Source organism: Talpa europaea (genome assembly GCF_964194135.1).
Source record: "Talpa europaea genome assembly, chromosome: 8".
NCBI lineage: Eukaryota > Metazoa > Chordata > Mammalia > Eulipotyphla > Talpidae > Talpa > Talpa europaea.
The window spans coordinates 55,723,046-55,844,941 of NC_140075.1; the positions used below are offsets into that span (position 1 = coordinate 55,723,046).

General features: G+C 40.9%; 1 protein-coding gene across 2 annotated transcripts; it reads right to left on the bottom strand.

Annotated features, from left to right (window-relative positions):
- Window positions 1-42,397: 42,397 nt before the first annotated feature.
- On the bottom strand, window positions 42,398-121,371 carry UACA (uveal autoantigen with coiled-coil domains and ankyrin repeats; the record flags this gene model as incomplete). 2 transcript variants are annotated; one of them, XM_084239666.1, is made up of 19 exons in its annotated part: window positions 42,398-42,469; window positions 45,682-45,747; window positions 47,375-47,527; window positions 49,522-52,257; window positions 54,484-54,536; window positions 55,362-55,398; window positions 58,883-58,981; window positions 59,625-59,657; window positions 60,184-60,291; window positions 61,323-61,391; window positions 63,858-63,895; window positions 65,103-65,284; window positions 67,480-67,586; window positions 67,974-68,044; window positions 72,861-72,918; window positions 73,703-73,767; window positions 76,914-77,002; window positions 81,171-81,304; window positions 121,285-121,371. In XM_084239666.1, the coding sequence occupies 19 exons, from the start codon at window positions 121,369-121,371 to the stop codon at window positions 42,398-42,400; spliced, it is 4,257 nt and encodes a 1,418-aa protein (XP_084095792.1). The 2 variants fall into 2 exon arrangements, with proteins under 2 accessions (XP_084095792.1, XP_084095791.1); XM_084239665.1 differs by having other exon boundaries at window positions 67,974-68,107.
- Window positions 121,372-121,896: the final 525 nt, after the last annotated feature.

Below are 121,896 nucleotides of genomic sequence, written 5' to 3' on the forward strand. Positions count from 1 at the left end.
TTTCCTAAAGTTCCTAGAAGAGATTTTGGATGGGTGGACAGTTTCACCAAAACTATATCCCTTTTCAAGACAAAGATAGACGAATTTCTAAAACAACTTAAGTTTTTCAAGTTACGATGATATAGCCATTTAAGTTTTGTTTTGTTTTTGGTAATCAAGGAGGTTTCTAATATGAAATGGAAACTAAAGTCCTTACATGTTCTAATAAGTATCCCATTTCAATCATTTTAAAACTTCTAGAGCCCAAGATTGGAAGCATCTTAAAGACAAGCATAGAAAATTCAAATTGCTTTGCAAATTCCTGGTTTCTGTTTGACCTCACAGAGGAGGCCTGGTCCTAGGAAAGATAAAATATACCTTCTACCTGGGGCGTGAGAAGGACAGGAGAAGAGACAGATTAAGATCTTACTTTGCAGTTTGTTCTTAGATGCATCAGAAATTTGACAAGGAATTTTGTTTACAGAAACCTACTATGTAGTTTTTGATGACTAAATTGATTATTTTAAATAACAGATTTTTAATGAAACCTGTCACTTTTATGGCCAATAAGTTAGAAATTTTCCAACCAACTGGCAAGCTTCCTTTATACCTGACTAGAAAGTCCAAAGTAATTTTAAAAAAACCAACTGAGCCTGATCCCAGAAGTCCCCGAGTATGATCAGAAGAGGCCAGCAAATTCTGAGGAAGAAAAGGCCTTTTTCAAGTGGAGAACACTCTTCAGCTTACTTGACATCCCATTTTCACAGTGACTTGTAGATGCTGAATTAGTTGTCTGACTAAACACATAAGAATAAGAAAAATACCAAATTTTTAAATAACCAAGACTTGATTGCAGATACTTGCTTGAATTCCTTACACAGGCACAATGCTCAGATTCACAAAGCTATTTGCACAAAGTTAGGACCAAGTAAGGTAAGGAGAAGACCCGGTCCAGGCCCACTGCTCTCATGGGGACAATCCAGCCATTCAAGCCACCTGCCAGTATCCAGAGTCAGGGTTATCCTAGGTTGCCCACAGCCAAAGCGCCTGAACTTACCTGGATGTAAGGGTGAGACTGTAGAAGAGGACAGTCAAAAGGAAGTCATGCCTGAGCCAGCCGGTGTGGAAAAAGAGCGCTTACTGCCTGGCTCTTGTGTTAGAAAAGCATCAGTCTGTTCCCCACTTCCAGCTGTTCCTGGGATCCTGCAGGGAAACAGTGACAGCAGCTGCTTCTTAGACATGGGTTGGTAGCTACAGGTCCCCAACTCAGTTAATACTGTCCCCAAGGGGCTTTCAGATGAAACAAATATGGCACCTCTTACAATTTTAACCAAATCCCTGGCTTCCAAAAACGAACAGGAATCTCCAAATACCAGATACCCAACAAAAATATCAAATGTTTCCCAATTCCTACTCCACCAGGCCTGACACCAAAGGAGCCCCAAATTGAGGGAGACTCAGACCCCCTCCCAAAGTGAGGGAACTGGACTCCATCCCTGACAGGGACTTCAATTACTCCCAAATGTGTGGAGGCCAGGGGCTCTGCATGCACCCGGGGGAAACCGACACCAAACGCCAAGGGATCGCGGTTTTCCACCCAGGTTCCATCTCCTCCAAGGTGAATCCAGGGGCCAGAGAAGAGCTGGGCCTCTCCCAAGCAGGACCTTGAGATGTTCCCTGGAGAAAAAGCCCCACAGCTGGTGGGACTCTCCCTCCCCCTAGAGAGCGTGCTCCCTGAGCACGGGGGTCAGGAAGCCACCCGGGATGCCCGGGTGACAGGGTCAACTGCGCCATCCCTGGGAAGTCAGAGTTGGGGCTGGCAGAGCCCAAGTGGCATCCAGCTCCTGGCTCTGGCCTGCCCCATTGTTATCAAACGCCGGCCTCAGTTTCCCTCAGCCAATAAAAGGAAACCGAGTTTGGAGAAAGGAAAGTGGTTGAATCTGTGGACAAACGAGGAGGGCAGCAGACTCTTGTCTGACAGACTGCCGTCCTACGCTTGGGCAGAGGGCAGGGGTCTTTATGCAAAGGGAATATAAAGGGAAGCTGAAGGAGGGAAGGGGGAAGGGGTCTGAAAGAGATGGGTGAGCTCCAGGCTGCTTTTCTCAGCTCCTTGGAATGGGAGAAGACAGACCTGTCAAACAAGGGGGGAATTGCAAGAGATGGGGGAGACCAACTCCTTCATTCCTACCTGAGAGACTGGTCACCTGTAACTGCATCAGCTGTGCTGCAGCAGCTCAAACCAAAACATCAGATTCTTAGTAAAACGCTTCTTTAGTTACACATTTCCTTCTTTTTTAGATTTATTTATGTATGCATACAAGAACTGGGGTACAGGCCAGAGGTGCAGGAGTGTGAGAGGATTCACCAGAGACAGAGTGGGGAGCAGACTTGCGGATGAATGAAATCCACAGCTGAGGGGGGCAGCAGGGAGACCCGGGAGGTCTGCTGCGCCCTGTGGGCTGCTCCTGGTGGTGGCGGGTGGAACTCATGCTGCAGGGGCTGGCCAGGGCTGGAGAGCGCAGCCTGTAACCCCTCCCGCCCCCGGGGAGGCCCATGAAGATGACCTGAAATGGTCCCCCAGTTCTTATTGTGAAGCTGAGCACAACCGGAGCTGTATGAGAGATGGCGCCGCCATTGGAATCATGGAGAGAACGAGCTCAGGGCAGCGTCCTTCTACCCCAGGGATGGTGCCGGAGAAGGGGGGGCTCCTGACCACCAGGTCCCTCCCTGCCTTGGTAGCGGCTGCCCGCCAGCCCCAGTGCCACCCCTGTCCCAGGCTTCTCTGCCCCACAGCCCTCAGCAGAGGGCTCTCAAGGCCCCCACCTGGCCTGTGACCCTGAGACACCGGTGGAAGGGGACCTCCAAGCAGAGCAGGGGCACATGCACCCTGCCAGGCCTCCCGGATCTCCAGCTGCTGCATCACCAGGACTTCCTGAACCCTCTTAGCACCCCCTGGCCGACACTCACCATCTCCCCCTTTTTTACTTTCTTGTCTACAAGCCCCTACCCTCGAGCAGGGCGGGGTGAGCAGAAGCGAGGGGCTGCCCACTTCAGTGCGCCAGCTCTGGCTCCCTGCCGGGGAGGCGGAAAGGAGGCCAGAAGGGGACCGGCCCACCGCCCCATGGGAACCAAGGGAAGCGCAACAGAGTCAATGCAAACTTGAGAACCATTTCCACCTCACAGATACCAGAGCGACACGACAGGGAGGCCCAGAATCGAAAAAAGCGCCTGCACGCGCTGCTTGGGATGCGGGCGTCACCTCCACCCTCCGCACACACACCCCCGGGAGCAGCGTGTGCCCCGAAGACCCCGTGGCAAAAAGGGCCGAGTCACTTCTCCGGGAAGACACCCGCTCTCTAGCCACAGGCAGAGGGGTGACGTGCCCATCAGGAAATAAAAAAAATCACCCCACCCAGAAACCCCACCCCGCGCGAGCTGCCAGCAACCCGCATCCCTGATGGGGAAGAGGCCTCACCTGGCGGAGCAGAGCAGAGGAGCCGCCAGGTGCAGCCCCAGCAGCTGCTACAGACCCCGCCCACCCCACCCGGAGGACGAGGGCGGGAAAAGACCCTGAAGACACCCGAAGCGCCAGTAGGGGGCGCCAGATCCCGCCCGCTCGAAGCCGGGCCGACGCGGACCCTCCACCCCCTGGGCCCTCCTCCACCCCCTGGGACCTCCTCCACCCCCCCTGGGCCCTCCTCCACCCCCCTGGGCCCTCCTCCACCCCCTCTACCTTACTTCCAGTTGCTTCGCTCCCGTTGGCGCTCCTCAGCTCCTTGCTGTCTGCAGCAACCTCTATGTTCGCAGCCCCCACCTCAATGCGCCCCCGTAAGCATTCCCGCCCCTTCCGACAGGTGCCCGCCCTCAGGCTGCCGACCAAAGCCTGCACTCCCGAACGCCCCCTTTTTTCACTACCCCGGTCTGCACAAAGGTTTTCGGCGCACACCCCGAAAGGAAGCAGCCGTCGCTTGCCCCTCAGTCCACACAGCCCTTTGCTGTCTCTCCACAGTCTCCACCTTTCTCCCGGCCGGTCACCCCCGCTCCGTGACCCACACAGGTGAGCGGCGCCGCGGAGCGCAGTCACAACAGACACAGCAGAAACCCGCTCCTTCCAGCCAGGGCACCCCGGAAGGCTGAATGAGCAGCTCCTTTGCCCGCCCCCCCCGTCTCCCCCCCCCCACCCCGCCTCCAAGACCGCTCAAGACTGCCCCCCACAGCTCCGCTCCCTCCAGGGGGAACCAACTGCTCAGTCTCGGCTGCCGAGCCTTCTCCCCGCTGCGGTCTCAGCGCAGACGCCCCCACCCCCAGCTGTGCGCACTCCAAGGTCGGAGACCCTCAGGTCTCTTGGGGGGACCCGCCCAGCCCCGGGGGTACTCACTGCCGTCCCGCCGCACCAGGTCTCATCACCGCTGCCAGGCGGCCCCGGCCTCAGGCCGGCCCTTGGCCCGTGGGCACCGCCCGCCCAGGGAGAGCGCGCTCCCCGCGGGGCCGCTCCGGTCCCCTCCCCGCCGTGGGCTCCCCCACAGCCCGGGCCCCACCCGCCCCCCGAGGTTCCTCGGGCCTCGCCCACAGGTGCCGCGAGGGGGCTCCGCTGCTCCGGGAGCCCCGCGGCTGCGTCCCGCACCTTCGGGGCTCCTGACCTTGGCGCCCGCTTTTGGCGCGTCTGGGCGGCGTTTTGAGACTCTCCCGCCAGCTGCGGAGAACCTCCCCCAGGCCGCGTAAGGCCACCCCGACTCTCCTCTCCGGGGGCGCCCAGAGGATCCCCGCGCTCTCCGTCCCAGGCACCACGGAGAAGGCGTCCCCCGCCCCGGCCCTCAGCCTCTGGCGTGCTCGGGAGTCCCCGCCGTCCGTGGCCGGGCCCCGGCAGCGCCGGGCGAGCGGAGGGCGCGTCGGGGTCCTGGGCGGGTCCCCGCCGGCAGCTCCCTCCCTCCCCTCCAGGTCTCCTGCGGCAGCTCCCGGGCGGCGCCCCCAGGCTCGTCCGCCCCCCGCGGGCAGAGCTTCGAGGGACGCTCACCCCAGACCTGCTCTGAGCGGGGCCCAAGTCCGTCGGCGGCCCCCGCCTGCGCACCGTCCCCCCGCGGCGCCGGGTCGGGAGCCCGCAGAGCGGAGCGCGCCCCCCGTCCCCCCACTCCGCTCCCACCCCAGGTCTTCGGGGGCCGCATTCCCGTCGGCGTCGGGCCCTGCAGCCCGCACCTGTCGGTCTTGGCCGTGGCTGCAGGGGCTGGCTCCGGAGGGCTCGGGCCACACGGCAGAGGGTCCCGGGGCTCCGGGGGCTGGCGTGGGCCTTTCGCGTTCTCCCCGACAGCGCAGCCGGGCGCCCGGGGGCAGGGCGGGCAGGAGGCCCGGGGGATTGCGGGGGAGGCTCCCGGCCCCTGCGAACCCAGACTCTCCGCGCTCTCTGGGCGGGCGCAGGGCCGGGGGCTGAGGGGCCGGCGAGGCGGGGCTGAGGTGGGGGAGCTGAAGGGCGGGCAGGCTCCCCCGCGCCCGGGGGATCTGGACTCTCCCGGGGCTCTCTCTGGCGTTCCCGCGGGGTCTGCTCCTCTCCCGGCCGCTCTCCCTCTCCCAGCTCTCTCACTGGGGGCCCGAGCCCGCCCGGCCGCCCGGCCGCGGAGACGCCGCCTTATATGCTCCGCCCCGGCCCCCAGGTGTGCGCCCTCGCCCGCCCCCGCGCCTCCCGCGCCCAGGGCCCAGGTGACCCCGCCGAGGCCCCGGCGCCCGAGCCGGAGGGGCTGCCTGGACGCCGCAGACCCCCGCTCTGGCCCTGAGCCCCACCACCATGCGCGCCCTGGATCTGCTCGGGGCCGCCCCGCAAAGGATCGCAGGGTCTTGTATGTTTCTTGTATGGAAACATACAAGAGAGACACTGGAAAACTAACTGACCCTCGGTGCCTGCAAACGTGCGGGAGACTTTCCCAGCAGCTCAGGGGCTCCCCATGCCACGCCGCGGAGTGAACCTCACACGCAGCACTCCGCGTGTTCTCATCACAGTCCTCCACTTTGCATTTAACCAAAGCATTCCGGGGACCCAGCATATCGCCCCCCAAAATAAATCATCTCGGTTCCCACGTGGAATCCAATCCCCGACCTATTTCAACCCTCTGCACCTGCTCCCACTGGGTGAGAGCATGACTTTTCTCTTTGGCAGCTGTTCCTGACACTGCTCCTCGTTTTCACACCATGAAGGGCTTAGTGTGTGCCCCTGCCTGCACTGGGGCGGGGTGGGGGGCTGGGGGGGGCGCTTTTCTTTTCTTTTTTTTTTTTCAAGATTTATTTATTGTGTATAAAAGCCCTGGGGTGTAGACCAGAGGTGGGGGTGGGGTGGGGCTAGAGGATGCACCAGAGAGAGTGGCGATCAGAAGAGGCGGATCTACTGAAATACCCTGGTGAGGGGAGCAGCAGGTGAGACAGGAGAGGTCTGCTGAGCCCTGTGCAATGCTCCTGGCTGGTGGGGGATCCATCTCTTGCTGCAGTGGCTGGCAAGAGCTTGATTGCGCTTTCTTTAACCCCTGCACCCCCAGGGAGGCCCTGTCTTTTCTGTCTGACCCTTTCGCTTTGGATTTCACGCCTGTGCAATCATTTATGTATGTATGTATGTATTTCCCTCATGGCTGCTGATCAGTTTGTTTCCCCAGACTTGGGGCTGACTTCCTAGGTGGTGTCCACCAAGGGGAAAATCAAATCACCATTCCTATGGTGGGTTATCAAATCACCATGACAAAAACAGGGCGATAATTCAGCTTTCATTCCACTCTCCACCCCCCTACCCCCCAAACACACACAGGCCCTATGAACTTCGCTGACAATAACCACATTTTCCATGCGGACTTTTGCGCGGGAGGCTCGCTCTGCCCGGAGCGCCCCCTGTGTCACCTCATTCACGTCATTGCCAAGTAATAGCTCCTCAGAGAGACCCCCCCCCAGGATCACTCTGTAATAGTACCCCCATAACCGCAATCTATTTTTCTGACCTTTCCTTCCTAATACCTGCTCGTCCCTGACATTTTCCCCTTGGGCCTGTCCGCTCTCCCCTTTCCTCAGAAGCTCAACAACCTCGCTTGCTTCTAGAGTCCCTTCTTTTTTCTAGGAATTTTACTATTTTTTCCTCACCTCCTAAGTCAACGGAGGATATTTGCCTTAGTCATTCTCACTTGCTTTCCAACAAAGTGTTGGAGGGCAGGGTGAGGACACCCCATCACCCCCAAACCTGCCTGTTCTCAATAGGTTCTGCTGTCCAGTGCATTGAGACAAGACATCCGCTGGTGTGTGAGGCCTTTCGTGGAAAGGAACTTTAATACAATTTGTGTGCAACGAAGAAAAGGGGATAAATGCGGTTTCCAAATCCAGCACCCAGAGTTCCCCGTCCCCCCCCCATGGGGAAAGGCCCAGCCCAACAGGGTTGTCCCAAAGCAGGGCCACTGAAGCCCAAGAGCTGCATCAAGTCAGAAAAGGGTCCAAGAGAGCCAGAACCCCCCACCCTGGGCACCAGGGCAGAGGTCACTCCATCCATGACCCCGGGGCCCCCTCCTGTGCTTCTGGGCTGGGCATCATTTCCAAGCCCTGTGTTCACACTGGCAGGTGTGTGGGGTCTGCTCAGCTGTTGTCCATGGGGCCCGCCCGCTGCTGCATTTCAGGCGTTATGGACCCCTCCTGGACCCCTCACAGCACTCGGGCTCCTCTCCTGCGGCTCATTTGAATCTTCCTAGAATAAGGATGACCAAGTGTCTGCCCATGTCTACAGTGATGGGGTCTCTTCTCTGAAGTGACCACAGGGCTCCTTTGCTCGCCATGTATCAGAGCCATTGGCTTCACTGCTCTTGTGTGTGAGTGTCTGTGTCAGTGCTGCAGATGAAGCCCTGGTTGGACACAGGGTGTGAGAACACTTTATCCCTTTCTGGGGGTTGCCCTTTGTGCGTGTGATTTTTTTAAAAGATTTATTTAACTGGGGGTGCAGACCAGAGGTGCAGGGAGGGGGTGGTGGTGAGAAGACTCACCAGAGAGTGAGTGGGGAGCAGAACAGGTGGATTACCTAAAATACACAGCTGAGGGGAGCAACAGGGAAGCAAGAGAGGTTGACTGCACCAAGTGGGTTAGCTCCCTGGCCAGCAGGAGAAGCGAACTCGCACTGCAGTGGCTGGGGCGAGCTTCACAGTGCAGTCTTTAGCCCCTGCACCACCAGGGAGGCCTGCTTTTTAAGTTTGTGTGGATCTCACCTGTTTAGTTTCCCTTTGAACAAAGAGAGAAGGGAGGGGTGAAGCTAGACAATGTGCTCAATCAAGGGCGGCTGGGGGAGGGGGTGTGCGGTGGAAAGTCTGCCCCCAGGCGCTTCTCAGCTGCAGGAGGCCGGGTTGTGGTCACCAAGATCTTGGCCTCTGTCTTATCAGCAAGGCCAGAGCTGAGCAGCTTCTGCGGTGTCTTGACCTGCACCAAGTCAGAAAAGGGTCCGAGAGAGCCAGAACCCCCACCCTGGGCCCGGGAGCAGAGGTCACTCCGTCCATGACCCCGGCGCCCCCTCCTGTGCTTCTAGGCTGGGCATCCTTGTTTCCAAGCCCCGGGCGTCCTTGGCCCCCAGCGGGGCGTTGTGGCCACACCTTCTGGCGCAGCCCTCCAGGAGCAATCTGGCCCTGAGCTCAGGGTGGATTTGAAGACACCTCCTAAGGTTGGGCTATGATCCCTTGGGCTCTGACGAAGGGTGTTGGGGGGACTCTGACCTGGGGCAGGAAGCCAGAGCTGCAGCTCACAAGATGGCAGCCGAGCAGGCCGCTTGGGGTTCCCAGAACCCCTAGGCCACCATCTGTGGTGGCCTGAGCTCGCCCGCCTGCGTCACTCATCCACGCTGACTGAATTTCAGATGTAGTATCCAATGTATTCTTTCGTTTACCTTTATGATGGCTACTTTACTTAATAAAAATAGTGATTCTGCTTGCCAAGGGGACATGTTTTGTGTTTAAAGATGGATTCATTGATTACGTGTATGTAATTATGATTACCAATTTAATTAAGTAAAGAACAGTTAACTCAATTATTTTGCAGTGTACAATAGGGTTCTCTTCCAAATCGGGTGTTTCCACTTTGTGTAGAATTTTACATTCTTTTCCATTTGGTTTTAAGTGTCTCCATGATACCAAAGGGCGACCTCAGTTTCCCTCAGCCAATTAAAGGAAACAGAGTTTGAGGAAAAGAAAAGTGGTTGTTTTTGTCGACAAAGGAGGAGAAAGCAGACTCATGTCTGAAAGACCACCGTCCTGCTCTTTGGCAGAGGGCAGGGGTCCTTAGGCAAACGAAAAGAGGGGAAGATGCACAAGGGTCTGCTTATTCACACTTACCCACTATATGTTCAAAATGTGTGTGTGTGTATTTATATACACACAGCTCAGTATATATATATATACATATACACACGTGTTCCAGTTATATATGATATCCAGCAACCTTTTATACTCTATACTTAAAATGGTTATTCATTTCCTTTCTTCAGAAACAAAAAATAGGGGCCTTCCTGGTGGTACAGGGGTTAAGACGCAACCTATGAAGCTGTTCACAGCCTCTGCAGCACAAGCTCGATTCCCCAGCCAGGGAGAAACCCACATGGTGCAGCAGACCTCTCCTGTCTCGCCTGCTGCTCCCCTCAGCAGTGTGTTTCAGTCAATCTGCCTTTTCTGTTCCCCACTCTGTCTCTGGTGAATCCTCTCACCCCTACACCTCTGGCCTGTACCCCAGCTCTTGTATGCATAAATAAAAAATTCCAAAAAAAAAAAAAAAAAGAATAGGACAGAATAGAACGAAATTTCCAGATCAACTCGCCCATGTTGATCATTATCCCCTGTGTCCTGCCAGACGGCACGTTGTCCTTTTCTGTCTCCTCCTAGAGCTCAGATCCTGATGATGGTAGCAGAGATTCTGCTATGGCAGCGAATGGTGAGGAGCAAGTTGTGGGGAGCAGGGAGCGGGGAGGGGCAGTTGAGATGTGTGTCCGAAACCTTGAAGAAAACCGCTGGAGGGAGTGAAATGGCAAGCCGAGGCCAAGAAGAACCCTGGACTCTTGCTCTTCCCGCACAACATCAACCTGTCTACTCCTACCGCCCTTCTGCAGGGACTGGGGAATTTGGGAATAGGGAGCTTTCCTTGTCAATGGAAAGAATCCTTCTCCTTTGGAAACAGGAATTCCGGAGGTGCTTGCGACACACCTGAGAATCCATGTGTCCAAAGGCTACCCAGGCCTGGAGAGGGACTAATAGTCTGTGACAATCTCTGGGAGGATCCCAGGGAATGGATCCATCCATCACCACAGATCCAGCCCACGAAGACACTGTGTGTGTGTGTGTGTGTGTGTGTGTGAGAGAGAGAGAGAGAGAGAGAGAGAGAGAGAGAGAGAGGTGCCTCAGGTAAGAATCAGTTGTGATGGGTACGGTGGGATAACAGGTGGAGAAGTGATGTTGTGTATGTTGGAGAGACAAGCTGAGAAATGAGAAACCGCAGGAGTGTATGTGAGCTGGTAAGGAATAAAGTCATCAACGTGTGTGCACATGTGATTGCATAGAATGAAGGGACTGATTGTGTGTGAGATCGTCTAGCAAGGGGAGGCCAAAACAAATTCTGTGTGTGTGTGTGATGTAGTTGAAACATGAAGTCATGATATGTTGGAGACCCCTAAGGAACAAAGTGCTGAGACAAAGAGACTATCAGGGTCATGGCTGGAAGACTGGGTGTGGCTAAAAGACTCATAACCCCGGGTGGGAAGACTGGCCCGTGGACAGATCAGGGGCAGACCCTCCACTGGGACACGGGACCTGGACCTTATACCCCTTGGACCCTCTACCATCTGGACCCTCTAACCTCTGGACCCTCTATCCTCTGGACCCTCTATCCTCTGGACCCTCTACCCCTATCTATCATCTATCCACTTGACATTTATTAAGCAACTACTATATACCAGGTCACAGGAAAAACCCAAGACAAGCCACAGCAGACCTAGTCTCAATTTGAATCATTCATTTTGAGACCTTGCCACCCTCGTGTAAATAATAGGAATATTGCACATGCGTCATTTCCCGCTTTGGAAAAAAAAAACCCAAAGGGGAGCCCCATAAGCACACAGAATCCAACACCAGGCAAAGACAAATGAGCCACAAACTGACTGCACACAGACTCATTATCTCTTAATAAGCCAGTCGGGGCTTGAGCAACATCCTTGCAAAGCCGATCTGTTTGAAACAAACACGTCCTCTGGAAACACAACAATTCTGTTGGACCTAATTACGCAGAATCCACTTCAGCATCGGCCAGAGCTCAGAGCAGGCACACAGAAAAGACTCCCAGCCTCGATCCCAAAGCTCATCAAAGCCAACATTGACACAGGCAGAAAGGGTCACTTTAAAACTGGCCCCTCATACGTTTTCTCCAATGCCTTCTCATTCAACTACTTTATTAGCCTGAAAACCACGGCTTTGGAACCATCCTAATTTTGCTTCTTCCTGCCTGACTGGTGACTCTCCTGAAGTTCAAATAAGCCAAAATTTAAGAGTGTGTGGGTGGACGGTGGAGTGATGGGGAATGAAAGTTCAAGAAAAAATAGCCTGCCTGACATTTTCTCTCAGGACAGTCATTTGTTCTGCTATTAAAGCTCCCTCTCTCATCATTCTCGGTGAATGTCAGTTTGAATATTCAACTTTTCATCTGCCTTCATTTCCAGCTGATGCCTCTTCCTGCCTGCAGAGCAGGAATTTTGAAAGGTTAGAGGCAAACAGCCTCAAAATCACTGCCTCTAAGGGCTTGGAACCCAGGCTGCATCTTCTTCTTCATCATCTCTTTGGGCAATTGGTCCGTGTCCCCTGGCAGCTGAACCTCACTTGTGAGCACCCCAATGGGCACTTTCATTTTTTTTTTTCATTTTTTAGCAAACATGACATTTTGAACTTGAAACTGGGGTATTAATAAAGTCTGCGTGTGGAATGGAGATCTGAATGACCTGAAATTTACAGACTCAATCTGAACAGTGGTTGTGCCTGCAGCTATTTGCTGCTGTCAATCTTAGGGTGCCACACAGCATCTTATGAAGGGTGGGGGCTGAGAAATCTAGATGGAACCCTATTTCAGGCCTGGCATAGAGCTTCAAGATATTTTTGCATTTTGTTTTGTTGGATGTGGCAGCCCAGAGTGGTAGAAATTCCACTTGGGATTGAAATGGTTGAAATCCTGGCATGCTCATTAACTAGCTGTGTGACTTTGGGCCAGTTTCTTTAATCCATCCAGAGCTCAGTGAATTCATCTGTAAGCAGAGTGGGGTGATGCCTACCCCATGAGGGGACATATGAGAAATCTAAAGCAGACCATGTGGGATGCCTAGCCAGCTCCTGACAACAGGCAGCCCATCAAGCCAAGTTCATTCTGCCCTCCCACCCTTGTCCTCTCCCTAAGAGTCTGGAGGGTTCAGAAAAGGGTCCTCAGAAAAGCCAGTCAGTGCTCATAAGAGTTCCTTTCCCAAAGTTTTGGCCCTGCATAGTTCAACAAGCAAAGACTCCTTTGTTGCTTAACAAAGAAAATTTTATGGCTTAACCTGTGGTTACAGCAAGTTCAATATCAGTCCCTTTACTTTACATCAAGAAAGACAAAGACATGGAAATCTTAGTTCCTTTGGGGAACACACAATCCACACCTGCAAACAGACTGATTCATTGGTTTTTAAAAACTTGAGGGATTTTTTTTTCCGGCTCAATAAATGAACACATATTTTTCTCCCATGAAAAGAGCTCATATGCACTGCTCAGACCTGGCCAGCATCCATCCAAACAATGATTGGTATTTATTTTTTTAGGACACAATTACAGTTTACCCTTTTTTTTAAAAAAAAAAAAAAAAAAAAAAAAAACTCCCTCCCAACAACTTTTTTTTTTTAAGATTTATTTATTTAGTTACTTACTTACTTATACAAGCACTGTGTACAGTCAGAAGCGCGGGAGGGTGAGAGAATTCACCAGAGCCAGAGCGGGGAGCAGAGCAGGCAGAAGGACTGAAGTACACTGCCGAGGGGAGCAGCGGGCGGCAGGAGAGGTCTGCGCGCCATGCGGGACCTTCCTCTGGTGGCCGGGGAGCAGCCGGGGATCGAACCAGTGCTGCAGAGGCTGCGGGCAGCTTCACAACCCAGCGCTCAACCGCTGCGCCACCGGGGAGGCCCACAGTTTACCCTTAAGAAAAAGAAGTTCCAGAATTTCTGAAAGCCTTTCTTACATCATGCATAAAATCTTAAACCGGATGTACCATGGATTACCCAGGACCCCCACTTCCCATGCAAAATAACCCCCATTAGACAGTCCTCTGCCTAAAATTCCGCCATTATGGATCTAATCGTTTGCGGTAAGCATTACCTTTCATTTGGCTCCTGGGGTGTTAGGGAGCCTACTAGCTGCTAATGACAAAGTAGCCAGAGTAAATTTCACGAATTTAAGCATGCGATAAATGTAAGAATTAATTGTTCTCATTCCAAAATAGTTTCAGACGCCTCAGTTCTAAATCCTTCCCAGACTTGCCTCCACCTTTCTGTGTTTCTGGGAGGGGTGGGAGTGGTGGGGTTCGACGTGCCAGGTAGTTGGCTTCTTATTCCAATCAGACTTGGGTAAGAAGTAGGCCCCGACTCTTAGGCATCTACCTCTTTTGCCTGATCCAATCCTCTGTGACAGGCCCTGCGTGGCTTGGCGTCCTCCCTCAGGTGAGCTAGAGATTGTAAAGGACACTTTAGAGTGTGTGTGTTCCAATAAGAATCTCGACTCTGAAATCCGAAAGCAGAGGCCTGGGGCCCAGGATGTGGACCCATATGTGTGTGTTCTCTGGGGTCTTGCCACCTCTCAAAGCCCTACCAGGAAAACTGGGCATAGATAGCACCCTGCACCCTCAGATGCCACAGGTCTGTGAGGGCCTCAGCAGGGTTCATTCTCCTCACCCTGAGTCCACCAACAGGTACTTGTGTGTATTGGGCCTGGTGTCTCAAAGAGCTGTTTACTGTTGGGATAACCCAACCACTCACAAAGAGCTGTTAACACTGGGTGTCTCTGACACTGCCTCTGTGGGACCAGTCGTGGCCATCACTACTGGCCAGTGCTGTCCAATATTCCTGGTGACCAGTGGCAACCATCACTGATGCTCTCTGGGTGAGGCAGCCACTACTTGTGGATCCAGTGAGCTCTTTATTTCCCCTGTTCGTAAAATAAACCCCGTGGTTGTTCCTGGAGTTTAAGGTCTTTTGCAATTGTGAGCACACACAGTGACCTGTCCTCTTAGGCTATAGCTCTTGGTTTTGGTTTTTGGCCTTTTGGGGCTTTTAGGTGGACACAGAGATGGGCTGCTGTAGTGTGGAGAGGCAAAGAATGGTTTGTGCCTAAGAGAACTGAGTTGTGCTATATGCCCTTTGTGATCACATCACATACGGACAACCCTGAGACAATGAGGACCTCTGACTCTGATGAGGTGGTCCCTGGCGCATGGCACACTCACCACATACAGAACCACTGCAGTTTTAAACATAAAAGTACCTTCCTCTATTAAGTAGATAAGGCGACAGCACCGGTCTCAGTCAATAGAACTAAACTCATCTCCAGTACATAAAGCTGCACAAATAGGGGCAGCTGAGCTTCAATAAGGCCTGATGTGACCCTCACTCAGACATTACCATGTTCAAGTGTGAGTCAATTGCGTGTCGCCTCTCCCTGTCCCAAATAACATTGCTCATGGCTCTGCCCTGTGTGCTGACTGCAGGGCCTCCTTCTGTTTTCTTTAGATAAGTAAACACTGTTTGATTTACCCAAGTAATGTCTGTGTCTGGATTTTCCTTTAATCCAAGTCCACTATTGACATTTGTCTATATGGTATAGTGCTTTGCAATTTTCCATTAACTGAAGGGCTTATGTTTTGAAATGTAAAAGCCAGAAGGTAAAATGCTTTTTTTCCTTGCAGTTTTGCTGTCATCTGTTATCCAGAAAGAACTCTGAGGGCCTAATTCCCTCAGAGTTGAAGGTGGGAAGGGAAAGGGACATGTCATAGTTGCTTTAAATTTTTTTTTTGATTTTGTAACATGACATACATTCATTTCACAAAACAAAATGTACAGCTCCAGCGTGAGCACCCCTGCAGTTACCACCAAAGATGAGAAAGAGAACACGGCATGATCCCAGAGAACCGATGGTTGTGTGGAACGTCTAGGCAGATGGAGTCCCACAGCATTTCTCAATCCCCTCATGTGACCTCAGGATGATTGACAGGAGCCTGGGAGGAGCAGGAGTAGAAAGAGCCTTTTGCTCACCCGTGGCTGTAGATGGGACAACGGCCATCTAATGTTGGCCCTAGAAGACCCTTGTGCACCGGTATATTGCTAACACCGTCCTGCCCTGCAGACACCACCTCCATGCTGACAGAGGTGTTTGGGCTGTGCCAACTTAGCCCAGCTGGAACCAGGCCTCCTGGGATCCCTGAGGTACTTATAGAGTAACTCAATGAGAGGTATCTCCTCCCCCTCCGCCATTTATTTTTTTAAGCCAGATTTGGAAGGCAGAAGTACAGCTATTACTTTCTGAAGGTTGTCATGGTTGTATGTGCTGAGATGTATAGGGCCTGCGGACTCAGCTTGCCCTCACTTCCCAGACCGGCTGAGCCAACAGCATCCCATCTCACAACTAGTCAGTTCCAAACTCTCAGATATGGCAGCTCCAGAGGCACTAACCTTGTCTAGGCCTCCTCTCTCCAGCAGTCCCAGGCCAGCAGCTGCACTTGCCTGCTTTGGCTCTCCTGGAAAGCTCTGAACGTCTACGCCATGCCAAACAGCACTTCAGGGAGTTGATTAATAGCTTTTCTGTCTCTGCCAACTTCCCTTTCTGAACCTCTACCCCTCCAGATTCTCCCACAACTACATAAGGTCTGATTCCCTAGTAAATCCAGCATCCACAGTAGTCATAGGTTTCCCCTTTCCTTCTGGAATGCTGACTGATACACAGATGTACATGGTAATCACTTTCTTGATTTTTTTATAATGTTGTTATCAAGTAAGCATGCTTTGCTAAACACTATCATTTAGTTTTGCTTTTTTTAAAAAAAACAATATGAGTGGAATCATTCAGTGTTTGATTTTGTGTCCAGCTTTATTTACTCAACATATGTCTGCAAGATTCATCCACATTGTTGCACGAAGCTGTAGCTTATTCACATTATTTGCTGTGAGAATTACTTTGTATGAATAGCTCACACTTAATTTATTCATTCTATTGTTGGGGAACACTTGGGTTATCCATTTGGACTCATGAATAATGCTGCTATAAACATTCCTGCTGATGTCTCTTAGTGCACGTGTTACACGATTTTGTATGAATGTATGTATCTGTACATGCGTATTTGTATTTATTTAAAGGACAGACTTGCTAAGTCACTGAGTATATGTGTGTCTTCAAGGTTGGTAAATGAAATCAAACCATTTTCCAAAGTGGGTGTGCCAGTTTATATTCCCCCCAACATTATAATTAGTATCACCAATCTTTTTATTTTAGCCATTCTGGTGGATGCATAGGAGAAGCTCATTTGGGTTTAAAATTACATTTCCCTGATAACAAGATTGAGCATATCTGCATATATTTATGAGACATATTTAAATGTCTATTCTAGACTCCTGCTCATTTTTTCCATTAGATGTTTGCTTTTATTTTTTTCATTGATTTGTGAGAATTTTTCAATGTATTTTGAATATAAGTGAATATATTTTGAATATAAGGATCTATTTTAAGTATACAGTTTGGTGAGTGTTGACATAAGTATAGAATAGTTGTTGAAAAGATTACCCTTTTTCTATTGAATTATCTTGGCAGCTTTGTAAAAAAGCAGTCACTCATATATGTGTGTTTCTATTTCTAGAGTCGCTTCTGTTTCACTAATCTATATGTCTACCACACTGCCTTATTTATGATAGCTTTTTAGTAAGTCTTAATGTCAGATAGTTTGTCCTCCAACTTTTTCCTTCTTTTTCAAAATTATGTTTGCTATTTATTCATGCTTCTTTGCAATTTCAAATCTTAAAAATCAGTTTTCCAACTTCTGGTTCTAAAAGACTTGCTTAGATTTAGGTTGGTCAATAGATTCAACATGTCAATAGATTCACATTCGTGCAACAATGTGGATGAATCTTGCAGAAAATTGACTTCTCAATAATATAGCACCTTATGATCTATAAACATGGTATATATGTCCCTTTACTTAGACCTTCAATTTCTCTCAGCTATCTTCTTTAATTTTTGGTGTACACATTTTTTTATTATATTTAGTGCTAAGTATTTTGTTTTTGACATTGTATTGATGGATCTTTATCTTTCATTTTCCAGTTATTTGCTGCCAGAATATAAAATTGCAGTCAATTTTTGTATAGTACACTTACATCTTGCAGATTTGCTACATTCCCTTTTTAGTTCTAGTGACTCTAGTACCAGGAATTTTCTATGAAAATAATCTTGTCACTTGCAAATAGAGACGATCTACTTCTTGTTTTTTAATCTGTATACCTTTTATTCCTCTTCCTGGCCCATTGCAATGCTAAGACCTCCATTACAGCATTGAAGAGTAATATAAGAATTGTATCCTTACCTTGTTCTCAGTCTCAGAGGTAAAGCATTTGCCATTGCACCTTAAAGGATGATATTAACTGTAGTTCTTTCATAAATGCCCTACAGAAGGCTCAAGGAGGTTCCCATTTTGCTAGTTAATGATTTTACCATAAACTAATATTATATTTTTTCCAATGTATTTTCTGCATTTATTGAAATTATATTGCTCTTCTTTAATAGGATGGATTACAATGATTCTCAAGTGTTAAGGATATCATTGTTAATTTATTTGAGACCCTTTCTCTCTTCTATTATAACCATTTAAAGTTGTACACTACCCTCTAAACAGAAGTTTAGCTAAATCCACACATTTTCATGCTCTATTTTGATTATCATGCAGTTGGGAACATTGTTCATTGTCCTTGGCATTTCATCTTTGACCCATGAATCATATAAAACTATATTGTTTGAGTTCCAATATATGGGTTTTCTCTTGATGCTATACCATTATTGATTTCTCATTTACTTCTGTTTTGGTCAGAAAACACACTCTCCAGGTTTCTCCTCTCCAGGTTTCTGCCCACCCCCCCTCTCCCACCATTCATCACCATATTATCAGTCTCCAAGCAGATATTTTTAATAAAATTGTATATGCTTTATCTTACTATGCTAAGTGGGAGAGTTAATCAAAATTATCTAGTCCTTCATTAACAGAAGTCATTATATTCACTTTTACAAATATGTATCATTCAGGCAAAATCAACCATTTAACAGAAAAGCTGTGTCACAAATGCTTTTGGTGGAATTTTTCTACCTGGGATGACTTTGTTTGCTTCTTGAAACTTGAGCAAAATGAAGTTTGGGCCAAAGATACTTTCTCCATCTCTTAGTATAACCTTTAGAATTAAGCCTAGACTTTTTTTTTTTTAATAAGGACTTATAAGAGGTACTCAACATTAGGGTCCTCTGCCTCAACTGTTTTTCTTCCTTTTTTTAAAAAGATTTATTTATTTATGCATACAAGAGCTGGGGTACAGGCCAGAGGTGTGGGGGTGAGAGGACTCACCAGAGACAGAGTGGGGAACAGAACAGGCAGACTGACTGAAATACACTGATGAGGGGAGCAGCAGGCGAGACAGGAGAGGTCTGCTGTGCCATGTGGGTTGCTCCCTGGCCGGCCAGGGGATCAAACTCGTGCTGCAGTGGCTGCAGACTGCTTCATAGTGTGGTGCTTAACCCCTTGCACCACCAGGGAGACCCTCAACTGTTTTTCACTCTCTACTCAGTTTACAAGAATATCTTTGACATTTACTAAGTGAAAGTTTGTACAGAAAGAGAAAGTTCATTTATTCTTCTTTCCTTAATCCCTGTTTTAGCAACCCAAAAGACTTACTTGGACTGTCTTCCTCTTCAACAATTAAATATATTTTCTAGAAAATTCCACCATGTTTTTGCTAGTCTAACAGATTTCCTTAAACCCCAGTATTTTTGCTAAGAGGGAAAGCTGTCCTCACCCATTCCTTATCCTTATAGGACACAATAGCCAATCAAAGGACAGTGCCTGATAGAGGACAGGTCACTGTCTGTGGGTTCTCACCCATGTGCATAATTGCAAGATACCTCAGACTCCAGGAACAATCACCATGGAGTTTATTCCACAAAGAAGGGAAACAAAGAGCTTACTGTAGTCACAAGTGGCCGGCAATCTCACCACAGATAGTGCCCACCGGAAGTACAAGCAGAGTGCTGGTCTCCTGTCAACTGAGCCAGACAATACTGGCCAATAGTTATGGTCTTTACCAGTCACCAGGAGTGCTGGACAGCACTGGCCAGTAGTGATGGTCACTACTGGTCACCCAGAGGCATTGTCAGAGACACCAAGTGTTAACAGCTCTTTGTGAGTTGTTGGATTATACCAACAATAAACAGCTCTTTGAGACACCAGGCCCACGGCTTTTGGTGCTCCTTTCAGGTGATGTCAGAGACAGGATTGGAGGCCCAGTTTAACAGAGGTCTTTGCTTTCTCTTCCTCAGAGGTCAGCTGCTGAATGCTGCTTCTTTTCTTCTTTCTTCTTTCAGGTTGGCTTCTGGCCCTTCTTTCTTCTTTCTTTGGAGGCCAGCAATGGAGTCTTCCCCTTCTTTCTTCAGAGGCTGGAACAGTGTCTTCTCAGCAGCCTCCAGCCCTGGCTTATATCCTCTTGCAGGGTGCCCCACCTACAAGACTAATTGGATCAGTTTTTCAATCTTATGACTGATTGGACCATTTAGCACCAATTGGCTCAGAGTTCACACCTGATTGGTTCATTCCACCATCCCATAAGTACATATAAAAGGGAGGTTGCTGGGCTCCAAGGAGCCACAGCCAGAGCTGGCCTGTAGTGGAGCAGCAGGGTGAAAGACCACCACGGCTGCTGTTGATGCCTGTTGCTGAGGTGGCTCTGTCCAGGTAATAGCTATTTTGATATTTATTTGCCTTACCCTTTTGCCTTATTTCTCAGCATATTCAGAAACTAGGATAGGGTAGGAGAGTGCTACCTTCAACTGAGCGATATGCCAAGCAATTCTTCCTGAGCAATCAATCCCTCCTTTGTTAAAAAAGAAAACATTCTCATGTTCTCAAACATTCCATAGAGAGAATGTCCTTTGGTTCAGAGATACATAGATTTAATGTATTCATGGGAATATTTTCACACCTCCTGGATCAGCTTATATTTTTTGGTCATAATGACTTCACATGGCGCTTGAATCTATAAATGAATCTTAACTAAAAGTTGTAACTAATATAAGAAAAGTCAAGGAGGAAGCAGTGAAAATGTGGGTAAATTTTCACCTATGATGAAAGAAAAACAGAGATCTTGAGTCCTCAGTGTGGTGAATTAGGGCAGAACTAAGTTCAAATTCCAGTTCTGTGTCTTTGAGCAAATTCTTGGCATCTGTGAGTTCCAGTCACTCCCTCCCTCTGAAAACAGAGACAAATGATGTCTCTGTGGTGAGTCCTCCATAAAGTAGTGAATTTCCTTTTCATTCCAAAAAATCAACTGACCTCAATTTTCTTGATTATCTTAGGAAGTCTTAGGGAAGACTCTCAAAAATACTGAAAACCAAAGAAATATAAAAACTGGCAAAACACAAAGCAGTTTAGAGGAGGAATGATTCTGTAAAGCATGTTACATTTGTACAACTTAATGCTTTGCCAAAGGGCTCCCTTAACTGTTACTTGATTCAAGCGTCACAATAGCTCTGTGAAATTGATGGGGAAAATACTGCTGGGTCCATTTGAAACATGAGGAAACTGAAGTTAAGAAATCGTATGCAATTGCCCATGGCCCTTTGGTGTCCAATCTTGAGCATCTCTCCCATGCTACCTTCCACATGTTGCATTTGCTCTGAAATAATGACCATAATGATGCCACCCATGTGCTTATGTGGCGCTTTTCAGTGTGCAAATCACACTTTCACTTTCTCATCTTATTCCCATAACAAGGATTTCTGGACATTGTATAGACAAGAATCCCAAAAGTTCAAAAAAGTCATGCAGCCCACACTCTATTAAACAGCCAATATGGAGGCTGAATTCATCCCTTCTGACAAGTCCAGGGCTCCTGGGTTCATGAATTTCAATCACAATAAGGTTATCGAGGGCAAGTGAATGGGTGGATCCACATCCAGGGGGAGGACAGGGGGCACATTCTGCAGCCCTGGGGGAGTGCCCTGCACGGGGACCCTGGACCTCATGGTCACAGAGTCTGGCACAGCCAGCACTCTGCCCAGGTCATTTAGTATAATCTGCAGCAACATTGTGATTTATTGATGCCTTTTATTCCCCACTGGGATGGTACGAAAATAATCAGATGAATAATGAGCTTGTGAAGATGGATGAACTTCGAGCCAGCTCCCGCAGAAGGGAATTATACGCTGGGAATCTGCCTGGAGCAGCACGGGACGATGGATGTTTCTGCAGAAGGCTGGGCTCATTTGCTCCTTTGGCAGCGAGTTGTTTCTCTCCACAGACACAGGGAGGCTTAACAGGTAATAGCGCTGGCATCTTCCTGTTCCAGGAGTGGCGGGAGATGAGCTTCGGTGGGCTCAGGGATGACAAACAGAGCATCATTCTGGGGCAACAAGAGCTGCATTTAACCCAGTGGTACTGCAGGGCGCCCCACCCTGAGGTTGTCAACTGCACAGTCAGCCACCTACCTGATCACCATCCACGGCGCTCGTCTGGCAGTGTAGTCGTACTGTTTTGCTTCTCTATTGCTAAATTACAGGACACCCTAAAAACCTGGGGGCTTCAAACAGCAATCATTTTATTGCTCACAATTCTATGCATCAGAGTTGCCCAGCTCAGCAGGGAAAGCTTGTCTCCGGTCCATGCTGTGCTGTCTGGGATGGCCCCGTAGGGACTGGAGGGCCCAAGGTGATCTCCCTCGCGCATCCAGGGCCATGGTGCTGGCCATGGGCTGGGAGCCCCGGTGCTTCTCCACACAGCCTTCCTCCAGCACAGCAGCCTGGACTCAAGCACCTGGCAGCTGAGTTCCCACAGCAAAAGTGAAACAGCAAATGTACTTGAGCCAGGACTCAGAAGAGCCAGCAAGTCATGTCTACATAATTCTCATGGTCAAAGGGAGACACGACATGAGGTCAGCTCAGATTCAAGAAGTGGAGAAATAAACTACACCCCTGCATGTCACTGCTCAGGGGTGTGGAAAACGGGTGTGATTCACTAGGGACCATTGGGAAGCGGACTATGACTTGGGGTTTAGTGAACAGAATAATTTTTAAGATGTGCCTTTGAGAGCTACACCAGTGAAAGGGAGAGGAAGGAAAAAGGGGGTTGAGCTGCAATCAGGTTCAAAGAAAACCTCAGCCTATACTACAGAGGCACTGAAGCGAGAATGGCCCTTCAGAGCTTTCTTGAGGTGGGCAAAGATGGTCACGGCTTCAACACCTGCATCAAAGGATGTAGATGCCTGCCATGGAAGAGGGCGTGACCTTGGACAAGCAGACCCTGGAGGGGTCTGACCCCTGAAGATTCCCTGCCCAAGTACTCCCTGCAGCGGAAGACAGGCCTTCACACAATGTCCACCAACATTCAACCACACTTACCTTCACCAAGTTTTCTCCTGGGCTCCCAATTCCTTGAGCTCCCCACACCATCACATCCCAGAAGTCATGGCTAGATGCCTCGTGTTCCCTCAGACACCTCCCTCTCCTGGGCCACACCCTTAACATCCCCCTCCTGTTGTCCAGACTGTCCCTCCCTGCCCTGCCTGGTGCAACTCTTATCTGGATCACTGAGACAGCCTCCTGACCAGGTTTTCTCGCTTCAAAACCAAAGCTTCTGCAGCCTTGCAGCGGTGTTTCTGCAACAGAAATCTGTCCTCAAGACTCTTGCTTTAAGCTTTACCCAGATTTCTATCCTCAAGACCAAACCCCAGCTTTCTCAGGTCAAGCATTTTAGCCCAGCACATGGCCTGGCCACCGCTCAGGCCACTTGACTCTGGATCCTCTCTGGCCTCCAGACCTTCAGATAAACAGTTTCATCTGTCTGGATACTCGGTCCTAGGTATTGGCCATTCCTGCCCACTTACTCCCTGCTGTCTCACTCTTGGCCCACTCTTCAGCTAACCATTTGCCCCAAAAAACTTCCAAGCCCCCAAGCCACTTCATGCATTAGATGGCTTCACTCACACTTCCAGCGTAACTGCTACCCCGTCGCAGTAATCGGGACATGACAGTAGTGCTTACCCTGTCTGTCTGTCTTCCACTGGCTAGGCCCATTGTCCACTGCCATCCAGTGATGGGAGCACAGAGTCACACAAAGCTTTGTGCTCAGCACATCACAGCCACTCAGTCATGGGTCCTCTGGGGAAAGGTGACAAGAGGAAGTTGGGGAGGCTGCATCTGAGGGCCTCAATTACACAGGCCTTGGGAAATGAATGCCCTGGTGGAAAAGGAAAAGCTGCTTTCCAGGACTGTGCCTGGCCACACAGCCTGTGACAGCTGACCCAGCCTGTGGAGCTGAGGACACCAGACAGTCTCCAGATGGCTCCATCCCTCTGGGCTTTTCCACACTGTGGAGCCTCAGCATGGCCTGCCATGGCATAAAACACCCTTTGTCTCCCTCCCACCCAGAAAAACCCCACCAGCCTCCAGCATGAGTGAATATCCCATCATACTTGAGCTGGTACTACGAGCCAGGCCCTGTCCAATCGCTCTGTGAGGATCATTACCTTTGTTTTTCAGGTTAGCTAACTGAGGTTCAGGTTTTTATGGTTCCCACAATTAGTAAGTAGCAAATCTGGGATTTGAAAGCAAGTGCTATCTCCTGCGAACACCTGAGACTTTGCAGCAGGCCCAGGAGGGGCCAGCAGGTGAACTGAGTGCTTGTCCCCAGAGCAGCTGCCACGGCTGCAGAAGGCAGGGCTTGGTGGAAAGGCCACGACTTCATGCTTCTAAGCTGTGTGGCTTACCCTACCTTACACAGATACAGGACTGAACCCAGACACTATCTTGTCTAAGTCCCATTTGTATTTCATTTTAGTTGGGGTCTGTGATTTTAAGCTCCATTCAGTTTCCAAGTGAACATCTGGTCTGCTCGTTTCGATGGTTCCGATAGCTGCACGGAGCCAGGCCTACTGCCCACCACTGCTGGGGCGAATGTGCAGTTACAGCTCACTCCACAGACATCCCTGGTGCCCACAGTCACGACTGTCCTTAAAGGTGAGAAAACAATGGGGGAGGAGTGTGGAGAGGCTGGCGGCCACGTGGTCCACCTCAGCGGTCTCTAGTTACCTCGTAGTAGAACAGAAAGGCCCGCAGGACAGAACTCAAGACAAAAATTTTGCCATTCAGTTTTGCTATTGTTTTTGGCTAGTAAACAAGAAGTTCAAAAACCTGATGACTCTGGGTCACAGTACCTGCTACCATAAATTTCCTTGGTCTACTGTTTTTCCTAAAAGTCTCTCCCATTCCTAAGCTATCAAGTAGGCTGCTATGGGAAGAAAAGGGCAGTAACTGGCCCAGAAGAAAAGAGTCACAACCTTGAGACCACACAGGTTCAAAGTGGAGCTGGGGGCCCACAGCCCCCGTGAGATGTTCACCCTGGGGTGGGTCCTGGCCCGCACCACCACCACCACCACCACCACCACCACCACCACCACCGAGCTGCGGCTGATGGGCGCCCAGTCAGCAACAACAATGGGTTTTAGCCACATCCACCCTCCTTACCTTCTCATCCAATAAAGTTTCATTCCTTTGTTCTCAAACCTCAGTCCTCAAACCTCTATAGCCCCCAAGCCCCAGCACCCCCAGAGAGTCTCTGGTCTCCAGAGCAGTTTCCCTGGAGCTCTCTTTCCTTGCTCTTTTGCTAAGCAACAAAAGCTGACTCCTTGCCTGCCCTAGCCAGTGTCTCTGCAGTCTCTTTTCAATCTTGACCAGAGGATTAGGCGCAGCCCCAACCCCACGCCCAGATCCATCCCTCTGATGTCCAGTGGGTGGAGCTGTGGACAGTGGCTGGCTGGCTCCCCACTTACCCTCCTGTGTTGCTGGAGTGGGATCAGCACCCTCCCTGCCCTCGTGACAGTAGCAACGCGGGGTGATGGTGTTTCTCAGTTCTGCACGTGCACACAGAGTCAGGAAAGAACTCTGAGTGGCTGTACTTGGTGTTCACACTCCACGACTATGCTCTCAGGGCTGGGGTGTCTTGCCAGGGTCAGCCTGGCCATGCGCCCACCCTGGTTGAGATGAGTGGAACCTTGTTTGACCTCCCTACAGGGGACAGAAAGAATGGGGAAGGGACACAGTTTTTCAAGGAGAGTCATGGCAACACAAAGCAAGAGGTGTCCTCTTAGGGGCCATACTTACCCCCATACTGGGGCCACCAGTCATAGGAAAAGTGCCCTTTGGTAGGGTGTAGGATATAGTGGAATTAACTGCTAATAAGAGGGGATCATGTGTGGGCCCAACGCCACCCATGGGGAGATGTGCATTTCCTGCAGTGTGCTTGTGGGAAGCTCCAAGGAGCCCAGGGTGCCTCTGATCGCTCCTCTGTGCAGGAAGCTGCAGGACTCCCCTTCCCCCATTTACTATGCAGGGGCTACCCACTTTGGCCCAGCCCAGAGGGTAGAGAGAGTTAGGCTTTGCTCATAAACATCACCAAGTTTGCACAGAGCAGGCACGGGGGCGGTGGGGGGGGTGGGGGGGGGTGGAGGGGTGGATGAGACTCTCCATTCTGCTAAATGTAGAGCTCAGTCCTCATTGATAATTGATTCTCTCAGAAAGTGGAGAAACAACAACTGCTTGCAAGGACATAATTTTGGTGAAGACAGAAATGCTGAACTGGAAGAGAAGGGACGCTGAGAACATCACTGTCAATTCAGAGTGGATATAGGCTAGCATGGACTTCTCTCTACCACTGTACTCGCCAGTCTCCTGGGAACATCTGGGCAAGAGGTCCAGGAAGAACACCTGGAAGAGGCAGAGCGAATGCATTTGGATGCAGCCCCGAACCACCAAGGGTGGGGGGGTTGGTGCTGAACCAAACCCCCTTTCTTTCCCTTCTGTCAGGAATACTCCCCCAGGGCCTCTCAGGCTTCCTGATTGGATTAAGCTTTCAGCCACCACTGTGCTAACTCACATGATACCACACTTTATGAGCTTCTGCCCTTTCTTACATCAACCTGCCACTCCTTTACTGATAGTTCCTGGGGTGCCTTTCCTGAACAAATGACTTACACCCAAATCCTTCTCCCAGGGTCTGTGTCTGGAGAGCCTGGTGCTAAGGCAATGTGACAAGCAAGAAAGCAACCCTGGAAGCCGAAGTCCTGGCAGCACAGTGAGCCTCCAGGCTTTGGAGTCAGACAGTCCATTTGAATCTGCCTCCATTAGTATATCAATTTAATATTTCATATTTAAACAAGCATATTTAGAGAGCTAAGGATTTAGAGGTTTCAGGACAGGCAGAGCTGGGAACTCTAGAACCAGAAGGATAGTTCAAGAAGAATGGAGGCTTTCAAAAATTCTGAGAAAATCCAAATAATTCATTGCTCAGAAACCACTATGAAAACACTGTGGCTTCCCAGAATACCACTGAGGGGTGAGGGGAGGGGGGCAAAGGCAGGTGTTTAAGAGGACAAACTTCAGAAGGAGGAGCCACAGTAAGACAGAGAACAAAGGCTCCCACCCCCAGCCTGTCAGAAGGTGTCTGCAGGTCAAACCTCCAGAAGGCACTGATTTGGCTTCAGAAGATTCCAAGGACAATAAAAAGGGCTTTGTTAAAATTACGTTCCAAACCAAATGGAGAAGGAGGAAAGGATAAGTCAGTGCTTGTGGCATAGTGACAGCGAGAAAGCAGCACTGCTAAACTCCCATTTTACTCTGGTCTCTCCCCTCAGCTTGCAGGTTTTAAAACATAAAAAGTGGGCCTCCCAGGTGGCACAGCAGTTGAGCGCTGGGTTGCGAAGCTGCCCACAGCCTCTGCAGCACCGGTTCAATCCCCAGCTGCCCCCCAGCCACCGGAGGAGGGTCCCACATGGCGCGCAGACCTCTCCTGCCGCCCGCTGCTCCCCTCAGCAGTGTACTTGGGTCCTTCTGCCTGCTCTGCTCCCCGCTCTGGCTCTGGTGAATTCTCTCACCCTCCCATGCTTCTGACTGTACCCAGTGCGTGTATAAATAAATAAATAAAAAATCTTAAAAAAAATAAATAAATAAAAATAAATAAAACATAAAAAGTGAGGACAAAGTTAAGACAAATCAACACTCAACTAAAGTCCTGGCAGGCTGTGAGGCTTGGCGGGGTCACTAGGCTGGTAGATGCAGTGAGTCAATGAGGCCGGGCTTGAGCTCTGAGGTCGACTAGCAGTCTCAGTCACAAGGGCAGACTGGTGAGTAGAAACTAAGAAGGGACTGCTGGGCTCTGCCCTTAGTCCCAGAATCTATTCCAAGGAACATAATAAACATTTAAACATTGCTCTTGTCATGAGAAGGCTTCTAAACCAGTGGTTCTCTCTGGAGATCATTTGGGTAATCATAACTGGGGAGGTATGGTGGGTGCTACTGGTATCCAGTGGGCAGAGGCCTGGGATGCTACTTAAATAGGGCCCTGAAACAGAGAATTAACCCTCCCAACAAGTCAGTAGTGCCAGGGTTGAGAAAACCCACTCCAAGTAGATGTTGGAGTTGAATGAATGGATGAGTAAGCTACCGAGTGAGTACCCACTATGTGCCCTGGGGATGCACAGATGAATATTTCACAGTCTCTCCCACAAGCAGTCACACTCCATTCACAGGATGGAGGCAAGTGGCTGTGTTCCAACATGAAACGTGCTTTAATGGAAGGATATGAGAACAGAGAGAAAAGAACTACCAGTAGCTGAGCACATAGTTCACGAGGTGTCCTGTGAGCTGTGCTCTGAAAGATGGAAAGAAGTTTGGCCAGGACAGAAGGCAGCGATGAAGGGTGATGGAGACAAGAAACCTGCCTGGGTCTGGAGATACCACAAGTGAGCTGGCACAACCGGATGGGCAGGGCTGTCACGGGGAAACCACAGCTCATACAATATGGGTTCCTCTGCCTCTGGCTCCTTTCACTCAGCCTCATGCTTTGAGGTTCATCCTGTGGAAGTGTGACCAGCTCTCTGTTCTTCTTTGTTGCTGGATGATATTTCAGTCAAATGTTTAAAAGATGGTGTTGGTTCTAGTAGAAATGAGGAGGAGGAGGAAAAAGAAACTAGAAGCAGGGGATGGGTCAGGAGACCACGTGGTGGTTCAGGCTGGAGACAGAGAGACCTCAGCTGATGGAGTGGCACTGGGCATGGAGAGAGAGGGTGGGGGTGGCGGGGTCCAGGGTCTGGGTGGAAACAATTAGTTTATATGGGAAAATTTGCCACGAGCTATATGGGGAAGGTGAAACACCAGAGAAATGACTGGATTCCCACAGGAAGGGGCAGAGTGAGCACTTCTGGCAGACACACCTGATGATGGGGAAGGCGGTTTCCAGGTCCAGCGAGCACTGAGGACCTGCCTGTGGCCTGCTGAGAGGCTGGCTTCTTGAATCAGTGGGATGAAGCTGAGAACATATGTGTCACCTGTGCCAATGACCAAAGCTGTGAGAACAGCAAATTTGGGGTGACAAAATTAAAAAAATTCTTGGCAACATGAATGGCTCTATGGTGTCAAGAGCTAAAAATTCCAATGGACAGTAGTTTTTTGGATACACAACTCTCCTTAGGATGCTGTGACTTTGTGAGAACAGGAAGTGTCTGTGGGGGTAGCAGGAGGTGCCCTGGTGCCAGCATTTTGCTCTGCGTGGCTGGGCCAACATCTTCTCTGCTTCCTATGAGACCAAGAGCTCCTTTGTCCCCTCCTTGTGTCTGCCTGAAATTCCCACGGGCCCCCACAGCCCCCATGTGGAAGGCTACTCCTTCCCTAGACCCACCCCCTAAACAGTGTCCCTCCATAAGGTAATAAGCTCACATACCTCTCCATGGGTTGGGTTGTTGAAAAGATGGGGGACCGTGTGTTTCTTCTTGCTGATCCTTAACTTTTTGTTTTCTCTTAGTAAAGTCTTCCCCTTAGCCTTTACTGGGTAGTGTGCAAGAATTTATCCTGAGCCCTGGTACACAACAGGGGCATCAAAATAGCAAGTGACAACACAATAGCATTTCTTTTCCTTGTCTCCTTCCTGCCAGCTGAGTGCCTGGTCTGTGCTAAATCCTTGATAAGTAGCTTTGGGGCAAATGAACGCACGACCTTGGAAGACAGGTACTTAACCTAAAAGGAGTCAGTTCAGGTTTCCAAGCAGGAGACCCTACCACTGTATCCTTCACTATGCCCTAATTCTTGAAAACTGGAAATTCTGATAGCAATGACTACATTTTCTAATTATAGAAGTAGCATATGTTCTCTGAAGCAGACTTGGAAACTATAAGCAATGTTAACTTTTCGATTAACTTCTTTCTCTCTCAATACAGAATATGCACAGATTATTCCTTCACACATACAGGGTGTACACGCACATACACCAGATCTTTACTACATAATTGGGGCCAACAGCATGATTTTTACTTTCAACGTAAAACCAGTTTCTGTTAAAACTCTTTGGGAACACCCCTCAGAAGCAGGGCAGAATAGCCATTGCACGCAGATGATGCTCTTTAGGTTGTTTCTGGGTCTGGGGATTGACTTTGGAGATATCGAAGTCTGTTTTTCCCTTATTGGGTTTAGGAGCCCTTCCCCGACCTGATATGTCTCCCCCCTTAAACACTCCTATGCTCATTAACTGCAAAATCTCCTTTTCAAGTTCCTTGCTCTGGGTTCACATGCAACACCACCCCTCTCCCTGCTCCTCATCCCAGGGGCCAGTCCTACTTCACTTCTCTGTTTTCTTCCCACCAGCTTTATATATCTATGATAGACGGTCATATATATATATATATATATATATATATATATATTATTCACACATATATATATATGATAGAAGAGCTTTAGTTTTTAAATTAAAATCAATTACACATATAAGTTTTCTGATCTTAAGTGTCTGTATAAGAACGTGAACAAGAACTAAATAATTCCACTACAGCAGGAATTTATGAACACACAGGTTGAGTCCCCACCAGCTTTTTTCTGGGACTCTCCATCATCACAGACCTGTGCAGGCAGCAGTGGTACTTCCTGACTCTCTCCTGCCACCTCCTGCCCAATTGCAACATCTCTGGTTCCCTGGCTCCGTCCTTACAACACTAGGACAAGTGGGGAAAGGACAGGCCTAAACCAACATGACAACACTTAATAGGTTTAATTGTAGAGTCCTGCAGCTGCTGCACTCTCAGTCACCTGTTTATTGACATTATGATAGAGCTAATGTAATTGCATCTGAAAATAGACCTAAAGGCTTTAATTGCAAATCAGCTCAATAAGAATCAACCATGGAATGTGACATCACAAAAAAAGCTAATGCCACATCCACCCACCTTTTTGTGCTGTTTTCATGTTCAGGAACAATCTAGGAAAGTCATAGGATGGCAGGTCCTGGGTCAAAATGAGGAGAGAGCTTTGTAACAAAAGTTGTCCTCCAATGAAATGGCCTGGTCCACCACTGGCAATGTTCAAGATAGGAAACTTATGTCTCCAAGATTTTGTGGCTACCTACACAAATGTACTGTCAGGAGGTAACTGTAGAAAGAGAATACCCAAACTATCTATGAAAAGTGATTGTGAACCTTCATTGTACATCCCATTCACTGGAGTTGCTTGGACCCAGAAGCCTTGGAAAGCCAAGTGAAGTATGTGGATGCTCCTGAGACAGATCCTGAACAGGCACTAAGGCAGGTTTTTCACTATCTGCTCCCTAGCAAAGTGAGGCAGCATCCTATCTCCTTAGCTAGGACCCTTGTGGAGGGGCACAGTGCCCTCTATTCCCTGGGCGCTAGCAGGCAGTGCCCACACGGACCCAACATCTCATGGGTCCATGATGTTTTCCTGTTGTCACTGCATTGTCTGCACTCAAATAAGTCACAGCAATGCCAGCAGACACTTGTCTGTTATTCAACACACACACATTTCCTTCCTCTAAGGCCTGTTATGTAGAATGGTTTGCAAGGGTCATATAGAGTGACAAAGAGAAAGATTACAGTTTGTTGGGCAGAGACGTGAACAGAGCAAAGTCTCAAAGGGACAAGGCAAAGGACATGTGAAGAGATGGGTCTTCCAGACAAAAAGGCAAGTGCAAATGCATGTGGGGTAGAAGAGCTTGGAAGAGAAGGTTAAAGAAGATTCAATATGGCAAATAGCTTAGTCTAGCTGGGCTCAGGTGTTGCAAAAAAAGATGGGCATGAGGTAGGCCTGGAAAGGCAAAGAGGCTCGGAATAAGAACAACCATCCTAAGGAACTTGGACTTTAATCTGCAGGCCATGGGGATCTACTGTCAGAGAACAGTATGAAAAGTCTGAAGAATTCAAGGACTATGTAGTGGGTGGGACCTTCTAAGAGCAATGACCAGCAGAAAGAAAGAATAAAAAGCTCCAGTCTCTAAATTCTTGATCTAATGGCTCAAATTGCCCACAGTGACCAGCCTGAGACTCCACACAGCACAAGAAGGTGCTGCTTTGTTCTCACTGAAACACATTTAGATTTGCTTTCATGCACATGATGCCTCTGCCAGGATGACCAATTGTGGATGCACCTTTTCTACAGACTTGGTAGCAAAGCAACCTAGCTTCTAAGGGACTCATCTGCAAATTTGGAAAGCTGTCGACAGTCTTCATTCATTAGTTCTACAATGTACCCAAGTTACCCAGACACAACTGGCCCCAAAGAAGGAAGAAATCACCTATTGAAGACTCAAGTTATAGCACCAATGGAGAGACAACACCTTGGCGGGTTGGGTGCTAATCTACAGTACACAACACATGACTTGCCCATCACCAACACATAGGGCCAGTAGCCAAAGGGTGGGTGTTATTATACCTAACAACTCACTCACAAAATATTTGCTTCCCAACCCTATAACTCAGGGGTTTTATTTATTTATTTATTTATTTATTTATTTATTTATTTATCTATTTATCTATTTATCTATTTATTTTTACTTAGAGATCTAATTGGTTTTATTAAATAACTCATGAATTCAGGCATCATCCTGTCTAGATACTGCCTGGTTTAAAGATTTTAATTTTGAAATACGTATTTCCATAGGCAAAATAATGGTTTCAGGTACCTGACCCATTTAAAAAACTTGGCTATTTTTACTTCCTCATGCTACTGGGTATTGTAACACAGCTACTACATAACACAGGTGGTGAAAAGTATAGATGAAAACTAGAAGCTTCCCTGGGACTACTTCTCTTGACACTGGGATATTCACTGGTAAAAACGAATGGGAATTACAACCACAGGCACTGGTAAAGACAGTCATGAATACCATTTCTAGCTTCATGATTGCAAAAACTAAGACTAGAGCAGATATCCAAATTTCTGTCTAATGCATACGTACTTATGGGTTTTAAATAAGTCTCTTTGTCTTCCCTGTCATTATTGCCCACTCTTGGCATAATTTACTTCATAACTTAGTCTTGATGTCAGATGACACAATTGAAAAAAAAAAAAAAACATGACAGAATTAGAGGTGGAGAACAACCCAAAGGCCTGGAGTTGGAGTTGGAACTGGTCACAGTTCTTATGAGACATTGGGTTGTATCCCTTTGAGACATGTAGGAATGTAATTTTTATTATATGATGTTTACCACAGAGGGAGTTTTATTTTGCTGCATTTTGTTTTGGAAGCAAAAATGTGGAAAGAAGGCATGTCACTGATAGGGCAAAATCCCACAGTAACACACCACCTCATAGCACAAACTTGCTATAGCACAATTGCTACACCCTCTGCCCTCCTTGTCTTCCACTCCTGCAGTAGGAATGATAAATACAGAGGGAGTGGAGTTGAAGCCCAGTAGGGAAACAGCAGGCAACCCTGTACGGGAGAGTAGAGACAGGGTTATATTTACTCCATCATTCGTCGTCTCCCAGATCAGGATGATAGAACAGGAATGAACCAAGAGGAGAGTTTTAGCATTGCTGTTCTGGAATTCCTTCCTACTGCAGAATCCAGAATCATTCTTTTGATATTTAAGCTGGAACTGACAGCTGCCCCAAAGGGCACCATATGGCAGATGGGACATGGACCTAATTGAATCATGCAGTGGGACACTCAGATCTGCCATCCAGCTAGCTGTGCTGTCTCCCCCAGTTATCTAACTTGCTTCACAATAAACCCCCACATTTCGTAAGACTTGAATGTTTTTGGAACTTGCGAATGGTATTCATTATAATGGTATAATGGAAGTCCTTTAGTGATTATTTGTGTCTTGTTTATTTGACTTCTGATTTCCCAGTGCTTGAGCCCATTTCTATAATTGGAAAATTCACACCTTAACATGAAGCAATGTTAATGCTCCCAATTCTCACTGTCCAGGCCTCCCTCACAGTTAACCTACAAGTAACATGGTCCCAGTGCAGCTAGGCCGCAATGGATCTGGAACCAAGTGACGACAGTAGTGGCATAGCCACTGAACCATGTGATTTGTCTGCATCACCTTCAAACTTTGTGTTTTTATTGTCTTAGTGATTCTAAGCATTTAACATTTTTTTTTTCAATGCATGGCTTTTCTTCTTAAATCAGATAATTGTTTTTGTTGCTAGAATCCTTGTATGCTACCATATAAGTAATTTTGAAGGCAAAGTAGCAGATTCTCATTCTAACTTTTGAACTAGTGCCCCAGGAAGCAGGGTTACCCATTAACAGAGATGGAAAAGGATGAGTCACTTTGAGCAGCTCTGGAATCTTTTTTCGGTGAGTCCATTTTCAGCATCAGTTTGCTACTTGGTGAGCTTCTTGAACTCCTGCCTTTAATTTCCCCTTCTTATATATGGCTGCTCTTCCAGCCACTTTTGTACAGGAGAGAGCTCTTATATCCATAGCCGCTTGACTCTTCCTTATATTATTTGCTCTCTTTGTTAAAGTACATAAACTAGAACTGACTGTATAACACCAGAAATGAGGGATTCATGGCCATGCAAGGCAACACACATACATCTCAAATTTAGTGTCAGAAAAAGCAACTGCAAAATCCTAATTCAAAGAAAATAATAAGAATATGATTGATCCACTTGCTAGGGCAAACCTGGCCCAAAATGCCAGGAATACAAATTCATTAATCTTTTGTGCTAAGAAGTAGTTTTGCAGTGATCAAAGAATCTCTCTTTTCCATTCAAGTGTAGATACCAGAGTTAAGTTATTTATCCATGGCCATGCCAGTAATCAGGAGCATACCTAGGAACCAGAACCAGGCCTAGTTTGCATCTGCATGAAACTATGAATTGTCATCATTAAATATGTACTAGAAGGGTCTATAGATGTTATCGAGTCTGATAATACACACAGTGTCCAGCGAGCGAGTCCCCATATTTGAGTGAGCTCACTAATCTCTAAAGACATCCCTCACTTGATTTAAAGTTAATTTTTCTCCATAAGACATTAAGATCTTCTACTGGTGCCATTTTAGAATCTCAGAAAGCTTTGCTCTTTGGAAATTCTACTGTGCTAGTTTTCCCACATGGTTCCTAGCTTTTCCTGCTGACCGTCACAGCCAGGGCATAAACTGGAGAGACCAAGCTCTTGAAAACACAGAATGCACAAGAAAAAGGACTGCTCAAAGTTTTCAATGTAACACAAAAAAGAACAGCAGGAACTCTTTGATTCACTCATGTTTTAAAGGTACAGCTCTCTGGACTAGAGAAATGTCTCATGAGTAAATACAGAAAACACCAGCAGATTCATGATATTCTTCTGCCTTTAGGAAGCTCAAAGCCAACTTCACAGCCCAAGTTTAGGTGTGTTATGAGAACATTACCCCTAATTTCTTAATATAAATCCTTTTACATTGTGTGTGTGGAAATCATAACTTATTTTTCTGAAGAACTTGGTGAATTTATAGTTTCCCAGTTTGAAATAATTATAGGATTATCAAACATTTTAAAGATACAAGTTTCCACCACTTTCTGCAAGTAGAGCATTCCTATGAAACTATTTTCTAAGCTAAAATGGCATAAAGGGCCTCCCTGGTGGTGCAAGGGGTAAAAACACAACCTATGAAGCTTCCACAGCCACTGTAACAAGAGTTCAATCTCCTGCCAGGGAGGTACACACATGGTGCAGCAGACCTCTCCTGTCTCGCCCGCTGCTCCCCTCAGCAGTGTGTTTCAGTCAGTCTGCCTGTTCTGCTCCCCACTCTATCTCTGGTGAATCCTCTCACCCCCACACCTTTATCCCAGTTCTTTTATTTATAAATAAATCTTTTTAAAAAATAAAATGGCATAAAGTGAAGAAACAATTACCATGAATATACATGGAAAAATTTTGAGTGTTTCTCAACACCTGATATAACCTACTAAATCAGACCAAGTAACACATGCACTTAAAATCGCACTAACATACAGAAAAAGCAGGTATGAATAGCTCCCTTGGGAGGAGCTCGGGGGGCCACTCTCTCTGCTTAGGGCACATGATATCTCTAAAAGGCTGCTGCAAAACAAATGCTGGACACTGTTTGTGCTTTTCACCCTTTTTCATGAAAGGAAAAATCATTTTTGGATCATTCAGTCATCAGATATAGGTACTAACACAGGTCTTTCGTAACAGTTAAGTGGCATAGCCAGGAATACCAATATCTCAGAGAGTTTACCTTAGTTTCCCTCAAGGTTACACTTTACAAAAATATGGTTAAGCATCAAAACTAGGCACTTGGCATTGGCACCATGCGAAGGTACAATTCTAAGTCATATTAGCACATGTGTAGTATCACACAACAGTTACGTACAAGCCCAGGAGAAAAGGGGATGAAGAATAGAGGACAGGACCCCAAAGCAGATACACAGAGAGAAAAAAGAACAAGAAGATTGAAAAGGATTAATTTACATATGGATTAAGGAAAGGTAGAGCTAAGAGGGAGACGGCAAAGAAAATGTATTGACCTGCCCATGACCAGGTGCTGTCTTTCCTACCCACAGACAGTGTTCACTGAGCAGGGGCCAGGGTGCAGGCAGGAGCCCATCAAAAAAGAGAGTGGCCCTTGTTCAGGAAGTTAGGAGGTGGAGCCTGGGGAGCACCACCTTTACATCTAGTTGGCTAGGAGCATCCTTCACTGGCTTAGAGGCTGTTGTTACTGTTGCTCCTAAATAACTATATGATCTCCACTGAAATCAAGACACAGGACTATGGGCCTCCCTGGTGGTGCCAGGGGTTAAGTCTCAGCACTATGAAGCTATCTGCAGCCACAGCAGCATGAGCTTGATCTCCAGGCAGGAAGGTGATCCACATGGCGCAGCTGACCTCTCCTGTCTCGCCCCCTCAGCAGTGTATTTCAGTCATTCTGCCTGTTCTGCTCCCTACTCTGTCTCTGGTGAATCCTCTCACCCCCGCATCTCTATACCCCAGCTCTTGTATGCATAAATAAATAAATCTTAAAAAAAAAAAAGACAGAGGGTCATTCCATCACCATGGCGATCTCAGAACCAAGAATAGCAGCTCTCCCTAATGGATGCTGGACCTCACCTATGTGATGTTCTTTCTCTTCCTTGCATTGGTTTCTAGGCAGCTGAGTCAAATTAGAACAGCTCTGGAAAAGTAAGCAGGATATTTGTTAAAAGTAACCTTTCCTCTCTGGATCTTTTTCTCCCCCTCCTGCCCCGCCCCACACAGTTCATAAGAATCAATGGAGAAGCTATTTTCAAACTTAAGTTCCTTACACTATAGAGCAACTGGCAGAGCTTTTTAATGTTTTCTGGTATCCAAGTTGCTGCTTGTTTTTCTTGTCCTTTTGGTATTTATCATCCCTCTTCTCTTCTCATATAAGGGGGGGAAGTGCTAGCCGCCTTAAAATTATTTTTGTAATGAGATAGGGCAAAAATAATATGTATATTGACATTTGCTTGGGAACCTAGAATGTAAATTCAAAGCACTAGCTCTTTATTCTGGCGAGATATCAGATCACAATTAAATCTGCCTCAAATTCTCAGTTGTCCTGGTAACTGCTCTTTACTTAGAGAACATGGAGGATGAGATTGCCCAAAAGGGTCTGGAAGGAGAGCAAGAGTTTATTAAGGAATTCGTTTTGATGTTCATAACCCTACCACAAGCTGTGCTAGAAACACAGGTAGAGAAGAGCCCTCCTTCAGGTTACCCCAATTACTAACATGAATTTGGGCTTTGTTGCCATTAGTGGCTGTGTACAACATAACAAGATTGTCTATGGCGCACCCAAAATATTGACAATTAATAGTACTTTGGATAATCACAGATTGGAAATCCTCTTAAACGCATTCAGCTCTAACAGACTTATTTACTTAGATCAACAGTAACTAGGGGAATTCTTAATGCATCAACTGGTGTGAGCGGATAAAGACGGCTGTCAAGGAGCTATACAGCTTAGGGATCAGGGCCAACTGAACAACTGAAAGTTTCCAAGTCAAGGAAGCAGCTCCCCATTATTAGATGGAGGTGGGGACATGTCAGTCTTTAGGACTTGTGCGGACAGCCTTGTGGCAGTTCATCTCTCTGATTGTACAAAGAAGATTTCAATTTGCATAAATGGGACCTTGCAACTGCTGTGAAAGAGACAATATTTGGAGCAAAAACAAAGAGGAAAAAATTTTAAGTAGCAGTCATTTTTATTTTGGCTTAACAGATTTTAGCAGTAAGACTCTGAATATGAATCAGCCTCAATTCTCAATCCTGAAGAGAATTTTCTGAAGCAGCCCATAAGGTGTCACTTTAGTCAGAGGCAATTTTTAAAAAGCCTAAAATTGCAAGACAGAAAAATCATAAAATTTGTTTGGACATTGTAGAAAAAAAATAGTCACAAATTATGTTAACTCCATTCCCACATCCTTCCTGAGTCTATTTGATTTCCATACTGCTACATAAAACTTCTTTTTGGAGATGGGGATGGGACAGGAGGGATGGTGTAAATAGTAAAAAGTGTATCTGAATTCAGACGTTACTTGTCATGTTTTAATCACGACCAGGTAGTGTGTGAAAGCTTAATAAAAGGGCCAAAAAGAACAGTGCGGACCTTCTCCCTGTAGGTGAGTGATTCTTCTCAAAGTGGAACTCGAGTCCTTCTTTGATAATTTGGGCATCACTAGGAAAAAGCAGATACTTGTTAAAAGTAACCTCTCCTCTCTGGGTCTCTCACCCCCACCAAATACAGTCCATCAGGATCAATGGTGAAGGTATTTTCAAACTTAAGTTCCTTACAATATAGAGCAACCTGCAAAGCATCAGAAATGTGGCTTCTCCAAGTGAAATATCAACAGAGGGTACACAGATGCTTGGATTTCCTGCAGGTGCCACTTTTAAAGTGGCCTTTGCATCTTCTTCTAGCCTGTAAGAAAGCTATTTAATGATGCATAAAACTAATTATTATAAAATAAGACAAAATCTGTACGGTAGCTGTTCACAATGTGGAAAATCACACTTTTTCATGGCCTATTTTCTTTTAAAATGCATGCCCTTTCCCCATCCTTAATGTGTTCTGTATATGTAAAATAAATACTCTTCGCAGCAGGACCCAAGCTCAGAGGCCTTAAAACCCAGTAAGAGAGCCCTGTAGTTTAATGGTCCTTAAATGCTCGACATCTTTTTCACTTAATGTAAAATCCATCTGATCTAATAGCCGTGACTGAATGATAGATATATAATTTTTTTCTATTAAATGTTAATCTTCTGACTTGGCAGAGCAATAGAAGCTCTAAATTATTAAGAAGGCAATAACCTCTCTAAACTCTTGCCTGAATTCGAAATATTCCCAGGACTGATTTTGGAGAAAAAAAAGAATGCAAACCTGTTGAAAATATAAAAGTCAGACCGTTTAAGTACAATTTGATTCCAAATATTGATTCTAAGAAGCATTATTTTTATTGATTTTTCTATTATTTCCCTGGAGTGTGTACATATATGTGTGTGTGCTTGTACGTACACACACACACACACACCTCAAGGAAGCAACCCTCACAAGTCTTTTTCATTTACATATGACATTTTTGTAACCTTCCCTTTTTGGTTGAATTCATTCATCATCAGTGTTTGTTCGCGCAGGCATAAATAATGAAAATGCCCTCTAATGCATAAGTGATGCCACATGCCCAATTATGCTAAACACAAGCATTCTCGCCGCCCAGGGAGTCTTCCTGGAATGCCATCTCCGCTGCAGCTTCACCTTTTTTCTTTTAAATCTCTACATTCATCATGTTCATGAGCCAAAGGCCCACAGATGCGGTAACAAGCAAACCACACTAAGAAGCACGTTCACATTAAGCTGGAAAGGCTGCTCTGGAGTCTTGTTTCAAGCAGCCGAAGTCAAAACATGGAGAACTACATTTCCAAGAATAAAGTCTCAGGCCCAGTGCAGTCAGGGACGTCACTGAATAAAAGAAGAGCTGAAACACCTGTCTTATATTTTGTATTTTGTGCACAGCGTATTTTATGGTACCATTTGTTTTTCTCTATCCTGAAAATTATTCGTAATTGTTTTTTCCCCTCTGAAAATTATTCACAGCACTTAGCAGCCAGGAGTAAGGTCCAGGTTCTTTTTTCTCCGCCAGACATGTGCAACCATATTTTGCATGCTCATCACAAGAATCCTCTTTTTATCTTTATTTGGTGCCAGAGGTACTGCCATTACTTTGATGCACAGAACTTGCAAGAAGAAAAAAATATCACCTCAAGATTGCAGAATCCAGTGATGTGGAAAATAAAAAGACAGTAAGAAATCGTTTTCTTCTACCATGGCGAAGTGGATGTCAGAGAAACTTGTAACCACTGCTATGTAATGTTTGGCAAAGGAATAAGCGGGCATGGATACAATGAGTCACTGTGGAAGCCAAAAATTCATTTGAAGCTCTTCTACTCTGAAACAAATAAGCTGAAAACATGAGTTAAAAAGCATGTGTGTGAGGACAATTTTTAGGTCCTTTTTAGAGGAAAGCTAGGGGGGCCACCAGGGGGAAAGGTGCCTGTGTTCTAAAGCTGCATGGTTTTTAAAGCAGCAGTGACTCAATGCATTTAGAATAAGAGCAGATTTAAAACTGCGCAACACTAGTTAAGGACAAGAGAAAAAGTTTTGAATAAACAGGAAGCCAAAAGCGAAATTCATCAGGGAGTCTAGAGCAGTGCAGGTATTGCTAGTGATTATAGTCACTATAGTAGTAATTTTAAAGATGCTCATTGAATGATTTTTTGATTGTATTTTAATAGTTCTTTATAACACTGAAGGAGCTTTTCTGATGAGGCAGGAGTGAGAAGAACAAAACTAACTACAAGTTAGTGGTAAAGCTTTCAACAAAAAAGCACACTCCTACAGGAATTCAGCGATCCTTTCAGAGAGCACGCACGTCTCAGACAACAGCCCATCTTCATTCCTCTGGGCCAGAAATTCAGATCTCATCGTTCTTCTGAATATAGAAGAGCAGAGAGACCAGCATCGTCCAGTCTACATCTTCTACTTGTTGACTATCTAAAAAGTTTTCACCTTCAGTGTTATGAAAGCAGTCTGTGCTTAGGATATCAAAAGGTGAGTGAATAAGACAATGGGATAAATTAAAGTTGGCCACCTGGTATTTCACTCTCCATAGCTGACCAAAACAGGTGTTGCCAGTGCAACACTCTACACCACACTCTCCAAAGACAGTAAACAGACTAGCTTACCTTGGAAATCATTTACAAGGTTATTCAAAATAATATTCAATAGAAATTGGTATTTTATTGATGGCTTAACACAAAAAGTAAAATACATATAAGTTTCTCTTCCCACTCATAATAAGGTAAATTCAACACTGACATGTGACTATTCAGTTCAGAACTCTGCTCTACTTCAGAGTTTCAATGAATCAGAACCCACGCCATAGGACAACGTTAAATATATAAATTAAAGAATCCAAATATTGCTTATGTAGGCTGTGTACAGCCACCTAAGAATGAAAAATAAATCCAGTTCTGACTTTTCACTGTTGTTTTCACACTGAAAAAAAATATATATGACATCTTATTCCTTGGTGGGAGGAGCTATTTTGACAGTCCTTTGACCTTGTTATTATACAAAAATGAGATCAAAAGTCTGGTTCACGATGTTCAAAGATTATTATTAAGGCATATTTTGTAATTTAAAAATAAGTTGGCAAAAATGACTCAATTGTTCAATTGATTTGCTAGCTATCAAATTCATAATTTTCAATCTGAAGAGTAAACAAGGTATTAATAAAATTAACAAAACATACTTTCCCTTAATGAGATGTAGTTAATAAAAATGGTTGGTTACACTGGAGTAGTTACTATAAACATGTCCAACTTTATTATGTTTTGCTATCTATAGTCTTACAGATTGCTATATTATTGCACTTTTGTCTAAAACCCTAAAGATGTTTTCTAAAATCAATTCTCAAATGATAATTGTGAAAGAAAATGGCATTTCACATTATTAATCTCATTAGTACAATTTTCCTATAAATAAGTATGAAACATTTGGAGAATGCATGTATAATGAGTGCTTGGTTACTATAGTAGCAAATGTCAGGGTAATTGCTAAGAAAGAGTGTAAAATTTTGACACTTTGAAAAATCTAGTATACCATTTACCATGGTTCTCTAACACTGTGGCAAGAAAAGTCACCACAAGTGAAAGTTCAGATAACGTTGTGGAAAGTATGAGGCAACTTTATTATAAATTCCTGACATATTCTACCCCTGCCTATTCCTAAATGTAATGTAGCACTGCAAAAGTTACTAGCATAAGAAGAAAAAGATCTGTACCTCCAAAAGAAGTCAAAAACACTCATTAAGTTACTTCAATAAGAATGCCACTTGGCAAGCCAAGTTCAGTGCATTCCTTGAAATCACATTAGGTTTCATGGCTCGAGGGAAGATCTCAAAGATCTTTTGATCCACTTGAAAGTGGCCATGGACCAAATTAATTTCTCTGAAAAAAATGCCTAAAAAATGATTTCAATCTAGGGATGCTCTCAGATGGCTTGTTTTATCAGGGACTCGATGGTTCAAAAATACGTAGCCAATCCAAGGCAAAATGCTCTTTTTTTGCCTACCTACAAATGTAACATATCTAGAATATGAGATTTGAACTGTTAGTAAAAAACTCAGTCACATACTCAACTAATTTAAAAAACCTACTAATTGGACAAAATGCATTTTATTTCACTTGGAGTAGCCCAGTAGGCCACGGAGCCGCATACAGAACTCTCAGCACCATCAGGGAAGGCAGACGTCGCCAGGCGGGGCTGCTGCTAGCACACAAGCCCCTGCCGCATTTGTATGATCTGGAGCAAGGCCGCCTGCACATCTTCATCCATGTGGCCCTTGATAGAAAGCAGAAAGGGGAGAGACTGTGTCATCTTCATCTACACAGGAATCCTAAAGACAAAGGCTTTGTTGTAGGGCACAACAGGTTGTGATTCCCTCAATGGTAAATCCCCACCACCTTGGTGATGCTCTAAAGAATGTGTTAGAAAAAGGAGTAAGGTCCTATCATGGAAATACAGTCAATTTAAAGCTAGTGCACACCAGTCGCTCTGAACATCTATTATCAGAAAACAGATGGACAAACTTCTCCTTCTCTTTTTATGTAACAGCTCAGATGATAGGGGCAGCATAAATTATCAACAAGCAAAACAAACCAAGTAAAATCATTTTTGGTTCCTGCTAAGTTGTTTGTTTGTTTATTTATTTATTTGTTTGTTTGTTTGTTTGTTTGTTTTTAAAGATTTATTTTATTCATGCATACAAGAGCTGGGGTACAGGCCAGAGATGCAGGGGGTAAGAGAACTCACCAGAGACAGAGTAGGGAACAGAACAGGCAGACTGACTGAAATACACTGCTGAGGGGAGCAGCAGGCAAGACAGGAGAGGTCTGCCGTGCCATGCGGGTATCTCCCTGGTCAGCTGGGAATTGAACCCGCGCTGCAGAGAGCTGCGCTCAACTGCCTATGCCACCAAGGGAGGACCCTTTTTTTTTAATTAGAAAAGTAATTAGAGAAAAAAAATCCCTATTTTTTTAACATAAATAAGGTCATATGTATTATTTTACAAGTGAGTATTTTTCACCTTGTGTCATCAAAATCTTTCCCAAGTTATTACCCTAACTACTTTAAATTACTCTATAATTTTCCATTGTGTGGCTGTCTCATAGCTTCTTCACCCCTTTCCCCAATGATGGGTGTGTAAGATGTTTCTAATTTTTGTGGGCAGATTCCTAGAGAAGAAATTACTGGGTCAAAAACTAGGTTCAATTTTTAATCTTGTTTAGTATTTGCCAATTCTGTCCGTGAAAACAGTGCTTCCTTATTTACATGCATATCTCCCATTGCTGGTCAAGTTGAGATCTTTTTACATGAATGTTAATCATTAATACTTAAAAAAGAAACACTTGAAATGTGAAAAGATTGCCGGAAAGAGAGACTGAATGCAAAGCAACAGAGTTTGGTTCTATGGTTCTATGGTTCCACCTCTTCAGATGCATGCTAGCACACTACACCCTCCACCAAGGCACTGCAGTTCTCCACCAGAGTCTGTTCTGCCTCCCCCTCTTTTTTCATGTCTACAGTCCCTCTTCCCCTCTGGTAGAATCAGTTTTATAATCAGATTTCTAGGGTTTGCTTTTGATTTGATCACTTTCGCTGTCTTCTTTATATTTCACATATAAGTGAAAACACGCAGTATTTGTCTTTTTCCTTCTGACTTATTTCCCTTAGCACTATCCCTCCAGCTCCATCCATGTTGTCACAAATGGCAAGATTTCATCTTGGTTCATTGCTGAGTAATGTTCTACTGTGCAAGTATACCACATCTTCTTAAAGTGCTCAGCTGTCCATGAGCACTTAGGTTGTTTCCATAACTTGGTTATTGCAAATAGCACCACAATGAACATAAGAGTGCATAATCGCTTCAAATCAGTGCTTTTGCATTCTTTGGGTAGACACCTAGAAGCAGAATTGCTGGATCATACAGTAGATCTATTCTTAAAAATTTGAGAAAGCTCCACACTGTTTTCCTTAAGGGCTAGACCAGTCTGCATTCCCAACAACAGAGGATGAGGATTCCTTTTGTTTCACATTTTGCCAACACTTGTTTCTGGTCTTTTTGATCTGGGTTATTCTCACATATCTCTGTCTTCTTTGGCCCAATGTCTATTTAGCTGTTCTGCCCATATTTTGATTGGGTTACTTATTTTCTTCTTGTTGAGTTTTAGGAGCTCTTTATAATCTCAATTACCACTTCCTTGTCAGATGTATGATGTGCAAACATTTTCTTCCATTCTAAACTGAATTTTTCAACTTTATGATGACAGAAGGCAAGACTATTTCAGATGCCAATTGCTCATTTTTCATTAGGAGTCAGTAGAAAATAATTTCACATTTTAGAAGCACACACTATACAAAGTTGAAAGGTTTGTTAGTTTGCAATGTCTTTTGGCAAGTGTGTATTTCCTTCGTTGGCCTGTGTCAGATCTGAGGGAGTCATTCATCCTCTCTAATACAGATCTTCTACACTTTTTTACTATTTGCCCTTCAGAACCTCCCACTCTGCTGTCAGTCGACAATCTTCTCTAGTAATTGTAATGTACTTTCAAATCCCAGTTTAATTTCTCTCTACTCTAAAGAAAGGAGCTAGAGATTCCTTATAATACCATTCTTTTCCACTGGTTTTCCCTTCATCATTTAAAGAAAAGGCAGGCATTTTGATTTTAAGAATTTAATGTCAAAATGTATTCCTTTTAATAATTTTAACTAGAGCTTAGTTTTTGCTCAATACTTAACTTTTTTTTCAAACAGTGTAGCCTGACATTTCAAATTCTAAGTAATTCCTATGATTGCTTACCTGCCACTCTAACATTGTCTCTCTGTCTTCCTGAAAAATCTATTGAGAATTTTAGAGGTGTTTATCATAGGGTCCCTAAGAACATGAAGTACAGCATCTTTCACATGTTAAATATTTAAGTGTGATTTATTTTTGTTAGAAAATAATTTATTCTTCATACCCCACCCCAAAAGAAAATTCTTAATCTTCTGCTTCACTGAGTTTAAAGTTCAATAAACATTATTAATAATCTCTTAACAATTTTTTGAGCCAATTTTTTTTCTTAAATTATTACAATTCTGTATATACCTTGTCATTTTTGTACTATTATAGTATTCTCGAAATTTAAAAAAAATGATCCTGAGCAAGCAAGAAACAGTGAAGTCCTCTCTGTGCTCCTCACGTAGCTGACAGCTACAGGTGGATGTACAGTCAATATCTCCAGTCAGCAACACCATTAATGTGCACTACTATCAGATGTTGCCAAACTGTGAAATGAGTGTCAAGCAGATGGAGATAAGACTAAATTTAAGATGCTGTGTAGCCATAGCTTTGTATATTCCTCTGGGAGATAAAACAAACCATGATTAAAAGAAACACAATTATTTTTAAAGGAGCACACAGGGTACAACTATTTAAACAAAATTTTCTTAAAAATAAAAAGTATATATATTTTCTCTAAAACGATCTTTTTTCCAAAGGACAAATTCTTTACCTGTGCAGCACTAAGGAGGTGTGTCCGATAAATTGCAATTACTTCTTGGTGCTGTCTGTCAGCATCCTAGAAACGTGAAAAATTAGACAGATCAGAATATCAGCAATCACACTGTCAAACACATGGAGACCTGTGACAATGCTGTCCTGAGGCCTGTTTCTAGGAAATAGTAGTATTAAGGTATTCCTGCTTTTTACTGATTACCTTGGACCCAGAAGATGCAGGATTCCATATCATAAACAGCACAGTCTTTTCTAATGAATGTGTGGGAATATTCTTAGTAAAGGCACGGCCATGTATCCTAGGTCACCAGTAATTATTGCTCTAGTGAACACTTACTGCCACGAAATTATGCAGACACTCATCAGCTAGACTCCGGAGTCTTGCTAGCTAACGTTGCCTGCTTTATCTCCCTGTCTTTAGACTTTATTCCCTAAATAAATGTTCGACCCCTTTCCTCATGACACTTTTGGCTCAAAAACTTTAAGCGATACCTCTTATAAGATCAAATCCAAACTCATCATCTTGGTTCTCAATGGCCTCCACAGTTTGGTCTCAAGACTTGTCTCAAGACATGCCCCCTGGGGGAATGTCACATGCATTCCACCTCCACCCCTTGCTTCACACTACTTCCTTTGCCTGAAAGATTCTCTATTGTTCTCTCACCCAGCAAAACACCACCCATCTATAAGTTCTGGCCAGGTTCTCCCTTCCTTCTTGAAACTAGTTCCTACCACAGCAGGACTCTTTCCTTCCTGTGCACCCAGGACTCTTATAGATTGGGAAAGTATTCTCAATTCTGTACTGGATACTTTTTGTCTTGTTGTTTTACTTTTCACTTTGCCTCTAACTCCCTGGGCACAGGAAGTGTATGTTCGTTTTATCCCTGACAGGATGTAGCGCAGTGTCCTCAACATAAATAATAGTCAAATATATTTGATTATTGACAAGACTACCATATCCTTTTGATAAGATCTAAATAGGTAATTTGTCAACATTAACCTGTAGGTCAACAGTGTTGTAAAGTGAACACTTTTAAATAACAACCTACTATTCAAAAACAACTCTTAAGCAATTTGTTTAGAATAGGAAAATATTAGCAACAATTTACATTTGATTGGGCTACGCTTTACTGAATATTTCAATATATATTAGCGCATTCAGTTAAAAAAATCAAGCAAACAAACAAGTAATCAGTTCTGATTATCCTACTTTATGGATAAAGAAGCCAGGTTAAGGGCAATGTTAAAGTATATATATAGTATAAAACCATAGGAAATGCCAATCTTTATTCATAAGGATAAAAGATTATTTTTTAAAAAGCTTCTTGGGTTTAATGGGCCAGTATTTTAAAGAGTGTGCTGCAATGGAAATGACACAGATGCAGCCAGTTCCAGAATTTAATCCTAACTGCAGGAGCTCTTGTTTCCTTGAGAATTCAATGGGGAAAATAAAACCTTGTGTAATGGTGATGAAGATCAAGTTTAAAGATAAAGTATTAAAAATTAAATAAAATATCTAATGCAGTACCTGGCATGTAGAGGCACCAAACTCATAATGATACTGCTAGTATAATAACTTTTACCAAAAAGCAATTACATTCTTCGATCTGAGCACAGCCACAGATCAATCTGACTTGGAAACAAGAATTCCCACACCAGCAAGCCCGCTCTGGAGCCCTCAAGTCACTCACAGCCAGCTGCTGGTGGAGGGACTGAAGCTGATGCTGCAGGGTGTCAATCAGCTGGCTCTGTCTCTTGCTGGGATTCCCGCTCCCGTAGGTGAGCTGTGAGAGGCCATTGAGTGCCTGTTTCAGTCTTTCCACATCATTAAGCAGTTCAGTTATCTTACAAAAAAAGAAAACAGTTGTGGAAAAACATATATTATTCACTTACTCGTTTAGAATGAACATCTTTAGACAGAAATCATTCCCTGACACATATCCCAGAAATGGAGGAATGAATGTTGTCAAAACAGTGTGTAAGCAGTAGAAACACTCTGTAATTTAACTTTTTTAATTCCTCTCAGAAAATTCCTTTGAAAAGTATTACCAAATTAAGAATAAATATGATGTATATCCTAAGACCAGACTGAGGACTCAGGCTTGTGAGGCGACATTAAGTACCTGAGAAGGTACACAGACTATCTTCTAGGGTGGTTGAAAACTTAGGAAGAGAGGGAGGAGTTCCCTCCAACAAAGTTTGAAAAGTAAAAAAAAACATGTTTCTTGTAAGTCTATAGAAGTTTAACTTGTGTGCCTTGCTCCTTTTCAAGAATGTATAATGTTGACTATTTTGTTTTAAAGAGGAAAAAAAAAGAGGCATGTCTAGAGCAAAAGCATCAGTGTAGGCAGATCTGAGGTACTTGCTCATTTCTTTTGCACTTTAGTTTCCTTCTGAGTGAAAGGGGCAAAATTTTTCATAGTTAAGAAAATTAAATGCAGGGCCTCCCCAGTGGCGCAGCAGGTTGAGCGCAGCGCTCCAAAGCTGTCCGCAGCCTCTACAGTGCCAGTTCGATTCCCGGCGGGCCAGGGAGATTCCCACATGGCCTGGCAGACCTCTCCTATCTTGCCCGCTGCTCCCCTCCACAGCATACTTCGGTCCTTCTGCCTGTTCTTCTCCATGCTCTGTCTCTGGTGAATTCTCTCACCAGCCTAAGCCTCTGGCCTATACCCCAGTGCTTGTATAAATAAATAAATCTTAAAAAAATTATAAAAAAAAGAAAATGCAATCATAATTATTTGCCTGGCATATGCCCATAAATAGCAATGATTTTAAGTATACATAATAACTTGCTATTATCATTACATTTCACTGCATTCATAACCACCTCCCAAACAAGCTGAGAGTATTTAAATTCTAGGTTACATGGGCAGACATGTCAGAAGGGTTAATATTTGTACCACTCCACTGAGGAAGGCCAGGGCTGTGTCTGTATCCACAGAATTGAGCATGGAAAGCATTTAATAATCATTTGTTGAACAGATAAAATTACGCTCAGTCTCCCCAATTTCTCATTTTCATAGCACACACTTTATGCGACTATGAGTTTTGAAAATACTGTTGAGCACACACTCTGTAAGTGTGCGCTTTGAGAACGAATGGCAAGAAGGAAACTTAAGTTACAAACCTGATCTTAAAATCTGGCTGGGAGGGTGAGCTAATAATGCTGACATAGCCATCATATGCATGTGTTAAATGAGTGGCAATGTCAAATCAAAACAAAAGATGCATTTTGGAAGAGGACGTTTACTGTAGGCTAAAATGAACAGGAAGGCTCTGGGAAGGATAAGTGGTTAAGTGGGCACTAAGCAAAGTAGAGGATTTAATTCAAAAGGGCGGGAGGCAGACATTCTGAATGAGGGGCTCAGTTTGTAGAAAGATGGGGGGCAGAGTGTAGCTGGAGGCCTCAGTGTACAGGTACAGGTAGATGCCAAGATAAGGAGGCAATGACCCCCCTAGTTCCAATGCAATGCAGGAACATCTTTCCCTCTTTTCCATCATCTTTCTTCAGATACCCTAAAACCCACTGAATTTTGATCATTCATTTAAGAGTGAACCTGGAGCCCTTCCCATGCCTACCCCCATTCTTGTTTTCCTTGAGGAAACCAAGGGAAAATTGCTTTTGATTTTTCTTTGTGTAACTTTACTTTTTTTTTCTATTGTACCTTTTTTTTGCTTTTGGCATACCAGTCCTCAGACTGGAAAGGTAGCCTTTCATGGCCACTTTGTTAATGCTTTTGTAAACCAGTTCAGGGAGGCTATGGGAAAGAGCCCTGTTTTACCCCAGGGGTTCTGTCTGGGGTTTCCAATGCAAAAAACACAGATTACTGGGGCCTACCTTGTTATCTTTTGCTTCAATCTGTTTAGCAGATTCCTGTATTCTTCTCTGCAGCTCTGTGATTGTGGTTAAGGACTTGTCACACCGCTCCTGCTGATCCTTGATTTCTTGCTCAATGCTGAAATGGAGCAATTCCTTCTCATCTTTTGCGCACAGTCCCTTCTTTTGGGCATACAAAACCTCCTCGCATACTTCCTCATATTTCCTATTCAGATTGGCTAATTTTTCATTGAGGCTGGAAATCTGTGTCTCCAAATCACTTTTTGTTGCTTTGTATTTAGACAAATCGACAACCTCTCTGGTCTCCAAATTTTTTAATGCTTGTTTAGTATTCTGAACCTCAGACTGGAGTTTGGAGACTTCTTCCGTTTTGTTTTGGCTTTCTGCTTCCTTTTCTCTCAGACTAGCTTTAATGATTCCAACTTCTTTCTCAAATGCTTCCTTAATCTGCAAATGCTCTGCCAGGGGCACAGAAGAGTTCTTTTGATTCTCCAACATTTGCTGCAGTTTGGTCACTGTCTGCTGCTCCTTCTCGTAACACCTTTGTTTATTCTTCAGTTCTTCCTTTAGATTCTCAATTGTGCCATTAAGAGACTTTTTTAGGGCCTCAACCTGTTCTAATGGTACATGCTGTTTCTGCATAAGTGTTTGTGTGGCAAGGATCTCAGAAGTCTGCTTGGTATTTTCTTCTAGCAGCTTCTCCTTCTCATTCCTTACCTCTGTGTATTTCTGTAATAGGTCTTTTAACTGTTTGCTTAGCTCTTCTATTTTTCTGCTTGACGCTCTTTCCATTTCATGAGAATTCTCAACAAGAGCATTCTTATCCTTTAAATCCTTCTGAAGAGTGAATATCTCCTCCCTTAACTGGTCATTCTCTTGCTTGCACTTCTTGCTCTCTTCTTCCCTGACATTACACTTATGTGTCTGCTCTGATAACTGTTCTTTTAGTTCCTTCTCTGTTGCTTTAAATTTTCTCTCACACTCTTCCAAGCTGACAATTGGCGCATACTTTAGCTTAATGCATTCTTGTATTGTGTCAAGCTCCTTTTTCTGGGCTTCAATTTCAGCATGCAGAGTCACGATCTCGTCTTGGCCTTTTTTGTACTTAGCCAGTACTTCAGCACGATCATCCTGCATCTTTTTCATGTTCTGACTCACAGTACTCATCTTTTCTTCGTGTTCTTTGAGGCTGAGGTACTCAGCTTTTATTTGGTTCTGAGCGTTTTCCAGGTTTCTTTTTAATATTTCATTCTCACTTTTTATCTTCACAAATTCTTGATTTACATCTTCCAGTTTTTTCTTCGCATCCAGTAATTCTCTGTTAGTTTTATCTAATGTGCTGCTCAGTGCCCTCTTCACCTCTTCGTGGGCTTTAACAGGCACATACTGGAGACTCATAATCTTTTTCAAGTTAGTGTTTTCAGACTGGAGCAAATGTATTTTCTCTTGGTCTTCACCACGTTTTTTATTAAGTTCAGAGAGCTGTTTATTTAGTTCAACAATGTTGGATGTCAGAGCCATGACTTTTTCATGTTTCTCAGGAGGCACCAACACAGTTTCCAGGCGACTAACATTCTTACTTAAACTATCATTTTCCATCTGCAATTTCTCCATTTCCAACTTCTTTTCTGTATGCTTTTGTGTTATATCCAAAAGCTTTTTATTCAGATCGTCGACAATTACACCATGTGACTTTTTCATTTCTTCACTTACTTTTAAAGGAACATAATGATTTTTCATTTCCGTGGTTAAAGTATGTATTTGTTGGCTGAGGGCTTTATTATCTAGATAAGCCTTTTCAATTTCTTTTTGTAGTGTCTGATTTCTTGATGTTAACTCAGTGATCTTCTTCCCCTGCTCCCCTACCTTTTGCTCTAACCTGTTCTTGAGCTGTTCGTGGTCCTGGGGTTTGACATGCTGAGCAAGCGTGGCCTTAAAATTCTCATGTTCTCTCTTTAACTGTCTAATTTCACCAAGTGACTTTTCATATTCTCTTTCTAGCTCTGCTATTTTTTTTGCTTTCTCGTTTACTTCACTAGATAATAAGCTCTTCATGTTTTCAAATTTTTCTGTCGGAACAGAAAGGGCCAACTTTGCTAACAAATCTTTCACTTGGCTTTCCATGTCTGTGGTCTTTCTCCCCCTTTTCTCAAGCTCCATCTCATACATGCTAAATTCCTTCTGCAATCGCTTATTTTCTTCTTTCAGCTTGCCTTCATCCCTCTTAAACTCTTCTACTAACATCTCATTTTGTTTGATTTGGTTTCTTAGTTTTCCCACTTCTGCTGAGGCACCTTCGTATTTGGCTTTCATGTCTTTCAGCTGCTCCTTGAGTTCCTCTGTGAGTCTGTGGCTCCCTGCAGCGGCTTCACTTGTCAGGTGCTCTTTAAGGGCAAGGAAATGTGTCTGCATTTGTTTCACTTTACCTTCCGAATCATACATCCTCTTCTGCACATCTTTTAATGCATCTTCTAATTGCTTTATCTGCTCATCTGAATCCTCCTTGACTCTTTCACATTCTAAGGCTAAAGCTTTGCACTCTGCCACTTTGTGAGCCAGTTCATTCTGAAGCGTGAGCCGGTCCCGTTTGGCCGACTCACAGAAATGGCTCATGGCTTCTAACTCCTTCTTTAAAATTTCATTTTCAGAGAATGAGGTTTGATTGGGTAAGGATAGCTCCAGGGGCCTCAACATAGATCTGCTTTGCATATGGGCTGGCATACCTGGGGAAGTACACTGAAAAGGGAAAAAAAAAACAATCATAAAAGCCTAAAGAAGACACTTATTTGCCAAACTGTGCAAAGTTTCCACATCATCGGTAAAGGGTTTTACACTGGAAGAACACAGCACTGATATCTGAAGTAAGAAAAACAGTTCTGGGTATGATTTCTTTAATAGGCTCCTAGTGACATTTTCAAAATCTGTTCACTTAGGTATATTTCTGGCAGAACAAAGATGGGAGACAGCTTTGCCCTCTGGGTACTATTTTCTCTTCCTTTCCCCACTCATAATACCTACCCACACATGAATATCAACTTTATCAAAACACATTATTTATGTATGTTATGGCACATCATATACTTAAAACTTTAAACTCTGAAGAAAGTTATCAGAATCCTTGAACTAAAAATAAGTAAAATTTTAAATCTACCAATAATTTTATAGAATGACTATATTATACAATCTCTAATAACATATATGACCTCTGAATACCTTCACTAACTCCAATGGAATCTTCCTTAAAGTATGGAAACAGGGCCTCCCTGGTGGCGCAAAGGGGTTAAGTCTCAGCAATATGAAGCTAACCACAGCCACTGCAGCATGAGTTTGATCCCCGGCCAGAGAGGTGACTCACATGGCACATCAGACCTCTCCTGCCTTGCCCGCTGCTCCCCTCAGCAGTGTATTGCAGTCAATCCACCTGTTCTGCTCCCCACTCGTCTCTGGTGAATACTCTCACCCCCTGAAACTCTGGCCTGTACCCTAGTTCTTATATGCATAAATAAATAAATCTTAAAAAAAAAAGTATGGAGGCCTCCCTGGTGGCACAAGGGGTTAAGCACTGCATTATGAAGCAATCTGTAGCCTCTGTAGCATGAGTTTGATCCCTGGCTGGCCAGAGAGAAACCCACATGGCACAGCAGGCCTCTCCTGTCTTCGCCCACTGCCCCCCTTAGCAGTGTATTTCAGTCAGTCTACCTGTTCTGCTCCCCACTCTGTCTCTGGTGAATCCTCTCATCCCCCGCATCTCTGGCCTATACCCCAGCTCTTGTAAGCATAAATAAATAAATCTTAAAAAAAAAAAGTATGGAAACACCTTCAAAATAAACCCATTAGTATGACAGCTGTTGACAGGATGCTAGTCAACTCACAAAAGGAAACAAATTTTCCTCTCTCTAGCATAAAGATTAATTAGAACTTAGCTGATGACCTTAGTACAAATTTTTATTTACAGTTTGTCCCCTCTCTTACGTGTTGACAAAAAAGGATAATTAAACTTATGTAAGTGTTAATAAAAAAGAGAATATATAATCATGAAAGACTAAATTTATTTCTATTTTTCCACACACAGCCTATAAAAGGCTCTTTATTAGTACTACTTCATTAATAAAAGCCATGGGCTATGAGTATGTTGCACTATTTTAATAGACAGATTTAAACTGAAGCTGCCTTTTGTGTATCAAGGAGAAAAACATTAACAACTCAGAATAATAAATATTCCAGCCTTAGTGTGCTTCTAAACTGCCTTTCATCTTACCAATTATCTTTAGACTAAGACTGCTATAATTTACCAACAAATACTTATGCAGCTTTGCAATTTCCATATTTCTTTTATTATTATCAAATATTTATTTCATCTTAAATACTGTTCCATTAATATCCATTCTCTCCACTTAGCCTCTTAGAAGTTTAGAAGTTTCCAAATCAAAGCAACCTTAAACATCACGTAGACTAATTCACTCTGCCTACCGATGAAAGTAAGTAAACCCAAATATTTGTCATTCCTGTAGTTCAAACGAGATGTTAGAAATGCAAACTGTGTACCTACTAGAAACTAAAAGTAGCAGCAAACAAGTATGAAAATGAGACAATACTGCCTCTTGGCAGCTTTATTTCGAGGTGAAGTTCCAAAACCCCGAATACATACATAAATGAAAGGGAAAGCATTATTTCAAAGTCAAAACAAATGACTTTTGAATTATTCATATGAATAATGTGCCTTCCCCTTTCTATGGGCAAACATGAAGAGTTAACCAATTGCTGTTAATGAATAAGGTTTACTATCCAAGACAATGAAGTTGTAATTCAAATCTTTTATTTAAGTCATTGTCATCAAAAACACTCTAGAGGGCACCAGAAACAGCAATACCTGCTTTTGTTAAACCAAACACAAGACCAATTTTTCTTTGGTATTGAACATCTTATTCAGTGGATATATTTAAAGAATAGTATTACTAGTACCTGTGAATCTGTAGTATACATTTGACCTTGTTTAAGAAGCAGGTCTTCTTTTCCTAAATAAGTACAAACAAATGATATCTTAATGTAAATTTCCGCACGAAAGTAGGTTAAATATTAATTTGGTCTCTTCTTTAATATTCAAACAAAAGAGGAGCATGAATTACAATATGAAGTTACTCTTGTTCTAAATATTTACCTTAATATTTCTATACATAAAGGAAGTACCTATATTCAGAATACGAAGTGGGTTTTTAGAAATACGTGAGACTAACTAAAAAAGCTTTATGATAATCATAAAATAAGTATCTTACCATCATCAAAAAAAAATGGTATTCTTTGTCACCTACAGAATAAATGTTACTGTTGTACTTAGCCTAGAAGATAATTTAATATTCACTGGGAAGCAAGAAAATAGTTCTTCTAGAGAAATTGTTTAAAGCTGAAGAACAGTAAACAAAAATGAAGGTTAATTATGCACTCTCTTAAAATTAGTCATTGTTTATAGAACATCTAACACCTTTACAAGCTTACCTATATTGAGACTCTACAAAATTTTCTCCATAAAAAGCAGCCCCAAATATTACAAGATAAATATCTACTAGTTGATGAGGCAAATTTGGTAATTGACATAACATACAATTTAAAAAATAGAGAGAGTTAAGGAAACTCAGCCTCCATGATGAACAGACTGTATATTAAGAGGCTACAGCAGTGGCCTTCACCTCCTCCTAGTTCTTTGTGTTGAGATATAACACACAAGTAGTTGAATGAGATTTAGCATCAGGAATATCATGTTAGACAAAATAATAGGTGGAAACATTCCTCCTCTTTGCTTGAACTAGGTAAACTGAAATTAGAAACTGTATTTTTATACTTACGGTTACTGAAATGACTTCCTGATCCTAAATGATCGCTCTGAAATCAAAAGTATAAATTAAAACATTTTAGTTGAACACTGCTTCATTTTGTTAAATTTTGCTTCTATTTTAGCTCTAAGTGTTCCAGTCATTAAAACCACATTTTCAACATTCCTTGTTTCTCCTGAGTATTATTCTACTTGAACCCACAAAAAGATAATAGCGCTAGCAACAATTAGGGACATCAACTGGGAATAAACTACTTCACTAAGCATTTTAATAAAAGCAGCCAAGTGCTTCAAGGAAAAACCTACTATTCAAAGGGAAAAAAAGCAAGCTCCAAATGAACTAACTTTCAATGCACACTCTTCTGCTTCTTTACCTCAAAAGGAAGGAAATGCCACATTCACATCAACTGCTCATTTTACTCTACCCTGTTGGGAGCTGGGACCCTTCCTCATTGACTGCATAGTAGTGCAATCCCTTCTTTTAGAATTTTAGAATACCAATTACTTTTGGAGGCAAAGGGAGACAGAGAGTAAGAAACGAAGTTAAAGCAAAGAGACTCACACACTGATAAATCCATAGGTGAGTAATAGAAAACTTTGGATACCCCAAAGCAAAATGTATTTTTTTTTTTAATAGAGGCATGTTTTTATTTATTTATTTGTTTGTTTGTTTGTTTTGTTTATACAAGCACTGGGTACAGTCAGAAGCGCGGGAGGGTGAGAGAATTCACCAGAGCCAGAGCGGGGAGCAGAGCAGGCAGAAGGACCGAAGTACACTGCTGAGGGGAGCAGCGGGCGGCAGGAGAGGTCTGCGCGCCATGTGGGACCCTCCTCCGGTGGCCGGGGAGCAGCCGGGGATCGAACCGGCACCGCAGAGGCCGCGGGCAGCTTCGCAACCCAGCGCTCAACCGCTGCGCCACCGGGGAGGCCCGCAAAATGTATTTGGAGTGCTCCTTTTCCCAAGTAAGCCATACCCCAAAAATCCAACAAATTTAAATATTACACTTCAAAAATGAAGATATGCATGTTTGTATATTTGTACTAACAATTATATGTCCAAATCTGATATAAGTGACCAAGGTCAAAAAGATCCATAGTTCCTTAACCATTAATGCCACCTCACACTAATGATGGAAAATATCTGTAAACTTAGTCAAGCTTTTTGTCTGTGTAATAGTTACTACCAGAGTTTGCAATAGTTACTAAAAGAGCTTATACAATACAGATGGGAGAAGGCTTATTACACATAAGTGGTCAAAAAATTTAGTTTAGGTTTATTACCTTTCCCCGATGACCAAAATGAAAAGGAATACATGAGTTATTATAAAATTAGTTTCATTCTAAAATATCCATATTTTTCTATAACATAAGGAAAAGGCCTACAGATTATTACATAGAACGCAGAAATTTTGATGGCAGTTTATGAAGAGTGTTGAGAGTTTTATTAAGTATATGAGATGATACAGTAGTGGACATTCAATTCAATTCAGTTACAAATGGTGAATTCTTAGTTTTTAATGGCTGCATTCATATATACTGGGTCATATAAAAGTGGGCCTATCATTATGTCTTTTTTTTTTTGAAAGTAAAAAGTCATTTCTAATGTAACAATTCATCACAACGCACATTAATGACGGGAGAAAATGTTGAGTGAAAAAAGTCACAGAACAGACATGCGATCTGACCTCACATATGGAATGCGGACATAGCATGAGTCACAAGCAAAGGAGGACCCGAGAGATTATTGGGCAGGTGCTAGGAGTGTCAGGATCAGAGGTGCCTTTGCCTTATACCTTTAAATATACTTTCCAATTTTCTAAATAAATATATAGCTTCTGTGATTAAAAAAAATGTTATTTTTCCATTATTTATTATAACGTCATTGAAAGTTTTAGACTTGACTCTACCTTAAGGCTTAAGAATTTGACACCAGTTATAGGTGTCAAACTTGATAAATACTACAAAGAGAAAATACAGATGTGCTCTGAGAGTAAAACTAATACTGCAGTTAACAGCAAAGGAGAGCAAGACTGCCTGGGTTCAAGTTCAGGCTCGACCACTTTCTTCTTGTAAAACCTCTCATGGGCAAATCCCTCTAAGGCTGTGTTGTAAGAGGAATGAAAACAACCTGTTGCATAGAGTCACCCTGTCTATTCCATGTGTGTACAGTACAGTGGTGTCTGGCACATATTTGGTGCTGTGACAATGTCAGCTATGCCTAGTTTCACCGTTAACCTTTAAAAATTCTTCCAATGTGAAAAAGATGTGAGCCACTGAATTGAATTACTCTGTAGCTTATAAAACTGTTTATAAACAATCTTCACAATCAAATCATATAAATATAAACACACTGCTTTTGTTTTTTTTTAAATGTACCAAGACATAATTCATTAGCAACAAGTACACAAATGACTCTGTACATGTCTACCTTGCATCAGCAGAGCCCAGATCAAGATATAGAACATTCCTAGCACCTCCAAAGCTTCTTCATGCCTCACCCTTGTCATTAACCCTCACTACAGGGAGACCCCATCACCATACATTAGTTTTGCCCGAGTCTCAACTTCATAAAAATGGAGCCATGCAGTAGTATACACTGTATGTGATTTCTTTCAAACAACATTATGTCTGTGAGCTTTATCAATATCTTCTAGCATTGTTTTTCACAACTACACACATTTTTATTTACAAGGAAAAAAATTATTTTTTAAATTAAAAAAAAATTACAGTATCAGAATTGTATTCCCTCAAAAGATGAAAGATTCACATTGAATCAGCCACCCTCTTTAGTGACACACAGTGATGAACAACATTTATAATATACATATATATATATATATAATATATTAGAAAACAGTCTATGAAATTGAAAGTCAGGTGTGTGGTCACCTCAGTGCGGGGAGCACGGGTAGTGACAGGAAGCACACGCGAGGAAGCTTTAGGTGCTCTGCAAAGGCGAGAAGGTTTCAGCTTACAGACAGCCTGCGTACTTCATGCTATATCTTGCATTTTAATAAAAAGCTTAAAAAGTGACTTTAGAAAAACTAAAAGCGAATTGATCCCACTAAAGATGAGTTATATGATCTGAAGTCATATTAACACATAGCTCTCACCAAACAAAATGCTCCAGTTAATCCATATACACACAAAATCCTTGGAATAATACTGGTTCCCTAGTCATTTAAATGCTGCTTGTGATTATTGCCATTTTTATTATTGAAAATTTACAGTAAAAATATGAAGTTTTGAAGAGGTGAAGATAGGCGAAGAGGAAGATTGAGGAAGAGAAAAGAAGTGAACTAAATGTCAGTTATATGCTGGTCATTTCAATGATCTCATTTAGTTTTCACAACCTTTCTGTGAAGAAAGAACAATTACCCCAATTTTGCCAGGCAGGCAACACGCTTGCAGACATTCAATAAACTACCTAAGCTCACACTATAAAGGAAAGAATAATAATTTAAATTTAAGTCTGATTCTAAACCCCTTGCCATTACCCATTATGAGTTATAGGAATTAATTTAATTTTTATACCTCAAAATATTTAGTTCTGTTTTTCAGAGCCTCAATAGTTCTTAAGCTTTCTTCATGTTGCTTTTCTTTAGCTGCCAACAGAGACTTCAGTTTTTCTTTCTGAAATGGAGAGGAATAAGTGCGGGAATAAATGCTTGAAACTGGGCTAAATCTGTGTCTTAGAAAATGTTTATGAGAATTACTTTAAAAACCAAAATTAAAAATTCTCCACCCTGTGAATTTTAACTATTAGTAGAGTTGATAATTTCTACAAATATACTAACATAAAAATACAAAAAAAATACAATATATACAAAAATTAGGAAAATTTGTTTGTTTCAAATGTTATCATTTTCAATAGGTGTTCAGATTACCGGGTTAAATTAGTATGTGCACAAAAAGGGCAAAATAAGGAAAAATATACTTTAACTTAAAAGACAAATAAAAATGGTAACTAGAAAAAATGTTATTATTTTCAGATCTTGTCTTTTTAATGCTTAGAATTTTATATCTTTATGAAAAGTTTCACAGACAATGATACATTCTGAGGCAGTAATAGCAAAATGCCTTTAATAAACCCATCCACTATACTCAAAACATACTATTACAATTACATATAGGTTTTGTTTTCCCCTTTCAACAATAATTAGAAATAGAATCCTGTTTTCCACCTGAAATCAGGACTTAAAATTCCACTGCAATACCATATTCGATTTACACATCTAGAGTAACAGTACATTTTAAAGTAAATTTATCATCCTACCTCACTTTCCAGATCATCAGCAACCATAACTTCCTACATTGAAGAAGAAAAAAAAAAGTCCATTTTCATTCTCCAAAGTTTAAAAGGAATGAGCTTAGCAAATATCTTTTTAAAAGACTGACACATGTCTTTAAGATTGGGAACAAGGATGTGAGAAGAAAATGTTTATATGTGGTCAGTGTGTCATTTACCTGTTATCATTCATTCTTCTCCCTAACCAGATTCAGAAACATCAACCACCAACTCCTTCCTGCTCTTATTCCTCATGTTTTTTATGTACACCTTCTTCTCCAATCCCATAGCCCCAACTATGTTCAGTTCTTTGTTATAATCACACCCCAGTAATGGTCTCTGCTCTTATATTTGACATTAAAACCTTTATGTAAAGTCCTAGAAAGATATAACTGTCCTCAGGGGCAAGGACCTGATTTCTTCTCTTTCAGTACCCTGTCTTGATGTGACAGACAACCGTTAACAGTTTGTTAGCTATGATGACAACTGGTAGTAAAAGAGATTTGGGGGTCTATTTTGCATCCTTTGTATCATGTAGATTATTTACCTCATTCAGCTGTAGTTGTAAACCATTGACTTTATCCAATAATATTCTCTGTTCTTGCTGAATTTTCCTCAACCTGTCTTTCAACTCCTCATTTTCAATCTCCAGATCCTTAAACAATAAAGATAACAAGTCCTAGTCAACCTTAAAAGAGTCAACCTCTATACCTTATAGAAGAAATTTTTAAAAGCACTTCACGATTATATGCAGATATATAAGTATAGACAAGTTTAAATACAATTATTTCAACTACATTAAAATTTATACACCAGAAATTACATAGAAAATTACTATACTATACTAGCTAAGTACAAGTAAATACAAACAGCAAACCTTGATTCAATAAACAAAAAATAAAAGCATCATCTGAAAATAGAAAATAGCAGAGAAGAATATGTGATTTTAACTTTCAATTGACAGTTTCATGTCTATTATTCAAATGCTTTTATTTATTCATTATTTCAGTCAATGTTTTGATAAAACATTTAAGTTTTCAATTAAGGCTCTACTTTACTTTCTTAATGCTACATAGTAAACTATGAAAATCCATACAAAATGATTTTGTTTTACTATATGGAAAACAACCATTCAATTTATATCTTAATGGTACTTCAATCATTAAATAAACCATTTATGGACTCTTCCTCCAACTTAACTCACATAATAAACAGTTTTTGAATACTGGAACAAACATAAAAGATAAAAAGTGCTGTGTGGTTAACAAAATTATTTTTCTTAATTAAAATATAGTTTAAGAAAAGGGTCAGATTTTGTTTTCATTAATAACCATCATTTTACCGCTATAATTAATTTTCAAAAATGAATGCAAATTTATGATTCATGCCCAAAATAGATATATTTAAATCAACAATGAATTATATAAAGCTGTTGAATTATTTGCTTTTGAATATATATTTAAAGATACTTTATGCAATGTAATATTGATCCAGACATTCCTATCAAATGCTAAACCATTTAGAAAGGATTGGACAAGAAAACGGAGCCCCAAAACATACTAAGCTGCACTTCTTTCTCCTGCTCACTTCTCCTACTTTTTTTCTGCCTCTTTTCCCCAAACCTATTAACAGACAGCACCAGAATTGTTTGCTAAGGAAGACACCAAATTTCCTTTTTCTTTTTACCTGAATGCTGTGGTGCTCCCTCTGATTTGACTTCATAGTCACTTCATCCAGCATGTATGGCAAATTTCGCTTTGGTGAAACATAAGAAAACACAGCTTAGCCAGAGTGAGAACATGGAAAACTACATTTTCCTCGAGGCAATACACCCAACGGCGATGATCAGTTTACATTAAATTTTGTCGCACCTAACACAAGGTGGCAGTATTTCCTCTTAAATCTCCAAATGGACATCTAAGAATATGGGCCTCAAATAAATCAAGGTGTGATTTATTGTAAAATATAAAAAAATAACAATTTAAAATACTTATTGGTAAGGATTTGTTTTAAATAAAGTCAGCAAATATTAAAAAGAAGACCTTGTACTAGATACAAAACCAAAGTCGTGCTATGCGCTTCCATCAACCAACCACTCCCAAAGTAAAAATTTCGATTTTTTTTTTTTAAAGAGGTGAGAGAAGTCACATTAATATTGAATGCAAATATGGAACTCATTTATTTCTTTGAGCCCTAAAGAAGTAAAATATTAAGGAGTGTGGTAAGAAAGACAGCCAGCGCTTTGATGAGCTACGTGAAGGATCACTAAATGACTTGGGGTGCACGTTCTGTTTTTGCACACTTACTGCTTTGAAACTTTATTCCAGCTTAAAGATTTGCTTTAATAAAAGCACAACACAATTATTACACAAGAGAACAAATAACCTACTTTTTTTTTTTTTTAAATCCAAATGGACTTCTAAACCTGCACAATTTAGAAAACTATTTTGTTCTTCCTTTTGGAGAGCTAAAAAAGAAAGCTAACAGTTTGATTCTCCAAGATAATTTTAAGTGTTGTAATGCCTGCTGAATTTTGCTTAAGTGAGTGTTTAAAGCATTACTCTAATGAAACTGGATTTAGAACTATGGGGCGAACATCCCATCAAGAAGATGTTCTATAGCCACAATTTTGCCCAAACTACAGTTCTAGCCTCAAGCCTTTTCCCAAAGTACCATTCATGTGGAATCTGGCCCGCCTGCTCATAATATTTGCACTGAAGTGTATCCACAGAAAGTGTGGTTCACAGCCAGGCTGCCTCACTGATGCTTCTCCTGCGTCCTCAGTCACACACACGTGTCCCTCCGACATTTTACAGCCGTTTGGGAACAGTAAACACTCCCCCATCAGACACTTGGTCTACTTGTCCTCTCTGCCCCTTGGCTTCCTTACCTCCTTCACACCTCTGCTCAAAGATCATACCCCTAGACAAGGCCTGGCTTTCCTCTAAAACAGCATCTGCCCTCTCCCTCTGTATCCCTGAATCCTGTTCCACTTTTCTGGAAAGAATCTCTGGTGACACTACATACTCACTTGCACTCATCCATCTCTCTCCTGAGTGTGAGAATATATGTGGAAACAGATGAGTTTTTACTGCTCCCAGCAGAGTATTAACTTCATATGTTCACCTGGGCAATGCTTAAAGACCCTGAGCCCATCCACATATTCATGTCCAATCATTCTTTAAGTATTTGCATACTTTGAGTCATGTTTCTGTGGTTCTGTGCGAGATGCCTGGCATTGACATAACTATACACATTTTATCTCACTCTACTCCCTTCTGAGGTTATCTAGGGAGGGAGAAAGGCAGAAAGAGTTGCTCTAGATGGAAAAGGCAAGTGCCAGGAGACATGACCCATGCAGGAAGGGGTGCTCATGCCAGGAGGAAGAGGACAGCATGCTTTCACGTGGACCCCGGTGAGAAGTAGTGAAAGATGCAGAATGATGATCAGAATCACTCAGAAGGTACCTGATTACTTTCTCCTCAGGGTTGAGAAGTGCTCAGATTCGTCTCACTAGGGAAAAGCTGAAAGCCTGGAAGGGAACAGCCAGCAGAATAGGAAAGCTGCCTACACTAGCTTCTGAGCAGACAGGAGGGTGCAGGAAACCACCAAACTTGCGTGAGTTCAGAGATTAGGGGGAAACAATAAGACACACACAGGGAAACAAAACCAGGGTTAAATTGTGAGTTGATTAGTACAAGGTATGCATTATTTCATGCATTATGCCTTTCTAAAGTGATTCCTCAGTAAAATACAAACACAGCAAAAAAAAAAAAATGTCAACAGTGGTACTGAAAAAATAATATGTCACTTTGAAATTCTGTTTTCTTCATGTCTTATTGCATTAGAAGAACTGACCCACAACAGTAAGATTATTACAAGGGGGAAACTGTCTATGGTCTACCACGCTGCTATTCATCATGTCAGAACCTCATCAAGGTGCAATATTTCAAACTTGAAAGGGCAGTGATCAGGAGGTTATTTATTTCCCATTGGCTACATTAACTGTAATTCAGATTCCCAGTCTCAAGCTGATTATCAGTATCCAGATAAAACCCCATGTCCTTAATACTTAGGTTCTCTGTGGACATGATTAACTAGAACAGCAAACATTTCCACTCAAACAGCTACATGTCCTCATTAGTCAGTGCTGGTTTTTTCAAGCACTTTACTTAAATTGTCCCACACATATAATTTTTAAACATTAAAATTAAGATCTACCTGTTGTAGAGAAGGTCCTTTCTTCCAAAGTTCTCTCCCTGAAGATTTAAATAGAAAGAAAGGAGAGAAGGGAGTAGTAAAACAGCAGGTTGACTTGTATAGATGTATTCCCTAACTTTACACTTAGAGAAATAAATGCTAAAATTTTCTCTAAAGCTTACTACCTTACAGTTAAAATAATAATGAGATACCATGCTTGTCTTTGAATGAGCCTAGTTTTGTGTTTTTTTTAATGTGATAACATCCAGGTAGATAATATCCAGTATTAGGGAGATAAGGTTGAGTGAAAATGCAAATTTTATAATACTCCTCAATTAGAAGATAATTTATCAATATATGTCAGAAACTTAAAGAAATGTGCATACCCTGAAACTGAATGATTCAATTTTTAGGAATTGATCCTAAGGGTATAATAAAAATATGATAAAATATTTATGTTTAAGGACAGATACTAAATTGCTGTTTATATTAGTACAAAACCATAAACAAATAAAATGACAACTATAGAAAATGGCTTACGGCTTACTTAATTTCAAGTAGATGGAATTTAATGCATCAATAAAAAAAATCACACATTAGAGAAAAATTTATGAGGATAAAGTCTTCAAGACATAATAAAAAAGTAATCTACACCCTAAAACTACACACCTACATATTACTTCAATAAATAATAATTTTAAAGAATAATCAGAAAAAAATCTACAGCTCATACAGGTGACCTCAATTTTATGGAAAGGGAAAAGACTAGAAGGATAATCCTCATAATGTTACTAGAGGCTCCTCAGTGGTAGAATGAGTGACTCGTTTCATTTGTTCTGCTTTTATGTATTTTCCAATTTCTCTTAGATAAACATAGTAAACATATTTGGCACAACTATTTGATAAAAACTGGGTTAATATTTTATGTACAGGTTTAAACAATGATAACTTTCTTGAAATTTCAAGTATAAGAGTATTAAGAGCTTCATCTGTCATCACTGAAAAAAATTTGTGAAACGCTTGATTTGGCTTTCTCAGTTCTTAAGTTATTCCAGTTCAGTAGAGTTCACCTAATAAACTAGACAGTACATATGCAACAAACACTGCCTCAGAACAAGTTACTACTATGCCAAAATACAAAGCCACGGTATGGAGGGAGATGAACTAATACTGTTCTGCTTCTTACAAATTGTAGTTTTACCACCTAATCTTTTAAAGTTGCTCTTTATTAACTGGCACCTTTTAATTACAGAAAACCATTGGTACCTTTGTTAGCATTTTCTGATGCAGTCTTCAGTAAGGTTAGAATGTCCAGATTGTCACCAATTCTTGCATAGTAAGAACTATCATTGCCAAGGGCATCCAGCAAGCTTATATCAGCACCATTTTTAATTAAGACTTCCACTGCGTCTCTGCAGCCGTACTCACAACCCAGCATGAGAGCAGTTCTATAGGGGAAAAAAGAAGAATAGAAGACCTAGTGTAAGAGCCAGGAATATTTCAGAAATGTCCTCCTAGAGGCCTCCTTTCTCAAGAACAGAAATTATTTTTGAAAGTCATACTAGTTACAGATACAGGTTTTTATTTCAAATGTTTATAGTTTACTTTCATAGCATTTTTAAAAGCATGTAGTTGGTGTCTTAGCTTGCAGAGCTAAAATCCTGTATCACCTCCTATACTTGTATTTTTTCTACTACCAAACTAACTTCCTTCATCCCAGTCCTTCAGTGTCCACAAATGTGAATAAAGTACCATAAAAACCTTCTACATCTGATAGTGGCGCTCCATTTGCTCAAAATCTGCAATAACAAAGCTAACTACGCAAGAGCCTTCATGAACTATGCCACACCACCCCCCACACACACACCCCATGAATCCCTCTATCCTAATCAGACCTTGATCCCAATTTCTCTCCCTAGAAGAGCCATGCTTCGCCCACCTGAAGACCTGCACATCTTTAGGCTCAATTTTAAAACTTGCATTCTCAAATAAAGCTTCCTTGATTAACCTCACTGTCATGGACCATTGCTCTCTTCTGCCATGACAGAATCATTAGCACTTAAACCTTTAATAGTGTATCAGCAAATAGCAATAATGCAACAAGACAATCAAACCATCATGGAAATATGGAAGGACCCTAGCAATTGTTTTGTCCAATCCTCTATTTTTAGTACTAAGGAAATGCAGACCTAATAAATTGAAGTGACTTACATCTCCGTCGCTGAATTGCATAAGGAAAGCAATTCTTGCTTTTACTCTGATATGTACGTTCTATTTCTCTTTTATATTCACCAGTATTTGCTAGTACTCATTTATATGCAATAGGCATTAACAAAGTCATCACTATTTGGGGTAAAAATACTATATATAGCACACACAAAAAAAAAAAAAAAAAGAAAGAAGAAACAGGAACCTAAATATATGGGTCAGAAACCAAGGCTGTAATTTACATTTAAAACCATCTGCTACATAACATATATAATATACATTGCTCACCTTGCTGGTTTTTTTGTGTGTGAAGTTCCAATGAAAATAACAGAGACAAACATACTTGGAAAAATATAAGCTTTATAAAATGTAAGATATTATACATGGATTAGGCAGGTCATCCACTCTGATCCTAAATTTTATTTTTAAATCAAATTTTCATGTTTGGAACAGATTAGAATATCTGCAAAAATAAAGTAATAAGAACTACTCTCTCTCTTAATAAATCACATTAATAATTTAGCTGCTTAAGAATTTCTTCCTATGAGATGCCTGAACAATAAAAGCAATTAAAGCTATAAAGTCTGACATCTAAAGACTTTTGTTATCTACTTCCAATGAACTACAAAATGATAGGATACATGCTTAGGAGAATAAAATTAAATGAAAAGAAACCAACAATTTCACTAGTAATCGCCTATAAAATCTCAGAAACTTACTATAAATTACTGTAATGCTTCAACTAGTGGAAGAAGAGCAACTATTATTAGTAATAATAATAATCGTTAGTAATGTTATTATTAGTAATAATAATATTACCACTATGATACAGTAGAGCCCTATGATACACTAGACCTAGAAAAGGGGAAAGGGAGAATCATAGATGGAAATTACTAGCACATACCAACTAAATTACTAGCACATACCAACTAAATTAACATCCAATACAGAAGCAAAAATAAAGTGAGAGAGTTTTAGGGAACAAAAATGAATTTGGTTTCAGAGAAGGAAGTGATATTGTACGTGGCAGGGTGTAGAGAACAAACACCTTAAGAAAATTTACACTGAAACATATGAGCTCCAGGACGCCAAAGAACGCTAATCTCAAAAGATTCACTAATGAAGAAAATTTTAAATGTAATTTTTTTGCTCTTCTCCCTTATTTCTTATTTGTACTCACTTTATCATAGACTTTAACCTTAAAAAAACTAGGATATAATTCCTCTTTCTTCGGTTCCTTGACCTTCATCACTGCCATTATTTTACATTCATCTTGCCATTTTCCCCTAGGTCCTTCTGCTGCCTCCTTCTACTGGACTCTTTAAAAAAAAAGGAAGAGGGAACCCACCTGGAAGAAAAGTCCAAGTCACAATAGCACTGACTCAGAACCACTGTACATCCTGCTGGTGTCTAGGAAGCCATGATAAAGAATTACCTGTTCTGCTTGTCTCTGGAATTAATATCCGATCCTCTGTCTATCAGCATTTGACATATGTTTGGCCTACACATCTGAGTAGCCAGAACAAGTGGTGTCCGCCCATCCTAGGCAACAAGAAAAATAGAACAGCATTAAGCTAACACATCTCCTCAAACATAAAAGTTAGAGTACAAGTTCTGAAACAAGAATAAACATAAATTTGGCCCTCCTTGGTGGCGCAAGGGGTTAAGCACAACAATGTGAAGCTGTCCACAGCCACTGCAGCACCAGTTCAATTCCTAGCAGGCCAGGGAGCTACCCAGAGGGTGCAGCAGACCTCTCCTGTCTTGCCCACTGCTCCCTTCAGCAGTGTATCTCAGTAGATCCACCTGTTCTGTTGCCCACTCTGTCTCTGGTGAATCCTCTCACCGCCCTCTACCACCCCCCCTGCACCTCTAGCCTGCAGAAATAAGTAAATCTTTAAAAAAAAGAATAAACATAAATTTACTTACTACATCTTTGGCATGCACTGAGGCCCCATGGTCACAAAGCAGCTGTATGCTGGAAGGGCAGTCTGCCATCGCTTTCAGGAGCAAAGGAAAATGATAAATGCTCAACATCTGTTGGTAAGACATGTGGTGCTTTGCTAGGCCCATGAAAGGCAGAAGTTCTTTAGTTTCTAAACTACCAAACTTCACAGCCTCTGTCACTTTAGCATTATAAGCATCAATTTTCTATCTGAAAATTGATTAGAAAAGATTATTTTATAAATTTTGTATAATTGATTAGGACCAAGGAATACAATCATCCTTGCAGAAGACAAGAATATACTTCTCTTCTAAGGGCAACACACGTAATAAAAACCAAACACATTTTCTGTTTATATTTTTAAACATGACTATAACTGACTTGACTTTTGGAGTGTCAGCTCAGTTTTAAGACTCATATTCTCTTTTTTCTTTTACAAAAGAGCCACAGTAAATAAAGTATGACTCAAGTAATTCATATTTCCTGTAAAAAAGCAGAAGATTACTATGTCTGCCCATAATGATGGAAAGCAGGGTCATTTTGCTAAAAAATACAATATCATATGATGTCTCTTCCATGATCATATTTATATTTGAAAAAAATTATTATTAAATTCATAAATTGGGGCTGTGGTTACACTCCACATGAGTTTTTTTTGTTGTTGTTGTTGCTTTTTTTTAAGCCTATGAGTTGAAACCAGATTATTAGTATCAAAAAGTACTGACAAAGTCAATGGTTTTGGGGGGGTGGTAAATTCACTAGAATAAAACAAAACATAAGGAAATAAAACAAACTTTCAATTCTGACATCTTTAACCCAATTAAGTCTTTTATATAAATTGACGAGTCAATCTTAATGAAAAGGAAAACTGAAACTTGACACATTAATTCAGGAATCAAAAAATCAACAATATTCAGGTCCAGTTATAAAAAAAATGCAAAAATGTAAAATGTAATGAATTCTAGAGTTATAACAAATTGAAGAGATAAAGTCAGTGTTAAAGGCACCCTGGTGGAGATCAGCAGCAGCTGGCCAGCCTCTCACCACCCTTTCTGCCATGGTAATAAAGCTGTGCTGGGCCCCTGGGGCTCATGTGCCAACCTCAGTCCCCAGTTTTCCTTGCACGTAGCTGTGACCATGTGAGTTAAATTATGCCAATGGAATCTGACAGGAGTGCTGTGTGCAAGCTTCTGAATCTATGGCTTACAGGAATGGTTATACATTCCCCCACAATCTCTTCCCTTCCTGCAGCAGGAAAACAGAGGTATCCACTAGCAACTTCAGCTTAAAGAAGAACAAGAACCTAGACAATGTTCGTGGAATTACAAAATGGAAGAAATATGGGTCCCTTCATGATTACAGGCACCTGGACAAAGGCAAAGGCTAATCTGAGCATCAGGACTGAGGAACAAAAGAAAGAAATGTTAGTTTCCACAGCAGCCTAGCCTTCTCTCTAACTCCGACAACAACTGCTCTAAGATGCGGGGTACAGCTGTAACAAATTCCCAAAGCATATGATACCGGCTTAGAGGTTGGGTCCTAGGTAGAAAGGAAACATATTTTGGGCTAGAAACCGCATGATATTTCTTGTGCTATGGCAGGATATTTGATAACACTATCATCTGTGATAATACAGAAGGAGCGCCATCACAGCATGTGCCTGTGGAGGCTCTCTGAGGGAGCAGTGTAAAGAGCCAGAGGCTTTGCACATGTTGGCAGTCGCTCACTGCATTTACTAAGGTATGGTAAGAAAAGGAAGAGGTTAAGCAGGAATGGCTCCATCAAGGAAGAGAGAAGGAAGGGAATAATGCTGAGGTAGTTGGAAGCTTGGGGGAAGTCAACTGTTTCTCTATCAGATGATAGGATCTAAAACCACTGTTGCTTACAACTTTTCCCAAAAACTTCTTAATAAGGGAAAAAAGAGAAAGAGATAACAGTTCTGGACTAAACATCAGGTTGAGGAAATTATATTCTTATCCAAGACAACTATTTCAGATGGCTTTGAGGCAAGGGTCATTAAAATGAGCTAAAGAATCATAAGCCTAGAAATAAAGACAAGAAATAAAGGAGGGTTAGAAACTCTGTCCAGAAAGTAACTTTGGAGATGGTTCCTGACATCCAGAAGCAGCTGACAGACCAGAAACTTCCCAAGGTTCTGAGGGAATTGTACTACCAAGACCTTAGCAGTGAGTTGGCAAAAATGTATGGTTGTTTCAGCTCTTAAACAGCTTCTATAGCATCCATGCTGTCCAGCAACCACCTTATCTATGGCTTCGGCAGATAATGGACAAGAACCTCCCGGAAAGCAGAGGTAGGGGCCACAGAGGATGATGGACAGGGATCTCTCTTAGAATACAGAATGGGGGCATCCAGAGAAGCTAACTAAGAAATTTACTCCCAGACTTCAGTAGGGGTCACTGCAAAAGTTTTGCTAGGCAGCAAATATGGTATCTGCTAAGCACCAGTGACTGCTGTATTTTCCAGATTCTCCCTTTTATTTCACTGAACTTGGCTTTGTTCCATCACTATGTATTGTGAAGAAAGGGCTCTTTTCTTTGAGTTTACAAATTGCTGGATCATGAAGACACACATCAGAGCCAAAAAGAGAAAAAAACATATCACCCTGAGCTTTGAACTAGTTGTAATAACTGCATTGGCTTACATCTCATTTCCCTTAGGGAGGGAGCAATAGTTTCAATATGTGGGAGGTAGGGGTTGTGGGAATAAATGAACGGCCAAAGTTGGGCTATAGCAGAAAACGCAATTTGCCATCAAAATCTGTTCTCCCGTTCATCAGCAGTTAGCAGCAAGACCATGACTAGTCACCTAGAAATTACACTTCTAGCCTCCCTTGCAGATAAATACTTGATTGACTTTGCTCTCGTCAATGGAATGTGAGTTGAAGGCAATCTGCCACTTCCAAATCTGGGCCTAAGACTCTGGGCCTGGGCTCCTCCAGACTCTCGCGCCTCTTCCTGCTAGCTTAAACATGGATATGAATGCATGACCTGCTGACCTATGCCACTGCTGATACTTGAGTTCTTTTATTACATCAACTTAGTCTTCATTCTAACTTCATCCATACACCTAATGAACAAATGTTAAGATGTCAATTGGTTATATTATTCCAGTTTTAAACACAGGAACAAAACATATATAGCATACCAAAAAAAAAAAAATGCATAACTAGTACTGCATACAATTTGATGAGTTTGGACAAAAGCATACACGGTGCTATCCACAATCAAGGTACTAAGCATAAGGGTTACCTCCAGAAGTTTCCTTGTGTCCTTTCCTATGTATGTGTTGTGACTGTTTTTTCATGTGAGGTAAAGCATGAGTTCCATCTTTTTAATACATTTTAAAGTGCATAATACTGTGCTGATAATTCTGTGCAATTTTTATACATAAGTTATACTTCAATAAGGCATAAGAAACAAAGATAAATAACTTGGAAAAAGAGAACACCATTAGATGACTTTGAAAATATTTTCATATGCATTAAGCATAATAATGGTATTACACTTAGGTTACAAAATAGAATAAATATCTTTTGGAAATACAAACTGAATTATTTATGGATAAATGATATGATGTCTGGATCTGAATGAAAACAAGCCAGTGGAGGGGGAGTATAATGAGGGTGATATTCATGAATCAAGGTGGCCGCAAGTTAGTAACGGTCTGAGCTGGGTGAAGAGTATAAGGTATTTTTAATACAATGTTCTCTCTACTTTATGTATGCTTGGAATTTGTCATAATAAAAATACTTTTCAAAATTATTAATAAAGATGGACTGATTAATTTTATAAAAACGGAAAAAGTAGTAGGATTAGAAATAGCATGTAACATATTCATATCTCAGGAGACAGCAGTCAGTTTTAAAATTCCATCAAGCACAGTAAATTAGCACTACAAAGATGAATTTCTAAGTGATTTTAAATGTCACTTGTAAGTTTATTTTGATGTTTCCATAATTTTACAAGCAAGTCTAGGCTTATGTTTTTATTTATTTAAGTATCATCACAAAATTATCATAAAATATCAAATAAAAAAATATATAGTAATTCACAGGGGTCACTATACAGTTCAAATGACATTGTACACAAAAGCTCTTTGCAAATATTATCACTCCATACACAAATGAAAGAAAAATACATTGTGTGAGATTAAACAATCATGAAAGCATATTAATATAAACAGAAAAAAAGAATGAAAACTAACTATAAAACTATAAAAGTCTGAATTTGAATGTAATATTTTTAACCACAAACCACTTCAATATACTGCTTTCCTTCAGCCTCCTAGTAATATGTAGGAATTTCAGACTTATAAGAGTCAGACTATCTTTGATTCCAAGGATATTTAATATCTAACTTGTTGCTAAGTAATTCCTTTAAAACACCTCAAGAATAAAGCAGATAAATCAATACATAAGTGTGATTATTAATAAAATCTGTAGATTACTAGATTTTTTTAAATAAAGCATATTATAATAATATGAAATTTAGCACTGACACCTCTAAATCAAAATAACCACCACCACCACCATTAATTAAGAAATCACTACATGCCACGCACTACTTATAATTCATTTATAGCCATTTACTATAATAGAATTATTAATTACATTTTGCAGATGGGAAAAATGAGAGTCAGACACCTTAATTAGGAAAATGTAGATTTTAAGAAAGAGAAGTCTTCCTCCTTCCCATTTCTCCTACCAAATCCCAAACATATACACAGTGCCTGGAGCTCCACAATGTTTCTTCATGAGTTATACAGATATATACATGTTAAAACTTTGAAATTAATTTTTAATGCCGTGTCATTTTAACAAATGTTTATAACCAACTGAAATGTTTGCTTACCTGCATCATGAAGAGCAGTTCTTCCCTGCAGGTCCATATGTTCAGTGGGACAATTGTACTGTTAACACATAGAAATTTCGTGATCTAGGACTTTTACTTTAAAATAATTAAATATCAAGACTCAAATGAATGTTACTTATCCTTAAAATAGTCCATATGTTTAAAAAAAACAACTGAAGAATATTAGCCAATAAATATTTTGATGTGAAGCAAATATAATAACATGTTTTGACAGTATTTTACCAACAGGAAGACATCTGGCATATGACAATCGTAAAAAAATCATGTTATTGATTGGGGTTTTCTTTCCAGCAAGAGTTAAAACATGAACAACTGAGTCAGAAAATCAAATGAGTTCTGCACGAAAGTTGGAGGCAAGACACCATAAATAAAAATATTTGTGGTAATATATGACTTGCCCCTTTCACTGAAAACATAATACAACCCACTAGATCATAGACTGAAGGGGTTAATAGTATGCAGTCTAAGTTACTGATGTTCATATGTATCGGGAAAGATCCTATGCTTTATCACTTTATCTTATGTCATATACCAGACAACAGAAAATTCCAAGCTCTAGCTAATGTCAACAGGAAGGTCAAGTCTTTGTTATTTATTTTTAATACACTGAGTTATGCAATTCACTTCCCTCAGATCTTTTGCTCTTTATTGTTCACATTCTTTCATAAATGATGGAAAAACTATTGTGTAAGCTAATAGTCAAGGTTAACCTAGTATTTTCTTTGATCTCAAATTCCAAAAACACATTAAAAACACTTCTATTATTTGCAGTCAAAAAAAAAAAAAAAAAAAAAAACCTCAGTGTTTGCCACTTTTATTACCTGTAGAAGTTTCTGTAAGCACAATGCATGCCCATACTTTGCAGCCAGGTGAAGAGCATTTCTCCCTATGAAAGAAATCATTTAAAATATATATGAAGGGTTACTTTCTTCACATGTGATTTTTCCATGTGATATGACTCATTTTTCTAAAATTAGCAGACAGGAGATCTGATTTGTAAGCATATTTTCAGTTCTATGATGTTTCACCCAGTTTGATATTTTAATAAGAGATAATGTATACACACCAAAACAAAGTAGGTGGGAAGAAAAATTCAACATACGAACCCATGAAGAGCAAGAATTTGTGTTGTTTACCACTGTATCTCCAATACCTCATGCCTGAGACAGTATCACTAATTAAATACTGACACAGGGGAGATGGGAGGAGGAGAGAGAAGATGAAAAAAAGCATGGGGGAAAGAGGGAGAGAAAGATAAACAGATTTCACATAAGCAATGAAGATCTGAAAATAGAAAGTAAAGAGATGTTAAGTCAAAGAAAGGGAATTCTCTGATATTTATATATCAACTAAGTTCATTAAGTGACTGTGTCTCTGAAAATCAGACAACTTGTTCAAATAGAAAGTGTATTAAAATATTCTGGTTTAAAGGAAATAACAGGGGTGAAGGGAGGTGGCGGGCAGGGAGGATTTATAAGATAATCTGAAAGGTCAATGTTGAACACTAAAAAAAAATAGGCAAATTTGCAGCGAACATTCTACTTTGAAACACTTTTTCTTCTAATCATATCTCCTTACACATACACCTTCACAGACTACTCCAGGCTTCCAATCTTTAAGGCTCTTAATTTCCCTCTAATTTCACAAACTTCTTAAAACATAATTTGACTTCATGAGTAGAACTTTCTGCCAGAACAGAAGCAATTCATTTTCTGCTTATCTAGGAAGAATGAACACATTGACTTTCAACTCTCTTTCGGTTTTACACGTTTAAATAAGTGGACAAGTTTTCCTAGGCTTTATAACCTCTGTATAGCTGACTAATGTGGTTCTAGAACAAAAAGCATGAGTCCAGGTATATAAACAGGTATAGTCACAACCTATTCAACCACACCTAGACATCCTCTAATTACAAATAAGTCAGATATGATTACAAATTTCAATTTGCTCCTGTCCACCAACAATTTTCCTAAAAATATTTCACACTATGAAAGGTAATAGAGTAACAGGCACCCACATGAGCAATGACAGAAGAGCAGGGTGGGCCTTGAGGGGAGCATGGTGGTGACAGTCCCAGGTATTCAAGAAAATGTCACAGAAACTTGGTCACATAAAACCATCAGGTCAGGACTAAGGAAATTCCAAATCCAGTCACTTGAGATAGGGTAGCAAAAAGTCAAGGAAACACCAAATTTAAAGCCAACCACCATGAATGACACCAAAGGTGCAGACTTGCTAAGACCTGGGCCAAAAATACCTCAAAGCTACATTAACTTAAAATCTGATTATTTTCAAAATACTTTCATACTGCTAGCTAATAAAGGACTAATATGCATAAAGTTTCTTTACCAAAAGTTCATCAAATATCCATATCTAGATTATCATACAAAACAACAGCAAATGAGACAAAGTACTTGTCCTCAGGAAAGGACAACTCTAAGGACAGACATAATTTAAAAACAAAGAAAAACATGACAGAACAACAGCAATAGCAGAAGACAAAAAAGAATGAAGAAGGGTGTGCTGGGGTGTCACAGAGTTGACCACGTCTGCTGCTGCCTTAGGGAAGCACTGAGCTTCATCTATACTGGAGGAGGGAGGGCAAGTGTCACCAGATTGGCCATAGGCAAAAATGTCCAGGGCGGAAGAAGCCAGACAAAAACAAGAAAGATAATCTGAATCTGAATTAGAATCAGCACCATAAATAAGTGAAGTCCTAAGTCTTCTGAAGAGGTATGGTTGGTTCAAAATTTATGAAACAAATATTCTTCTACAGAGATGGAGAGATGGAATGATATGTAAGTAATAACATGTCCTTCTGTTTGTTGAAAGTTGTGAGTTTGATCTTTAATTTAGATTTGACATCTCTTCAGGTAAAAAATTTTCCTTACCTCAAAATTCAGTAGCAACATCTCCTCCCCCTTTCCTTCCTTCTATTTGTGAACATAATGCTAGTTAACAGCAACATAATTATTTGGCCATACATGGAGCCAGAGGATAAAATAAAGTTGCTAAGAAAATTCTATTCTAGATCACCTCTTAGTGGTCACTGAAGAAGACAGAACTGCAGAGAAATAAGCTTTTGAGAGTCCCAGAGAAACAAGAATAGCTATATTCAAATACTTAAAGATCTATCTTGTGATGTGCAAACGAACTTATGCTGCAAGATTTTAAAAGACAAACACAGATGTGACTAAGTTTAAGCAGAAGCCCCAGAAAGAGCTACTTAAACTGCTAGAAGAAGTACGTTTTTGTAAGTAGTTAACCAGACACAGAAAGGGGTTCTCTTGAGGTATGATCATTAGGACCACTGCTCAGCCACTGAAGGACGCAGGGCAAGTTACTAAAGGGGTCAGTGCCTCACAGCCCCAGAGGCCGACATGAGGATAAAGAGAGTCAGAAGGAGTAGAACATTCCACAGGGTAGCTATGTCCGTGCTGGGAGTGTCAGCCAGTCTTGCTGTGATCATTATGGTGAGGCTGCTTTTCTCCATCACAAGAAAAGTCCAATCAAATACTGAATGACTTCATGACAGAGATTATCATATATTGACAAATACGTCAATATAAGCTAAGTGGCACCTAAAGGTTCTTCAGAGTCTATGGTTTTACTTATTTTTTTAAAGATTTATTTATTGATGCATACAAGTGCTGGGGTACAGGTCAGAGATGCAGGGGGTGAGAGGATTCACCAGAGACAGAGTGGGGAACAGAACAGGCAGATCTACCGAAGTACACTGCTGAGGGGAGCAGCGGCGAGTCAGGAGAGGTCTGCTGCACCATGTAGGTTGCTCCCTGTCACTGCACTTCAGGTCTCCAACTGCTTGTGGGTTCAGTAATCCTTTCTCCTAAATTACCTGTACTTGATCTTTCCCCCATAATGATACTTTAGAAGTAAACCTTTTCTCAACAATATAAAAGCAGAAAATTAAGGATCTCTCTTTTTAAATATCCTTCAAGTCTGATTAAGAACACTAGCAGTGAACAATGCTTGTAACCTTTCTACCTTGTAACTAACCACATGCAAACATACCTGCAGTGTCACAGGATGTAATATCAACTCCATGTAAAAGGATGGCATTTAAACACTCAAGGTTCCCCTTTGAAGCCACAACATGGAAGCTAAAAAAAAAAATATCCGTTATATAATGGAAAGTACCAAAGGTCAATTAAACGTTAATGTTGCCTTTTATTCAACACACACACACACACACATACACACACACACAATTTTTAATACAAGAAAAAAGAAATCTAACCAGTATTACTGAAAAATTCATTTTAACCCACATTTACATAAGGGACCAATGCTGTCTAGAAACCAAAGGAATATATTAATGTTCAATTGTCTTAATAATTATTTCCAGCTGAAGACAATGAATGCCCAGCAGACCCAGGAAGAGCTGTTTACCTTCCCTTTAACTGCCTAAAAGAACTGAGTTAGAGGACCTGCACCAGAAGAGAGCTAATACTGAAGATCACTTGTGATCAGAAAAACTTCTCCGCATAGCATAGCAAACACTTGCTCTTCGCCCTATAAATTTTCTACCCCCACCCCCAATTTTAATATCCAAATCTCCACCCTCCCTGCTAATTAGCTCAGGATGGCATTCAAGACTCAACTGCCTATCTTCAGATCTCAGGTTTTTGGGGTTCCAGAAGGCATGAAATTTGTGTTTCTTTTGTTAATGTCTTATATCAAATTTATTATTATCAACCAAAGAACTTAGAAGGTGTAAGTGAACAAGTTTCTTAATAATGCAAGTAAAGCCTGAATCAGAAATTAACTTTATGTTATCTAGTATTCAAGATAAAAGATTACAAAATACCCCACTATGTATTTGATACTCTAATACTTCATTAACTGACAAATGTTTACAGCAATATTTTGTGTGCAATAAGAATTGGCACAGATTATATTCCATTAAATTGAAACTAGTAAATGAAGCAGGACTTGATGACAAAGGACACTGAACTTGGGCTGGTGAAGAATGGAGACCCAAAACAAGATTAAGCACTCTGAAGATGCCAGGAGACAAAGGAGGTGCAAGCTGCCAAGGTGCCTGGTACAGACACACTCTGTACTCCTCCAGCAGCAGTCTTCCCTGACCATGCCATTTATTTTCTATTTCCCCATTTCCTGACACCTTAGTAATTCTGGTGCTCTCACTTATGCCTTTATTATTCTATCTAGAATTTCACATTTTCTAATGTAATACACAAATTGGAGATTTATTGCCTTTACAGTTTATGAATCTCTTCCCACTCAACTATAAACTCAGCAAAAGCAGGGATTTTTGTCTGATTTGCTCCCTTTTTTATCCCCAGTACCAAAGAGATGATGGTCCTTAAATACTTGAATAACTGAATGCTTAGAAACGAAATTTGGAGACTGCTTGCAAATCCATTCATTATATAACACTTAGTCGTGTCTCTATTAATATTATGGCAGATATAAAAGCAAGACACCAAGCACTACTATGTAAAGCAATTTGAATTAGAAAGAAAGAAAGAAATCTTTCTGATAAAAGAAATATAGTGTTCTTAAAAATCAGAGAAGTTCTCCTTATAGTAGAATCAAATTGCTATAAGCTGAAGGTATCAATGAATCACTCTGAAACACTAATGCAGGGAATCATGCCATGCAATGTATCCTTAGAACCTCTTGAGGAATGAAAATTTCCTTTAAGCAAAGGTGTTTAGACTCCCAACAACTTTAGCTATATCATTTTTGGCTTGCTTGTTTTCATTTTATAGCTCACAAAATTTGGAAGACTTCTTTCTTCAAAATAAGTCAGCATTATATTGGTGATATAATATGGGCAGAAATCACAACAAATCCACAATACATTATTAATGCTGGTGTGCTATAAATGGTAGATGTGCTTAAAGATAGTAAATAAATCAATCACTAGATTAAGAGTTGTAAAGGAAAATTTGAAGACCTGCTTTACAGAAATATTCCATTGTAATTAAAAAGTATTCTTTTTCTAAACTAAAAATGTATTTCTGCTTCCAAAAAAGGAGATCCAGGAAATTTGGACAATCACTACCTCTAAGGACAACTAGAAAGACCACATAAAACATAAGACACATTCTTAAAGACACCTGTGGGCTAACAAGACAGTGAAAAATTACTGGGCCAGCATGCAGAGAAGGACAAGAAACCCAGAGAGGTGAGCTGGGAGTGTGAGGGTACTTTTTGCCTGTAGCATCTAATTCCAGGTAAAATAGCGGAAAGACAAAGGCTCACTTTGATAGTCTGGAGAGGAGGGGAGACAGGAATTAGAAACCAGGGTTCTCAAAGTGGCAAAGAGATTCATGGTAAATCTGACCATTTTGGTTGGCAAAGGGATACACCCTAGGAGAGAGGTGAACAGGAAGAAAACTTGCAAAGACCAGTATTTCATTTTTGAAAATAGACTGAGGTCAAAAAGTCATGTTACTTTTGTTTTAAATTTCAAATTAAAAACCAAAAAAGAAATTAAAAATAAAATTGTTTTGTACTTGTAAATAATATAGGAGGCGTATTTGTAACATGTCCCTTACTTCACTAAATATGTTTTAATTAAGGGAAATTCAGTTTATATAACAAAGGAAAATGTTTTATCTTATGAATCTCAAAAAGAATTCTATTTCCAGCGAAAACCAAAAAACTATTGATACGGTTGACAAACTAAATTTCATAGTTTTATGCACTTGCTATATTAAAATTATACCAAATTTTCAGAACTCTGACCATTGATACAAATTATTTCATTCAAAATTGAACCTTAGAGCAAAAAAATTCTAAAAGTCAAACATTCATTCAAAGCATGGATGGGCAGGACTCAAGAAACAAGTCTCCCCGAAGATCCTCATCCCAAAGTTTCTCTTTATCTTCTAACATCTTGGCATTTAAAAGGAAAAGAATCATGAAAAATTGTCGCTTTGGGATATTAAATTTTCACTGTTGATATCATGAACCTTATAAATAACTTAAAATTTAGCAAAAAAAAAAGGGGGGGGACAGGACTCAAAATAACCAGTTACCTACTTGATAAAATTGAAACTACATAAAAACTTAGAACTTTTCCAATTTTATTGCTTTTTCAAGCTACTTAATTTTAAAATCATGCTTTAACTATTTTTACTCTACTGAAATATCTAAGCAAACATACTAGTAATACTGGTCAAACATTAACTATTCATTTCCTAATATTCATTTCTATATTTAGTATCTGTTTTACAGCTAGAATATTCTAAATAAACTCATGCCATGCAAGTATAAGACTGAAAAGAATTTTAGGAAATGAGATTTTTCACCAAATGAGAATTTTAGGAAAATGAGATTTCTCTCTAACTTTGGAGAGTTTCCCAGATGAGGTTTTACGTGCTATAATTATAGAAAGGAGTACCAGCAGCACTCTCAACAGGACTGCGGAAAAGATAGACAGTTCATAAGCATATAGACAAAGCTCAGTAACACAAACACAAGTAGGATGACTACCTGTTATTCGCCAAACCAGTTATTCGTCTCCCTTTCTGCTCTCACATTCTCATTTAAGCAAATTACCCACAAAAAAAGAATTGGAGGTTGAAAGAAAAGATCAAGAAAGAAAACTTGTAGTTCTTCATGAGATTAGACCTAGTTACTTAACCTCTGTAAGCCTCTTCCTAGTTCCTTTAGAGGGTCACTGCAAGGTTTAAATATGATAAGGAATAAGAAAAGGCTTATAGACAAAAATGTTCCAAATAACCCAAATCCTGTGGTTTGTTATGGAGTCTAAACAACTAGACAACTGGGGAGTATTTAAGCTTTCTCTCTATATCTTGAAAATCTTTCACATTGGGTACAGCTATTAGTGCATAATGTTTGAAAGTGATGTTTCAAAACCATGGGTTTTGGTAAAGATTTTTTTAATTAAAAAGTTGATAACCAGGGCCTCCCCAGTGGTGCAGCGGTTGAGCGCTGGGTTACGAAGCTGCCCGCAGCCTCTGCGGCACTGGTTCAATTCCCGGCTGCTCCTCAGCCACTGGAGGAGGGTCCCACATGGCACGCAGACCTCTCCTGCCGCCCGCTGCTCCCCTCAGCAGTGTACTTCAGTCTGCCTGTTCTGTTCCCTGCTCTGGCTCTGGTGAATCCTCTCACCCTCCCGCCCTTCTGACTGTGCCCAGTGCTTGTATAAATAAATAAATAAATAAATCTTTTAAAAAAAAAAAAAAAAGTTGATAACCAGAATTTGCAAATTTCATTTACATCCCAAGGCTCAACCCAAATTCCCTTTAGGGAATCATCAGTAATACTTACGCAGATCTGCCTTCCACATCTAGTTTGCCTGGATTGACTCCCTTTTTAGCAAGTATTGAGGACACTTTTTCTGCATCTCCCCTTTCTGCTGCTTTCATTAGTCGGTCATCATACTTGTTCCAATCTGTTGCATGCTAGAAAAAGAAAAAGAAAAAGAAAAAGTAAACATGGCATACCACATATACTACACTAGAAAGACTTTCTAAAGGGAAAGCAGCAGCACATGATACATCATTCCATTTCTTATTGCATCCCAAATTCCCTTGCACCTACTATGTTAACTTCCAGAGAAGAGCAGAGTTAGAAAATGTGTCCAAAATACATGGTCTATAAGAAATAATTTTAAATAATGCTCGAGAAAAAGTACATTTCTCATGTTCTTGACTGGTTTCTTTGCCTTCAGAGCAAAGAAAGGAAATTATTGTAGTGTCAGGCATGAATTACTAAAATAACCCTAGTGAGCTAAACTTATTGTCCCTACTTAACACATGAGAAGACGAGGTTCCAGAGACACCAAATGACCTAGGTGGCCAAGCCCAAACATGACTTCTCATGATTTCTGAAATCACTGGGCTTATCCTATTCTCCAAATAACTTTTTCAGATTTGGCTGTGATCACAGCCCAAGATCCTTAGATGTAGAAATACTCCCATTCCTAGCCCTGCACTTTTTTAAAAGACATTGTTGGAGATAAGTTTATGGAGGTAAGTTACGCACACACATGCACACACACACTTCAGGAAGCAATTCATTATCCTATAAGAATAAAATGAAAGTCCTACACAGAAAGAACTAAAAAAAAAAAACAAAAACAAAAACCTACTAAAAATCCTAGTAGGACTACAGATCACTTTCATCTTCTTCCTTGTTTCATAGAGTCAACATTGACTACTTTAGTTTAAAGATTTTTAATTTAACAAAAGCAATGTATATGCATATGAAAGGACTAAACTAATTTTTTAAATAGAAGAATTTACTGCATGATATACATTTTAATTGTATCAAAGTTATCTTTAGCTTCAATTGGAGAAAATATGTTCAAAACAACATAAAATACTAATAACTTAGATCTTTTCGTAGTAAGCAGAAATGTCAGAACCTGCAACAGTTCAGAAAACTTAAAATACACATCATAGGTTCCCCCACTATTCTAAAGAAGAATGTTCCTATCTGGTATGATTTGGTAGGTTTTTCTGGGGGGGGGGGGGTCTAGGAATGTTCAAAAATTTTCCATATACATTAATGGTAGTAGCATTCCCAGACCCTCAAAATAGCCTACCAAGTCACACCAAATAGAAACGTTCTACTTTCAGATAGTGGAGGAAACCAATATTTAAACAAGTAAGGTTTTACTCTTTTAAAGTAATTTATGGCAAATATATTAAGTTCTGTGCTGAGTCCAATATAATTTCTACATCAAAAAAAAAAAAAGACTTTTTCACTTAACTTACAAAACCAACCCTATGTCCATAAATAAACAAATCTCTAGAAATAAAAATAAAAATACACCACTTACACAAAACAAATCCTCTACATGTTTGATCCATATGATACCTACTATTCCAATACCCCCAAAATGACCATCACCAGATAAGCAGTATATTCATTAAAAATTGAAGTGAAGAATGAATATAAAAATTGAACATGAAAAAGATAAAAACATTAAAATTTTTACTCATTCCTGAAATTTAATATATTAATGGAATCTGGTTCAAATACCTATACAAACTTCAGAGTTATCTCTAAATTAGGCAAATTTGGAGATGAACCATAAACTACCAATTTTGAGTAGAGACTAGCCCTACTTAATGAGTGGAAACTACATTTTAGGCATCTCCTTTCTTTAGCTTTAAAACAAAACAACAGATTACTGACTTTGAAATTGGGAGTGGTAGTAGATGTAGGCTTAGGAGACCGTGTTTTCAAATGCCAAAGGGATTAAGTCATGTTTAGCACATAAATACTTGCTCTACATTGATTAGTTAACCCTTGTAATTAAAACAACCTCAACTTTCTTTGCAAGTAAACTTGCTGATAGAGAAAAGGAGCTATTCAAGACTCTAAAAAGTGTAAAATCTAAAAGGATGGGTTTGGGGAAAATTAGTAAATATGATTAAAAATCTCACATTAGCATGTGATTTTCAGTTCTAGGACACCAAACATCATTTTCCATTTTGGCCCACTGTCAGTTAACAGAAATACTGTTCAATTATTAAGATTCTATCATGTGACTTTTTAAACCCAGAAAAAGAAACAAGAACTTTTATTTTCTTTCACTAACCCCAATTTGCTTATCAACTAATTCAGAAAGGATAAAATAAAACAAAGAAATCAAAATTCATAAAGCAGTAGTGCATTTTAAAAGAACACAATTCAAACAGCCTAATGGAAAATCTTTTGTTACACTGGACTGCAGGGATACCTACTCCGTTCATAGGAGCACAAGAAAACCAACAGTTCATCCTAGACAGGATTTAGTTTCTTGTTGCTAACAGCAAACTACTCCGCATTAAGTTACAAATCCCTGCAGCTCACAAAGCAAGCCTCCAACACACGCCTAACAAGTGAGTGGTCTCTCTCCAAATCTTCCTGCTCTGCAATCTTCATGCTGTGCTACACTTAGCTGGGATCTTTAAGGATATTTTCTTCGTCTTCAGGATCTTTCTCCGACTTCATAACGCTTGAAAATGATCTTCCCTGCTTGTGCAGCACTTGATTACGAACAGCCCCAAGTCAGGTACTGAACTCCTCCTATTTCTCGTTCTTTAGAAACTGTCTTTCAAAGCTGTCCCTCCCAGGGACTCCACAGAAAACTCAAACAGCACTCTGCATCCTGCCTGCCGCCTCAACACTGCGGCACAGACACTGCGGCACAAGATAAAACTGTCCACCCCGATCGCCCTGTAAACAGCGTGCAGACGGCCGCCCATTGGCCAGGTTCTAATTAGATTCCATAGGATTTGGCAGCTGAGTGGAAGAAAGGAGCAGCTAAGAATATACTGTAAATGCATGCTTCTCTGCTGAGTAATAAATTTCAGGTCTATTGGGGCAAATGACTCAAACATATCATAAAACATGCTTATTATAGCAAAACAACTCATGTGACTCGGCAATATCGTTAAGAGACAAATTTGGTTATTCCACAAAGCAATATTTAAAACCAGTTTAGGATCAACTATTAAGAAGTTATAATAGCCTTGATGGCCAGAATATCAAAATTTATTTTAAGCAAATGTGTCACACTTTTACTTAAGGAACCACCCCACCACCTCCACTCTCCACCCCCACCCCAACACACACACAAGGTAACACTCAAATTTTCTCCATTTTCCTGTGTACTCATATCAGTCTGGTTCTGCATACAGGCAGGTTTCAGTTTACAAGTGCTGCCAGCCTGTCTCCTAACAAGTGAGAAGAGCCAGAGACACCGCCAAGACACTAAATAGACTACCTTCTGATGAATACTTTTCAACAAATTTTAAATTTAACTCGGTACTCTTAATTTCCAAGTTTAGCACCCTGCTGATATGACAAGTAAATATTTTATCAGTGGAAAACCAAATTACCTAGATTAAGGGATTTAAAAAAACTGATTTAATACTAATGAAGGCAAACGCACATTAAACACTGAACTAGATTGTAAATAAAACTCCACTTGGGGACAAAACAATTTCTCTGCACTATGATGTTTAACATAGTTGTATCAACTTACATCATTGAAGCCTATAACAAACATCCACAACTGAGGGTATTTTCTACCTTCTAGTTACCACAATAACATGAGAACAATATGCACTTCCTCCAAAAAGACAGACTTGGGAAAACTGTTTCATGGGAATGCAAAATATTTCAGCATAAGTGTTTACAGAGCACGCTGCCAGTTGAAAATTCTGGTATGAATTTCATTAAGAAATCTGCTTCGTACTACTTACATTTAAAATATTAGGCCCATATTCTAAGGTACATCAGGTCCGACACCACAATGTATTATTTTTGAAACAATGATTTTCCCCCAAGCACATTCGACATCACAATGGATTCTTGGCTGGACCCGGAGACTCCACCCACTCTATTTTACCCTTCTTCAGAGGAAATCTGGGGTAGAACTCAAGCCTGTCCTTTGGTTAACAAAGCAAGTGCATTCTTTCTCGAAATAGGACAGCAATGGCAAAGGAAATCAAATGAAAGGGAGAAACCTATGAGTTATAATAGCCATATAAGGAGCTGTCCTTGCTGAGGCTCAGGAGACAATTTTGTGCGACCTCTTATACTACTTTCCTGAGCTTCCCCAGACCCCTTCTTAATCTCCTCTTTCACTCCTCACCCTCCCTTCCAGCTATTTCCCAAGAGCTCCCAGCAAATTCCCACCTTTGCTATACCCTGTGTATTTAAAGATTCTTCCTTCATCTTCCCTCAGGTTCTTTTCAAGTCACTTCCCCAGAAGGCTTCTCAAACCTCAATATTTAAGCAGCCCCAAGCCCACCCAGCCTGCTGCCCTTTATCTTTCTGCTCAGTTTTACTTTTCTTCATAATGCTTATTAGTATCTACCATTAATGATATTGTTAGGGGGAAAGGATGTCCTGAGCTAATCCCATGCAGGCTTTGTGGACCCCACCCCCACTCCAGACCAAAGCCATCAAGACATCAGGAAAGACAAATCCCGTCACCACCAAAGGGAAGGTGGCTGGGACCTGAGGGTGGAGTTAAGCAGTCAGGTTGGGTATAAAACCAGACACATGGGCCTTGGGGGGCTCGCTCTCTGGCTCGCCTCCTGGCTTCACGGCTCCTGGCTCGCGGCCAGCTTTCAGAGTGCCATTTGGGATTCCAGATCGGCGGATCAGGTAGGACGCATTTAAAACTTTGTCTCCCACTTTTCTCCCTGAGTTGTACATTTCCTCATTTCCCCCTCCCTTGTAAATAAACCTTTTATTAACCTTCCGTGTGTGCCTGCAGAAGAGTATTGATAAGTCCTTTTAAGCGTGCGGGTGAGGACCCACAGTCAGGCAACCCGTTTTGTATCGGGGCTGCCCTATAACAATATGTTTACCTGTTTGTTTATTTATTTACTGCTTATGTCTGGTATTTGTCTCAAAAATAATCAGAACAATGAGGGGGGTAGATGAAATTTTAAAGTATACTAAAAGGATTAAACACCATGACTAAGTGGGATATCTTCCTGGGATACAAGGACCTATGAATAACAACCAATATGATACAAAATACTAACAAAATCAAGGACAAAAAATATTATATGATCATCTCAATTGATATAGAAAAGGCATTAGAAAAGATAAAAACACTCATCAAATTAGGAATAAAAGGAAACCTTAATATAATAAAAGCCATACAATGGAAAGCACACAGCTAATATCATACTTGTTAGGGGGAAAGGGATGTCCTAAAGCTAATTCCATACAGGCTTTGTGGACTCTACCCCCACCCCAGGCCAAAGCCAAAGACACTGGGAACTCCAAATCCCATCCCCACCAAAGGGAAGGTGGCTGGGACCTGAGGGTGGGGTTAAGCAGCCAGATTGATATAAGGCAGACACGTGGGCTTTGGAGGGGTCCCCCATTTTGGCTCTCCGCCAGCTAGCAGCATCCAGCCAGCTCTGAGAGTGCCTTTGGGTTTCCAGGTTGGCGGATCGGGTAGGACGCATTAAAGACTTTATTTCCCTATTTTCTCCCTGAGTTGCACATTTTCCTTATTTCCTTTTCCCTTGTAAATAAACCTTTTATTAACCTTTTGTGTATGCCTGTAGTGGAGTATTCATAAGTCCTTTTTAAGCACGCGGGTGAGGACCCACAGCCAGGCAACCCGTTCAATATCGGGGCTGCCCTATAACAGCTGGTGCCCAACGTGGTTTCCAAGCTTCACCTGTGGTTGACCAGCCCAAAGTAATTTTTCTTGCGTTGGTCACCATAAAGCGCACTAGGTCTGCAGGACTCCATACTCACTGGTGAAAAACTAACAACCTTTCCTCCACAATCAGGAACAAGAGAAGGATGCCCATTTTCACCATTTTTATTCAAAATATATTCAATGTGCTACCCAGAGAAATTAGCCAAGAAAAGGAAATAAAAGGTATTCAAACTGTAAAAGAAGTAAAGTTATCTCTACTTGCAGACAACATGATCTTATACATTGAAAACCCCAAAAATACTATTAGAATGAATTAAGTAAAGTTGTAGGAGGCAAAACCAACACCCAAAAGTCAACTGTTTGTATACACTAACAATGAACAATCCAAAACAAAATTAAGAAAACAATTCCACTTGCAAGAGTATCAAAAATAATATATTAATTAGTAATAAACCTATCAAGGAAGTTTAAGACTTGTACTCTGAAAATGACAAAGTGCTGTTGAAAGAAATTAGAGAAGACACAAATAAGGCATTCTGTATTCATGGACTGGAAGATTTAATATCATTAAGATGTCAAAATTACCCAAAGTGATTTATAGACTTAACACAATAGCTATCAAAACTCCAACAGCATAATTTTCCAACAGAAAAAGCCATGAGAGCCCTTATACTGAATCTCATGGAACCCAAAGAGTTGAGTAATCTAGAAAAAGTTGGAGGTATCACATTTCCTGATTTCAAAACATATTATAGAACTACAGTAATCAAACCAACCTGTTACTGACATAAAGATCAGTGAAATAGAATACAAAGCCCAGAAATAAGCCCTCACATATATGGTCAAATGATGTCTGACAAGGGTGCCAAGACCAAACAATGGGGAAAGGATCGTCTCTTGAAAATAATGATGCTGGGGAAATTGGATATCTATGTGCAAAAGAATTAAGTTGGATGCTTATCTTATGCCACATTCAAAACTTCAAAATGATTAAATTTTCTAAATTGAAAATCTAAAGCTCCTAAAAGAAAATAGCCTCATGTCATTAGATTCATGATTTCTAAGCCAGAAGACCAAAAGCACAGGCAACAGTAGCAAAAATTAATAGGACTACATCAAACTTAATTATTTCTTTACATCCACGTGAAACTGGAACCCTGAAGCACAAGCCACACAGCATGACCAGCTTTGCCATGGCCCACTGCCTGGGTGGTGGCACTTGGAGGCTAAGTGGCAGCAGTGGTTTCCCGCCCTGCAGCGTGTTTAGGCAGTAGCTGGTGTGCACTGCCCTGAAAGCAGCAGCGGTGGTGGGAGTTCCCACCTGCCACAAGAGCAGGCTGAGGGGCAGCACCTCCCTCAGTGCAAGCATGGTTTGATTACCAGAGCCCCAAGGCTCCAGCAGCAGCAGCAGGAAGCTGCAGGATGGCTACACAGAGACCCACCTCAGGTCTGGTTCGCCAGGTGTGAGTACCAGAGCCCCTCCACCTCAGGGCTCCAGGGCCAGGTCCCAGAAGCATGCTGCTTATAGGCAGTACAACTGGCAGTGGATGGCAGGCATCTTACCACCCACCACAAGTGGCCCTACTGGGGCTCAGATTGCCAGCAGAGGCTGGCAGTGGCAGCAGGCCACTGTACACAAACAATGGTTTCTGTACCATGCTGCCCCAGGTTATGCTGCCCCCCTGGGGCTGCACTAGCAAGGTTTCCCTATGCTGGAATAAGCTCTGACATAAGAGGCAACAATAAGATATGCAGCCCCTGGTTTTGAGTGCAGGGAGGAGCATGGGGCCTCACTGGGCCACCTCCAGGGCTGCAGCTCCCTGAAGCCACAGGCAGTAAAGAGGCTTGTGGAATCCCAGGTCAATATAGCAGGTGCCCAGCAGAACCCACCCTGCAGCAACTAGAATCCATGTCCCAGTGCTGCTGCGGGAGGCCCCCTCCCTATACATTGTGACACCCAACTCCACTGAAGGGATGTCAGGTAAAGAATGCCCCCAGGCCAACGGAGGCTAGTTCTGGCTATGGTTCCTCACAGCCCATCAGCCCATGAGTCTGCCCTGAGATCAGGGCAGGTTGAGTATGTTCAGGTACAATGTTTTTTATTTTATTTTTGACGCCTGGATTGTAGAATGGACCAATCAGGTGTGAGCTAAATACACCAATTAGGTTCAAGCCCAGCTCATTAGTTAATTATTTGGATTGAAAATCAAGAATGAGCTGATTGGTGCAAAATGATACAATCAGTCACTTAGAATTGAAATTGATCCAATCAGGCTTATAGTATGGGGGAATCCTGAAAGAGGATCTAAGGAAGGCAGAACCCAACTTAAGGATTCTTGTTCCTGCCCTTGCCTCCTGCCCTGCCTCTGACATTGCCTGAAAGTAGCACCACAGGCCTTGGCCTGGTGTCTCAAAGAACTGTTTGTTGTTGGTGTAGGCCAACAACTCACAAAGAACTGTTAACGCTGATGTCTGTGACACTGCATCCTAGTGGCTGTCCAGTACTGTTGACAGGTGACCAGCACTCCATGTCCATGTCACCTTAGAGAGCTGTTTATCACTTCTGATCATCTGGTACACCTCCTGGGTGCTGTTGCCTCTGTTGCTGTCCAGTCCAGCATCCAGTGCTATCTAGTCCAGCCTTCAGACGGTTGTGACAGGTTCCTGCGGTGTCATCTCTGCAACCCCACCTGTGAGTACCTCCAGATGCCACTGTGAGTTGGCCCACTTCTTGCTGGTATGCCACCAGCTACAAGCCTTCATTGATACTACAACACCATCTTGAATGAGCAGCTTTTTGTTTGGGACTTCTGGACACTGTGGACACCATCGGGGTGAGATAGCCAGCCTCTTTGTTTCCCCTGATTGTTAAATAAAGCCCACTGTTGTTGTTCCCTGAATGTGAGTGGTCTTGCAACTGTGCCCATGGGTGAGAACCCATAGACAGTCACCTGTCCTCTAGCTTGGCACTGTCCTTTGACTTATGATAGCAGAGCTATAGCACTGTTTCAGAATAACATAATAATGTAGTATTTTAAAGTTAGCAAATAATTTTTGAAAGCTAAAAGAGCAGTGAGGTGGAGTTTCAGGCACAAGTTTCAGGCAGTTTAGTCTACCTCTAACATCTTTCACAACTACTATAGAGACAAATTATCAGGCAAAAACAGGGAAGGAGATGTGACAGGAATGTGGGGAATTCCTGTTAATTAACCCAGAAAGTTCTGAGGTGATTTTGAGGACAAGCACTGAATAAAAGGAAAAGCCAGGTGGGTAAAGTAGATTATGGCATCTGTATGTTAAGATAATTGATAAACCTTACAAACATTTCAAGGCAAGTTTCAAGATTCAGTTGGTTATTGTTTCATATAAATTCTTGGAAGTAAAAAGAAAATAGTATGCTGGGATGAATTGTTCCCTTTCAGACAAAGGGAAAAAACCAGTTTGGCATATTTGAAAGACTGCCAACACAGTGTATGCAAAATGAGTAAGAGGGATCCCAGAAGGAGAGGAGAGGAGAGAAGAAGGCAGGCACCACCAGATCTGAAGCTTTATCAAATATTTTTTAAAAGGAACTTCTTAGGAAATAAGACAACTCTTTCCATAAAGTTCTTTTGGCTGCTTTAGAATCAAGTCTAAATAATTCATCCTAACATACTATTTTTTTTCCACTTCCATGAATTTATATGACACAATAACCAACTGAATTTATATAAAACAATAAACAACCCACAATACCCAACTTGCCTTGAAATGTTTGTAAGATTAATCAATTATTGTGACATAACAGATACTATAATCTACCTTACCTGCCCCAGATCTGGAAACCTAAACAAACTTCTCAATGAACTATTTGAAAAGGTTCTCCATAAAAGAAAAACAGCATCTCCAAACAGCATCTCCAAAATAGAATTCCATTACCATATTCTCAAGATAAGGTCCTTCAAGAAAAAGTACATTGAGGCAGACTATGGCAAACAAGTCTTCTCAGAGAACAAAAACCCTAAATAAAAACTAAATGACATGTATGTTTAGGCAAATTCCCCTAAATATCTAATTGAAGTATACAGTACAACAGGCATCTATAATACCCTATAATTATTAACATTCCCCACTGCTAAATCCAAGACAAGCTCTACCGCAATTGAAAACAGAGCAAAAAGCAGAAAGCAAAACACATGAAGCATAAACATTCCTTGAAGATTAGGCTGCACAATTAAGAACTGTTCTACAGTTCATTGGATTGATGATAGTTAGAAATATTTCCCCCATTTCATTTAGTCCAAAGATTATTTATTCCTCCCACTTACATAACAGCAAATCAGAGCTTGCGTAACACAAAAGGAAAAGAAGAATGTTAAACCAGGAAATCAAAAGTTGTACCTACAGCTTCTTTCTCCTTGATGCCTAATTCTCTTCCCTTCCTGATATTTCTTTATGCTTAATTATGTCCCATCTATCTCTCTTATCCTCTCAAACCTTCCATTGTATGATTTGAAAGGATGCAGTTAGGAGTCAATAGAATAAATAGAAGAAAGGGGAAATTATTTCCTATTAATTACTTTTCTGACCAAGGCAATAAATAGCAGTCTTAATCCTGTCTTATTGGCTCTCTCTATATAAAAATATCAAGGACAAAAATATGATAATAAAATCTAACCTCTTCAGGACTAACAGTGGCTATGAAATCTGAAAAAAAAAAAAAAAAGCTGAAAGAACAGGAGGTAGAGAGATTCAGAAAGTACTGCTTTGACAAGAATTTGTAACCACCCTGTTTGATTCTATTCTAGTCTGCTGCATAAATACCAGACTGTCCACCCCTCCCTATTGCAGGTATTTGTTTCTTTATTAGAACTGTCTAGACGCCCAATGAAGCTTATTAAAAATATAGACAAGAACTTGCCTCTCCAAATTTAATAATAGCATTTGTTTTGTCATATTACTTATTTTTCCCTTCCTCAAGAGAAGAAGCATAAAATCCCAAAGTAAATAGATGTATGTTTATTAAATACAATGAATTATAATACATATGATACAAGAACAGAGTTCTCTGGCTGAATAAGATTTTATTTAAAATCCCCCTTAAAATGCTAAGTAAGTCATTGAATGGGAAAAATAAACTTTGTTTCTAAAAAAGTATTACAGAAAAATGTGCTCAGGTTAGTTGTTTAGATGTCTAAATATCATGAGTGATTTTTTTTTTTTAAATATAAATGGAAAATCTGAGAAGGGTCTACTATGCCTCCCACCCCATCTTACACGTATCAGTGAACCACAGGTGAATTTTAACAAACACTTTCGCCAATATCTTATATCTATCCCCAAACAGTACGGATAGTCAATGTTTACTCCTGGCAAAGTAATATAGCAAAAGTTCTGAACAATTATAAGCAATATACTTATAAAAAAGCCTCTGGTGGAGTTTGGCCACAATGGAAAAAGATTTTTGTGTCTTTGACTTTATATATATTTTTTCTTAATTTTGCTATGAAACACTAACTAAAACATACATATGCCTGGAACTCAAAATACTCCTAAAAATTAAACTGATAATAAACCTTACACTACTAGAAAGTATTTTAAAAATTAAAATGAAAAACACAAAGATATGTACATAAAAACACAACGGTATAGGAAAATACGTTTTTGTAAATACATTAGAAGTCCATTGATTTCATTTATTAAATGAATAATAGTTCTATACAAACACCTAACTTCCCTGACAGCTATTTTATACAGGATTTCACCCCAATGAGTCTTAATATATGTCCCCGTATTTAAGACACATGGCCAAATTAATAATTAGAAGAAATGCATACTCCAGTGATATTCAGGCCTATAACAAAATGAGGACTCAATCCCAATTTTTTTTTAAGAAATACTTCTAAGTGCTTTCTAGAGATAACCACTAAACTTTAGGAAGACCCCCATCAAGCTCATATTACTTGTACTTTCCAAGGCACGTAAAGCAGCGCGGCAATCTGGAGTGGTCAGCTACAGCTGCTGCTAGTTCTGTTCACTCCCATAAAGGCTGTCTCTTTACAGTGTGACTTTCCCAGGCTTCCCATTAAAAAAGATGGTGTTATTTCCTTATCTCTTAGACCTGAAATGGACTTGTAACTTTTTTTGACAGATGGAGTGAGGCAGAACTGGAGTTGCAGGACTTCTGATCTAGGCTTCGAGAGGCCTTGCACAGTCCCCTTTACAATGCTGCTGGCACACATGAACAAACTAGCCTCCATAAGGATGAGAGAGGAGCCCAGACGCCCATTGTGCCAGCTAGCATCAAGTGCCAGACATATCAGTGTGGCCATTTAAGACCAGTCAACCCTATAGGAGCTGCCAGATAATGGCAGCCTCCTGAGTAACCCCGGCAGACCACCAGAACAACCATGAAGCAGAACCCCGTCCAAACTGCTGACCTATGGAACCCTCAGTAAATAGAGGAACTTTTGTAAGTCAATAATTTAAACCTAGGACTGTCAGAATCCTCAGTCAAGACTTTCTCCACTAACTAAAGCTGCAATCTACCAATACTTTTTTGGAACAAATACATCTTATAAACTAATTCAATTTTATAGTTATGAGAACAATCAAATTGAGAAATAATAGTTTACTTTCATTACTCCATAATCTAAAATGGTGGGGGGGGTGAGTTGGGCTCAGAAATAAAACTTTTACCATTATAAAAGGAGGAAAATATACATGTGAATATACTGTGAAATGTTCTGGGAACACAACCCTTGCCTGCTAGAGCAGACAAGAGAACAGAACCAATTGCGTAGACTTGTGTTTGTGAAAAAGCTATGCAAAATCTGTTGCCTGCAGGTAAAGCTAGTCTTTTTAACCCCCACTAAAGAGCAAGGAGCCAGATATAGAAGATTTAAATGAGTCCCCAGTCTTTGAGTCTCTACCTTGCATCCTTAGAAAGGAAGAGACTAATGCTAGCATTGCCTTCAACAATCTTTAGGCAGCATCAACTATCTTTAGGTCAAAACAACTTAGAACCAGAAGCCCTTTCTACTCCCTCTCCTCAAGAATTACATTTTTTTATGTCAAAGACTCACTGTTCCTACCTAAATTCAAAATTGTGCTTGTTGGAACTGTTATCACAGTAAAATCTGTCAAACTATTTCCCCATATTCTAAGCTTCACTCTGATTATCTAATAAACTGTCTAATTATCATTGAGACTTTATTTCCAGTTAACACACATAGTGAAATATGTAATAATATAAGGTGGATAAAATTTTATTAAAAAGTACTCTCTCTTCAATCCCAAAGATATGCAAGTAGTCATTTAAAAACTAACAGCATTCATATATATTTTATCCATAAAAATTGTACTTAGGATGTGATCTAAATCTGGATGGCTGTAATAAAACTTAGAAATTAATTTAGAAACCTGAGAATTTATTAGTTTTTATGGCTCTAGTAAAATTTTGGGCTTTAAACAATAAAACATTGCTACTATTATATTTAATGAGTATACATTCACACTTAACTGGAAACACTGAACTTCCAGGAGTGGACCAGACAGAGCAAATAGGAGAAGTGCCTTTTCTCTGTCTAATTTAATGGTTAGCAAAACATTTTCTGTGAAGGGCCCAATACTAATATTTTTAGGATTTGCAGGCCTATGGTCTGCCATTGTAGAATGAAAACAGTCACAGATGATGTATTAGGAATAAGCATGGCTGTGTTCCAATAAAGCTTTATTTATTAAAAACAGGCAGTGGATTATAGTTTCCCAAGCCCTGGTTTAGGTGCTTAATTACCTCCAGAAAAACTGCGCTTGGTTTATTAACTGTGACTAAGCTAATCTGTTTGCTGCCTTAACGTGAGAACTATGACAAAGTACTCTGTATTCCTGTTCTGCCGTAAAGTAGCACTGTGTATATGTGACGGTGAATTTGATGTTAACTTGGCTCAGCTCTGGTGCCCAGTTGTTTGGTAAAATGTGATCCTAAATGTTGTTGTGATGGTATTTTGTACATGTGATTAACATCTAAAATTGAGTTGCTTTAATAAAGAAGATTACTCTCAATAATGTGGGTTGGCTTCATCCAATTGCCTAAGGCCTTAGGAACAAAAACTGGATTCCCAGAGAAGAAGCAATTCTGCCTCAGGACTGATATATATAAATCCTGCCTGAATTTTTAGCCTGCCAACATGCAGGCCTGCCTCACAGTGCCAGATTCGTCAGCCATCGCAATCATGTAGTCCATTTCTTAAAGTAAACAAGTATCTCCCTAGATAGCTGGATAGGTGATCCATAGACAGACAGACAGACAGATGTCAATCTTCTATCAACTCTATTTCTCTGAAGAACCCCAACTGACAGAGTATATTAAGGTAATATGCCCTTAAATTAAAAAAAAAAAAAAAGATATACTCTGGCTTTTTGTGTATCATCTAGAACTATGTGGTAAACTTTATTATTGCGATTACTCAGTCCCTTCCTCCTTGCAAGACAGTTACATATATCCCAAGTTAGATGTGCAGCTTGTGTGTGTCTCATATGGAAAGAATAGAAATCAGTATGTTATTGATTTGGGGATCACCCACATGTTAAGTGTCGGCCAACAGAATATGAACATGTGATGCACATCACACCTAAGCAAAGATGTCAAGTAATAATCCAAGGTTGGGCCAGCCCTCTCTTGCTTTGTTTCTTCATCAAGATATTAGAGTGTCTCATGGAATTTCTCCGTTAGCCATGATTCTGGAGGGGAGCCACAGACCAGAGCAGAAATAGGGCTGACCCACAGTCTACAACACAAAGTTAGTAAGAAACACCCTTTTGTTATTTTGAAAACCACCAAAATTCAGAAAGCCCAAAGCTGCAGAAATTGGTACCAGAAGTGGGGGCTATCTTAACGATCACCACCACCAAAAGTATAAAAATGTGTGAGTTAATTGTTACTGGGAGATTGGAAAACAACATAATATAGTGGTAAATTAAAAGCCACAATGTAAAAACATATCAATAGATAACTTGCTTAAAAGACTGTAAAATAAAAGCTGTGCTTCGGTTATTTCCTGGACTTGAGAAACTCCTAAAAGCCTTAGAAATTTCTAAGTAATAAGAATAATAAAAAGGAGAATCTTTTGCTATTCATAACAAGCCCCTTTCAACCACACCTGAATTTGTAAATCAGGTGATTTCTGGAAAGCCCCTAATACTGCTGATTGGACTGGTTGCCAGCACGACCAATCTTATGATTAGAGGGCTGGAACTTTCAGGTAGGGAAGAAGAGAGGAACCAGAGCTGGAATGAATCACCAATGGACAGGGATTTAATCAGTTCTCTCAGGAAGCCTCCCTTAAGATCCTAAATACCCGGTTTGGAGAGCTTCTGGGAAACAGAGCACCTGGAGGTGCCGAAGTAGGGTTGGGGAAGGTGGGGAGCCCTTCTCCCATCCCCACTGCTACCAAACACATTTCCTCTACCTGGCTGTTTCTGAGTTGTATTCTTGTATAATAAAATGAAAATCTAGTAAGTAAACAGTTTTCCTGAGTTCTGTGAGCCATTCTACCAAGTTACTGCACCTGAGGAAGGGTTTGTAGTCAGTCATAAACACAGGTGACAACCTAGACCTTGACTGGCAATCATGGAGGGGGGAGTGGAGGAGCAATCTTGGGGAGGCCTGAGCTAACTCTGGGTAGCGTGTGAATTAAGTTAAATTGTAGGATACCACTCCGTGTCTGCAGAGAATGGCAGAAAGGCTTGATGTGGAAAAACACACATATTTGGAGCAAGAAGTAAGCAGTGAGCAGTGTGTAGAGGAAACAAGTGTTTTCCTTTCACCCAGTAAACCCTTTCAGTGGAACAAAATGGCTTGAGGGAGGACTTCCCACAGGAAGACACTAAAATGTGTCCCACAGAAGCCAAGTAAGCTCAAGATAACTATTTAAGTCTAGCAGGAAATGTACGTCTCAAAGAATTGAGGATATAGTGCTTTGACATGGATCTGACTGAAACCAAATAGATAAAAAACAAAAGACAGCTTCCAAAACAACCCTCAGGCTGAGTTAAGGGTCTGTTACTCTTCTAGATCATCTCTGAGCCCCCAAATTTCTACAGAGAATTGGCAGGTGCTCAACTCTTAGGAAAGGTGCTCAACTCTTAACTCATTCCCCAGTAGAGAACATACTGTCCTCTCTGCTCAAATGTGGAAATGGATGATGTATTAAAGAGGACACCTCACAGAGGGCACAGCACAGAGGAATAGAAAACAATATACTAGGAAGCTACTTGTAGGAGCAAAATCAGGGCCCAATCAAGGAACATCCCCCAGTGGGAGAAAAGAAGCTCTCGTTACGTTTACCTAGCAAGATTTCCAAAACTTCAGGAACCATGATTGCCTTGTGCCTCCACTCTTCCCCTTTCTGAAACGAAATGCAATCTATGGATATTCTGACCCTGATCCTCCACTGCATGTTGGGGAGGTGGAGGGTTGAAGATGACTGGCCTCTGGATCAAGAAAATCTACAAATATAAATGATGTAGAAATTCTAACAAGGTTCTAGACTTCAAGACTCATGTGACTGAAAGAAATTCCTGAAGTAATCCTTGAGGGAGAGATAAATATATTTTGTATGCTGAAGGGTGGGAGGTTAATACTGATGCTCAGAGAACAGATTGTGGTAGATTATATTATGGTTCACCATTTAACACTCCCACCCTTGAAAGAGACTTACACATCTCTATCCATTGATGGATAGCTTGCATATGCCTCCTGTAAGATAACAAAAACATTGTATTTGTTATACATCTTTTCAGACTTCAATATCTAGATACACTAAGTTTACTCTGAAATCAAAATGAGAAAACACTATACACATATTTCACTTAAGTGGGTATTAAAACGAGTTCAAGAGAAATGTTCATGAATGAATATCCCTAACTCACAGAATTCCAAAGCTTATTACAATAGCAAACTTTCTGGCTCCCTCTGCTGGCAACTGAGAGAATCATATTTTTTTTTAAAGATTTATTTGTGCATACAAGAACTGGGGTGTAGAACAGAGGTGAGGGGGTGAGAGGATTCACCAAAGACAGAGTGGGGAGCAGAACAGGTGGATCTATTGAAATATACTACTGAGAGGAGCAGTGGATGAGACAGAGATCTGCCACGCCATATGTGAGTTAGCTCCCTGGCCCGGCCCAGGATAGAATGCATGCTGCAGTGGCTGGAAATAGCTTGATCGTGCTGTGTCTATAACCCCTGTGCCACCAGGGAGGCCCAAGAACCATTTTTTAATAGTTCAATTCGGTCTGAAAAATCAAAGCAGCACTAATTTATCATTATTAAAAAACAGCCTGAGGAACCTGTCTGAATGTACAGTTTAGCTATAAAGTGTACAGGGACAATATTTTAGTGAATTCCTGTTCACCAACAGGGATTGGCATCATAAAATCTGTACTGAGTTTGATTACTATGTGCTAAGAACCTTAATCAAATTTCATAATCTGAGCTTCAGTTTCCATAACTGTGAAGTGAAGCAAATATCAACTACCTCATAAGAATTGGAGTTAATATATTGATTCTCTGGAGTTAATATATTTATTCTTTTGGGGTATGCTCCAAAGTATTGACACAGAATAAGTGCAAAACAAATGGCAATTAAGTCTTACTGCTACTACCACCACCAAGATTCTGAGTTGTGGTTAGAGAGCACTAATACTAGAGAATACAGTTACCAATTTCAACTTTTAAAATGTAAGTGTATTGTACTTACACTCTTTTAATAACTTGCTATGGCTCAAGATCAAAATCTTGAACATGACCTTGAAGATTCTTCACAGTCTGGTTCCTTCAGACCTCCCGGCTGCCTCCAGCTTTCTAATCTCTTTCAGAGTAGTGAAGTTCTTCAAAAGTAAGTGCCCACTCTTCTCACAGGACACCTAGAAACAGTTTCTCTTCCCCTGTGCTACTAAACAACAACTCATTTTTCAGATCTCAGCTCAACTTTTTCAGAGAAACTTTCTCTGACCAAGAGAAACTTTCTCTGGACCAAGTCACACCTTCCCTATAATTAATATTCTGATACAACTTTCCTTCATAGAGCTCTTGAAATAGAGCTGTAGCTTCACATTTAAATTAATTTGCATTGTAATACTGTATTCATTGTAATACTGTTTACAAGTTCTTCAAAGCAGGGAGCACACTGTGCCCACAACCTAGCCAACTGTCTGCACAGGCACTTAAGGGTCTTTTGAATGACTGAATAAATTGAAATCAACAAACACTGAAATTAAAGAATTCCTGACTAAATAAACTAAAATGAAAAAATACTAAAAAAATTTCTAAACCTGATGACTTCAGATAAAAATTGGGTATGTAAATGTAAAATAATATTACAAATATGTTTGTTTTGCTTCAAAGGCTAGCTGGTGTTCATCAAGCCTGATAGAAATAACGCACAGAAATATATTTAACACATACACTCACAGATAGCTGCACTCTTTAAAGAGAAGAATCTGTAAGAGCACAGAAACCAAAGTAAATGATAGTCCTTTTACACCTCTGATTTAAATTCTAATGTGTATGGTCTGATTTTTATAACATAATCAACAACACTTATCTGACACTTTTATATTATACTAAGGAGTTTCAGTTTGCATAGAAAATCTGTGGTAAATGAATACTAATAACAATAACCAACTAAAATATGTGCTTTGTGGCTTCTTTGGGAAGTACACACACTGCAGTATTTTAAACCAAGACATACCTACAATTGCCTTAAAGAGTGACCTTTTTATGGATTGAACTCTTATATGTAAAGTGTTCCCTAAGTAAAAATTTTGACCCCCTGTGACTCTATTTTGACCCCAAATGGCTCTATTAATTCACAACAAGCCAGAAAAAAACTATCTGGAAAGCTCCAACCAAAAAGGGCAACAGGTTTGCAATATATCTTAGCCTAAAACCTTTATTTGCTAGATTTGAGACATTTTGATAGGTTTTTGTCTATATTTGATATTTTACAAATCTGATGACTCCTAAACAATTTTACCCTCACAAGCAACATGACACATAAAAAAACCTAAAAATTAATTCCTTCCCTTGTTGTCTTAAAGTATGTTAAATTTTAAAATATATATTTATAATAGAATCAAGCCATTGGGACCATCCAGTCCAGGAATAGTAAATGTTTGGCAGATTATGTGACCATCCCCATGATGAATGTGAATAAATCAATCTTTAGCATTATTTCCTTCTGACCAAGAAAGTCCACCGACCCACCTGGTCCCAGCGGATAAGGTAGAGATCAATAAGTAAGAAAAGCACAGCCATTTTAACGTCAAAGCATCTGCTGCTAATAGTTGTGAGGAGGTAGCCAACAACTTCAGGTAAAGCTTTCTCTTCTCTGTTGGAAAGGAAATCTTTATACTGGACACTGTCCTTTGAACCTTAAAGAGGACATCTGGTGAAGATCTTTTAATTCTCCACAGAGGTAGATGGACCATAACCTGACTCAACATATATTTCCAACATTATCATTTAAGGGGTGGAGGTATAGCTGAAAATCCCATGAATGTACCTCAATGTGAGCTCAGGAACATGCAGAAGGAGGTTTTCAGGAATTCTGGCACTGACCAGGCAGGAATAATCCAAGATAACGGAAACCCCAGTCACAAAACACTATGATTTCACACATTTGGATGCTATCATCTATTCCCATTGTTCTCATTCTACCTTCACCAAATTTACGGAGAGACTAGACGAAAGTGTCTGGCCCACAAGTCAGCCGCTCAGTTCTCATAGTACATGAATAAGATGATATTTAATTCCTCAGTGAACTTTCCAGGTAATTCATCATCTTCAGATCCAATCAAGGTTAAATCTCTGCTTAAACAAATCTAAGGTAAATTTTTAAGATGACTAAAGGTCTTCCCCTTAGCAACAGGGAACGGGGGCTCCCCTAACAAAACTTTCAAATCAAACCTTTACTAGATTTATATTAGCAACATAGAGCAAAATGTAAAAACTATAAACAGTACTGATTTTTTTCTTTAGAAGCTTCTTTGCTGTCCTTTTCAGAATGAAACTAAATTTTTCCAAAATTCAGGTTTTAAAAATACATACTTCCAAAATCATTTCTCCAATTATTCTCATTTACTTGGCTTTAATTTTCTTCTGAACTAGAAATAAGATCACAGAACTCAGTACACTGCAAAAGCATGCAAATACTAAATCAAAGTTGGAAGAGCATAATTTTTTTTCTTTTTTTTTTTTTTTTTTTTTGTGGTGGGACCCTTGCAGGTGGCCGGGGAAAGAACCAGAGCTGCATAAGCTGCAGGCAGCCTCGCAGCCCAGAGCTCAACCACTGCGCCACTAGGGGAGGCCCGATCATAATTTTTTAAAAGATTTTTTTCAATATTTATTTATTTATGCATATAAGAACTGGGATGTAGGCCAGAGGTAGGGGGGGGTGGGGGTTGAGAGGATTCCCCAGAGACAGAGTGGGGAGAAGAACAGGCAGATCTACTGAAATACACTGCTGAGGGGAGCAGCGGGTAAGACAGGAGAGGTCTGCTGTGCCATGTGGGTAGCTCCTTGGCCTAGCAGTGCTGGCGAGAGCTTAACAGTACCGAGACTTAACCCCTTGTGCCACCAGGGAGGCCCAGAACATCATAATTTTAAGGAAAACTCAGAGGGAAAAAATGGAGGGAAATAACCAAAGAGTTAACAAATATGGAATGCAAGATTAGAAAAACTTATTTAAATTTTCTGTGGTTTTTCAATTTTCCGCAACAAATATTGTTCTGTTCAGATTCTTTACTTGTAAGAAACACACCCTTTCGGTTATCTTATGACAAACAGGATTTATCATAAAGACATAGTGTCACAAAGGAAATCTCACAGAAAACAAACAATGGGAACCAGAATTGTGCTGAGCCCTTCAAGGTCTGGTCCTGGAGTCAATTCCTCTAGAACCTCACAAGGAGAGTACGCAGAGCTGCCTGCCTCAGGGCTACAGCACACAGTGTGCACCCTAGTCCATGTCTGTTTTCCCACTCACTATCAGTCCTGAACATTCTTTCTTTGCTTTCATATTAAACTCCACATTCCTTCCATTTGAAGTATGAAGTATACAGTGTGGTTGTGGTACAAGAAGTTAAGGAAAACAGGCAGTTTTTGCTTAAAGGTTTATACTAATTGGAGCCTCCCCAGTGGTGCAGTGGGTGGAATGCAGCACTGTGAAGCTGTCCGCAGCCTCTGCAGGGCGGGTTTGATTCCTGGCTGGCCGGCGAGGGTCCCACATGGTGCAGCAGACCTCTCCTGCTTGCTTCTCCCCTCAGCAGTGTATTTCGTCAGTCTGCCTGTTCTGCTCCCTGCTCTGTCTCTGGTGAATCCTCTCACCCTCTAGTGCCTCTCGCCTGTATCCCAGCTCTTATATAAAAATAAAGAAATCTTTTTAAAAAAAGGTTTATACTAATTATTTTAGATTATAAACTGCATACATGTGATTTTTTGAAATGATTCAATAGTATAGCGAAGGGTATACTATTCCTCTTCCCTGAAATTTTCTTTTGAGTGGGGAAGGTAATCCATAGAAGAAAAATTTACATTTATGTTTCTAACTATCATAAAAGTATTTTTATTTTTCTTTCTGGCTTATTTCACTGAGCATGATCCCTTCCAGAAAAATACCGGATGATCTCACTCATAGCAGGAATCTAGAAAACTTAAATAAGGGACCAGGAAAATGAATAACTATAAGAAAGTGAAAATCATAATCAACAAATAACTATGAACCAGAGACACTCTATGAGGGGTATGGGAGCGGGGAGGGGAGGGATTGGGGTCAAAATAAGGGGGTTGCAATTGTATGGGGAATATAAAAATAAAATTTTTAAAAAAAAGTATTTTTACAAAGTATAATGCCGTAGTTCTTTTCCTCATTTTATTACATAATAAATACATAAACAAGTATTATGTACAACTAGAAAACACAGATAATCAAAACAAATAGGTTACTTTTAAATTATTTTATATCATAGCAGAGAAATAATATGAAGCACTTCAAGACTCATTAGTTTTATTTTAAATGAATAGTCTTCTGAACTTCACTGTCCACAGAGTACATAAATTTATATCGGCAACCTATTTGATGTTTAAGGTTTTTTTTTGATGTTTAAGATTTTAATTATTGAATATCCTCGAGCTCTCTCGCAACTTCTTGATATGGGCAGTTATCTCAGATGTGGTTTTGAAATTCTTTTAATTTCAAAATTTTTCTTCAAAGATACTCCAAAATGAACATAGAAGTTGTTTTAAGTAGAGTCACTTTACTTCCTGTATATCTTTCCTATGTTCTTGCCCCACATAAGCTACTTCTTAGAGGAAGCAGCTCAAAACAGTGTATATCAAAGTAATGGCGCTGTGTGCACTTATTCAAAACACAGACCACACTCTAAATCTCGAGTCACTCTCTTAAAGCTCTGCAGGCTCAGGAATATGTGTAAGAACATCTTATTTCTGCACCCCTTCAACACAGAAAATAATTTGTAAGAAAACTATTTTTAAAAACTGTTTTTAAAACTATTTTTAACTAATTTAAGAATTGGGCCTCCCTAGTGGTGCAAAGGGTGCAACCTACGAAGCTATCTGCAACCACTGCAGCACAAGTTTGATCCCTGGCCAGGGAGCTACTCACATGGCACAGCAGATCTCTCCTGTCTTGCCCACTGCTCCCCTCAGCAGTGTATTTCAGTCGCTCTGCCTATTCTGTTCCCCACTCTGTCTCTGGTGAATCCCCTACACCTCTAGCCTGTATCACAGTTCTTGTAGGCATAAATAAATAAATCTTAAAAAAAAAAATTGTGTGTATATTTTTCCAATTAAAGAAACTTTTCTACTAACTAAACTGGGATTAGAAGAATAGATTGTCCTCCAGCTTACTTTTCTTATGTAGTAAATATATCTTCGAGATCTTGATATGCCACAGGTATAAGGCAGGAAGAATGTCCACATTCTAAGTAATTTCTAAATTACCTTTATAATCAGAGAAATCTATAATTAGAGAAAACAGGAATGAGTAACAAATGTTTTAGTTCTGCTATTTTTTCTTACTTCAAGTATACTTTGAACAGATTTTGGAACTTAATGTTGGGGATACTACTTTTACTACTGTGCTGGTAAATACCTGTGTAGGAAACACCCTTGGCTTGGGATTTGGAAGTTAATTGCCAAGCTTCTAAATTGGTTAATTGGTTTAATTAGTTTTCATGTTTTGGAAGGACATGAAACATTTACTAACTCTTAAAAGCAACTCTGTATGTTCACACATTACATCAGTCAAGCAGCTGTATATAAAGAATAATTTGAATTTGGCATGAAGAAATAAGTAGTTTCCAGATTAACTGAAATTCTTTATTTTGTGTTCATAGTCCATTCCTATTTATAGCAAACTAAAAACTGTATTTTACTACATAATTAGAATTAAAATATTTTTACTGATTTTAATAGAATGTTGAAATATTCAACAAGTTTCCAAATAATCTCTATACTTGAGAAATCATGAAGTTTTAAGTTCAATATCTTTATTATCATGTCTCTTAACAGAGGATTTATTCCTGCCAATGTAAAGTAATTTTACTTCAAAAAGCCATTCAACTGATTTTAAAATGCACACTTTATTTATAGATATGTAAGATATATACTAAATTCTCAGGAGTTTATATATTTAAAAAACAAAACTTCATTGACAATACTTTTATTTCTACTAACTTATATAATTTAGCCAAGAATATTACCATATTTTAAGTCAGTATAAACGAAGATAATTGTGTTAGAAGTTAAACAAAATTAATACTATTGCTTCTAGAATTTTATATGTAGTAGAAAGTTCTTTGTTAAAACAATAGTTCATGTCTAGTCCTTGTCCTCTTCTCATTTCATGACTCTGGCAACTTACCTCCCAATTCTATTTCTCACTCTATACCATTTACAAATGTGAAACACACCACAGAAAGCTTCTGCAATGGACTACATGAGTAAAAAGAATGAAGAAAACAACAAATCAGAACATTCCTTGGACGATTTAAAAAAAACAGGAATCACATTTGAAAACCTAGTCATTTTAATTATGAAATATTAATTGATCTAAACTGCTTTCACAATACTTATGGTCCTTAGGTGCTATATGTAAATTCAATCACTTCAAATGTATAAGAAATTTTGTAAACCTTTGTAAACTAAATAGTTCTAGCTTTTATCAAGTACAAATCTGTGATAGAACTGGCCAAGTGAAGTCCTATATGGAAGAACCAATTTTAAGACCCTCCTGGATTTTCTCCGAAAATTAATAATTTCTCCTTCAGAGAAAAGCAGACAAAGGAAAAGAGAAAGAGAGGAAAAGGAGGGGGGTAGGAGGGGAGGAAGAAGCAGGGAAGGGGAGAGGAGAGGAGCTGAGTTTGCTAACCCAGTGAAGCACCAATGAGTAGGTCTGAGAGCAGGGTAAAGGGATGAAGTCTTAAGGTGCCAAATTTAAGTGAAGTTTCTTGGGACCAAGCAATGAACCAAAATATGAAGCAAGAACCTGATGTCTTAATTTCACCTCTAGCACAGGAAGAATTATACTAACAGTAGAAAATAACACTCTGATTTCTGCATCTTCTAAGCCTTGGCACACACACTATCATTTGGGTCCCCTCCAAGAATCACAGGGCCTGTCTCTTCTGCTAAGTGATGGTGCCAAACAGGGACTCAGGAAACCCAGCAGAAAGAAAGCGTCACCTACACGTATACAATTGGCCTGCTCACAAGTTTTGAAATTGTGAAGGTAGAAAGTGGCAAACGCCATTCCAGGACCTCAAAAAATGTGGCCTTTATTACAGTTGACTTTGGGTTTACAAGTGTTTTGTAAGTTTTAGACATGTGTAGTCACACTTCCAATGGTCCAATGGAAATGATATCATTTTAGTCCATTTTCCCAATTACTGCTTTTTTTTTTTTTTTTTGGTGGAACCCTCGCTGGCAGCTGGGGAACGAACCAGCGCTGCAGATGCTGCGGGCAGCCTCCTCGCAGCCCAGCGCTCAACCGCTGTGCCACCAGGGGAGGCCCAAACCAAATCAGTGCTATCACCCAGGAACACTAAAAAGTGAAAGCATGCTATGTAGATAGAAATGTGAGTTTTAATAAATTAATCTTAAACAAAAATAACGATATGAAAAGGTTTCATCTAAAGATGCAATGTCATTCATTCCTTCCCTACTACAGTCCTCTCTAAGGAGTTTCTCTAATGCTAAGCAGTTAGAAGCAGACACAGGAAAATTTATGCTACATGGCAGAATGAAGAACAAAAAACCCCTACATAACAGCCTCACTGCATTAAATCAGACAGACACTCCGTTTGCCTTCAGAGTGCACCCAAACATACCACCACACCCAGAAGTGTTTATAATGGGTCCTAAGTGCAGTTCCTTCCTCCTTTGTGACTCACCCTTCCCCAAGCTCTCCAAATAGTTCCACAGTAGGAAGGCAAAGAGATCTAAGCATTAGGAAACCTGTTGTTCTATGTCCCCTGTGTGTATATAGAAAGAGCTGGTTAATAAAGCTTAACTTACAGTACCCCTTGCAATAAAACTCTTCAATTAGGCTAAAGCACTTCAAGTGGCGGGAAGATAGGTAAGGATGGGCTTCTCACTGCTTTGTTCTAAACACCACTTAGAGCAACTTTCCGCCTACCTTTCCACTCCTGCACCTCTACACAGCAGCTCTTCAGAAAAGGCATAGGCCTGTGCATTCTCCTCAAAACACAGGACAGCAAACACTATTTCCTCAGCAAATTGGTGAATTGGTGAGTTACAAAACATAGGGTTCTTAGTTTACTACCTACAGGTTCTTGATACCAAGTATCCAAGTGATACATTCAGTACTTCAGCTAAATTAGGGAAAACAAGTTTGTCACATGTAACACTTACCAGCAAGAGTCTCTCAGCCTTTGAATTTGCAGGTTCCTAGTAATAAACTGCCAAATAAAGTTAAGTTCTCAGTTTTTTATAAATAAGTTCATTATAAATTACATTAATATAAATCTATTCTAATTATTAAAATCACAGCAGAACAAAAAAAAAAATGGAAACAATAACCTCATAATTCCTAACTATGGTCATCTTGTATATGCCCTGCTGATCTTTTCCCAGTGAACATTCTACATGACTAATATTAGGGTGTACCTATATTTTCATTTTGATTTTTCTCAGTTAGAAGACTTCCATTTCTCCCACAGAGTTTGTTCATAACATTGCAAAACAGTCTTGTAAATTAGTTTTCTATTGCTGTGTAAAAAATAACTACAAACTTAGAGGCTTTAAAACAACACTTATTTATTAGTTTACAACCATGGAGGTCAGAAGTCCAGGTGGGGTCAACTGGGTTCTTTGGTTAGGGCCTCTCAAGGCCAAAATCAAGGTGCCAGCCAGGCTGGGCTCTTATCTCAGGAAGAATCTGCTTCCAGGTTGTTGGTAGTTCATTCCCTGCAGTTGTAGGACTGAGGTCCTTTCCTTGGTGGGCATCAGCCGAGAACCTCTCTGCTCCTAAAGCCACCTGCCCTCCTCTCACATGGCCCAATCCATCTGCACGCCAGCAACCAGTGACAAGCCTTTCTTGTCCCTCAAATCTCTCAGGCCTCCAATGCTGCTGCAAGCCAGAGAAAAACCTGTTTGTAAAGGTTCATGAGGTTAGAATAGGTCCGCCTGAATAATCTCCTTTTTGACTAACTCAAAGTCAAGTGATTCTTAGCCTTAATTACAGCGGGAAAATCTTGTTTGCCATACAACAGGACATAATCATGGACATATTATCTCATCATATTCAAAATCCCAGGGATTAAGGTAGGAAGCCATAGGGCCATTTTTAGAATTCTACCTACCACACTTCCGCATCACAATAGAAAATGTATTTCTAAACTGGGTGGAAGTCAAAAAGCCTAAAGGTGATCTAGCCACCGGACTAGAAAAGTTCTAAGTCCTTTCCAATCCTAAAATGCTAAAAACTAATATTTAAACTTGCTAGAGAAATAAAATGTAAGGCTATTTTAAAACTTACGAAGAATATAAATTATGTGAATTTTAAAATTAGTTAAATCAAAAAAGGAACTGAAGTTTCTTATATTTAAGAAAATAAAAAGAATTTTTGTAAAACTGTCACCTTTTGGAGGACCGATTTTGCAGTTGTAACAAGAGGTGGAACATTTAGGGAAGAATGAAGCATGAACATGGAAATAAAAGTGCCATTTTCGTGCTAAGTCATAAGGCCTGGGAAAACCAGAAGTAAAGAACTCTGAATCAGTGACAATTTCCATACCACAAAACTGCAGTTTGATTCTAGGTGTGAAATACAAGGTCAATGAGCCAAATGAAAAAGTAGGTCATATACAGGCTCTTCCACCCAAGGTTCCTCGAGGAAAAAGAGGACTAAGCCTGCATCCCTGAGATCAGGCTGGCAGAGCTTTCAGCTCACTTACTTTGGGATTAAGACAGTGTCCATCCCCACCACACAATCTAGCACAAAACAAAAAAAGAAAGTGACATAAAGTACATATCAAATAAATATTTAAGTGTAGTGTAACAGACCATAAATATGTTTGTTAGCTTAAGGAACTTTACCTCCTAGACCAAGAAGAGGACTCTTCCTAGAGCTCAGCTTACAAAGGAGCTAAACCGGGCCCCCCTGGTGGCACAAGGGGTTAAGACGCGACCTGTGAAGCTATCAGCAGCCACTGCAGCACAAGTTCGATCCCCAGCCAGGGAGGTGACACACATGGCACAGCAGACCTCTCCTGACTTGCCTGCTGCTCCCCTCAGCAGTATATTTCAGTCAATCTGGCTGTTGTGTTCCCCACTCTGTCTCTGGTGAATGCAAACCCACCCCCCCACACACACACACACACACGCACCCCTCTGGCCTGTACCCCAGCTCTTGTATACATAAATAAGTAAATCTTTAAAAAAAAAAAAAGGAGCTAAACCTGCCAGCAGGCTGACACTGGACCCCAGGTGTGGCAAGCTCCAAAGGGCTATATAACAGTTTCCAGGAGGGACAGAAGAAAGTGAGGGCAGGCAACAGAAGCATTAAGACCAAAAAAAAAAAAAAAAAAAAAAAAAGTCCGTCAAATATTAGTGGAACTGAATTTTGCTGAAATTTTTCATCTCAAAGTGATAACTTATACAATGGCAAATATGCCAAGAGAAGTAGATCCAGTTCCTTAGCAGAATTCCAAAGACTTGTTCCCAGCAAAATAAGCCAAGGAGTTTGCCTATTGGTATTAACTAGTAGAAAGAGCAAGCACATTGATAGCTGTGAATAATACCATGGAATGAGCAACTCCCAACAGTCATAAATATGAAACACTAGCTAGAGTTTCCACTCTGTCAAATACACAGTGTAGTGTTTTCCACAGCTTTAGGAATCTCATTCATTACTCTCTTCTATGATGGAAACTTAGTGGGGGAACAAATGTGTATCTGTCACCTTAAAAAGAAATTGTATTCAACTATCCAAGTCAAAATTCCTTTGCACAAAAACAAAAATTGTACTCAAAGTGAAAGCAATTTACACTACAATTCAGAAAAGCATCTCATTCTACATCTAAACAATGGCTATTACCCTTCACCTAATAAAGAGATGTGAGGAGCCGCATTTACTATACTTTCAGAACCGGATCAGTACAATTTTAGCACAACTAAGCAAACACTAAGGTAATGGTTTAATTGACAGGTAGCAACCATTGTTAAAATTTCTATTTATATTGTTATACCACTTCTAAAATGTATTTGTTCTTTCTAGCTCCCTAAACCTCTGGGAAGGTAGAAAGGCAAGTGGTATTATCCCCATCTTGTCTTCAAAGAGGAAGAACTGAAACTTACTGAGATCAAGTGATTTGCCCAAGAGCTTTGAAGTAACAGTGCCTGGATTCAAACCAGATTTTCTGACCTCTTGTCCTTCCTGATCTTTCTGTCTTTAGAATATCTGCACTTAAACAGTATTGACAGTAAAATGAAAGAAGATACTTTTAAAACTGCATCACATTTTTCCTTTTATTTATACTGGAGAAAGTAACAGAATACCTTATGTTAAAAAAACATTGATTTTTATAAAAATCCTGAAAAAACAAAGCAATACAAGAAAACAAAAATATCCAATTATCCAATATTCTAAACAGACTATGTCCTTAACAGTCAAATAAAATATTTGATACATTAATAATTTACACATTCATATAAGCTCTGTTCTGCATATTTCAATAACCTATGCTATTCAAAAATGACATTATTTTATGCTTAAATATAATTCCAAGTGATCTTTAACACTAGAGAAATGGAACTAAAGGAATTTAAACTTCAAATAATCGTGAATATACACTGATTTATTTTTACACTCTCTAGGTAACAGTGTCTGTATACTATAAATACTTAAATGATGCACACTGACTTTTTAAGAAGTATATTCTCCAATAAATGGCTGAATAATAATAACTTCAAACAAGTGTATTTCTCAGTTATAAAGCAAAGTTTAATCAGTCCACAAACAGGAAAGTATTTACTTAGCAGAACACTGAAATTGAGCATCTTTCAAAGTGTGGTCTACACACCACTATCACAGGTATAGACTTCACTGGCTCAGGACCAATGTGGGTGACAGAATCTACTGGCAGTTCCTTCTAAAGTTCCAGATCATTCAGTATTGGCCCGCAGCAGGGAGCATGAAGCAAGTAGGAAAATGTCCATGAGGGGTCTGTGCCAAAGCCCTGGTCCCTGGCTCAGCCCTGTGACAGGGTCAGCAATGTTCAAGTGCTCACACACCCTGCAGCCACTGCCTCAAACACCAACCTCTTCCCACCTGCCCCCACCCCTTCAATGCTGCTCTTTCCCTAGAGAGATTCAGGATAAAAAGACCACTTCTGCAGATCAGATGACCACTGGGTTCCCATTTTCTTCCTGTCCTTCATACAGTTTCCTTCCTAAATAAATACCTTGACATGTGTGTTTTTAAGTGACTCATTTTATTTTTTATATTATTAATGAAGTACCATTGTTGTAATCCTTGTTAATACTTTGACAATATAGGATTTCTCCCTTGGACTTATTCATTTTAAACAAATATTAACAATTAACACAAATATTTCATGGATGGATGTGACAAAAATCATCAAGATTACACATTAATATTACTGAAGTTTAAGAGATAATACTATTATGTACAGTGTAAGATAAAGAAGTCTGAAGAACTGGAAAACATTCCTTCCAACTCTGCTACATAAGTCATCTAACATCTAAGTCCCCTCCCACCACTGTTACACTGTAGATGTCTTATTCTGTGTGATGGATTCTATAGCATTTGAAGCTAAAATATAATGTCTCCAACTCACTTTCATAAGTTTCAGTTAAATTTATATATATATATATATATATTTCATTCTTTCCTGGATCACTGTACCCATTTCTTTAAGCCTCAGATTAAGAAACTCACCCTACAGGCTGACAGTTGCTAGGGGAAGAGAGGTGGGAAGCATTGTACCCAAAATGGGTACATTTTGGAGTGATGAAAATGTTTCAGAACCAAGTAGAGACAGTGATTACACACTTGGAGCTGCTTGTCTTTCTCATCTTTGCTTTCCCCCAGCATAGCGTAGACAAGAAATGCTTTTTTATTAAATGAAAAACAGAGACCACCTATCTCCCTTGGGGTGCAAGGTTAGAGCAGATGATCTTCTGAAGACCCAGGATATATAGAAGACCAGGAGGGCATGTATGTATTAGCTGGAAAGCCAAAGAGCAGAAAGAGTGCTGTTCCTCTGGTTATAAAGGACAAAAATGAAGGGTACCTAGGTGAGATTTTCAGTAGTGATAATAAGAACCAACACTGAGTGCATCCTAAACTATACTTAACACCATTTTCAAGTGAGGAAATGACAGCCTGAGGTCACAAAGCTGATTACTGGGAGCAGAGCAATTCAAACCCAGGTCACCCTGCCTGCTGAACCTGAGCCCCTAACACTAACCCTTTACCCTGCCCCTTTAGATGGCTCTAGGCACAGTTTCAAAAGCTATGAATGGACATTCTTTGGCCCACAATTTGCCTTTTCTAAGACTGAAAAAGCACTCTATTTCCCGTACTTATTTAATTATCCATTATCATAAATGCCATTTATATTTCATAAGTGCTTTTTTAAAATATAAAATGTTCCTTTTAAAAAAGGGACTCACACACACAAAAAAAAGATGAATCATAAAAAAGACTTATTTTTAAAAATATCCCTCACACAAAAATCAGTGTTTGTGGGTTTCTCCTCATGGGTAGGGCTGGAGAGATCAGAGTGTGCTGGCCTTGCCAGAGCCAAATGCAAGGCCTCCCCACCCTGCACAGGGCAGTGCCACAGCAGGAACACCAAAGAATAACAAGAACCAGCTAGAGGAAAGAATTAGTCAAAATTCATTGAGATTTTAAAAAATCGTTTGTGCATCTGAAAGGGACAACCTACTACAGAGGTAATGTCAAACCTTGATACATAACAATGAGATCAATACTAAAAACATACTATCCCCCTAAAAAACATATATATATTCTCTTAGAGACACACACACCAACTTTTAGATATACTGGAATCTCAGAACTAACTTCATCCATATGGCCTTCTTAATATCTAAAACCAGGGATGATGATAATACACTGGGTGAACATTCATATTGAACAAAAAAGTAAGGCAAAAGGGAAAATATGACAGGTAATATGATGAAAAATGTAGAATTCAAGACAAAAGTTATAATGGGGAAAACTGGAGCCTTTTATACCAATAGCTACACTTCTTTACAATGAATGTAAGACAGTCAAGAATTTTAATGAATCAATTATAAAATTAAATACAAAACAAAACCATTTCAAAACAAAACCATTTGAAATATAAGGGAAGGTGACAGAAACACAACCATGTTTTATGTCTATGTGAGAGACAAAAAGTAGCAAAATTATATGTTTTTTTTAAAAGATTTATTTATGCATACAGGCCAGAGATATGGGGGTGAGAGGATTCACCACAGACAGAGTGGGGAGCAAAACAGGCAGATCTACTGAAATACACTGCTGAGGGGAGCAGTGGGTGAGAAGAGGTCTGCTGTGCCATGTGAGTAGCTCCCTGGCGGGAGATTGAACTCATGCTGCAGTGGCTGCGGACTGCTTCATGATGCTGCGTCTTAACCCCTTGCACCACCAGGGAGGCCCACAAAGTAGCAAAATTAAAGGTGTAAATCTCCTAAAGACAGGTATAAATAAGACACCAATAGAAAATGGTCAGAGGACACAGAACAGATAATTCCTGAGACATGAAGTCAATGGCAATAGCTTAGAAATATGTTCACACTGCCTAGAAATCAAAAACACAGTCTTAAAGCAATACTCTTTTTCTAGATTAATGAGCATTTTAAATAACACTATTCATTATTGGAAGGAACTAGGGAATGCAACAATTTCATACACTGCTGGGAAGGAAGCAAACCCATTACAAACTGATTTCAAGAGTTCCCATGAAAGGCCTGTCATCCCACCCCCACCCCCCCAAAATCCCTCCCTTTCTTTCTTTTCTTTTTTGGTATATGGCTTAAGGTACAAATTCCACAGCTTTAAATTTGATATTATATCAGTTCACAACAGAAAAAGACAAGATTTCCAGAATCAGGCTCCCAGCTCTCCTCTTATTAATTATGGTATCATGGGCAGGTGAATTCTTGGAACATCATCTATAAAACGATAGCAGTAGTACCCACTTTTTACAGTTGCTATAAGGACCAAATGAGTCAATGTAAAGCACTTAGAATAACGCCTGGGACATACATGCTCAAGGAATACTGGCAGGCCTCCCTGGTGGCGCAAGGGGTTAAGCACCGCACTATGAAGCAATCCACAGCCTCTGTAGCACGAGTTCAATCCCCAGCCAGCCAGGAAGCAACCCACAAGGCACAGCAGACCTCTCCTGTCTAGACTGCTGCTCCCCTCAGCAGTGTATTTCACTCAGCCTGCCTGTTCCGCTCCCCACTCTTGTCTCTGGTGAATCCTCTCACCCCCCGCATCTCTGGCCTGTACCCCAGCTCTTGTATGTGTGGGTGGGTAAATAATAAAAAAAAAAAAAAAAAAGAGGGCCTCCCCAGTGGCGCAGTGGTTGAGCGCTGGGTTGCAAAGCTGCCCGCAGCCTCTGCAGCACCAGTTCGATCCCCGGCCACCAGGTGAGGGTCCCACATGGCGCTCAGACCTCTCCTGCCGCCCGCTGCTCCCCTCAGCAGTGTACTTCTGTCCTTCTGCCTGTTCTGCTCCCTGCTCTGGCTCTGGTGAATTCTCTCACCCTCCCGTGCTTCTGACTGTACCCAATGCTTGTACAAATAAATAAATAAATCTTTGAAAAAAAAAAAAAAAGAAAGAAAGAAATACTGGCTACTGGCAGTGGGATTTCTTCAAGTAATTTCTTAAGCAATTCAGCAGCATTTACTGAGTATTCCTAATGGGATACTTATATCTGCTCAAAACATTTCAAATTACTTATAATTTTAAGTACAAAGTTTATTAGAATCAGCTATGAGTCAAAGCTTGTGCCTTTGGTATTACTGTTGCATCAAATGCTGACCAAATAAAGAGGCAAATAGAATCTTTAAAAAACAAAGAGCATAACCAGCGGTTATGGCAAGGTAAACAGCATTGCAGATGATGTGTTTTACTATTTATTTTGAACTATATTTCATTTCCTACAAGGAACATGCATGATTTTTATGGGGTGAAATTAAATACTATTTTAAAACAATAGATAGTCATTTAGCTTAACTGGTTTAGTCATGTACCTCTTTCTCTCCAGGGCACTTACCAGGTCTGAGTTTATTATGTAATCACAGTTCATCACACCCCATCCCTTGCCAGAGCTTTAGTTACTCAACTACAGGGATCCAGGTTTTATGCATCTCTACAGAGACTGTGCCATTTGGAATAAAGAAGTCAATGTCTACAGTATTCAAGGTTTCTGAGAATAAAAAAATTCCAACAGACAAAACTGCTTTTGTAACTACAAACAAGTTATTTTATTCTTGTGCTTTTATGCTATGATTTCAGCATAAAGCCTGAAAAGTTATATAAAGCTTTTAATTGTTCTAAGACTAGAAAAATGAGCCAATATTCACAAATTATCCTATCATTCTATTTTTAATTTCAATAAGTACATATCAATCATCCATTTTTAGGCAAACTCCCTAAAGAAATAAATTTGCTTCTCTCACATGAATAAGCTCATGCATTCTTATATCCCTTAAGAATCAGGACAGGCAAATGTTTGAGTCATCTTTAACAGGGCAATAAAGGCTTCCAAATGACAGCGATGAAACTGGGAATACATGAGTTACAGTGTCTAAATCTAACATTTTCAACTCTAGATTTCTTCACCACAGATACAACAGTAAGTTAAACAGGGCTGATGAGAACAAAATTTTGCTGGCTATTAGTTAATTCTGGTGGGAAAGGAAAGAGGAGACGAATGAACTTGTTAAATCACTAACCGGAAAACTTCTGAAAATGAAACTTCACTGCCTCCAGTCAGAGATCTCCATAAAGATTGGTTTAGGCTTATTGAGTAATTCAAATTTTTTATTCAAGGAAAGAGTGAGAGAGACAGACAGACAGACATACAGAAAACATGCTGCCACCCTCTAACTCCTTTCACTGAAATTCTTGTCTATACATCAATCTGCACCATCCCCTTACCCTACCACCAAAGTTCCTTTCTAAATTTGACGCATCTTCAGTGGGCTACATAATGTTCCAGCTTCACACCCCGCTGCTTGCTGCTCTTCTGCCTGGGAAGTCTTTCAAACTGTGTGTCTAGCCCAGACCCCAGCTTTACCATTACACCTTTTCCCTGACCTCATCCTGCACATGCACACTCTCAGTGCACACGTCTATTATACACACATAGTATGTGCACACTTGTTTATTATAGCCTTGACATGCTATGTTATTGTAATCACATGTCTCACTCTTACTATTCTTTATTTCTTCAATTAAAAATTGATTTACTGACTGGGGTGATGGATGCTAACTAATCTTAAAATTCTTGAAGACTATGAATTGTCCCATCATTATAGAAAATTTAGAACATATAAAAAACATATCACAAAAGTAAAAACAGACATGACCCACCCAGCTGACAATAATTCCTGACCAATTCTATTTCAAATACACCCCACACTTCTCCCACCCACCTATGCCCCATCAATTATCGTGAAGCAAACCCCAGACTTCACATCATTTCATTTGGAAAAGAATATTACAATATTACAAGAGAAATAGAATATATTATAATAGAAATACCAATACCTCTAAATGTTTCTCTGAAAGGCAAAAACTACTGATAAACATAACTATATCACTACCATTGTCACATTTAAATCTTTTTAAATAAAACTACAATATCACTTTTACCTTTTTACAGTTGTTTAATCAGGGTCTAAGTGAAGTCTACCATTGTGACTGATAATGTCTCCGAAATCTCTTTTAATGTTCATTTTTTTCCTCCACTTTTTTCTTCTTGTAATTTATTGAATTACAGGTTATTTGTCCTATAGTTTCCCACAATGAGGATTTTATTCACTATACCCCCAAATTCCTCTATTCTCTGTATTTTCTGGAAAATGGTTAAACCTAGAGGTCTGTCATATTCAGGATTGGTCCATCTGGCCAGACTATTAGTAGGCAGCAATAACTATTTCCATCAGGAAATAAATTATATCTGGTTATCTTTCTTTTTGAGACATTAATAGTTACTTATAATCACTGCCAATAAACTCTAGGTCAATTAATTCATTAGGAGTTACAAAATTCTGATATACTAATTGTATCATCCATTCTTCCCCTGTTAGCTGGGATAAAAATACCTTTTATAAAAGTGAAACTTCCCCCTTACCGAATATTTGGTAACCCTGAGGAAAAACACGACATTTCATTTTTTCTCTTTATTTTCACCATCTGGAAAGAACATCAGTTCCCAAACATCTTCCAAAAGTGACGAATTATTTTTTGTAATCATTATTATCACTCATGGATCTCAAGATTTCAGTGAATCTTGAATAATGATAATGTTACCATTATTGCTGATTAAACTGTCCCATAGCATCTTGTCTGCCCCCATCTTGGAATTATCCATAACTTCAAAGAGGACCTAACGATTGAACCGAACTTATGTGCTTCATGAGTGTTTTCCAAACTAAACAAAGCAATTGCTGCAAGGTCCAGTTCTTGAACTAATAATTTCAAATCTGAAAAATGCATGTGATGTACAATATATAAAGATACACAATCATTACTCCACTCTTAAAAGAAATATTTTAAATCCTTAACTACTCATCATTGTTATAATAACGGATTTTCAAATATGCCTAAATCCCTGAGTGGAAAACACAAAGCTCTAATTCTCAAAATCACAACTGAAACAAAATTATACTTTGGCCTTTACGCATTCTAAACATGGCAACCTTCTGTTCTTAGTGGGAACCAAAAGAGGTTTTTTTGGAGAGTTTATTCACAGTTACTTCATTTGTAACTGATTTCTTTTTAGAAATACCAATTTCTTTTCAGGGTACTATGACATTAATGACATACTTTAGAACATATGTGATTGCTGATTTATAATTTTATTGCCCCATTTTAAGCATAGCCTATAGAAAGGGCAGAAAAAATAATCACTGCAGAACATCCCAAGTCAGAGATTAACAATCAAGAATTTACTCAGCTACAAATGTTAAACATGAAGCACAATTTGAAGTGGAACTCCCCCTTCCAAAATGTCTTTTTAAAATACCAGTTAATGGACCTCCCTGGTGGCACAGCGGGTTGAGCACAGCGCAATGAAGCTGTCCACAGTCTCTGAAGTGCGGGTTCGATTCCTGGCCAGCCAGAGAGATTCCCACATGGCACAGCAGACCTCTCCTGTCATGCCTGCCGCTCCCCTCAGCAGTGCTTTTGGTCCTTCTGCCTGTTCTGCTCCCCACTCTGTCTCTGGTGAATCCTCTCACCCTCCCTCACCTCTGGCCTGTACCCCAGCTATTGTATAAATAAAAAATAAATCTTTAAAAATAAATAAAATAAAATAAAATACTGGTTAACACACTTCTACTAGTTCTGGAACAAGAGCCCTTAACTTTGATTACTCAAATTTCCTATGTGGACTAGGTGAAAATGGAATATGACTATTGTCAATATCCATATAATCGTACATATAATTGACTTGATTTGAAATAGCATTAATAGTTATTTAATTATCCCTTTTGAAAATCTGAAGCACCAATTCTGTAATTAAAAATAAATGTAAAAATAAAAATTGTCTTGTAGTTAAAATATGTAGTCATCCAGATTTTACTAATACATCCTCAACTGTGTATTACTCACCATCTATAATTGTGAACTACATTTATTATGTAATTTATATAAACACATACTCCCCACTTAATGAATTCTAGACTCATTGGCATATTTATTACAATGGTAGTATTCAGAACATTTTATATGACTTCTCTGGCATGTAGTCTGCATATAGTTATAATTTAGCATGTTAAGTTAATATGCCATATTTCACAGAAAATATTCACATACCTCAGCCTATTGCTAGTGTCTTCAGATACTTAAATAAATACATAAAGAAAAGTATTTATGAAATACACATAAGAAAAACTTTTTCTCAAGTCAAAGTTGTAGAAATCATGACCATTTCCATGATAATGATCAAGATATAATAACATAAACTTGAAAGCCACAAATTAGGTTGATAAATACACTGTATAAAATATAACCACTTCCTAGATATCAAAAGTCACCATAAAGTCATAGGACAAATAAGCAACAAGAAAAAATATTATTCACATTAATAGAGCTAATTTGCCTCACAAAAAGTACATACAAGTGAATAGGAAAAAGAACCAAAAGCTAAATAGAATAAATGGAAAGGGTAAACTGTTCATAGAAAAGACCATGCAAATGGCTCTTAAAAACATGTAAAAATACTCAACTTCACTTTGAATAAGAGAAATACAAATTTAAACCATCCTGAGATACCGTATATACCTCTGAGGTGACCAAAGATTTAAAAAATGTGAAAAGAGCTTTCCTGATTGATATGGCTGAGTTCGATCCCCAGCCAGAGAGCTAAGCCATATCCTTTCCTGTCTGGCCTGCTGCTCCCTTCAGCAGTATATTTCAGTGAATATACCTGTTCTGCACCCCATTCTGTCTCTGGTGAATCCTCTCACCCCCTGGCCTAAACTCCAGTTCTTCTACACAAAAATTAAAAAGAAAAACAACATTAAAAAAAAAGTGAAATAGACTTTCAATGAAAGCATGAGAAAAACAAAATTTCTCACATATCACAAAATTCCATTTATGCCTATTATTATTTTTAAAAAGATATGCATGGAAGGAAATTTAACAACATTCTTCAAAATTACAAATGCATGCACTCTTGAATCCAGCAACTCCCCTTTTAGGAACTGATTCTACAACTGTATACATACACACAGAAAAGAGACAAGGGCTTATTCATCAGCATTGCATATTACAGCAAAAGATCTGAACAGGGATGCTCTGAATGAGCCAAGATATTTACAGTTAACAAAAAAAAAGATGAAGAATAGTGAGAATAGTGGGCTATCACCTCTATAAAGAATATTTATATTCAGATTTGCTTATGAGCTTACATAGACTCTTTTTGGAGGCATAAGCAACTGACATGGTGGGAAGGGGCAGGGAGGCTAAAGAACTCAGATTGGGGGAAGGCTATTTAGCTGGTTTTGATCCTTTCAAATATTAAGTCACCGACTATACTGTCTATTTAAAAGCAAATAAAATTCTAAACATGTTTAAAGGAAAAAGAAAAAAAAAGATGTTCAATCTTAACAATATGCACACACGTAAATCTGACCTGAGTGATTATGGCTTATAGATTGAAAAGCAAAAGTCATCTCTTTCCCCTGTACATTCATTTTATTCTATCAATGCTAGGCTTGGTTTTATTAACCATTACATGCATTTATTTTCATTTAAAACTTTTATAAAACTTATCCCAATATTTAACTTAGCTATCCTTTTATTTAAATTGCAAACTACAGTCTCTTTTCCCCCACAATTTCCTTTAAGTCCAAGAAAAATCATTCTAGCAATAGGTGGAGAAAAATTCTGAGTTAACTCAAGAGAAAAGGCAGATTAATCAGTATTCTCACCCAAAACTTAATCATCTTGGAAAAAATTTTACAATTCCTTTTTAATTACGCCAGTGCACAACTAAGCCATTTGAGCATTACATCTCCTTTTCGTTTCTGACTCTTCATGTTTTTTAAAATAACGTTTAATTTAGTAACAGAATTTTGATGATACTGCCATTCTTCTAACTTGCCAAATTAGCTAAATCCCAACATCTGCAGCCAGGCTGTTTCTCAAGACTTCTGTTTCCCTGCCAAGTAAAGACAGGCCCTGAGTACTGAAGGTGCTCACGGAGGCCGGGCCGGAGAGCAGCGCCGAAGGCGTGCTCGTCCCGCACGGATCCGTCCCACAGGTGACCCCTACACGGATCACCGGCAAGCACCTGCCCACCTTCACGATCACTTCCACCGTTTGGGGCTTTGTCCTAGCGATCACACCCGACTCCATCAGCCTCACTCAGGAATCAGGTTTTCTGTGTCTCCGAGGCCACCCCACGAAGCCCAGCGAGCCCACCAGCGCCAAGGCTCCGCGCGTTGTGCCCACGCCGGGTCCGGAGTCCAGAGCGGGGGCGCCGCGCCCGCGGCCCTGCCCACGGAGACCCGGGCTCCAAGCCCGGCCGGGCCCGCAGCCCCCGCGCCGGAGGGGCACCTGCCGGCCCCCGCGGTTCTGTGGGCGAGCCCCGGGAGAGGGGCGGGTGGAGGTCGCTGGAGAAGACAGCGCCGTGGGGGATAACCCAGAAACACCGGGGAGGGGGGATTCGATCGCGAAGGCCGGGAGAACTGGGGGTGAGGGGTGGCACCACGTCCCGGCGAGGCCCGGGGGCGCCGCTGGGGGCGGGGGGACCCCGCGGTCAGGGGACCCGCGCGGAGCTCCCGCCGCAGAGCGGAAGAGCAGCCGCGGCCCACGAAGCCCGACGGCTGGCGGGAGACCGAGGAGGGCGGGCGGGCGGGCGGGCGGGCAGCCGCGGACCCCGCGCGTCCCTCGGGGGAGGCACCTGGACGCGCACCTCCGCGGGACTCACCGCGCCGGCGACGGCGACCGAGGCGGGGCAGGGCGACGAGGGGCCGGGTGCGTCCTGCCTCCACAAGCGAGACTTAAGGGTCTTCATGGCCGAGTCTGGACAGTCCGGCGACCGGAGAGCGCGGCGCGCCCGACCCGCGCGCGGACCTGGGGGTGCGCGGGCAGCGAGCGCGCCGGGAGGCGGCGGGGCGCGGGCGCTCGGACCCCACCTGCCACCTGGGCCACCGCGGCCGACGGCTCGGGGCGGCGCCCTGGCTCCGCCCGCAGCCAATCAGCCCGCGGCCCTGGAGGGGGCGGGGCCGAATGTAGCCAATAGGATTCCGGGAAGGGGGAGGGACTTCCCTTTCAAACTTAATAACCCCCTTCCTCTCCCTGCCGGGGAAGTTTGGGCTGCAGCTGGGGGAGCTGCGGGGCGAAGGGAGAGTGGCGGGGAGTCTCGAGCGCTGGTCTCCAGGCCTTCCACGCCCGCCTGCCTGGGTGGTGGAGCCTCGGGTCTAAAGAGAGCGCGGGCTACGCCTGGTCTCCTGTTTCTCCGACTCCCGCGTGCCCTTTCTAAGTAAAGCGCCCTTCCTTCCGCTGGTCCTAGAAAGGGCGCCCGGTTACCTGCACACAC